The sequence below is a fragment of the Gallinula chloropus genome (genome assembly GCF_964237585.1).
Source record: "Gallinula chloropus genome assembly, chromosome: Z".
NCBI lineage: Eukaryota > Metazoa > Chordata > Aves > Gruiformes > Rallidae > Gallinula > Gallinula chloropus.
Genome location: NC_140089.1, coordinates 37,832,073 through 37,976,251, shown reverse-complemented (window position 1 = coordinate 37,976,251; position 144,179 = coordinate 37,832,073). Strand labels below are relative to the sequence as shown.

The 144,179-nt window shown below is 40.9% G+C and overlaps 2 protein-coding genes across 5 annotated transcripts; both read left to right on the top strand.

Annotated features, from left to right (window-relative positions):
* Positions 1–41,886: 41,886 nt before the first annotated feature.
* Positions 41,887–111,889, top strand: PIP5K1B (phosphatidylinositol-4-phosphate 5-kinase type 1 beta; the record flags this gene model as incomplete). The annotated part of the gene is made up of 12 exons (XM_084278232.1): positions 41,887–41,955; positions 56,174–56,304; positions 66,082–66,199; positions 70,212–70,364; positions 72,092–72,391; positions 88,264–88,475; positions 90,759–90,842; positions 90,944–90,992; positions 91,541–91,625; positions 96,425–96,580; positions 97,551–97,695; positions 111,730–111,889. The coding sequence occupies 12 exons, from the start codon at positions 41,887–41,889 to the stop codon at positions 111,887–111,889; spliced, it is 1,662 nt and encodes a 553-aa protein (XP_084134358.1).
* Positions 111,890–128,789: 16,900 nt separating this feature from the next.
* FXN (frataxin) lies at positions 128,790–141,058 on the top strand (the record flags this gene model as incomplete). 4 transcript variants are annotated; one of them, XR_014617999.1, is made up of 6 exons in its annotated part: positions 128,790–128,918; positions 130,574–130,656; positions 131,973–132,093; positions 135,917–136,014; positions 139,136–139,353; positions 140,921–141,058. XR_014617999.1 is itself a non-coding variant. In XM_084278905.1 (5 exons), the coding sequence occupies 5 exons, from the start codon at positions 128,790–128,792 to the stop codon at positions 139,287–139,289; spliced, it is 585 nt and encodes a 194-aa protein (XP_084135031.1). In that variant the 3' UTR covers positions 139,290–140,517. The 4 variants fall into 4 exon arrangements, 2 of the variants coding, with proteins under 2 accessions (XP_084135031.1, XP_084135032.1); XR_014618000.1 differs by lacking the exon at positions 140,921–141,058 and adding an exon at positions 139,870–140,517; XM_084278905.1 differs by lacking the exon at positions 140,921–141,058 and having other exon boundaries at positions 139,136–140,517.
* Between the last annotated feature and the right edge of the window lie 3,121 nt (positions 141,059–144,179).

Here is a 144,179-nt window from a genome sequence, read left to right as displayed (position 1 = left end):
AATATTGTCTGCATTACCATGGCTCATGTGAGTATCTGTATGAAGTCCTCTCTGATTTCTAGAGCGTAGCTGAGCAACTAGTTCTCCTCAGTTATCTCCACTAATTTTGGAGAAAAAAAAATAGTGAGTGAAATGAGCAATCAGTTCTTAGATATCAAAGATGCTGTTCAGAAAGCTGTTGTCAGAAAAACAAGTAATCCTTATTGAAAAAGGTCTGCTTTGTTAAGAGCGCTCAGGGCCCTTTTATACAGCCTTCTCTCCTGCCCTTGTTTTCAGCAAACAAAATCCAGGCTAGTATTCACATGTTGATACGCCATACCTCACATCTCATTGACAGTATGCAACAACATGAGATGTTTATGATATCTGCAATTACTAGACAGAAAGGAGAAACTGCCCTTGAACATAGAGACAAATATAAGAGACCAATAAATTTTAATGTCCTTTGAAGTGCATCCTTAGTGAGCATGCTTAATATTATTTTAATATATGTCCTTTCTTAATATATTTGTATTATTATCATACGCTGATCTAATCAGTAGAACTGGAAAACAGTTTGTTGTTTGGTTTTGGTTTTTTGTTTGGTTTTGGGTTTTTTTTTTAATAAAACCTTGCATACTCTTCAAAGCCTTGGTAGGAGAGGAACATGGGAGAGGGAAGAAAATAGCTTATTTTAATTAAAAGAAGAAATATAACTCTTTGTAGTTACATACATTTCTAGGAAAAACAAATATCTCTTCAAATTAACATATCACAGAATTGTCAGCCTTGAAGAACCACACGGAGTATTAACTCTTACCAAAGTCATATCTAGGGAAAGGCTTTTGATGCAAAAGGTTTTGTTACACACTGCTACGCAGAAGGCTCTAAGTTGTTTCTCACTGCATTTTCAGATTTCTAGAAATCCTTTCTTAAGTTTGTTTGGTTTTGATTTTTTTTTCATACCAAGGAAAATAAATCTTTCTATATGCAACTTTCCTTAAAATCTTGGCCAGCGGTTACTGTACACGTAAACCCACAGGAAGATATAATTCAATTACTAATGTGGGCCTGAAACACTATCCATGGAAAAAAAAATACTTTGATCATCTGATCTCACTCCTCTGTAAGAGACAACTGGAATTCACAAAGTATCCTGCAGTGACTGAGCACTCTATGCTGCCAACCTTACGCAAATGCCTTGACAATTTGAAGAGGCAATAAAAATTTTAAATGTTCTGCATTGGCAAAATGATCCAGCTGCAACTATTGATGGTTCCAGCAAAACTCATCATTGAGCTGTGTACTGCTAGCTCTCTAGTAGGATAAACTTGTTCTGGCTCAGGCATGGCACACAATTACACTTCTCTACACGCAGTCAACAATGTAAGCTACTGAGGGGAGAAAGGTAAAAAACCTCATCAGCATAAAGCTAATAATTTATATAAACTGTCTGACAGAGTATGAACCAGCAATGTGAGTTTATAGCAAATCATCACCCTGCCACAGCGCTTTTGATCTGGAATTGGGAGTCTCAAAACTGACTTCAGTGTATCATCAACGCTTGTCTTAAGTCATCCATTTATAAAACTAAGTAACACTGTTTCTCTCATCTCATATTTTGTGAAAGAAATGTATAAACTGTGAGACTTTTTAATATTTTGAAGCTATGAACATAAATACCATCTACATATGTAAACATCACCATCATCCCTTCATTATTAGAATTATTAGATGAATGAGAAAAATGTGTTGGACTACCACTTACGGCTCTAGATATTCTGCAGTTACCTTGCTAGCTCATGTGATTTAAACAGCATAAAGGAATTCAGTGCAGGGCAATTCCAAAATGTTAACTGCAGAAAATTAGACTGTAAGGAGCAAACTACTAACACAGCTAGTGGCAGGTTTATCAAGCTGGATTTTGTGTATCTGTGTAGGTTGTTGCTGCCATACGCACCCCGGCAGTGTGAGAAGAAAATTCCTAAAAGACAGTTCTTAAAACTTCCTTTGCAAGAGTTTTGTAAAACAGTTGAGTTTTGCCTGTTGAAGTGAAACCTGTCATGAAGCATTCTACCTTACAGATCTGAAAAGGAACTTTGAGAAGCCCTGACAGTATCAGATTATCCTCGGTCCTCTTCCAAATACTCATATCACCACAAGCTAGTTAATGCTGCAGATTTTGAATGCATTAAAAAAGTATCATCCACTTTGAAGATTCAGAGCTGAGCCAGATGGAACATCTGACTGTGGGGCATGAGACACTGTACTACTGGTCTAAAAGCAGAAATTGAAGCACTTGGGGATGAGACCAGAAACTAATTTATTAGAGATCTCTCTTGCAGCTCTGACCGAGGGAAACCATTGTCATTTCAGTGGTGTGACTATTGCACATGGATTTGAGTAAACACATGATGTAGTTGTTCTGCTATCATTTGTTATAAATGCCATGACAGATAAAAATATGGTGAAGTAAGGACCTTGAACAAAATGGAAGCAGCACGTTGAAATGCTATGTGATTACTTTTCTTTAACACGCGGACACATACAATAGTTCCTTCTGCACCTGGAATTCAATGTGCATGAGTCAGTGTATCTGATATCAGTAATTACACCTATAAATGCACAGCTATTACATACTCATCTTGTGTAGCTTGGGAGTAGTCTATTTTACTAGGAATAAAAAGGTCCTGAGCAGATGCTGAGGGTTTGTAACCATTCGCAAGAAGAGAGCAGGCACAGCCACTTGCACAGCCTTGGTCTGCAGAGCAGGGGTACATCCCCAGCACTCTGCTCTCCGAGAATCGATCAAATCCCTGTAGAACAGGCATTCCCTTGAGTGCAGCACTGTTGTGGTCCTCCCAACTTTCCGTCTTCTTCAGCAGGAAATTTTTGCACGTTTGTTCTCCCAGCTGCCTTTCCACATCATGCATCTGCACTGATTTACAGCCTTCCTCACTGTCCTCGATTCCTCTGAGGCCTGCAAAGCTAATACATGACACTGGGGGAGATTAACAACTTGTATTTTTGAGTTTCTCAGCATAGATGGGGGTCATAGGCAGATGCTGCAATAACAGCTCACGTGTGGTCCCACTCGGGCTTTGTGTTATCTCCTGCTAGCCAGCTCAAAAGTAGTTTTACCTGAAAAGGAGTACTTGGGGCTCACCTGCACTGAATGAGTGCAGTCCCAGAGAAACAAAACCAGAGGCAAAGAAGCAAGTATGCACCAGACCCTTTGGTCCAGGCTGATCAGCTCAGCCCTGCATGCCTGGCTGGCTGTGGAGACCAAGTACCTACAGCCAAAAAACAGGCCAACACGTTCTGTCACACTTCAGTGCCACCTACCCCCTGGGGCACTGCACCCCAACGCAGCACGCAGCCCTTCATGACCCCCGGCAACCTTGGTTTTTGGGGACCCGGGACCCCCCTAGTACCAGCAACCCACCTGCCCCGCAGTACCCCAAACAACTTCCTGCGCCCAGACCGCCCGCAAACACCAAGCAAGAGGCAGCAAACGACGACGGGCGGCAGCCAAGGCCACACGGAGGCCGGCCAGCTAACAACGGTGCGGAGGACGCGCCGGGAACACGCTGAGCAGCCCCCACCGCCGCGGCCCCCGGGACGGGCGGGAGGAGCCAGCCCGCGGGCGGGGCCTGAGCCGCGGCCCATTACGCCGCCCCGCCTCGCGACGCCACACACCGGCGCTGGAGGTGAGGAAGCTGCGGTGGTGCCGTGAGCGCGGGTCGTGGGTGGTGGGGACGGCAGCGCGGTTCTCCCCTCCGGCTTCGCGGAGCTCGGCCGCGCACCGGAGGTGAGGCCTCTCGGGAGGGCGCCTCGCTGGAGGCCCTCCCAGGCTGGCCGCGGGCACCCGCCGGGTACATCCGTACGTGCGGTGCCGCTGTTTTCTTGACTTGTTTACTGCCGCCCCCTTTCCCCCCGCTCTCCTTTGCCGTGGGCTGGGTGGTCTCGTCGCGGGGCGTGGGGGGCTTCGGCGCGGGCTGCCCGTTTTTCCCCTGATTCCGTTTTTTAGTGCTGTTTAGTTCCCCGCCATGGAGGAGGTCTGCGTGGGAAGCCGGGCGGCGCCGAGGGCTGCGCCGGGGGGTGGCGGGGGCGAGGGGCGCCCCGAGCTGCGCTCGGGCAGGTGCAGAGCCGGCCCGCGAGCGGCTGGTCCGGGTCCCCGCTGGGGAGCCCCGGCTGCACCCGAGACCGTGCCGAGTGTAGTCTGAAGGGCTGACAGAAAACTACTTTCATTTCAGGGCTTTTCGTATCTGTTTGGGGGGATTTTTCCGTGAACTTGTAGGGTCTTGCGAGTTTCTTGGTTGTGGGATTGTCGCTTTTAAGGAAAAAAACCCAACAACCCATCCCCCCCCCCAAAAAAAAAAACCTCAAAGCCAGCAGCGTGTGAGGGTTCCGTGAGGGGTAGGGGTAGGTTACTGCGTGCCTTAGGCTTTGGCTATCCCGGGATTAAGCTTTGCTGTGACTGCAGCAGCTTACTCAGGTGCTCGCAGCCCCTCACCGTGGAGGTCCGGCTCGGCGCCGCGGGGCGACTCCTCGCTGCTGCCGCCTCTGGAGAGCCGGGCGGGACGGAGGCGTTCCTGCCCCAGATGCTGATCTTGCTGAATAGCGACCGGCATCAGGAAACTCATTAAAAATCGTGAACTTGCTTCTGAGTACCGTAAATCGCCTTCCCTGAAGTACCAGCGTTTCCACTGCGCTGCCTTAAGCGATCAGAGGCTGTGGTTGTTTGGGTTTTGGTTTGTTGTTTCCCCACTGCCACCGCCGCCACCCCCTTGCAATGCTGCTTCTTTGAAACAGAGTTCTGGTACGTGCTGCTGGTCTAGGAAAACTTGTGCGGATGTTATGTTAGCTCTCCCAGAGGAAATGTAAATATGCTTGTTTCATGTTGCTTCTAAAAGGATATTGCTTAAGGTGAAGAAACAGTGGTCTTGTTCCTTCTGTTTTGTTAGTTGCGTGTTTCTGTAGATGTTCTGAGCTAACGCTTGGCTAGTGTGAGGTGGAGGAGGGCTCGGGTCAAAACTAAAACCACAGAAACTCTTCTGAAAACGATGATAAGGAGCACTGGCAGATTGGGAATTGGTGAATGCATATTGCAGTACCCACTGGGGCTTTTGCGTCTCAGTGTAAATACACAGGATGTTTATCCCATGGTGTGTTATGGTAGAGGTGCTTTTTTAATAAAGCCCATTAAGTGGTTTCTCAAAATCATTTGATCTTCAAAGCAGAGAATGCGTAGCTTGGTGAATGCCTAATGTAGTTGTTACTCTGACTTCCAGAACCTGAAAAACGTAAGTAATTCTTAATTTGTCACATCTCTTCCTCCACCCAGATACTTTCTCCATCCTTAATGAACTTTTTTGCCTTGTACCCATCTCAGAATTGATCGATGAAAACAAAAATTTAATGCAAATGTTTAGATCTGCTTTGTTTTCAAGGGTCAGTTTCTGGTAATTAGTATATTGAGGGGAAGATACAACATGACTGTTAAAATATTCCTCTTCACTCTTTTTATGTTCATCTCTTACCTGAATTCTTTCTCTCCCCCAGTTAGATAAAGTAGAGAGTAGGAAATCATGTTCTGTGTTTAGGAATTGATTCTTAAAGCTATTAAAAACAGCAGAAGGTTTTGTTCACTGGGTGCAGCTGGTGCTAGTTTAGGCTGGTTATAATCTTTAGTTATGTATTTAGGTCTTCTTGATATCAGGAGAATTGAAACACGTGTCTAAAAATAAGCAAATGCTTACATGGTTTGCTGTAATAGCATGTGTTTGTGGAATGGTGTCATTTTTTTTTCCCCAGTTTTGCTTCTTATTTAGCCTGGAGGTAGCCAAGGGGTTTCTTCTCTTTTTTTTTTTCTTCTCTTTTTTTATTAACTTTTGATGCCAGTAGAATGGGTTAGAAACTATAACATATACTTTCTCCATGGCTTGCATAATACCATCCATACAGTGTTGAAAATGAGCGTACTGATTCTTGCAGCTCCATGTCTACTGTGTCTGCTCTTTGTGTGTTTATGGTCTGCGTAACCAAGGCATGTTAACTGTGTTAAGAATGTGGTCAGACTCTCTCTTCAGTGGTGCCCAGTGACAGGACCAGGGACAATGGGCACAAACTGGAACGCGAGAAGTTCTGTCTGAACACGAAGAAAATCTTCTTCGCTTTGAGAGTTGCAGAGTGCTGGAACAGGCGGCCAGAGAGGCTGTGGAGTCTCCTTCTCTGGGGATATTAAAGATCCACCTGGACACAATCCAGTGCAACCTGCTGGAGGTGATCCTGCTGTGGCGGAGGTGTTGGACTAGATGATGTCCAAAGGACCATTCCAGGCCCTGATCTTCTGTTATTATGTGTTGGTGTTCTTGGCTACTTTAGGATAGAAGCTGGTAACACCTTTTCTTGAGGACCTGGGCAGCTGTTCATAAGGTGCTGGCTCTCCCCTCTAACCCTGCTACGTGTCATGTGTCCTGTCGTTGTCGTCCTCCTGCCCCGTGTTTCCCCACTCCCCATCCCTCCCCCCTGTCCACACTGCTCTATCTCCCATTTAGTTTTAAGGGGAGATAGGAGCTGGCTTCTGTGCAGTTCTCGGTACACTGTAGGGTACAGTGCTGTGCTAACAGGTGCTTCGAGCCTGCATGAACGTTTCTTTTATACATTGATTGCAGAATGTATACTTGTGTTTCAGGGAGGTTACTTCGGTTACTGCTGGTAATTATACGTTGCAAGAGTAGAATTTACATTCTGTGGAAGCTAAAAAGCAAGCTTTGGTAATTGGGCAAAATAAAATGTGCGCTTAGAAGCATATAGATGAGCAGTTTGGTATAATGTGCAGTGTTCAAAACCCCACGTTGCTCAGAACTGAACAGTAAACACTGCACCAGTTAGATGCAAAGAAATGCTTTTTGCAATGAAATCTTACAGACCATGCTAGGCAGGGATTGGGAAGATGGTCCTCACGCGTTCCCTGCCACCCAGGGTTAAATGCAGCTTGGACCATTCTGCATTCTTATAGGTTTAATTTATGATTGATTCTGTGTTGTACTGTATCTGCTTGTCGCAGGCCCACACGACTGATACTCTGAATTTTATTTTCCCTAAATAGATCAAGTGTCTGATTTGTCATCGCAGATTCCTGCTGTGGTTATGAGGTCATGCGTCTTGTCTTACTCTACACGTTTGTACAGTCCAGGAAGAGCTTTTTCTTCTTGTATGTGAGGAAGAAACTTCAAGTCCTCCCTCAGTGGGCTGGAAATCCCACCTTTTACCTTCCTTCTTCATTCTCCAGTTGTGAAGTAGAAAACCATATGAGCCTGTTGCGAGGTACCTATCTACTGTTTTACTGTTATTTCCTCCTTGCTATAAAACTAGCAGTTTTAGTTGTGATCAGCAAAGTAGTTGTAGGGAAGTTGTGGCTGTTGCCAAGTGCTGTGTATATTCTCAGCGTTGTGCTTGTGTGTTGTATTTTGAAATACGATACTTAAAACAACTGAAAGTGATAGTTAACATTAGTTTCTTCAGTAAGTTGTAGTCAAGAAGCCACTTGTGAAATTTTATGTGATGCTGTGTGTGTGTATAGTCATAAGATGTTTGTTTAGTAACACAGTGCTAGCCGATGGCCTTTTCTTTAACTGCGCTCATCTTTATTGCTGGCTTTTTTAGCTTTAGATTCTTGTCAGGAGTTACTGCATGCCACCTGTCCAGCCCACCGTGGGGTTTTTGTGATCCTTTTCGCTGTATTTCAAATTCTGTGGAGACTGATACACAAATTAAAATGCCTCTTCAAGGCCAGGGAACGTTCACGTTACACACCCCAGAGCTGAGATGCGGAGGCTGAAAGATCCACCCAAAGCTGTGGGTGAAGTGTGTGTCTGCAGGTGACGGCCCAATGTTAGGAAGAGGATTTTTGTCCTCTCTTAGCAGAGACCAATTCACTGTGAATCATAAAGCTTACCCTCTGAAAAAAGTACCAGGGATCTGAAATTGGGTTCTGCCTGGCTCATTTTGTCTTTGTGCAAACTTACTTACTGAGTTGGCAGTTTTCTGGCACGTGAAGATATAAATTGGAAAGCCCACTTTGGTGTCCTTTGGCAAGAGCTGCAAGTTTATATTAAGTACAGTGGACACAAATGCAAAGATTATTCGATTACACAAATACTTTAAAAATTGAATACCATTCAATAGTAAAAATATTGCTGTAATTTATAAATGAATCACAACTTCAGAAACATAGCTGTGCCATTTGAACTGAAGGAAACTGCTGGTGTTTAAGGTTATAGATGGGTGAGCAGTGCCATTTGATGGGATGTTGACATCACCACCAAAGTTGACTTAAAAATACTATAACTGTTATGACAGTTTGCCACTTATTTGACTGTGGTTGCACAGCTGGTGGTGAGCCTTTGTGATAATACTGGATCACTGACCTGGTCTAGGTTAAAAATAACTTTGCAAGAACAAAAACTGTCTGGAGGGCAACTATTTTTCAACTGGTGCTTTCACTGGTGCAGTTTTCTGGCATGGCAGTTTGTGGGGTTGTGCTGTCTGGGTGTGTAAATGGTGGTGGAGAGGCAGAGCAGGAGCAAAGTGAGATTAGTAGAGCAAAGCCTGTTAGCTGCTTTTGAGAAAACAGTATGTGCAGTTGCTGTTGGTGTTCCTGATGGTGTTACCTAGTCAAGACAGAAACTTGTTGGTTGCTTGCACTAACTTTTTCCCCCCACCTCATCCCTGGTCTACTTCCTGGTCTAAATCTCACTTTCTTTGCCCATCAGTGTGTTGATTTTTTTTTTTTTCTTGTTGCCACAAGCTATAGCATAGCAAAGCCTGTGGGCAGGCCTGCAAAGGGAGTGAACAAGCCGGATTCTCCTTGGGTTGTTTTGTACCCAGAACTTCCCGTCCCTCTCTATCTGGGAAAGTAATTTGCTTTATTCTCCTGCTGAGTTTGTTTTCACGAGAAGTTCTTGGCCTGGGTACCAGTGTGAGTCAGCTAAATGCCAAAGGATACATCCATGCAGCTAAATGATGGCTTAATTGTAGTGGGGGTGTGCCCGTCACTCTCCAGGTCCCAGCAGCAGCAGCTGTAGGAACAGGGAGTACCAAGGGTGTCAAGCTGATAGGAACCCTAGGTCAGTATTGGGGCTGGTAGCCTGTGTTGGCCTCTGTCCTGTGTTAGTTTGCTGCTCTTGCTGACTGGCATGTGGAAAGGTTTCCCAGTGCTGCAGTGGCACTCCTATTTAGTTACATAAACTCTTGGAAAATGTCCTGCCATTAGCCACAAGACCATGAAAGCCAGTAAGCATTTCCTTTTGGATTCCTTACAAACTGTTGTTTCTTCCCCAAATCTAAGGTTGACTTTTTTTTTTTCCCAGTTCATGAAGAGCATTAACTGCATGAGATAGCATCTCTTAAACTGTGGTTTGCACATTATTCATGATTTTTGAGGCATCAGTAGGATCACAGCTGTGTGTGAAATGATGTAGGGTTTTGTGTGTTTTTTAAGCTTAATTGTGATGGTCTCTGACTGAATTGTAATCTGTTGGCTTATAAAATTTGGGAAATGTGTGTTCTTTCTTTGCTTTTTCTTCCACCCAGCAAACTCAGTTGGCAAACTATCCTAAGGACTCAAGACCCAGAGAAATGGGGAGCAGTCAAGTTTTTATTTGGGTAATGTAAAATCCATTGTAGTCACCATTGCTGCTTATCTCAAATTAGAAGATAAATTAAAATATTGATTTTTGGGTCAAGATCAGCCTTCATGGTTACTTACCTTCCCTGACCCAAGATGTGAAGCTATAGGATTACTAAAAAGGAGTTCAGAAGTTTATGGCCTTCCTGTAGCAGCTATATATGAAAATCTTCAGAGGATGATTCAACTAAATGGAAAGATGCTGGAATTCCCTGGATGATGCTAAGATAACTATCTGCCTTGAAAAGTTCTACAGATGCTCTTCCCTGCTGTACCTGGTCTCAGTTTTAATGTATCATGAGTCAAGGCTTTTTGCCTAAGAGTAACGCAGTGTTTGTATGAGGCGATGCTCAGGTTTGCAGCTGGCAGTTAGCACTGCAGCATGGCATGTGGTGGTATGTGGTTGGCTTGTCTGCCAATCAGTTACTCATAACAGTAGGACAGTGACTTTTTTTTGTAACCTTGGGAAAGAACCAAAACCATCTTGCTTGGGTAAGAAAAATGAACTATATTTTCAGTAGTGCTGAGTCAACTTACCATAATAAAGCAATACAAAAAAATTAACTTCAGTGTCAAATTTGACATGCAGAGCTCCAGTAAGAGATGTGTCAGATGCATCATGGACCTTTGTCTTTAGTGTGTGCTTCTCTTGTTCTAATGCCTTACAGATTTGAGAAGGCTTGTGTACTGATTTGTTTGAATGCAGAAGTATTATTTTTTAAAATGATGCACACAAAAACGCCAAGGCAATAAATTATGCTGTTTGGCCTCTTTTCTCTGGTGTGTCTGCTGACGGTATTAGAATTAATTTTGAATATGGAGGTTGAAAACTTACCTTCTTGAGTGATGGGGAGGTGGCCATGCAGTGTAGTCCTTTCGTTTATGAGTCAAGGTGAGGATTACTGTACCTTTCCCTTCATAGTTCCAAGTAGGTTAGCAGACCTATACCTGCAGGTGCTAAATAGGATCTCCTCTGGGTTGTGGGGCGCTTTTTTTTTTTTTTTTTTTTTTTTTGGTGATATGCTTTATGTAAGTCTGTTCAGAGAGACAAAAGGGGAATGGTCCTGATTTCTGTGGTATGAAGATTGCCTGTGTCTTACACAGCCCACCCGGCTCCTGGTCACCAGGCAGCTTAAAATGGTGTTTCTGTGGCTCTGAGTAGTCTTGTATTAAGAGCCCTCAGAGCTCTGGATAACTGGTCTGGAAAGAAAAAAAGTCCTGTGTGACTTACCTTGAGTGGTGAAGCACGTCAAACTTGAGTACACAGGCTATGCTAAAACTCGTGTCTTCACTTGATTTTGAGTGATATGGAAGTCAGTGTGGATAATCTTACGAAGTGTATTGCTGTGCAGGAAGCCAGGCACACACAGAGGCCTTTGAGGGAGTGGTACTATAGTCCTTTATTCTCCACTCAACCTTGTGCACACTTTGAGGAAAAGAAGCTTTGACATTCAGTGTGATAGGGGAAGACCCTGGAAGGGAAGAGAGATGTCCCACCAAGTTCACTCAATTTGTTGAACACAGAAACAAAGGAAGTATTATGAGGAAGGTTTTGGCTAGGAAACAGAAAACGTTTTCATGTGAGTCCACAGCTTCTGGTTTTGTTTCTAATGCAAACATGATGATGTAACGAGTTATCTCATTAAATAATGATACTCGTACATTTCACGCTGTCAGGTTTTGTTTACACTATAAACCTTTTGCAAGCTATTCACAGATCACTATAGGAAGACACTAAAGCATTGCAAATGGAAAGAAGATTATCATGTATTTCTGAGTAGCAATAGAAATCTAAATTGGAACCTTAGTTTGCTTCAAGGCTTTGCTGACTGTTACACTAGAAATAGTTTGAAACCGCTGGGAATATGGAACATTTTTCCTCTGGTTGTTAGACTTCTGCTGAAATGTGTGATGGTGATCCTGTAGAGAGAAGTGCTGCTGGGACTACTTTAATCTTCAGTCATGTCAATATGATTTTTAGCCTATGCAGAAAGCAGCAATGACATTGTCAAAGAGGCAGTCTGACATGTAGTTTCTAGGCAGAAGAACACGCACAGAATATTATGTCTTGGTGTGCAAATAATGGAATTCAAGTATGGGATGTTAAAAGCACCTAAAATTGAAACACAAATACCTGTGTAGTTTTAAGATAGCTTATAAAATCGTGGTGGAACTAAATGAAAACATTTAGAAGAAAGTTTTAGTGACACTGAGAAGGAAGAGTTTCAGACCTCTTCAGTGAAATAATCCATAGTAAATCATAGGGACCTCATAGATGGTAATGTGGATTGTAAATTGCTTGTGTTACATTTATGAGGAATATCTGCTAAAATGTTCACTGCTAAATTAACATCTAATTTGTTTTTAAATATAGCTTTTTAGAACCAGAACTAAAACCATCAGGAGCTGAGAACTATAAATATTTAGGTTAAGATGGTTCACATACTGCCTGCTTCCCATCTGAAATATATTCTTAAAGATGTTTTATTCAAATCTTACACTGCAGTGTGTGAAAAAAAGAAACTCCAGCAACAGGAGGAATGCTCTACATTTTAGGCCTCAAAACTTTGTCTTGGAGGACTGTGAACTGTTGTCTTTGCTGTGTCCTAAACTCTCTGTCTGTAGTTAATGTAGAACATGGGTAACTAATTTTGACCTGTCTGTGGAGAAACATTTTAAATGTTTGCATATGTTAAACAGCAGATTCGGTGTACTGTGGTGTTCTCATGCCAAATAGCCAAGAAACACACCAGTGCCTACCTAGACTGGATGTTTTGTATGGCTGTCATGTACCTTTATTGAGGGTTTACAGGGTTGCTTCTCTTGAGGTTATGTATGCTAGAGAACAGAGCAGTTTTTGTTGTGTACATTGTGTACCTAGGTGTGACTCTTGTCATGTGCTTTACATAGGTTTACGCTGGAGTCTGAAGGGTTATTTCAGGCAGACCTCACCTAGGACCTTCTATGTTATTGGGAGACCTTTTTATAGCAGAGTATCAAAAGCAGAGGTGTTGAGCAGCGAATCAGGACTTTGAGTAGTCTACAGCCTATACAGATTGCACTGAAAGCAGTATTTCCCTCATCTATGTCTCCTTACCTCATCAGACTAGGTTGTTGTTACTACTATTATGATGTCATGTGTTCCTCGTGCTGTAATTAACCAACAACAAGCATACAAGGCTTCAGGATAAAAGGAGAAACACATTTGGAACAGCTTTTCAGAGTTACTGGTTCTCAAATTGAGATTGTTACCTTCTTTGAGCAGCTGAACTAATCAATTAACTTCTTTTTTCAACAGCAGTCCAGTAAGTCATTAAACCTAATTATTCCATTGCTAATTTTTCCCTTTTCTTTGTAGGCTTGTTTGTAAAGGAGGCTCTGTAACATATACTTGTCTGTTAATTTTAAAAGGTACTGTGCTTGCTGTGGGAAGGGTGATTGTGTTGCAAGATGAATGTACCTTGAAACACCAAGAAAGGAATTTATCTCCATGTTTCAGCAGTGTAGATTAACAGTATTTTCTTGCTATGCAAATAGTGAGAGATGTTGTTCAGAAAGGAAAAAAGAGCTGTGTTCTGCTGTGTCTCTGGGGACTGCAGTTTCTAGGTTTATCTGCATTTCTTTGGGACCTGAATTCTGTTGTATTAAAGTTCAAACAGAGATGTGTTGCATGTTACTGACCTCTGAGTTTTATTTATTTATTTATTTATTTCAATATTTGAAAAGCTTCTTTCTGCTTCATATGCTTTATGTCACAGAGGTGACAGGACCCTACAGGGTGGAAAATGCATCTGAAGACTACATGTGAAGCTGGCTGTCAGATAGCACTACTTCCTGTAGTTTCTCCAGAGGAAAAAAAAAATATGTAAGAATCCCTGTAGTAGCAGTGTACTGTTTAACTTTGTCTTTGAACATGCTTGAGAAAGATCACTGTAATTTAAGTCCATCAGACAGTGACTTTTGGTGCAGCCCCAAAGCAGTTGTGCATCATAGGAATATCTACCCCATACTTTCAGTGCTTGAATTTTATTTACCTGTGATGTAAGAATGATCACTTTGTAACAGCTTTTTGACCTTACGTGGAGATCAATCATTAACTAGTAAGCAGCCACGAACATCTGCACAATTACTAAGTGCAGTTACCTTTAGCACTCACCTTGGCTCCTCCCCGTTTATGTGGGCACCTTGCAGAGACTGCCTGTCATTGCAGAGGTGCCCTTTGCGTCATCTCACTGCTTGCATCGTGGTTCCAGGTTTGACACAAAGCGATGATCTGCGACTGCAGAATGTTGACACCTATTCAAGACCCTTTGGTGTGGTCATACTGTTCAGGTTCCCTTTGTTAGCTTGCTGCACAGGCTTTTTCTCCTCATCTTCTCCCTCTGAGTCTGGAGATTTGGGTGAGCAAGAGAAGCCCCTGCTAGGGCAAGGTGTGTGCCTTGATGCAGAGATTGGAACACAGCTGCTACATGGCCATAGCTTTTCCATGCTTGCCCACGTTTCTTTTATGTGGGCAAAGTCCCCTCTGGCCCCTATTACCAGCCTTCCCAGTGGCAGCCTTGCTGGTGCCCCGCATCAGCCATGTGGCACACCCGTCTGACCAGTGTGCCTGGGGACACAGTTGACAGAGGGAGACACCATAGCAGTACTGATGTGATAAATGGTAGTGAGGAGATGTATGTACCCTAGATGCACAACATATTACCATGAAGAACTGATGCATATACATAGTGTCTGGCTGTTTTGGCCCTGTGGTTAATTTACAAATGAATTGAGTGATGTGTTTGAAGGACTGCCTGATCTCTTCGGTATTATGAAGCTTTGCATGTTTCATTCTTCTTAGATCAGGATGTGTTTGAGTAATTAAGAGTTCTGTTTGGGAAAAAAAGGAAAAAGGCTAATGAGCAAACATTTTTACTAAATTAAAGCATTTAGTGAGAATTGATTGCTTAACTTCATTCTTTTAAATAGTAACCTGTGTTGCCAGGTCATCATAATCTAGTTTTGATTGGACATTTGCTTTTCAAAAGAAGATACGGTTGACGGATAGTTGTTTGTGTTTGGGTTTTTGATTCCCCTGGCCATGAGTCAGGCTGTTGAAACATTGAAGTGGCTTATTTCAGAAATATAGACCACAGAAATTAGGATAAAATCGCTTTAAAACTTTTTTGATGTATGGGATCATCACGATTCTTAATTGAGCTGAGTCTTACCTATTTTTATGACTGTGTCCCTGTGCCAGGCTGACTTTGTGATCAGAGAGGCCTTGTAAGATCAGTGGGAGACAGTAGTGCCAAGCAGTTCACAGCTTACTACAAAATTTAAGGGAATTTCCTCTTAGTTCGGAGGGGCTCAAGGAAGATTTTAAATTTAAAATAATATTCAGTTTATTTTAGGCTGAAATTAACTTGTCTGTTCATATGTTGCTCATACAGAAACTGTAGAGCTTTTAAGTTGAATTTATTCAGCTAACAAATATCCCACAATCTTATAATTTATTTATCCATGCAAGTCTAATCTATCTTTTTAGTGTCTGGTATATGTCAGATTTAATGTGTAGTAGCAGGATGGCATCCTTAGATATAGCAAATGTGAAAGTACAAGTACCTTGTCTGTTTGGAATAGTTAAACTAAAGGTTAAAATGCCAGAAGCGAGATGTGTAATGGACTGTGGTAGGAAGTAATTTATGTTTGCTTGGGTTTGGGTATTTTTGGTCACAACATCAGTTAAGAATTTAGTTTTGCTTTGCTATACCTGAAAATGATGAAGTGCATGATGAGAAATGTGGTTCATAAAAGTTGAGTTAAAAGCAAAAGACGCCTTAGGCTATTTTTGTTGGCTGCTACTGAGCAATGTCTTGATTTTTACATAGACTTTCAAAAGAGAAAGCATTTAACTTGAAACTTAAGGTCTAATTGCAGAGATCCTAAGATTCTTTCATGATTTTAACTCGTTTGCTGAAGTGTAAAGATTTTTCTCAGTGTTTGCAATACTGAAATGTCATGCATCACAAATGATATGAAAATTGGTAGAAATACATATACTTTAGGAAGTAGTTTGAGGGGGTAGGCACAGTGAAATGAGACTTAATTTTTCCTTTTGAAGTCATCACTAGGGATGTTAGTTGTGAACCTCTGAAAGGGATTTAGGAGCTGCTTAAATTAAAACTTTATTGCAGTGGCAACTTAGATTATAGCACTCATTTAGAATTGTTTATGTTATGTTTTTTAAGCAGAAGATGCTTGTAACACTTGGGACTATTACATTTGGAGGCAGCAAAGCTGGAGCATTAAAAGTTAGGGAGCAAACCATTTTTTACTTGGGTGTTTCGGTGGTACTTCGGCTAACTAGAACAAGATGTGGCTATTGACACAGGGAGATGGAGGGTCAGAGTTTTTCAGAAATATTCAGTATAGGCATCAATTCTGTGGATTTTTTGCTTCCTCCTGTCAACTGTAAATGATACTTAGAAAGTGCTTTGCAACCTAAAGGCTATAAATACTAAATACTAGAAGTACTATATAGCAAGTGTCTAAAAATGAGATGGTAGTATGGTAGTAATATACTGGAGGGTGGGATCTGCAGGAGCACCTCCAAACTTTGGAATGGGGAGAAATAAAAATATTTGATGGTTTTCTTACAACTTCTGCGAGGTTTGCTGGATACTGTGTGTTCATCATTAAATCTGAATGTGAAGTTACACAAATTTTACAGAGCCCACCTGCTGCAAATTTGCACTTATATTAAGAATTAAAGCTAGCTGGTATGTGGAAATGAGTAGTTTAGCAGGCTGCATCTGGTTCTTGTAACCTTGGTTCTGGTTTGAGTAGATTAGTAGTAAACGGCACTGAGGGTAAAAACACTTCATAAAGTTCAGTATGTAAGGCCTGGGCTAAATAAGTTTTTACTTGTTATTAAAAACTTGCATGTTTATTGTCAAGTTCAGCTCAGTACTCTGCAACTTAAAAGCTGGGATATGAGGAGAAAGTCAGGGCTCGCCCGTGGGCACTGCTAGGTCCCTGCAGTTTCTTCTGGCAGAAGTGATGGATGCAAAGGTTCAGGCCTTTATGTGAGTCATAAAAACTAAAAAAAACCAAAAGAAAAAGTCTTAAGAGCTTTACCTTTAAGGACTAACTGAAAACGAAGAAATATAGTGTACTGAGTGTAGGAAAGTGTAATGTCTTTATAAGGGCTGCTGTCCACATTGTATTTCCTGTGGTTTGTCACTCTATTGCAGTAGAACAGCGTGCTCGCTCTGCCTGTCTCTATACATGGAAAACAAATGTAGGCTGTGAACTTGCGTGTGTGGTGGGTTGCCTAACAAACTCCAGCAGCAGAGTACGATTTGAGACTATGAAGCATCTATGTTGTTTAATGGACCTTGAGAATGTATTTCATGCCATAAAGTGGCTCTGTGCATATGAAGTATAGGCAGGGTAGAATATATTGCATGTATGTCCTATTGATCCATGGCATCATAGAATCAGATGTGGCGTTCAGTGAATAATTAGCAGAGCCAGCAATGCTGTTGGGAAGTTACGAGGTCATTCTTGGTCCTTCCATCTGTTCATTTACTTTATCCTCAAGAGAGCAGGGCTCTCTGCTGCAAAAGCAAACATTTCAGTGAGCTAACCCCTCAGACAGTGAACTGTCATTTCAGATGCGTGCGGTGGTTATTAAACATATATACAGAGAAAAATAATACCATTTATTCCAGTTTTAACTTGTTTCACTCTTAGCACATAACAAAGGGGGTTGGCAACAGCAGCAAATGGCCATCTGCAAGGACTGTTACTCTAGGTAGAATGGGAATGGTGCATGTGTGATTGTTTTCTCTCTCCTATGTTGCATTCTGTTGAGTTAGCACCAAAGATCAGGTGTCTTTAAAAATATATGCCAAGGGGATGAATAGTTTCGCTAGATAGCTGGGTTTCACTGTGAAGAGATTTTCCTATTCCTGCTCAGCCAGAGTTGGATGGGTTCAGATGTGGTCCATGAATTCTTTTTTTATGAACTCGGAGACCTCCAACAACAGCTATAAAATTAGGGAAGTAACCTATCATTCATGGATTGATTACTCAGAATATGCAATGTTTTTAATAAATGTAGTAAAATATTTGATATTTTTTGTACTTCAGATATTGTAAAAAACATATCTTCTCATATGTAAGTATAACTTCATTATGTAGTAGAAAAAGTTAGTTTCCTAACATTTTTAGATACTACTTTTCAGCAAAAGTATTTTTTAATATAGAAAAGTTATATGGGAACAAATTACTTCTCTATTTCATAGTCCCGATGTACAGTTAAGGCTATTTTGTACTTTGTCTCAGTACGTTAGCAAGAGATTGTTTGTATTTTATAGCCCTTTATCTGTTTGTATGTATATATATGCATAACATCATAAAATTACAAAATGGTGTAATATGTAATATAAAATATAGAAAGTATATATTATATATATATTTAGAAAATGTATGTGCAAGTATAAAACAGTCTTCAGCTTACATCTGAAAGGGCCTTTCTGGCTCAGGTGGGTTTTACACTTTGTATTTACTTTTAGTCTAATATGCATATATGACTTAAATACGTACTTTTGCAGAGATAAAAAGCATATGCTCTTTTTCTATGTTTTCAAAAGTCTGCTTCAGAAGTATTCTTAAAATCAAATTAGTTTCTAGTAATGTGGGAGTGATGGCAGTAAGTTTATTAATATTTGCAGTGGTTTTTTTTTCTGTCTTGAATTATATTACGGAGGGGGAAAAGGGCTGCTTAAGAGGTAATTTGAAGCCACGTTTTCTTTGAAAAGGCAGGAATAATTAGGAAGTCTTCCCCCCTCCCATCTTACTTTCACCTTGTAAGAACTGGAACACATCATGGCATGATTTCACCGTTTTAAACATAGAAACTCCACAGGTGGTCTGACCTGAGTGTCCTGTCATCCATGTGGGTGACTGACTCTTGCTACTTGTCCCACAGCTAGAAGGTGACCTACAAGATGCTTTGTAAACTGTATAGGGACTCTTTGTAGTTCTAACTCAAGACATCTTCTTGTAAGCAATCAGAAAGCTGAAATTCTTATGTGCTTCTTGTGCAACTCAGGCACTGGAGTTGAAAAATACTCTTCCAAGTCACACTGATGCATTAACAGTTCTGCTGTGAAGGCATGAAACCAGTAAGCATTCCCTTTTCAGGTGCAGCTAGCTGTCAGGCAAAGTGGGCAAAGCCATACTGCAGGTGCCTGTGAACAGTGATGCTGAAGCCTTGAGCCTCAGACAGTTTATGCTAGGGGGAAAATAATTCTGATAGGAAGCATTTCACAGTTCTCTTGCCAGCTAAGTGTGAGCAAGGGTAGTGTGTGCCTTTACAGCACTTGAAAATGTGCTTCTGCTCCCTGTAGTCAGTGGTCAGCAAGACGACTAGCAAACAAAACCCACAGCACCTTGTTTCCTTCTGATGTTTGGTGACGATTTGATTTTCACAGCAGAAAAGTGAAGACAAAAGCCTGTCAGGGAGGCCAGTCTGGTTTCCTTTTTGGATGGTAGAAATTTAGAAAGCGCTTCTGCATCAAATCCAGCTTTCCTTTCAAACCCCAACTTTTCTGAAGTGGTAGACTTCTAGTTCATGGATTGAAGTATGAATACTTGGGGATGTGGGGTGTTCATAGGGTCTTATTGCTCCTCTCTGTCCTTCCAGCAAAGCAGTTGTACAGATGTTATAATAGCCTGTTTCTCTGCTGGCAGGTCTGCAAACTTTATTGCCAGTAAGTTGAAGAAGACTAACAGTTTATCCTTGATTTCTGCCTGTGTAGTTAGGCAGTATGTCAGTTTAATGAAAAACTGAAGTAAACTGTAAGGATGAAGAGAGCAATAACCTAGAATAACAAGCTGATTTGTTTTCAGTAAAGCCTGCTTTCATCTCACTTCAACACTCCCCTCTTCCAACTCCAAATGTAGACACAACACAAAAATACATTTATCTGGTAACGTGTAGGATTCTGGCAGTGAGCAGTGATCAAAAAAATCAGGAAAAGGAAGGTTCTTGTTCGTTCGTGTTGTTTCAGCACCTGAAATCATTGGAATAAGTGCAGTTAAAGATACAAGATACACATTGTAAGAAACCAAGCTGCTTTTGTGAGGTTAAACCTGCTCCCTGTGAGCTTATTGCTGTCTTCTCTTGTAAAAAGTGATACATGGTAGTTCTGTCTGGACCTACATGTTACAGGTGCATCCATCCAGGATCTCATTTTTTTTTTTAACTGTTCAAAACTGTATTTCTTAATTCCAGGACTTTAGTTTGAGTCTGTGTTAGAAGCAGCATCAAATCTACTATTTCAACAAAAAATAATTTTAAGAAGTGTTTTCATTGAGTTAGCTTGAGTTTTCTTTCTTGAGGTGCTTCCTTAAATACCATTCATCAGAGACAAAGTGCCTGCTTTAGGGTTGTGCATGTAGGTGTTAACTCATGGAAAAATTTGGCAATAAAGAGCTTAAACAGTGGAACATCTTAAGAGGAGACAGTATCAGGTTGAAGGTGATGAATGAAAAGAGCTTTCGTTTTCTAGTCTGCAGGTCCACACTCTTCTTCCTTTGGCTATTTGGCACAGTAGCAGGCTGAATCCTTAAGTCCTCCGTGTGCTCTTCATTGTACAAGATAATCTTCTGGAGTGATAGACCTATTTCTCCTATCTTGTGTTTTCCTTTGTTTTCCTTGGTCCTCTTGATATTTGCACAATGTTCTTGGAGAGAAAAACACAAGAAGTACCTCTTTGTTTTCCTTGGTCCTCTTGAGATGTGCACAGTGTTCTTGGAGTGATAGACATACTTCTCCTATCTTGTGTTTTATTTTGTTTTCCTTGGTCCTTTTGAGATGTGCATAATATTCTTGTTTGGGATGACATTTACAGAGATCTTTGTAGCCTGACTCTTGTGTTAGATGTGAAATACATTGGACTTTGACTATTTATGCCCAAAACTGGGAGAGAAGGGCAGAGGCTATCTATAGCTATCACAAAATCCCTTGAAATGGGAAATCAGATAAATTTTACCCTGTATATATATTAGAAAGAAAAAAAAAGCATTACCGTGCATTAGATCTTTTATGGGCCATTACCACTTAATATAAATAGGCAGATAGAACCTCTTCGGCAGCATTTACCTCATGCTACATTACTTAAAAGGCAGCATGCTGCCCTTTTCATTGCTGCTCTTGTCTGTGGCATGGTTAAGTGGTAACCCAGTTGAAACTCAGATCTGAAGGATTGATGAGGCAGAAATGAAAGATTGAAATAAGAGGAGACAACTGATGAGGCAGTTGTTCTCAAATGTACTAACAGAGTTGAGACACACACACTAGTGTGTGCATGTGTCTGATTTTTTGTAAGCCATTCCTTATTATACCAATGTTTTAAAGAGTCTTAAAGAGTGTAAACAAAATTCAGTTGAAGTCCCAGCGCAGAACAGGCTGATTAAATCCACTGCCCTCCATGAATTCAATGATTATGGGTTACTCCGAATGCACTCCAGTTCTGGCAGTCCAATTTCTTCCAAAGCAAAGTCAAAACAGACAATAGCAGCAAATAGTGACACTTCTAAAATACAGCTGGTCCTTGCAGTAATGGGGCTTGTGTATCATTTCCGTTTTTTGGAGGTGAGGAATCAAGAGAGTGGCAGGTTGTCTTATGATGAGCTTCTGCAAAGGAAATAGGGGTGTCAGACCATACTTCCATCAGGAGACATCTTTTTGTCCTGTGGGCTTCAGGTCCTTGACTAACTGAAATATGGACTATTTCCATAAGAGATGGACTTGTTTCTCACCTGAAGATACAGTTGTTGATGACATGGAATGTGTGAATTTCTCATTAAATGTAGTATCATATGTGAACCTGTCTTTATACAGCATTTGAGTAGCTTACCTTTTAGACAACTATGAACTATGCAACTTCAGGAGGTGGTGGCTTACTATTCATTGTTTCCTTAGCATTAGTTTTGCTGTTGCGACTCTGTGTGGGTACTTCTGCCATACTGCAGTACAGTAAGGGTTTTTTTCAGTTTGTGCCATAGGTACTTCCACTTACTTTTCAAAATGGGACCTGGCTTTGCAAACAGCTGAGCATCCTAAGTAATTTCATCAAGGCCACAGTGATGTAGGAAGCAAGAGATACATTTCTTCAGAACCAATATTGCCTCTCTTCTTTTTGAGCTGTTACTTGTGTTACCTAAACTTGTTCCTAATCATTTCATAAATGTCCAGATAAACACCTCAAGCAAGTGGATGTGGACTGTCATTTACTTAGTCAGTCTTGGCATTATCATTGTGTTTTTGCAGATATCACAAGCCCGTGGAAATAATGATGTATGCTGCTGCCTGATAGAAAGCTGTGTTTGTATGAGGAAAAGTATGCCACGAGTGCAGAGAGTTAGTGTGTAAAAATGTAGCGGTGAAACTTGGTCGTTCACATGCAGTGCAGTCAAAATAATGTTTATTTAATGAGCTGTAAAGGCAGTTCTTAGCCTCAGAAATCAAATTTAACACTGCTAAATTGGTGAGTTCTGCAGAAGCCTACTTGGAATGTATTTATGGACTATCTTCATGTTCAAAATATTAACAAATCTCATGTCACAAAGTGTTTGGGATGGGGAAAAATGCTGCATTTTTCCTTGTTATTAAATAATTATTGTTCTCCTAAAATTATGTAACAGTGAGCTGTAAAATGGGAAAAACAATTGTGCTTCAAGTTATCCTGGGAGCATTAAATAATTGTGCTTCAAGTTATCCTGGGAGCATTAGTACAGCATTTAGAGATTAAGCTAGAAATTGTCTAGCAGGAGAGTGAATCATTTGAAATTACAAGATAGACTGAGTGTCGAATAGCACTCTGAAAAATCACCTTTTAACAGTTCCAGTGAGCACACGAGGGAACAAACCAGATGAACAATACATTTGTAGCTAGGAATTATGTCATCATGTCCAGAATGAGGCACTGTGAGAGAAAAAACGTCAGGCTTCTGCCTGGTGTCATCTGTGGGATGCTGAGCAGAACCCTGAAGCGCCGCACACTGAGTGCGGTGCTTTGTGTTTGGGCCTTGCAGCGGGGCGGGCTGCGACTGAGGCCTCTGCAGGAGGTGGGCTCCCTTTGTGGCTGTAAACTGCTGGGCTGTACACAGATGAACGTGGTTTGCTCAAGTTGTGGCCATAAGGTGTAAATGCAAGTAAATCACAATAGTGGTATCCTGTATTTCGCTCCCAGGACCCATACTTTGAACTTGCATGTGACCTAGGAGAAGAAAAATATGGTGCATGCAGCCTTGACATTCTCTGTTCTCTTTAATCCCTGATCTTTCTTGCATGGTATAATGACAGAGGAAAAGACAGTGCATGAAGCTTAGATGTCTGTGGTAAAGACTCTCATCTAAAAGCATGTTGCAGAAGTAACTTCACTCATTTGAGCCTTTGCTCTGCTGGTTTATTGTGATTATCCTTTTCATCCCTGTGAGGCTAATTTTGGTCTCTGGTAACAGAGGTAGGAAAGGACCCTAATCATGTCTCGTATCTCTTTGTAAAGAGCAGTGTAACACAGACCTTCTGCAAAATATGTACAGGTTCACATCTTGTTCCTGTGACTGCTTCTCTTAGCTTGAAGATCACTTGTGTAACCATCAAATTATACCACACAGAGACCATGCAAGTAAAAATTACTTTTCTGCATGCAAATGTTATTTTCTGCTACAGGATATTGTGCACCTGGACTTCCAATTCAGTCTGTTTTGCCTGGTAAAACATGAATGTGGACAGCAAGGCAACCTAAGTTGCATGGCGGGGTTAAAAATTATGCTTTGCCAGTATCTCCTACTGAAGATGCATATATTTAAAATAACCATGCAGGGGGATGGTTCATCTGCAGACAGTATGTACTACAAAAAATAGAAGTAGTGTTTAATATCTTCCTGAATTCCTCAGTATATTTCTTTGCTCAGGTTTTATCTGGTTATTAAGCTATAGAACTGAAGTGTTACTTCATTTTGCTCTGATTCCTGGTACCAGTACTGTTTGTATGATTGCTTTTGTCTTAGATAAAATTTTGCATATAGGTAATAGTTTACATTACTCCATCTGCAAATATTGTTGTACTTGGATTCCTCACAGAGATGCATCAAATGATGCAGTGGTTAAAAGACACATATAAATGGTGGGTTGCTTTGGTTATGTTTTGCTTTTTTTTTCTTAAGTGACTGCAGAAAAGGATATAAGGTGTGTGTCTTCAAGGTGATTCTCAACTGCCTACTAAAAGAAGACATGGGGTGTTGATAATAGAGGTGTGAAAAATTGATACACATGCATGCAACTTTTTTGAGAGTTGTGTAGGACTTGATTTTTCTGTTTTGGCTGTTGTGAACTGGAACTGGTTTTTGTAACAGCACTGTGCCTATCATGCAGTGTAACTAAAAATACTATTTAAGAGTTTGGGGTCACAATTTTAGACATTGATGTGCAGATAGAAGTAATAAAAATCACATCTCTCTGTTACACCAGCTACAGGTTGGTACCAAGTAGCAGAGGAAATCATAAAAAAGAAAAGTTTTTTTTTGTGTGTGTGTATATATTTCTCATTGAATGTGAAGGCTACATTTCTGTCTGTAGTTTATGGTACACCTCATAATAGTTCATGGCAAATATCTGAAAGTGGTGAAGCCAAGGCAGGCCAATTCTTTCTTTTCCCATCAGCTTGATATAAGCAAATGTAATTTGTGGTAACAAACTGCTCGGATCTATTGACCCTAACAGGCTTCTGCATAAGCCAGTTCTACTTCATTTCCTCAAGGCCTTCTACAGTGCTTCTTTGGAGGTACATCTCTTGAAGTTTTCTGTGTCTCAGGAGAGTTGCAGTGGTTGCCTGTTCAGATCAGCTTTGCTGCACTGCGGGTTTGGCTGGTTGGTTTGTTTTTATCTGTCTCCTTGATCTTGACAGTGGATTGATGCTATTTTGTATAGGTAGCAGTCACCTGACAACAGGCAAATGGGTCAGAACTGGATATCTCATGCCTCTTCTGTGAGATAAATATAGTTACCTGTGTTTCACACTGAACTGACTTTTCTGTATGTTGAGGCAAAAATACATGTGTTGTCCTGGCAATAAAAATCAAGTTTTCTTTGCCATCTTCCCTGTAGTGGAACTTTATGCTGTCAGCTGTTTATTAACTTCTTCGATTTATTTTTCCCCTCCGAAGTATCCTTTTGACTACTCCAAGTTAATGGCACTGAATGCCTGTTTCTAATAGACCAAAGCAGAAAGCCTTTCCTATCCATGTATTTCCTAGCAGCATGTATTTCCCTTCTACTTTGGCTCCCTTGCCCTTCAGCCACTAATGCTTCCCATTCCTTATGTTCTCCCAGTTCAGCTGTGCACAGTCTCTTGCTTTCTCCCTTCCTTTCTTGCCTGTTTTTTTAAAAAATTGCTTGTTCATCCCACCTAGCTGAGCATTCATTTGCACCCTTCCTGTCCTATATGTGAAAGTCTTAGAAGTGAAAGAAAATATGCATTTCATCTAGTTCTCTTTTTGGTGAGTTTTCCTGTTGCATGGACAGAAATGCAGCAAGGGAAACGAGCAAAGCGAAGGGTGGCCTAAAAAGGATGAAGTTTCAATAGCCTTGGCTGCTTTCTGAGCAAAGAAAGGTGCATACCCTCACAGGTATGCATGCCATGCAGGTATGATACCCTTATAGATTCCTCTTCCATCTGCCTACCCTGATACATGTCAGTTCTTGGAAGCTGAATCTCTTACAGAGAGTACCCATGCTGCCTTTAACTCAGTGGTATGGAAGGAGAACCTTCCAAACCTGTGCAGAGATAGTTCTGGATGAGTTTGGGACCTGCCAGGCCCATTGGTGCAAGGGGTGGTTCAGAGGCAGGTGCACCGACACAGGCAAATTGTTTGGTAGAGAAAGTAATTATGGGTGATTTAATTAGAAAACCTCATTACTGATTCCATGATTCAGAGAAACTCACAAATGAAGCATCTACCAAAAAGTATTGGAGAATTTTGCTTCTCCCCTGAGAGGGGAGAGTGGTTTGCCATCAGCTGGTCTGTTAAGGCTGTATGTCTTGGTCCATCACAGCCTCTGTTGGCATCACTGTAGCAACACCTTCATCCTCCTGGGCAAAAGTGCAAGCTTAGGCCTGCATCTCCAGACCAGTGCTTTCTGCTGAAAGCGAGTTGCTTTGAAGGGAGATATGGATAGTATCCAGTCTTTCTGATTTATAGGCCAGACTAGTGTTAGTCACTGCTAGGTCACAGAGCTTTTTTTAATGTGGTGCAGCACCTTTAGTATGGTCTTCTGAGGCATCTTACAGTGTCTAGCCTTTGTTACTCTTGCACATGCAGACACTAACTTGCATGCACATACATAAACACACCAGCCAGAGTACCCCAGTAAAGACCTTTAGCTGATTTCCTCATCTGCTGCTTAAATGAATGGCCTTCTTTTACAAGTATTTTTATAATAGTGCTCAGCACAAAACCCATTCATACCACCATCACCATTTTTGTGACCATCTGCTGCACCTTCTTCTGCAATGATGGGGCTGTTTCTCTCTTGTCTGTGCTGCTAGAACGATGAGGAGAGGGGTAAGCACACAGAGTAGTCTGGCTGACGCTCGTTTTTCTTGCTGTTCTCTTGCCCTTTGGTGGTCTTCAGTAACTACTGCAGCACTGCAGTTCAGTACTTATAATAGCACTGTATTGAAAGAAAAACAGAAGACCAGTCACTTTATTTGCTATAAAGTAAAAGCATAGTTAGCTAGTCCAAAATATTAATGAGTATCCCTTTTCTCTTAACTAGCTGATAGCCAGGCTACTTATTCCTGGGAATAAGACACAAAACTGAGAGTTTGAGCGGGTAGTAAGTGCACAGTGCTAGCATCAACTGTTGAAAGGCAGTTTTCTATAAATACATTTAAAAATGTGCCATTCAGCGTACTGACTTATGTCACCTCAGACTAAGAAGTAACAACCCGGTAGCCAGTAAAAACATTTGGCTGGAAAAGGTATTTAGTTTATTTAATCAGACGTTCCAATTGATTATTGCCAAGGCATATCAGAGAGTATCACATTGTATAATTTAAATCATAAGAACACTCTGTTCCTGTGAGAACATATTCATTTTTTTTTCACTTTAGTTTATGGAAAATATATAATGTTCATAGCCAATGACTGTATTTTATCACGTTTGAATTTTGTTCTCTTTCTAGTTAATGATTCATAAACCAGTATGCATTAGGCAAAAAGAATGATTAATGGCGTTTTTTCTTTTTAAATGCTGAAAGCTGTATTTTTACCTTTTGAAAACCGTGGTGTGGGCCGCTAACTGACTTACAGATAATACTGTGTGGCTTTTTTAACCTAGTCATAATGATGTTTCTAATCCAGATATAATGATGCATTGAGAGGTGTAGATGGTGTTTCACAGGACTAAAGTGTGAAGAAAAGAGATTCTTACTCAGGCCTTTCAAGAATTCAGAGACCTCGTTCATTTGTGGGAAAGCTTGCACTCATTTTACTTAGAAGAGCTGACAGGTTCTGATTTGTTCTCTTTAAAATTCAGTGGTGTCAGGCTGTATATAGTTCTGCTACAAAGTGCTAACCCACTGCTTGCTCTTGTTGCTGGTGAAGAACTGTCTCGTTTTTGTTGCAAGTCCCATTCTCATCATGCTCACTATCATTTTTCTAATTTGGAAGCTTATTTATGTGCAGATGTATCCTATGCTTATAGTGATAGCTTAAGGTTTTTTTCATTTTTTGCATTACATTTCCAGCTAGATTATTTTAAAACAATTTTAAAAAGCATTAAGCCATTTACAGACAACTTCCTAGGGAGAAAGATTGTGGTGATGCTTATATTGTTTATGAACTTGCATTTTTTTAATACAAAATTGTTCATATTCATGCAGTTGATGTGGAGTATAAACCACAACTGAAAAGATAATGGAGTGCTTTTGAATTGGCAAAAATAATTAGTAATTATTTAATTTTACTTTTTTGCTGGTGACAATGATCAGGAGCAGGTTTTGCAATTTGGTTTGGTAAACTGTTGGAAAGCCATTTGCTTATATCATTTGGCTGTAAATCACTATTTAAAAATGTTTATTTGAAAACATTTGTATCACCATTTAAAAATTCTGTGGCTAAGTTTCCGTGCCTTAAAACAGCTGTTTATACTTTTTCCCAAGATATCCCTCATGTTCTTTAGTGTCAGTGGGATAGGTAAGTAGGCTGACATGGTTTTGTTTCTTGAAGTACACTACAAGTATATTCATAACAGATGGTGGACAAGGGAAGGATGACAGGCATTATTTTCCTGAACTTCTGCAAAGCATTTGACACTGTCCTGCACGACATCCTTGTCTCTAGATTTGAGACACATGGATTCAACAGATGGACCACTCAGTGGATAAGGAACTGGCTGGATGGTTGCATCCAAAGAGTTGTGGTCGACGGCTCAGTGTCCACCTGGAGGTCTGTGATGAGCGGTGTTCCTCAGAGGTCAGGTCTGGGACCAGCACTGTTCAGTATCTGTCAGTGACATGGATGGTGGGATTGAGTGCACCCTCAGCAAGTTTGACGATGACACCAAGCTGTGGGGGAAGGGTTGCCATCCAAGGGGACCTTAACAGGGTGGAGAGATGGGCCCATGTGAAATGTGTGAAGTTCAGCAAGGCCAAGTGCTGGGTCCTTCATGTGCGTCTGTGCTGTCCCAAGCACAACTACAGGCTGGGTGGAAAATGGATTGGGAGCAGCCCTGAGAAGGACTTGGGGATGCTGACTGATGAGAAGCTCAGCATGAGCCAGCAGTGTGCACTAGCAGCTCAGAAGGCCAACTGTGACCTGGGCTGCATCAAGAACAGTGTGGCCAGCAGGTCAAAGGAGGTGATTCTGCCCCTCTACTCTGGTCTTGTGAGACCCCACCTGGAGTACTGTGTCCAGCTCTGAATTCCCAAGTACAGCAAGGACATGGAGCTGTTAGAGTGAATCCACAGGAAGGCCATGAAGATGATGAGGAGGGCAGTAGCACTTCACCTATAAAGCCAGGCTGAGAGTGTTGGTCTTGTTCAGCCCAAAGAAGAGAAGGCTCCCTAGAGACCCAACTGTGGCCTACAAATATTTAATGGGGTCCTACAGGAAAGTGGGAGAGGGACCGTTCATCAGAATAGGACAAGAGGGAATGGCTTCAAGCTGAAAGAGGGCAGGCTTAAGTTAGATGTTTGGAAGAAATTGTTTATTATGAGGGCGGTGAGGCGTTGGCACAGGTTGCCCAGAGAGGTTTTGGAAGCCCCATCTCTGGAATTGTTTAAGGCCATGTTGGATGGGGCTTTGGGCAACCTGGTCTAGTGAGGGTGTCCCATGGCAGGAGGTTTGGAACTAATTGATGTTTGAGGTCCCTTCCAACCCACAGCATTCTATGATTCTGTAATTTCAGATGGGTGCCAAAGTCAGCATGTTGTCAGACAAAAAAGTAGTCAACCACTTATTCTGGTCTGCCTATTGAGCACTGACTTGGAGAACAAAAGCATACGGTTCCTATAAGGGTGGTAGTAACTTTTACATTTAAGCAAACACATGGACAGAGAATGCAGTAACTTTAAAAATTTAGCTGCAAAATGCTGTCTTAGATTGACAACTAGACAGCAGCTATGACAAATAGCAGTTATTTCCTTACATGCTGAGCAGTTCTTTCCTTAATTGGTTTCAGAATTTGATTTTATTCTATTAGTCTTAGTTTTTTGAACTACTCTTCTGATGCAGCTTCTGATTATTTTTTTTTCCTCCTTTGAAGCTTTCTCTGTAGTTAAAAAGAAAGGTGTTAGGAAGCTCATTTAGTGCTTTATAGGGCATTTCATATAATGGGATAATGGTCTCCCTTTCTGCAGCTTTGCAAGTGATTTGGAAAAGGTTGCTGAAGAAATTCTGCTCTGTAGGAAACTGAGAGCTCTTAATTTAATAAAAGGAATTTTGGTGATGTGGAATTCTTCTGTGAAGAGAATGGCACAAGATTTTTTTAAAAATAATCTTCAAGAATAAAGTAAGCTGTTAAATTCTAAGTAAAATTAAGTTGGAGGAGTACAAGGAAAACTTCTACTAATTGCAGTTTTAACTTGCCTGAGGAAGGTGGTGATTTATTTTTTTAATTAGTCATAATAGATTTATTATTTAGCACAGTAACATAATGTCTCATCTGAATTTAGACATAACTTTCAAATTTGGTGCCTACGTCAGTCTTCTGTATCTGTTCTTGAGTGGCCTTATTTTTCACACAAGCTAGGTACCTGAAACAGAAGTTGCTGTTTAAATGTATGTTTGGGAACCTAACCTTGATCGCATGTTACTGTAGATACTTGTTTCAAGCTAATGTTGAGCTGGTGCTGTTGCTAACAATTCTTTCCATCTATCTGTGCCTCAGTCTTCCTTCCTGGTTTTGTCACAAGTGGACTTTCATCTCTGAGGTTATGCAAAAGTATATGAGTGATTGAAACAGAGACAATATACTTTGAGGTATGCTAACATATGTGAGTGATTGAAACAAGAGAGAAAATTGATCTCTCAGCATGGATCAAAGGTCTGACACGTTGTATCACTCCTCATCTTCAAAGTTTCATCTCGATCTCTGAGGAGTCTCTGAGAAAGTTGTCTTGCTTTTGTAAGGAGAGCCATTATAATAAATACTCCTTGCCAAGTTACTTTTTTTCTTAGCTTTCTTGTCTAAGTGAGTTCTTCTGGAGCCTAAGGGGCACTGGCACCATATTAAGGATGCTAGTAAACACATGCTTGGAAGGCAGGACCATAGCAGCACCCACTTAGATCAACTGAAATCATTGTAGATACGCACCTTGAGTGGTATGTGGTGATACTATAGAAACCAGGAGTAATGACAGGGTATCTAGAGCTTTCCCTTCCTTCAAGACAGTGTGTCAAGTCTCAAACACTGGAGGAGGTGATAAGCAAGGTAGTCTGTTCCGCTCTTCAGCTGTCTTTTTGCAGTTCTGTGGAAGGGCCCTCAAATGGGGAGACTAAGGTAGGATTTTTAAAGACCTGAATTTCACAGAATCACAGAATGTTAGGAGTTAGAAGGGACCTCAAAATATTATCTTGTCCAACACCCCTGCCAGAGCAGGATCACCTACATTAGGTCAAATAGGAATGCATCCAGACAGGCCTTGAATATCTCCAGAGAAGAAGACTCCACAACCTCTCTGGGCAGTCTGTCCCAGCGCTCTGTCACCCTCACTGTGATAATGGTTTTCCTTATGTTCACATGGAACCTCCTGTGCTGCAGCTTGCACTCATTGCCCCTTGACTTACCATTGGCCATCACTGAGAAGAGCCTGGCTCCATCCTCCTGACAAACTCACCCTTTACATAATTATAGGCATCGATGAGGTCACCTATCGGTCTCCTCCAAGCTAAACAGATTCAGCCTGTCCACATAAGGAAGAGGAGAGAGGAGAATCTCTCTGGACTGCAAATGGCTGGCTGTGCCAGCTTTCCAGCAAGTATCTGGGTAGTTAAAGTCCCCCATGAGTACCAGGGCCTGTGATTGTGAGGCTTCTTATCAGCTGCCAGGGGAAGGCCTCATCAACTTCCTCATCCTGATCAGGTGGCCTGTAACAGACACCCACACCAGCGTACCCCATGCTAGCCTGTGCTTTAATTCTCACCCACAAACTCTCAATTCATTCCTTATCTGCCCCTGGACAGAACTCAATACATTCTAGTTGCCCTCTCATGTAAAAAGCAATTCTGCCATCTCCCCTTGTTGGCCTGTCTTTCCTAAAAATGACAGAGCCATCTATGGCCACATTCCAGTCATGTGAGCTGTCCCACCCCCGCCATGTCTCCATAATTGCTGCCTGATCATGGCCACTTTACCTCAGACGGGTTTCTACCTCCTCTTATTACTACTTTGATAACTGAGCTGCTGAAAAGCTTTACTTAGCACTTAGTAAAAGCTGTACCTACAAAATTTCTACTTGCAGGACTCATAGAAATCTTGACAATCAAGGTAATCCACTCCCAAATTGTGCTGAGTATTTCCACAGCATATCCTTATGTGAACTTTGTTGTGATTGATTATATGCTAATGTGCTAATGGCATGAATAATTTCCAGTGGTGTTCCGTTTACAGGTTGCTCATGGAAAACTGATGAACAAATTATGCCATCTCTTTCAGTACATGTGAATTACTTTACCCACAGCTTTTTTGTGTTGTCTGCTCAACAATCTTTTTTTGAACATTCTAAGAAAATAATTTCCATTAACTTTCTTCATTATGTGCTTCTGTTGTAATTAAGTTAGCATAGCAATTTTGAGTTGATGAAGAAAAATACAGTATAGACCTTTTATTGAGGTGGAAAAAGGTGTATGAATAAAGAAGACAAAAAGATTTGTAAATAGAGCATTTGCAGCTGTTCTGCAGTTACAATTCCATACATGTTTCTCTTATTAGTAACTTGTTCTGTGCTTCTCTGCTTTTGGTCTTCTGTTTTCACTCTATGATTTTTATATTTATGCATTTAATCTATTTCCCATTTTTTTTCGGTGATTCTTTCTGGAGTTTGAGATCACTGAAGTTGGTTTTACCAAATTCCTCCTTTGTATATATTCCGTGCCCAGAAAGTTTGGATTGTTTACACCTCTGTTTGTGTTGTACCTTTAGAGAATAAGAAACAATTCCACTGAGCTCCTTTTTCCCATCTATGAGAATTAAGTCTCTTTGGATCTTACCTATGAATTCTGTGAGTGATCCAGCTTGCCTCACTTTCCTTGCAAAAGTCATGACCACCATGTTATGTGATCCCTGTCATTCAGGGAAGAGTTTTTTCCTTCTAACTGTGCCTTTTGCTTTCTTAATCATTTGCCCCAAAATGCTGCAGTATTTTTTGGACAGCGTGCAGTGTGTGGGGGTGTGATCTCAAAGTGCAATGTCTGCTATGTGTTCGTGACATTACGATCATTGCTGTAGCCAAAGGAAGGGAGCAGAGATCTCATTCTGGACTCTGCAATGTCTTCTACCTGTGCCATTCACTGTGATACTTACATAACTTCTATTGCATAGAGATGTATATAATGTGCAGATATTTCATTCTTTCACTTGTTTCAAAGAAAACACCGTCCTGGCAGGTTTTATTCATTTATGATTCCAGTTGGCTTTATAGAAAGACTGCTGGTCTTCTAAGAGCTACTGTTGTTGACACATGAAATCTCAATTATGAGAATGTAAGTAGCAATTGGGAAGTCTTGTTTGGCTATGTACAAATTTGGCTTTCTACTTCATATGCTTTCAATCTGTTACAAAATAAAGAGAAATTAATGAGGCCATTTCACTTTGTAAAAGGAAGGCCTATTGGTTCCTACAAAATACACAATGTGATGTCAGTTATGTCAGGGATCAAATGTTTGTTCTTTCTGATTGCTGGTCTGGGATCAGTGATTTGGAAAAATCCCGTAGTTTTAAAATCGTGGACACCATCAATTAGGCAGCAGAAAGTTTGTTCTACTTTAGTTGGTGTTTGAAAAGACATGAGAATCCTTCAGTGCTTCTGGGAAGAGCAGATGATGGTAGAGGCTAATAGGCAGTAATAGGGGGGGTAAGAGATTTAAGACTCTCAGAATGAAGCTCTGAATCTGGAAATTCATGGAGAGAAGAAAAAAAAAAAAAAAAGAAAGAAAAAAAGCAACCCGCCTCTTCTACCAGGCTTTCAAGCTGTCTGTAAGGTGCAGTATTTAAAAATGCAGAAATTATGAACGGAAAGGGTTGTGTCTTGTTAGAGGAGTACAGTGTGACATGCTTCCAAGGACTTCTAAAATTTGATTCCTTGAATAAATTTGCAGTTTTATTTCAACTGTTGTAAACTAGTTTTCATCTGAAAACACACAGCAGATTGTTTTGAAAACAAACAGAGAATAAAAAATGTAGCTATAGCTTGTGCTGTTGTTATGGATGTTTCTGTGACCGTGGATATTACAGTTGCAGAACAGCAGGTATTGCTTTAGAGAACAGGTTAATGCACTAGGAGTGCCACCTTAAATGGAGAAGAGGAGGACTCCTGGAATTTGTCAGATCTCCCAGACAGTCAAACTATATTCTGAGTATTTGTAAACTTTGGAGATGGTGTTTACTGAAACTCTACCTTTTTATTTGTTTTCCGTTTCTGAGAGTTAGAGTAGAACAGATAATCTAACACTTGCAGTAAATCAAAGCATTACATTATGAACATACATAGTTTATAGTCTAAGTAACACTAATAAATAACTTTTCAGCCTACAAACTGAAAAAAAAAATTGTACTCAATTCCACTTTTAAATAAAAAAGTCAAATATTTACTATATTTCTGGAAATGGGGGCTCATTGTAGAAATTAAAGTATATCAGAATCTTAAAATTGTACATGGGTTAGTGACTGAGAGCCTCAAAGTCCTATCAGAGCACTGCAACTGATGTGTGTTACTACACTAGGTAAATAAAGGTGTTGTCAACAACTGAGATGACATAGACTATGTGAGCAGACTGAATAGCAATTCTGTGATGCTTTTGACAAGCTGCTTTTTCTGTAGTCTTTGTGTTCAGATTATCATAAAGACCATGAGGAGGAGATAGTTGTTTTTTTTTTTTTCCCCATTTTACTTCAGGTGTGAATTTCATCATTTTGCAAATCACTTGCGATCTCTATCTCCCTCTTATTTTTGAGGCAAAATAAATATAATTGGATCTATGAGCTAAATAGGGCTTGGAACTGGTCAACACGAAGGGGGTTGTCTTAGGAATATTTCAGGGTTTTTTGGTTGGATTTTTTTTTTTTTGTTGGATATAACAGACTCAGTCTATATAATTCTGATTTTTTTTCCATCTGGTGCAGCTGCTAACTCTTGAATTATTTGCCCTAGCATTAATTAGCATAGTTTTCCCTAATGTAACAACAGTGCTATCACGGATTTCACTCTTAAAACCTCCATAACAAGTTGGGGATGGAGGGGGACTTGCCAAGGTAACAGACCAAACCATTTTTTTGTTTTGCTCCGATTTCAGAGTTGGTGTCTGGAAAGATGCAGTAGATCCTTTGGTGCGTCTGGGAGCAGTCACAGTACCTGACAGTAAAGGTTAAAGAGGCTAACAGGCTTTATAGAAATTAGGTTGAAGACTCTCAGATTGGAGTTCTAAATTTGAAAATTTATGGAAGGGGAAAAAAGAGTTTTTCAGATTTGAAGCCCTTTCAGAATTTTTAGTAGTTGTCCAGTGCATTGCAATATGTAAACATTGACTTCATTCTCAGTATATATTGGTTTGAAAATGTAACAAGCTTTTACTCCTTCGATGTTCTGGGTATGGGGACATACAGATTATGTTAGTTTACATGGCTACATGACCTCTGCTATAAAGAAATGAATTTATTCCATAGACTAGCATCTGGGGTATTATTAAGAAAAAAAAAAAAGGAGAGAGAAGAAAAAAGAAAAATACCTGAGCTGTATATGTATTTTCTTAATGAACATTAAGATGTTTCTGAACAAATCCCGCTCACTAACATTAAAATACATAAAAAGTTTTTTAATAGGGGTTTGACTTGTGATGACTATTGAGAAAGCTATAGAGTATTTCATTCTTACTGTAGGGTGTTTCTTTGTGCACTACATCAAATGATGCTTCCTTTCGTTTGTTTTCATCTGCCTAGCAGAACCTGCATGCAGGTTCTTCAACACTGCTCTGCATTTTCTGGTCACCTCAGAATGAAGGTGTTAAATAATGAAAATTATAGTCGGAGCTGGTTTAAACTGTAAGAAAAAAAAAAGCTCTGTAAAGAATCTAAGAGGTAATAAAACTAATTTAAGTCACACTTTTCACCTGGTGTTGACAATTCAGCTGCCTCACGAGTATTCTGAAAATAGTGCAATGCAAAGAGCCTGTGAGGTCCCTTCTTTGGTTCCTGTTCCTGGGGCCACAGAGAAGTATGCTGATATTTTTAACTTGATTTCCAATGGAAACAAGATGTATGTTTGCAATTTTGTATGTGTGTCAGAGGATGTTTTGTGTACCCTGAGCCCCTTCCTTTGCAAATAATATTATAAATAATTCTGCTGGAGATGGAAGGGGAAAGCTCTTGTCTGTTTTGACTGGCCTAAATTTGTCAACTCTAACTTGACAGTGGTCTGGAGTACCAGCAAGTTTCATGGAAAAATAGGAGCAGAAGATATCACTGGGAAAGCCAATGTTGATGCATGTATCTTAAGTGGCAATGAATCCAAACAGGAAGAAGACTTTATAAATGCATAGTCTGTGATCAAATTTTTTTCAGAGCCTAAGAATGTTTGAGCTCTAGTCTTGATCATCCTAAGGAAATAGGGGTGTTAGCTTACTTAGTGCCTTTGGATCTTGGAGCTCACTACTCTCCTTTTGCTCCAAGAATACCATGAATTGTTTTGAGGTACTTGGGGCAGAGGGGGATCGCAGGAGAACAAGTAGAGAGAAGGCTTTCATTAATGGGTATGTGTTGGTGGATTTCTTCCAATGTGAAGCATTTTTGGTGTAGAAGATTCTCCCTTTCCTGCATCCATGTGTAACAAAGATTTCTAGTTTCACACCGGAGCTGACATTTGGAAGTGTATGATTCCCAGTGTATGTGTATGTCCCTCAAGTGAGGCATGTTGCCATATAGATCTGAAAGCCCTTTTATTGAGTTGAGGAGCTGACTTGTTGAGCAACTTTCTCAACACCACAAGGAAAAATATAATCAGGCAAAATCTTACCATTAAAAATCAGTTTTACAGTAGATGAAGTATCTGTGATTTTCATAGTTGTATTAAAAGATGCTACTTCAAAGTCATAACAGAAGAGTGACAGGAGCTACCAAAGAATTCAAGTTGATAACTCTTTTTAATGCAATATCCTATAAATATAGTTTATAAGATTAGAAATGGTAAGATCTTTATATGTTGTGTTGGCAAACTACCATCAAGAGGAATGCACCTTGTACTAAAAAAGTCCAGTTTCTTAGGACAGACAAAATGATTCCTCTGATCATGTCCATTTTGTGTTTTGTGTTGACTTAATACCTGTGATACAAATTTGATATGAGGTTGTGTCCTCTTCTGAGGAGTCAGCTGCCCCATTCTCCTGGTTTTGGTCTTCCTCAAGGAAGAGAACTGTTTAAGGTTTAGAAAGTGGCGATCTTTGTTATCTGAAACACATGGAAGTATGAAAGCCAAATTTCTGGATTAACTTGAAAATTGTGTATTCTATCCCAATACATTTGCTTACAAAAAAAAAAAAATCTTAAAACCTAGTTCTGTGTTTCAGACTATTATAGATGACAAATGTGAACCAGTGTCTGTTGTATTTATTATTATTGGTCTTAGGCAAAATTACTACTTGTATTTTTTAACTTCTAATATCTTCCCTTGTGTGCCCTGGAAAACTTCAAGTATAATTTTGTATTGCTTTTTTGTTTGGTTTTTTACTCCTCATATCTAAAATGAGTAATTATACCAAGTGAAAAGATAGAAATACATTTTTTTACATGAGCTTTCTATTTCTAAAGTACCAGCTACTGTGGAGACTTGCCAGCAGCATACCTGGGGAGTTCTCTCACAAAAGCTGGGGGGAAAAAAAAAAAAAACAATTAACTATCAGCCAAGACTAGGCAGCAGTAGTGGTGAGAAGCTACATGGCTTGCATTATGGCTTGTATTTATAATGTGACTCCTAAACAATACATTTTATTTGTGCTTTTAAAAATTATGTAAGAAAATTATCTAAGGGCGCCAAGAAAAACATCCTTCAAAGAGTGTTCTGTAGTTAAGGGAAAGAAGGCAGAACTAATCTTTGGTTAGATGAACTAATGCCTGAGGTCTGTGGGAGCCTTATGACGGTGTTTGACACGCATGTTGTATTTCATTAAAGTTGGTGGGAATGCTAGAGTTCACTTGAACAGTCTTTCAGCTCGGTTTCAAGTGTTAGTACCAGTACCTGTCCCTGTGAGTTAGGCCTGAACAATTAAGGTTGCATAAAACCAGATAAATTATTTAAAATCTGGACAAATTGATGCCTTGTGCTGTCAGTAAAAGGTGAATTTCCTCTACATAAGTGTCCTGGTTTTGGCAGGGTTAGAGTTAATTTTCTTTCTAGCAGCTGTTGTAGTGCTGTGTTTTGGATTTAGGATGAGAGCAACTGATGGTTTTAGTTGTTGCCCAGCAGTCAAGGACTTTTCAGCTTCTCATGCTGCCCTGTCAGCAAGAATGGTGGGGGGTGTCTGAAAAGGTGGGAGGGGACACAGCTGGCCCAAACTGGCCAAAGGGATGTTCCAGACCATATGATGTCATGTTCTGTATATAAGTGAGGGTTGGGCTTGGAGGGAGAGGGTTGGGCTTGGAGGGAGAGCAGCTTGGGGGTCTTGCTGAGCACCAACTTTGTGTGGTGAGAACTTGTTCTCTTCATCACTTGATTTGTCTATTCTTCTTCTTCCTCCTATTATTATTGTTGCTGTTATTGTTATTATTATTGTTATTATTAAATTGTCTTTATTGCAACCCATGAATTTTAATTTTTTTTCCCATTTTGAATTCAGTTTCCCATAATACTGGAAGGTGAGGGCTGAGCCGACAGCTGCGCAGTTATTTTACCTGCCTGCCAGGTTAGGCCATGATACTAAAGAAAATGCATTTTAAATTTAAAGAACAAAAAAGGGGAGCTGAGTAGGAAGCTTGCGTTTGCTGTGTGTCATCTCAGTTCTCAGAACTCTAGCTGAGTGGTGGGCAGGGTGGTGCTGACATGGTGACCTTCTGGCTAAGCAGAGAAATTAGGAAGACACATCTGCCATTTTAGAGGGAAGTGCACATGGTACTTTTTTTCCCAGAATCATGGAAATGTGCAGTCTGTGTTAGTTAAGAAGTGCTGACTCTTAACAGCATTTGGAAAATACACTCCTTAAATTTCTGCTGCACTTTAATGTGTTTGGGTTTTTTTTTTTCTGATTAGGTAGAATGTGTGGCATTTAAGAAACTAAACATCTTTATAGCCTGGTCTTTCATTTGGGGACTGTTTTTTGTTCTCTACCCCCACCCCCAATCTTGATTCATTGTGACCCTGCCTTTTGTCAGATACATGCAGAGATCCAATGCTTTAGTTTTGGTAATTTCCTGCTATTGTAATAAATAAATAAATAGTTATAGTTTAGCCTGGAAGTTGGTCCAAGACTAAGTTGTGACCTGTCTCTGAACTGTTAAACCTCAGCAGAACTGAGACAGTAGCTCTTGCTCTGCATGGTGCAAAGCACATGAGAAGGCTGCACCCCATACCACTTCAGTTGTGCAGAGCATGGAGAAAATACACAAAGTAATACGTGCTTTGGAAAAAATTATTAGCAGTTCTTACAGCAGAGATCTTGAAAGATGTTAAATACAACCCCTGTTAAGTTAGAGCTGTGTGCTCTGTTTCTCAAAAGATTAGGAACAGAAAGAATTCTCTTCTAGATACATATTTTAGGAATGAAATAAACTGACATAGACAGGAAAAATTTACGTTCTTGATTGTGTATGAGTTTTTGTACTTGGTAGTTACTGAGCTTGGGATCTCATTGTCTGTTTTCCTATCTTTGGCAGTATTACAGGGGTATATTTTCACATGAATGAAGTGTTTTTGAATAATTTGTCAGACTATGCTGGGAACAAACAGGCTTTTCTTCTGTGTCAGGCATGAGTGTTTTCTTTAGCTAACATTATCCTGAAAGTGAGTTCCTATGTTGCATTCATGTTTGACTCTTAATGAGTATATATAATTTTATTTTATGAAGTTTTTGGAGTACTAGATCATCTTATTATCTCAGTAGTTGTTGGGGGGGGGGAAGGGGGACACAACAATTGGGGGGGGGGTGTGATTTTACCCAGGTATCAGTTGATCAGTCTTCCTACTTCTAGTGACTGAAATGACATTTATTTTATTACAAAATCAGTTTTAACTGAAGTTCTTGATGTCTATGTTTGTGTATTAAGTTTCAAGCATGGATCAGTATTAATAAATACTAAATGTGTGAAGAGTTAAGCTAGATAAACAACGCTAACATTCATGAAGACTAAGGGGGAGACCTTACTAATGTTTATAAATATCTGAAGTATGGGATGCAGGGGGGAATGTCCAGCCCCTTTTCAGTGGTCTGTGGGGACAGGACAAGGGGCAATGGCTGTAAGTTGGAGCACAGGAAGTTCAGCACCAACATGCGGAAGAACTTTTACACAGTGAGGGTGACAGAGCCCTGGGACAGGCTGCCCAGGGAGGTGCTGGAGTCTCCATCTCTGGAGATGTTCAAGACCCGTCTGGACGCCTCCCTGTGCAATATGAGCTGGGGAGCTGCTTTGTCAGGGGGGTTGGACCCGATGATCTCTCGAGGTCCCTTCCAACCCCTAAGATTCTGTGATTCTATGGTTTTAAAAGCTATCTTAACTGAGTTGTTGCCATGAAGTAGGACTTTGTGTGGGATGATTCTATTGCACATCCAAGTAAAGGAATTATTGATTAAGATAAGGCTACAATGAAGAGTATAGTTTGCTGCAGTAGAAGAATGTCAGTATGTGACATTAGAAGAGTTTTTCTAAGGAGGCGTTGTTTTGTTCTTTTTGTTCTCAGCAAATCCAGGTTTCTGTTTGTTCCTCTTTTTCTTGTCTCAGGTGCAATTAATAATCTTTTTCTCTGAAAAGGAGGAAAACCTTGTTTTGAAGCCTTCTATGAAAAGGTTTTTTGGTGGTCTTACATGTATTTTTCAGGTTACTGAAACATTAAATTAGGTGAATAAAGCCTGGGATTTTTTAAATTTTTTTGTTACTTAATTTATGTATGAGATGCTATTTGTCCTGATTAAGGACAAATGAGATTGTGGGTTTTTTCTTCTGTGTGGTTGGTAAATTTAATTGAGGAATAGCTTTACTGATGTGGCTTAAAACCAATGTGGAAGATGGGAGGGAGAGCTGATTCCAAAGAGTTAGCAAATAATACCTGGTGCTGTAATACTTTGCTCATGTATTTAGTCAAACCCATCTTTAACTATGAAATAGCTTATCCCAAGAACACTACTTGCAGAAACTATGCTGATAGTAACTACCATTATCGAAAGCTTCTGGAATGAGTGTATTGGTTATCTAGGACTATTCAGTGTGCATTTTTCTAACTGTCTTCTATATTGCTTATCTTTTTTGGTTAAAACATGGACTGTCTCAAGTGAATAAAGATTATAAGGTTTAGTATTTAATTTAAGTCCTTATGGAAGAGAGCATGTAATTATACAACACTCCAGAGCATGTATGTCTGCTGCTATACATAAATGTTTTATTGTAGGGTTGCATGTTACATAGTGAAATATATTGGGCAAAGGGAAATCAGACCGCACTGATTCTATCCTGTGTAATGTTGGTAGTTTCTAAATGTAACTGAATTATTTGAGCTGATACTTGAAAAGTATCACTTGTAGCTGGTTCTCGCTTGGGCTGAAAGTCTAAAGCTATCCTGTGAGAGGTGAATTTGTAATGGCCTAGTGATAACAGATTATTTCTTTTAATAGATTCTGGAAAACGATACCACCACCAATGAGTGGCTTGATCTTTGCTCTCAGCTCCAGATGACTTGACCTGTTGCTCGCAAGGGTATGTACACTTCCACTGTGAAGGCCTTCACAAAATCTGGAATGATGTAGAACATATCCTTGTAGCTTTTTTGTCTGACACGAGTGGCCTGTAACTTAATCTGGCATCGCTCTGCAGCCTTGATACAATGCAAGGTCTCCTTTGAGGAGAGACAGCGCTTTGACGCAGCTGGAGGCCTTGGACCTCTGAGAGATGCCACTGAAATATCTGGCTTACATGCTTTGTAGTATGGTCTGTTGTACATTTCAATATTGCCTCATGCAGTCTGCTGTGGAGCAAGATTTTGCTGCAATGTCTTCCTGCAGACCTGTGTTTTGGTGTGGGGAAAAAAGAAGTAGAACCAGTCATACACTCAACATATACCTGGGGCAGTCTTGTCCTTCTGGTCTCCTTGGGAAAACGCATCTAGGATATTCCTAGATAGGTCACTGATCTTGGTGACTTGCTGTCCTCTAAAAGGTGTTTGAATTTTGTTATGACTTTTGAATACTTACTTTTCTAAAGCAGCTACTCTGTGTATAACTTAAGCTTCTGTTGCTAGATGTCGTCTGCTACTGAAAATGGGGATATTACTGCTGGAAAACCAAATGAAGAAAAAACATACAAAAAGGTAAATAAGACAACTTTTTTTCTGCATATTTTCTGCTTCATATTGGTAATCAGTATTATTGCTGCGAGTTGAATATAGTTCACAACTGACTAAATACAAGAAGAAACAAAACACATTCCATGTGGTTTTTTGAAAGTAGTTTATTCTTTCTGTGAAATCAAAAGACATTTGTACCCACTACAGAACTGACTGTTTGAAAGCTTACTCAGTACAAATGTAAAGTAGACACTGTTGCTAGATTGATGGAAATTCTTCGCCCTTAGCAACAGATATACCTCTGGGTATAGACACTGTTGTCAGAAATTTAGTACAGTAAGTTCCCAAACACTTTGAATGTTTATGTGATGTGTCTGGGCTACAAATCTACCCTATCACCTCCTTAGTGCTTTGCCAAGAAGTATACGTTTTGTTTGCTTGGTTTTTAAAAAAAATAAATGTTGCTTGAGAGGATATATTTAATATAGGAGCATGCATTAACAGTAGCAGCATAGAATATTTAGATGCTGTTAACAGTAGCAGACACTGGGTTTGGTTCTGATTTTCTGTGACCAGTTGTCTGGGATCAGAATTATTTTGGTCCACCTAGCACCACTGATAACTAAGGCAAGCTTTAAACACACATTTTTCTATACGTGTTTCCAAAAACAATTTGTTAGTTGCCGGGTTTGATAATTTTTTTGACAGATCACCTCAAAGTAATAGTAATTATTACTATTTTTTTTTCTTAATTTCTGTGATCTACCACAGAGATTCACATTCTCATATGGTATATGTAGTGGGTTGGAGTTTTTCACTTCTGAGTGTTGCCTACAGCACTGCTCATGCCATTAAGGAGAATAATAAGCTGCTATTTCTTTTCCTGCACCTTAAGTTGGCAGCTACATTTCCAGTGTCTGTTTGGCTTTAAGGTCACAGATAATTTTCTCAGAACTGAAAGGAAATAATGTTACAGAAAATGCTTTTTAAAATTCTTTTAGATATACATTATGTTCGGTCTCCCAGCTTATGATTTTAAAATACTGAAGTCTAAATTGTTCTTGACGTTTTTGGTTTGAGAAAGGAAGAAAAGCTCAGTGCCTGAGGTGAACAATTTTGCAGTTTTATATTGCTAGGTTAGACAAGACAAATCCTGGTAGTCCAACCACAGGTCAGTTTCCATTCCCCCCAGGCATCTTCCATGCTTCTGTGTTGCTGTTCAACTCTAAAATGTTCTGGAGGAAGCCTTGTAAAGACTTCTCACCAGGGCACAAATTGTACTGCATATTTACTGGAAATACATCTCTGAAAACCTAGGATTCACAACCACATTGGAAGTGCTGACTGATGAGAAGCTCAGCATGAGCCAGCAGTGTGCACTAGCAGCTCAGAAGGCCAACTGTGACCTGGGCTGCATCAAGAACAGTGTGGCCAGCAGGTCAAAGGAGGTGATTCTGCCCCTCTACTCTGGTCTTGTGAGACCCCACCTGAAGTACTGTGTCCAGCTCTGAATTCCTAAGTACAGCAAGGACATGGAGCTGTTGGAGCGAATCCACAGGAGGGCCATGGAGATGATGAGGAGGGCAGTAGCACCTCACCTATAAAGCCAGGCTGAGAGTGTTGGTCTTGTTCAGCCCAAAGAAGAGAAGGCTCCTTAGAGATCAAACTGTGGCCTACTGATATTTAATGGGATCCTACAGGAAAGTGGGAGAGGGACTGTTCATCAGAATAGGACGAGAGGGAATGGCTTCAAGCTGAAAGAGGGCAGGCTTAAGTTAGATGTTTGGAAGAAATTGTTTACTATGAGGGCGGTGAGGCGTTGGCACAGGTTGCCCAGAGAGGTTTTGGAAGCCCCATCTCTGGAATTGTTTAAGGCCATGTTGGATGGGGCTTTGGGCAACCTGGTCTAGTGAGGGTGTCCCATGGCAGGAGGTTTGCAACTAGTTGATGTTTGAGGTCCCTTCCAACCCACAGCATTCTATGATTCTGTGATTACAATGACTGTCATTTCCTAATTATCCCTTTTCTCCTGAACTGACAGTTTAATTCCTTTTCTTATACTTAAGCCTTCATTTATCTGTGTTTAAGATCCTGTGTTGCATATGCCCCATAGTTTACTGCTATCATCAAATATATCACAGAATGATAGAGGTTGGAAGGGATCACTGGAGATCATGTAGTCCACCCCCCCCTGCCACAGCAGGATCACTTAGATTAGGTCAAACTGGAAGGTGTCCAGGTGGGTTTTGAGTGGCTCCAGAGCAGGAGACTCCAGAATCTCGCTGGGCGACCTGTCCCAGTGCTCTGCCCCCCTCACAATAAAGAAGTTCCTCCTCATGTTTAGGTGGAACTTCCTATATTCAATATTCAAGTTTAGGTGGAACTTCCTATATTCCTATATTCAAGTTTATGCCCGTTACGTCACCACTGAAAAATGACCGTGTACTCCTGACACCCACCCCTCAAGTATTTATAAGGATTGATAAGATTCCTCTCAGTCTTCTCTTCTCTAGGCTAAAAAGTCCCAAGGCCCTCAGCCTCTTTTTGTGAGGTGTTCTAGTTCCCTAGTCATCTTCATAGCCCTTTTTTGTACCCTCTCCAGTAGCTCCATGTCCTTTTTGAACCAGGGAGCCCAGAACTGCACACAGTATTCCAGATGAGACTTCACCAGGGCAGAGTAGAGGGGGAGGAGAACCAGCTTGGCATTAGATGCGTTTTCCATTGCGCTAGATACAATGAGAAATAATCCTAACTAATCAATCTATATTAAGCAATATTTTAGTTACTTGATCTAGAAATGTAAATATCCCTTCCTAAGAACGGTGAATTGTCTCATAAAGGAAACCTGAGGGAGAATTAGAGAAAAAAATTGCAGACACTTGAGTTTTTTTAAATAAATCTGTTTTATGCAAGCGTAAAAAAGAGTAGTATTTTTTCTTAGAGATGTTTTATATCTAGTGTAAGTGAAGGTGCCTACCTTAGCCAATATGATCTGTCCCATAGTTATAGAAAAAAATTATGCCTTACTCAAACACATTTCCATCAGAAAACAAATTATTTCTAATGGCCATTTCATGAAAAGCAATTTTCTGCTGGGCCATGTAGAAAACCCTCACATTCTTTTCCTTGCAATTCACTCCCCTTTACTTCTGAAGTCTCCAGAGTGGATGATGTAAATACTGATTTGAGTAGCAGCTGCACTGGACTGACTCATATGGAAATGAGATACAGCTGCATTTGCAAATCCTTGCAGCAGACAGAGACTGAGTGGGAGGGAACTGAAGACTTCTTAATCAGGTCCCTTTTTTGTTGTTCCCTGGTCATTCTGTAGTTTTATCTTTTACCCACATTTCATACTGTCAGGGTGTGCACTGCTGAGGGTGCGCCTCATCTCTCGGGACTAACTAGCTGTGATAAATTAGTTTGTAGCTCTATGCTAAGAAAAAGCATCTGAATCATTCACTGGTTAGGAATGGGCAGTCCTCAAAATATGCTTGTCCCTTCTCTGTGTGTGTATGCATCGGTGTGTTTTGGCCAGATATAACTTTATCATAATTTGGCACTTTCCCAAAGGGATTATGTGCCTGTTCATCCTCTTGCTTATAAGGGACAAGTTTGCTTCTAATCTCTAGTATTTTTGCTGTGCAGTAGCAATAGGTCCCAAAAATGTGCTGAATATATGCAGATTAGTTATAAAAACTATCCATATGTTACAAACATATGTAGTAATGACTGTTTTTCATTGGTCTTAAGCTTGCATAGGGCAGGTAAAAATTAACTTTCTCCAGGAGAGCATTTCTGACTTCAACCAGGATAGAGTTTTCCAGAATCATAGTCTGTAGGCCTGTAAGTTGCATTTCTGGGATGTCAAGGTTAACAGGAAGGGATTCTTCAAGTATGTTGGTGGCAAAATGAAAACTAGGAAAAATGTGGGCCAGCTGTTGAATGAGACAGATGTCATGGTGGTGGAGGATGCACAGCAGGTGGAGATACTGCATGCCGCCTTTTCTACAGTCTCTACTGCTCAGGACTTTGTAGGTAACAGAGAAAGTCTGGAGGAAAGAAGACATTCTCCTGATTGAGGAAGATCTAGTTAGAGACCAGTCAGATAAACTGGATATCCGCAAGTCCATGGGTCCTGATGGGGTATGCCCATAAGTGCTGAGGGAGCTAGCAGAAGTCATTGCTAAGCCACTTTCTGTCATCTTTGAAAGGTCTTGGAGAACAGGTGAGGTACCTGAAGATTGGGGAGAAGCCAGTGTCACTCCAGTCTTCAAAAAGGGCAAGAAGGGTGACCCAGAAAACTACAGGCCTCCACCCCTGTGAAGATGTTTGAGAAGCTCATTCTGGGGGTCATCTCAAAAAATGTGGAGGAAAAGGTTTTCAGAACTAGTCAGCAGGGTTTCACCAATGGGAAGTCATGCCTGACTAACCTTGATAGCCTTCTACAGGGACATGGCTCAAGACAAGTTGATGAAAGGAGAGTAGTGGACGTTGTTTATCTTGACTTCAGCAAGGCTTTTGACACCATCTCCCCCAGCATCTTCATAGGCAAGCTCAGGAAATGTGGGTTAGACAGTGGGGTGGATGGAACATTGGCTGAAAGACAGAGCCCAGAGGGTGGGGATCAGTGGCACAGTCTAGGTGAGAGCCTGTAACAAGTGGTGTCCCTCAAGGTCAGTCCTGGCTTCAGCCTTGTTCAGTGTATTTATCAAGGACTTGGATGTGCACCCTCAGCAAGTTTACCAATGATATAAAACTGGGAAGAGTGGCTGTACTTCCATCCAGTGAGATGTGGACAGGCTGGAGAGTTGGACAGACAGCAATTTTATGAAATTGAACAAGGGCAAGTGTAGGGTCCTGCACCTAGGGAAGATTAACCCCATGTACCAGTACAGGTCAAGGGTTGACCTGCTGGGAAGCAGCTCTGTGGAAAAAGGTCTGGGAATCTTGGTGGACAACAGGTTAACCGTAAGCTAGCAGTGTGCCCTCATGGCCCAGAAAGCCAATGGCATCCGGGGGTGTATCAAGAAAAGTGTGGCCAGCAGGTCCTTCTCTGGAGACATTCAAAACCCATCTGGATGCATTACGAATCATGCTGCTTTATTCAGTTCTAAATTTTTGGTGGTTGTTTTTAGTTTTTCTGCCACTGATATCTAACATAAATGCTATTTCGGCTTTTAATTGTCTTATATTATTTAATCAAAATCTTTGAGAGATGATGGAAAACAGCTTCCCAGCTTTGGAGGGTTTTTTTGCCTTTTGAAAACCACAACCTTCTCTCCTATACCCTCTCTTAAAAATGGTGCTATTTAAGGTGGGTCTATGGGGCTGTTAAGCTGCAGTCATTTGCTACAGGCATTATAATCTCTGAAACTCCTCCTGGGTTTTCCCTGTATTTGTAAATTTCAAAAATTTGCTAAATCTGCAGTGTGACTGTCACCTACAAAAAATTTCACCTTAATCAAAGAACTTTAGTTAATGGAAGAGTAACTTCACGAGTGCATGTTCAATGCAGCTTTTAAGGTAGAGGGTTTAAATAGCTTTGAGACCAAAAAAACATTAAATTATGCTAACTGTGGTGATCTTGGAGGGTGGGGCTTTTTTGTTGTTTGGGTTGATTTGGGGTTTTTTGTTGGTGGTCTTTTTTGCAGAAAGAAGCATTTACAAAAAAAAAAAAAACCAACACCACAAAAACCTGTGATTATTTGCTTCATTTAATTCTTGATGATCCTAACCAAAGTAGTGAGTGAGCCTAGCATCAAAATGCAGTCACCAGACTGTAGCTTCTCTTGGATATCCATCACAGTCTTGTCACTGAAATCTGGAGTATGTAATAGCTAGGTTTTTCATTTCCTCCTGATACTTTGCAGACTCCGTTGTGAGAAGCTGCTGACGCACACACAGCCTTTGCATTGCAATGTCATCAATCACACAGTCGTCCTTAAATCTGCTTCCTCACAAAACAGTTTTCAGTAGCACCGTGATGCTTAATGCTAGGATGGAGGCAAGAATAAGGCACAAGACAGGTCTGTCAAAGCACATTAAGTGTGTAGAAGAAAATTGTACCAGAAAACAAAGCAGGTGTGTATATATATAGTGCAGTTATTGGGGAAATCTGCTACTAGTTTGCCAGAATATCTACTTGTAATTTGAAGGCTGCCACACATGTATACAATTAGACTTTGTTTCTTGTTAGTACATATTTTGTGCCTCTTCTGCTTAGGATATTGCAAGCACTTTATGTAACCTGTTCAAAACTGCGTATCATAAGTGTGAGTCACTCTGCCCAGGAGCAAACGGAGATGGTTTGAATAAAGGAAACCAGCTACCCATTGTTAGAGCTTACAAACACATACAAGCAGCAGTGCTGCACCGCTTTTGGCATTGGCTTATGGTCTGCGTATAATGTCTGTAGGTAGGTTACTTATTGCAGACAGTGTAACTTTGCTACTGGAGTTTTTGCTGCACTGGGAACTATGTTTTTAATGGCAGACTTTTGAGCACTTTGGAGATCTTCAAAGGTCCTGACATGACTGTCTTAAGTGCTTTTGCCTGGAGCAATGGCTACTGGCAGTCGTAGAGGTCTCAGATTCTTTTTATCTGAGAGACAGAGAGAACCATCAACCACTTGGATTCATGGCTACTCCTGAAACTTCATCATAAATGTTTTGATATGGAGGAAAAATTAATTGAAAGCCATGGAGTCACCTGAATCCAATTTTGGAATATGAAGGAAAGAATAGTTTTAGCTTAGGCCAGAAAATCAGGATAGCAGCTAAGCTGGAAGAAGCTAATGCGGATGTCTTAACTGTTTCTTGGGAGAGCATCCCGCAAAGTTATTAAAGTTATTCAGAGAGCTACAAGAAAACTACTTTTACCAACACTGAACAGAAATTATATAAAGAGGAAAAGAAGATAGCATGATCAGTTGCAGTTGTTAATGATCTAGTATTTGTGCTAGCATTCAGCGTAGTATGACAGAAGAAGGTATGAGCTACTGCTTACATTTTAATAGCATAGCTATTATACGTATAATTTAGAAAGCACAGCCAACACTGTATTGAGTAGTATGTAGTGCTGCATTAGCTTGTATTGAGACATCACCCTAGGGTGCACAGAAAAAGAATGACAAAAGAACATGGCACAGACCAGTATAATTTCAGGTTTCTGAAAGAAGACGTATATCCTGGATATTTCAATTCTTTACTGCAGACCTTTATTTTTCTAGGTCTGTGGAACCATTTCTGATTACATGTGCATTGCACGAATAAATACCTGTCTGTCTTTCTGGTTACTTGGAGTTATAGATTGCCTTATGATAAGAAAAATATTGGGTAGAGTTTTCCTCTCGAGGTCACACTCGCTTTTTGCAAAGCGGACTGGTCGCACTAAGGTAACTTTGTTCTTTAGGAAGAAAGAACAACTTAGTAAAAGCTATTCCCAGCCCACTCCTCTGAACCCTATCACTCTCAGCAGCAAGATCCAGAGGTGAGGGTGATGGAGAGATGTCCACCTTAATGAAGTGTGACCTGCAGCAGTTAAGCAAATATTTGATAGAAAAACAGTGTGAGCTGAAGAAAGAGTGAGTGAGAACTGTGGCTGTATTTGACCCATGGTTAGAAGTTGCTGAGAAACAGTAAAGCTAGCTTAGTCTGTGGATTTTTCTAGTAACATTATTTCTATGTTGCTGTTTGTGATTTAATGTAAAAGGAAATTGGTAACTCAAATGTGGCAGCTGCAGAGAGCATGCTGAGATGGGGTAGCCACCTCAGAAGCTTCAACAGAAGCAGCTGCAAGAAGTTGTTTCAGTGGGACTTCAAGCACGGCAGGGACTCGGAGATGAGTGCTCTAGTGCAGAAGCAAAGGACTATGCAATAACTATACATACATCTTGAATCTAATTGCAACTTCCTAATGTTCAAAGAGAGCTCTTTAAATTTACCTTGAAGAAGACATACTGTTTTTCAAAAGGCACTCTCTGCAGGTGACTTGGCTTAAGAGTTTACAGAATTAATGGAGGCTTAATGTCTTTTTCAGAAGTCTGGTGAAGATAAACTGTGCTAGTGTGGAGGTGATAGTGGGCATGAATTCTTTGTACTTACAGTGACCAGGGTAACAGGAGAACACATGCATACTTGTAGTAGAAAATTCACATGTGGCTTGAATAATTTCGACCAAGTGAGAACCTGTAGATTTAATTATTTTTTTACCTTCACAGAGAATTTTTCCTGAAGGAAGGCAGCTAGCTATTCTATGCCTGTGGACTTCATTAAGTCCCACCAAGCAGCAGAATGAGCTTTTTGGGAGATGAGAGCAGGCTTCTCCACAGACAGTAGCAGGAAGAATGAAATTAATTGCAGCTATGTTGTGGGAAGCATGACTACAGAGCAGTATTAATCAGTGGTGGCTTCTGCTTAGATGCCTTTTTCTCCCTGTCTCTTGCACAGAACTTTGATAACTAGATATCTCCACCATTTCATTAGGCAGATTTTAAAACCTGTTTGAATGACAGCAGTACAGATGGTAAAAGAAAGCAAACATCATCTTTCCTACCAGAGTGATAATAAGATGGAGTGGCTGAGGCAGAATTCTTTGGGGTTTTTTTCATTGTTTTATAGCACCTGCAATAAGGCAGATGTCTTCTGGAAGAATCACCACCTTTGCCCCAGAAAGTTCAAAGGCCAAATTTCAGCTGTGATAAAATGAGTTATAAAAAGGGAGAACACATAAACAAGGACAAAGTTTACATCCATGCAGTCCTAAAGGATGTCCTTAGGATGTTTACTTTTAAAGAAAGCAAGAATGTTAGAATTATGTTTTTCGCATAATTTCCCCCAGCTGCTTGTGGGGAATGCATAAAGACTTAGCAAAGAACAATTGAGAAGAATGGGAAAATAACTTTGTGAATATGAGCAGAAGAGAACTACTCTTTCATTAAATGAAGCCTGCATTCCTCTCAGTTCTCTGCTCATGGCTTGTTAAAAGACTTAGTTTCTGTTCTCTAGTAGTTCCGTACAAATGTGGAGAAAATACAAGAAAACTTGTTGAAAAGTAAGCCTATTACCAACTCTGAAGTCTTTGTATGCCATGTACTCAGCAATGCCTCAAAAATCATCCTTTACCATCACATCAGTGGCTAGTTAGCTTTGACAGTCATTTACAACTTTCACACTCTAGCAGAAATAATTATTGACCAGTGTAGAGTATGCTTTCTGGAAATATAGTACCTATATTTTTGTCATCGCTTGATCTGTTTTTTTGTTAAGGGATGGACATTTTCAATGCTTTCAATAGCATGATCCCTAAATCGCACAGTTGTTAAATAGATTAAGTTCATTTGATTTGATTGTTACATGAATATAAACTGGTTTTACATACTTAATGTGTGTCTGATTAATGCCTTTTATGGAAATCATAAATTAAAATTTTACAGAACTAGTCTGAAAATGATTATCTGTAGGAAGAACAATGTTTAAATCCTACTTACGACATTTGTGTGATCATGTGCAAACTTAATACGTGATTTTTAAAGGATTTAGGTTCTCATTTATTTTGCTACTCTGAAAAAGGATTTCAGCTTGGAGTGATGTAGAGTGAGTGGAAGACACATCTGTAGAGAGCATTGTACCATGAGACTGCACATCTAGCGATAGACTATTTCAGCGAAGCAGATATTCCATATACCAGTCTCTCTGTGTTCTGTATCATATTCTGTTTTTATTCTATAGCTTGCTGTCATGCTTTATGACTCTGCATATAATTTTTCATCTCTGCCTCTGCACACCTTTAAGCAATGCTTTACCACAAATATAGTGAAAATATATAGTTGCTTTAGACAAAAAGGGGGAAAGCTATGCTTCATTGGAATGGGTTTTTATATGCAGAGATAAAACTGTGGGGAGGCAGTAGACGGGGAAGAAGAAAGCTTCATTTTGAGTATGTTCATATTGAGGACAGCAAAGCAGACTGACTAACATAAAAAATTAGGGGAATACTAAAGGTGGATTTACCTACACATTATGAAAATACAGTGAAGGAATTTTGTAGCTTGAGGTGAAAATAACAAAGCTATTGCCGTAAATCCCTCTATTATTTGCTAATCTGTTACTTGGATATAGAGCAGTTTAAAGAGGGAGGGTGATCCCACTCACAGAATGTGGAGCTGGGTCTATCAGTCTGTCTGTGAGGCTTTTTGTCTCAACAGGCTAGAAACTCTGAGACTTCTGGGGCACTTATCCCTAGTCCATCTCTTCCTGAAATACAGCACTTTCCCTTTACTGATCTGTTGCCATTTTGCAGGGAAGGTCCAAGGAAAATGTCTCAACCTACTTTGAAATTCTGACACTCTGGGGCAGTACTACATGGAATGGGCCATTTCTCAGAATGCAGGGCTGCAGGAATTATGTTTCCCATTATATTTAATTGTATAGTTTCATGCTTCCCATCTCAGTATCTAAATAATGTACAGATTAGTATGAATTTATGTGAAAGCCTTGCTTTTCTCTTCTGAACTTACTTTTGTGGAGAAACTAGTGAGGAGAAACTGTACCTGATTCTGGTTGTAGATTGGAGAGAAATCCAGGGATACCCCAACTAAGACAAAGAGTGTGCTGGCCAAATGGCACAAAGCACTGAGCTAGCATATGTTCAGTGTCCACTGAAATGTGTTCAGGAGCTGATGGCACATAATTTTAAGAAGGTTGGCTTTTTGCTAGTTCAGACTTCACTTGTTCTTCTGCACCTGATTGAAAGACAAACATGAGCCCTCTTCAGTTTGTTTTATGCAGTGAAGGTGTGATTCTTTTTAATGGTTTTTTTTTATTATTCATCTGGGTGGCTGACATTAGTGCTTATGTTGAATTGTGAAATGGATCCTGCTGAAAAATTGCATCAGGTCTTTTAGAACTGCCTGCACACACACAAACTGTTACCAACACAGCTGGAAGAGTACCAATGCATAGATTTTGGGGGCTGGAGAGGAAGTAGCAAGTCTTTCCTTTTCAACAGTAGCATCAGAAGACCAGTGTAAGTCAGTGAGACATTGGCTGGGCTGAGAGGGAGATGACGATGTGTCTATACCCATTCTAGTTTATGCTGTTATACGTTGCCAAGGAGGACAGATGCTGGCCTGGCATATTAGGATCCACATTATAAGGGAAGATAAAATGTAATTTAGCCTGAAACTTGCAACGATTTTATGTGTTCCTGCCTTTGTTGTCAGTACAAAACCCACCAAAGCACCTGAGCAGTAGACAGTAAAAGTTGCTTTGTTGTGCCCCTTTAGGTAGCAAAGACAGTTCTGTGACAATGTGTATCATTTACTACAAATCCAATTAGTTTCATAGTTTAAAATCCATAGCTGAAGTTGTTTGTCCTGCTGATTCGCATTCTTTCAGAAGGTGTTGATAATAGCTTAAATGATTCGCTGTACGTGGTCAGCTGTACAGTTGTGGATAAATGGACTCAGGGACACTTTGTGAACCTCTGCGTGAGACTTAAAAGGAAGAAAAATGTTCTTTTGTCTCTAAAGGAGACAACCCATCACACAAAGTTGCTGAATTTTATTGCTTGCTCTACAGCAGGAGAGTATTCGAGAAGAAAGAAATAAGCATAGGTCTGAAACTACGTTTTGCTGCCTTCATGGTCATTAAAAGAGGTGCCTGACTAATGAAAAATGTGTCAGAGTTCAATTTTTCCATTTTCATTTGTAGATTCCAATAAATCTAGCTTTGCGGTACAAAAATGAACACTTCACCCTAAGGCTTAAGGAGCAGCTTTTTTATCTCTTGCTAGGTTGGCTTTTGTTATTAGTCACAAAATAATAATAAAAATTAAGAACTTAATCTAAGAGAAGTGATCGTATGGGGACAAATTCCAGGGTTTATTTTAATTTTAGGGCTTGTGAAAACAAAACCCTGTCCTTTGCTAAAGGGATTTTGGATGTCTGGCCTGCGTTGGGGTTAGCTTAAGACGGTGGTTCACAAACACTTGACTTTGGCCAGCAGTTGCCTTCAGCGTGCTGTAAGTGTTCGCAGCTTGGTTTGAAACAGTTACTGAAGTATTGTAAGGATCCAATAACACTGCCTTTCTGTTGAACCCATTGCTGTGATTGCCGCAGAAATAATGAGTAATTACTAATGGCAGTCTTGCATAGGAGTGGAAATAAACAAGGTAACCTTGTAGGTGAGGCCTCCACCACACCAGAAGGCGGCCTTACATTCTGCCCTCCAGAGACTGCAGGCAGTCTTTTGAATTTGCAGAAATCCTATGGAACTTGTTTATAAGCTTGAAAGGTGATCCAGAGTTCTCCTCTTGAAATCACGTTGCATGGTTTACCTATTTGGGGTTCTTTAAAAATTTTTTTCTTGAATGGCTTATCCTCTCATTAATAAAATACAGTGCAGTGCTGTCTGCCCCTCTTTCAGACTTAGTCCTTTGCTGTGGCAGTGAACAAGATGGGCACCCAGCTATGAGACAGAAATGCTATTTGTGTGTATATTGATTTGATCAAAGTTGCATAATTACTGCTTTTGTTAGGCATTAATCATTCATGAATAGAGGCCTTTCAAGGAAAGAAGAATGTGAATCTTCTTATGGTACAAAGCCAAATCTTTCTAATAGTTATAGTAGTTGTCTAAGAATAGTGGTATTTGTTCCCACCAATTTGCCTGTTTTAAATTATTATGCAAGTGCAAGTTCTGCTTGCTATGCAGCCTTAATTATTTAGGAGCTACACATCTCTGTCTTTCTATAAATAAGCAGTCACTCCAATGCACACTGATCTGAGAACAAGTGTATAACAAGGCTAGTTTTATGTACGTGAACCTTTGAACCTTTTCTTATGTAATTCCCACTCCTTAAATGTTTTTTATTCAAGTGCTGGAGTACTTCTGATAGTAAAACTCCTGGTTTTCTTTGCTTCCACTGATAAAGACTCTTGCTTTTTTGGTGGGTAGGAAGTTAAACCCGAACACCAAAATGGTGTCTTCAGACTGGTGGATGTGCACCATGCCAAGGAAGATACACCCTTCCTTAGTAGCCTTCTTTCCCTTTACAATGGTTTTCTTTATTCACTTGCATCTTTCCTTAAATTCCTTTCTTGGTATTATTCTTACTTTGATTCGCTTCTGCCATCTTTTTTTTTCATCCATCCAGAAGGACTGAGAAAGAGATGGTGTCGATTTATGTATATACGGTATGTGTCATGATTTGGCACTGTCCTTTTGAACCCTTCTCTCCCCTGCAAGCCGTGTTTGTTGAATTTAAGGAATTTCACTGTGTGTGTACAAATTTTATATTCTGATTTTTCTTAACTCATCATTGTCATTTCTCTCTGGATTCCCCCACTTAATTCACCTCTTATACTGACTGTTAAGCAGAACTTAATACATTTGTATCCAGAATCTGCATTTAAACCATTCATTGCACTGTAATGCCTTGACATGCATGTACAGTCACCTGAAATTTGCACTTTTTTTTCCAGAAGATAATGCATGCTGTTTCAAACTCCTGAAGTAGTTGGAGTGTCCATTTAGATTGGAAATGTCATAAGAGAATCATGATGGATGGCTATAGGCTATTTTGTAAAGACTGGTAGGAAGAAAGAGGAGGTGGCATTGTGCTTTATCTTAAGGAGAATCTTGAATGGGTAGAAGTCAACTCTGGCAATTGAGGAAGCTCTATTGAATGCCTCTGGGTCACAGGCTAGACAAGATTGAGATTCCACTTTTACAAGGAGTCATATAAAGAAGACAAGGGATAATGGGTACAAAGTACTGCTGGGGAGATTCCAGTTGGAAACAAGAGGAAAAATATTCACACTGAGAATGATTAGCCATCAGAATAATCTCTCCAGGGAAGTGGATGCCGTCAGGATTTGGCTGGACATGATGCTGGGTCAACTTGGCTAGCCAGTGCTTTTGTGAAGAATGGTTGGACCAGATGATCTTTGAGGTCTCTTCCACCCTGATATTCTATGATGAGCTACAACCTAATGTCTAAATTATCTGAGCAGTTTGAAAAGTCTCCATGTGTACTACCAGAGACTTTATTTTTTATAGCTTTCACTGCAACATGTTTCTTTAAAAATGTTTTCTTTGAAACTCTGAGGTCTAAGATGTAAAGATGACATGACATGGTTGGTATGAAAAGGATTAAGAGATTAGCATATAATGTTACTCATAAAGAACAGAAATCAATTTTTAGCAAATTCACGCTTGAATTCTTCCTTTCTCCGCAGACTGCTTCCTCAGCTATTAAAGGTGCTATCCAGCTGGGAATAGGATACACAGTAGGAAACCTTACATCAAAACCAGACAGAGATGTTCTTATGCAAGACTTCTATGTCGTGGAAAGTGTGTTCCTACCAAGGTAAGGACAAGCCTATTCAATTTATTTTCAATAGAATTTCATAATTAAAGTCTATATATTTCAAACAAGGATTGTTTTCTAACAAAATGGGGTTAAAGTTTAATGTATAAGGACTTGAAATTTATCCTGTCTTCATGTTGTCATTGCAAATGAAGATAGGGAGAAAACTAGTAAGATCATGCTTCATCTGAAAATGTGAGACTTGTCACTTCAAGAGAAGGGAAGTAATTGTGATACTTTCAATTAAAGGAGCTGTTAATTACAATTGGAAGTGATTCATGGATCTATATGCCATTGTCATGTCCAACAGTCACATGTTTGGTTAGTTTCAGTTTATCTTCTAAAAACTGAGAATAACATTTGCCAGTTTGTTGAACATTTTTCAAAATTTATGAAAACTCAATTTCTGCTGTGTTAATAATATAAGAATTTTCACTACACTACAAAATTCTAGCCAGGACTTTAGTGTGTGATGAAGCTTAGCTCTTACTAGCTAACTACAGGTTGTGCACCATTACTGCTTTGCATTTGTCCACCTCAGCTTGTATCCCTTCCAAGGTGGGCATAGAATTTGCAAGAATAGTCTGAGCAAAATCATACTCATTTTGGGAGTTCAGAAGCTTGAATTACAGTTTTCCAGGTTATGAATTCTAGGAAAGGACAAAGGTTTAGGAGAAATATATTTCAAAACCAGGGTGACTCGCTCTGTTCAGAGATGTCTGGGTTTTTAGAAGTGCTCAGTACTATAAGACCCATAATTTCTGTAAGGACTTGCTATGTATGTACTAGTCCCTCAATTTAGGAAGGTTTTTTATGAGTTTTTCAAAGTTTTGTTCATGTTCAACTTTATGCTTCATAAATGATTACTAATAATTTATAATCCTTGAAAAATCACTGATGTCACTAAAATGAAGTTAAACTGATGGTGTATGAAGTAATTGCCAGCACTTTGAAGTTGATCTGTCTTCATGTAAATTTGCTTGATTCAACTCCTGTTTTCTTCTGAACTGGGATATCCTCTAAGGAGAAGAAACTTTCTTATGTAAAGTGAAATTTTTGCGTTACATTCTTTAGTTCCTAGTAATTAAGGGTATTTATAACCTTGTTCTAGTGTTAACTGTAAGGTTTGGGAACAGTTCTGTAATCTTTCCCTTACAGATTAGGTAAATATAGGTAAGTTGACTATATGCATGTGTTTTCATACACTGTAATCATAAAATTGCTTAAAAAAAATCCACATAACAGCTGAGAAATTTGCATATCTTGTAACAAAGTTTTTATTGGTCTGAAAAATGGAGTGATAAGGAGTGAGCCACCACATTTGAAATGTATTTCTGTGATGCAGGCTTCTGTGGTTGGCTGTGATACCTCCTTTGTTGCTCAGGAAAGCAAATGAAACATGTATGCTAAAATTGTTTCATTACATAGCATAGTTTTGGAAAAGACCTCTGATTACTAACTCTTTGTGGCATAGTTTCAAAGGATCAAGTGAAATAAAAAGGTTTGAAGTCCATAGCATTTTCTCTCATGTGAAACTTGCATGTACATTCAGAAATGAGATTTCCCTGTTTTGTGTTGATTTTTAGGGAGAGCTGGGGGGGATCCCTTCTGGCTTAAAAGGAAAACAAAGGCAGCTTTAGTAGCACCTTTCTGGACAGTTTTCTATAAGTAAATAAATCATATGAGGAAAACGAGCCAAATTAAAGTAATGGCCAGAGTAATAGAGGTTTGTTTTGGTGTCTTTGCATAGCTCTCTAATAAGCAGGAGTGTATAGTACAGTGAGTCATCCTGACTGTGTAACACAGAGCCTCTCTGTAAAGATCACTGGCTGATAGCATTCTCTCAGAAACTGAAAGTGTACTGTCCATTGCAAGCTATTAAAACAGTCACACTTGATTTGTTATGCAAATGCACAGAAATGTCAAATTTCAAGTCCTTCCTATGTCTTGATATAATATTCACATTTGTCTAACACAGTTTCAATCCAAGGTGGTGTTAGTTTCATAAGCTGAAATAAATTAGGATTGTACTTAATGGTACTGGCTTCTTTCTTGCTGGTTGAGTGTTGGGACATCGAACATCTCATTGTGGCGTTATGTGTAGCACTCCAGAGTCATGTCTATAGTTAGCTTCATTACCCTGGTCAGAAGTAAAAAGCTGAGGTTCCTTGTTCTTTCCAGTTGAGGCTGTGCTCCCAAGGGGCCCCTCAAGTGCTCTTCACCTTTTCTGAGGACAGTACCTACATGTGAAGGCAGTATTGTTAATAAGCATTATTTTAAATTACTTTTCTGTTTCCCTTTGTATTGGTCTGGATTGAAAGGTAATAGTTTCACCAGCAGATCCAGTGGGCTGACCTCTACCTAGGAGCAAACAGAGGTTAAGTAAACCTTTTGACAGTTGTCCACAGTCAGAGGAGAACCCGACAGTGTGGTGTGGCAAGCAGGTGCTTTCCAAGCAGGGAGCAGCAATTTTCCGCTTGTGCTGGGTACACATAATTCAGCTGCAACTCCAAGCAGGCCAGTAGCTGAATTTCCTCTTCATTGTGGCCATTTCACAGCAACCTGCCTCATCACAAGGTGTCCTGCTCCACCTTCCTCCCCAGTACTTCCCTGCATCCACCTTGCCTCACCTGGGTCTGGCAGCAAGGTGAGAGGACATCTGTTTTGCAGTCACAGGCACATGTGCTCCCCTTGGCAGCAGCAGAAGCACTGTTATGGTGGCAGGGGTAAATCAGACCTCAGCTAGTTGAAATGAAACAGCAGCCTGTGCACCATTGAGCAAACTACTGTTATCTGTGTCCCTTTACTGTTAGGGGAAAATAGTTAACAGTTTATAAATTTTACCAGTTGCAGAAGATGAATAGTCTATTATGTGTATTTCTCAGCCCCTTAAGTAAGCCTGAGCACCACCTGTACCTCGACTGGTAAGTGTAGCAAAACACTTCTAGCTGGGTGCAGGATTGATGACAGGCAGAGAAAAATGGCAGGGGGAAAAAGTTGGTCAGTTCAGACCTGAACATAACTGCTCTGCAAATTTTGGAAGCTACTAACATAAATCAGGAGTAACTCTGTGCATTGCAGGTTATGCCTGGTCAAGAGTTACTTTGTAATTGGGTTAAATTGGTCAGAGTTTAGCCCAGATTCATTTAGGTGTTTATTTCAGGAAGTGGCTTTGAGTGAAGTACAGATCTCTCTTTACAGTGTGCAGATTTGCATTGCAATAGGGCTTGCCTTCCTTGTAGTGATGGCAGGGGTGGAGAAGTGCATGTTGTTGCTTTCTGCTTCACCCTGCCATCCCCTTCCTCCCTTTCTCTTTGGATTGCCTAGTACCTTATAACCTGTGGCTTTTGGGAACTGAGTTGTTATTACTAGGGGCTGCTAGGTAATTGAAGGAGTTAATCTGGACAGTGGTTTTCAATTGAGTTTAAATGGGACTGTGTAAATGTGCTGCTTGGACTGAGAAGCAAGCACAGTCTGCAGTGACCCAGTTGATTCTGAAGATACAGTGGCTGACATCTCCACCCAGCTCCTTGAATAGGCTGAAACCCCAGTGGGAACTATGCCAAGTAACCTCTCTTCTGGCTTTTAAGCACTGCTTTGGCAATGCAGCATTGTAGCTGCTTACCTGATGCTCATACAGCAGCAGTGGCTGGAGGGTTCAGTGGGAAGGCTGTGCATCCTACCTGTGCTCTCTAGTCTCTGTCCTGTGACTTAGCTGTGCAGGACCTGTTCTCCCCTTTCTGCCTTACGTTCCATACACCTGTCTTCCTCCTCTGGAAGCAGTTCACTTCTCAGTGGCACATTTTGTCTCCAAATCAGTGGTTTGTGCAGAGTGGCTACAGTGGTGTTTTGAGAGCTGTTTGATTCAGGTGTGGAGCTGTCCCCAAGTAATGTGGCCACAGTTAGAAAGGCTTGTTGCTGAGCTAATAAGCCTAGTTGTGTCAGACAGTATTGGCTCAAGCTGGTCGCTGGGCCATGGGGCGGTGTAGCTGCCTGTGGGTTGGCATTGTGGGCAACTTGCTAAGCTCTGCCAGCAGACATGTGCCAATTAGGCACATTTTCTACAGTGATACTTGACAAGCAGAGCAGAAGCTGCTCCATTCTGTCAGCTAACTTTGGCTAGTCAGTCATATGCAGCTTCAGAAGTGCAGAGCATTTGGAGCAAGACCATATGTTTCAGACTCAGTTTCTTTTTATTTTCTTAGAGGGAGGCTGGTGCTAAGCACATCTGTGAGTTTTTGACCTTTTTAACAGCAAGCTGTTAATAAGTTTTCTGTGCTTCTCTTACTAATAAGCTTTATTTTCAGGGTCTAGACCCTGCATATTGAGAACACTTGCTGTAGTTTCTAATTTAACTAGTAAATCTGTTAGATGCTGTTGACCTGTGTGCACCCTGAAGCTACAGTTGTCTGTATGGTGTAACTGGTTCAATTACAAATTGCTTTCTTGTGATGCTAATGCAAGATTATTCAGTGCATTCAATGACAAAAGCTTAATATGGTATCAAGATACCATTTGGATGACAGCCCAAATAAATAGTCAAAAGTACTAAGACCAATAAAACCTTGGGCATATTTTAACCAGTCTGCATTTAACCCCACATCTAAAACTGAAGTGTACTGTTTTCTGCTATGCTTTTTGAGGACTGATTTAGAAAAACGAAGGAAACTGACATTTCCCCTTGGAAATATCCTTGTACTAAACCCGTGTCATACGTTACCTTATGGGCTAAGTAGTGGCTTTGTACTTACAGAAGTGTAGAAGGCTGTGCAGGCTTAGTGTGAATAGTACTGCTGTTCATACTAGCAGTTGTTGTGTAACTTACAGCACCCTATTTGTTTGTAGCTGGGAAATTTCACAAGACAGATAAGAAAGTGGTCTGCAGCCTGTGATAAAGCCCTACTGACACTGCTCATTGGTGCTTTGGTTGCAGAGGTGCTCGGGATGACCCAAGTTGTGACACACTCTTTATGTTTTATGAGTGGTAACACAGATAGGAGGAAGTAGTTTCTGTTTGCAAAACAAATAGTATTCAAAACGGGTATGTTGTGAAAACAAAAGCAAAACCATTTTCGTTAGGAATTACTGATCTGAGATACTTTTGTTACTGCCAGTTCTTAGTAAACCTGTGATAACGCGGATCCGTGTGTGGTTAAAGTATACATACTTTAACTTTAAAATACTCCCAGATCCCTTGCTTTAATGGCATCTCCAGTTGGTTATGAAATAGTCATGTCATCATTGTAAAAGAATGTCTGTGTATGACTCTTACATAGATATGATTGCCTTGACTTTTCTTAAAGGTATTTCATGTTCATAGTTGTATTTCAAAGGTGCCTTGCAGGGGACTGCTTAGAATAGCATGTAGTCACTGAAAGTGTAGGAGAACCTGCAATGGGAAGAAAGGCTATTGCCACTGGACTTTATCCCACAGTATGAAAAAGATAAGCACACACCTATTTGTGCAGGTAGCCATAGTTGTTTCCCACATATCGATGGGAATTGTTTCCCACATGTAGGTATTGCTTTCCTGAAATGATATATGGGAAATGAATACACAAAGCACTACCTTATCTACCGCCTTATCTGTCAGTACGTATTTATTGGATACAGTTTGCAGAGTTTAAGCACGTTTTGATGTATTGTAAAAGAGCAGCTTTATCTAAGAACACTGAAACTGAGATTGGAAACTCTTAGTTTTTAATATTGGAAGCATTTAATTTTAGATTTTTCATTTTGATTTTAAGATATAAGAAAAGTTACATTCACGTGAGAGAACAGATGTATTCCTCCTCTTTGGTCTTTTTACGGTACCTACAAGAAGAGTAGGCACAGGCCCACGACTGTACAGCATTGGTGTTTCTTTTGTAGACAGCTACGTAAAAGCCTATGAACATTGCTGTGCAGCGAAGGCTCACTACCAGGAGATGCAGCTAGCCTTCTCAGCCCCTTCAGATAGGTGGGCTTTCTCCTGAGTATGTCCTACCAGGGTGAGGCCATAGCACAGAAAAGCTGCTGAGAAATATACCTGGGTGTATCGTTTATCAAAAATTTTGCAAGCCATGGGACTAGCCCCTAAAAATATCTTTTTTTTAGACTGATAGTGCATCCCTTACACTTAAAATAAACCTGTAGCATTTACTGAGACAGATTAATATACATATACTGTCATTTCTAGCTGTGTCTTATTTTTAAAAAGTCTAAAATGTAAGTATTAAAGCACATTCACGTAATAAACTTAATCTTTTATGTTCTATCTACCAGGCCTTACACCTAAATTTATTAAAACACCTCATCCATTAAAATTGCTTACTACTCTTTCCAATGCTTGTATTGTTTGTCATAGTTCATATCCAGAGACTTTAATTCCTCAAGATTGCCAGATCAAAGCTGGTATTAAAAGCCTTTATTTTTCCTTTTACTTTTTTTCTGGTAGTTAAGGGTACAGGTCTATCTGAGACAAAAATTATTTGATTTTTGTGCTTTTTTATTAAATAGAGTATATTTCCATTATGTCGAAAGCTCCATTTTACAGATTGTTTGCTGTCAACATATCATTGGTATTTTTATTGTTCAATTTCAGGCATAATTATCCCCATGAAACTCCAGCCTAATTAAAAATCGTTATACTCAGTGATTTGTGCATATACGATCGAGTCAAGGTAAAATGCACTTGTAAAAGTGTTCCACGAAAATGTGGGGAGAAACCATGAAACACATTCTCTCAAAAGGTAACAGAGTAGAAAGTGAATAATTTCATCTCTAAATAAGGCAGAGATGTATTTACATCAAGTGTTCTGTACAGTGGAAATAGTCCTTTCCAGGTAAGAGCAAGGACACACTCAGCCACAAGAAATTTAAAGGCTTTCCATTACTGCAGGAAATTACTGGAAGTGAGGGTACATTTTCTGTTAAAAGTAGCAAGAAGAAAACCTTGCAAACTTCTGCTAGAGAGGTGACCAAGAAATCTTAAATCTGTGTTGTGCTACTTGCATTACAGAAGAGCTTACTGTTTGGATCTTGTCTATTAGGCAATTAAACTAATATGTTTAACTGAAGTGGTAGGATATGATAAATGCTCTACAGACCTTTAGTAAAAGGGATTTTCAAGATAATTTTACAAAGAATAAAGAACCTTGTCTGCAATCTGTAATAAAGTAAGACCACGTGCTCTAAATACCCTCAGAGTAGATGTTGTTCCAGTATAATTGTTCTGTTTTGTAACTATTCTGGAATAAATCCTGTATGCATAGGTATCCAGCAGCAGACTCAGTATGGATCATTTCACTCCATATGCACTTACGAGATGTCTTAGACCTATGGTATTATCATACCAAACCTCCAATCTTCATTTCAGCCTGGTGAAGTTCCAGCAACAGTACATATTCTGGCGTAGTAAGGACATGTAATCTATTCATTGTCATGCTCTCACAAAAGAAGCTTTTGAGTTATGGCCACAGGAAGCAGATTAGTAAAGGTATTTATGTAGTGAAAGGATTTTTTTGTAAAGTCTAGATGATTAATCTTCCCTGACAATTATGAGATGCTTCATCAGAGAACACTCTGTTCTTGTCTGCATCTTACATCTTCTCTGCCTGACAGCTCTCCAGCCAGTCTTTCCCAAGCCTGTAGCGCTGCATGGGGTTGTTTTGTCCCATGTGCAGCACCCTACACTTGGCCATGTTAAACTTCACCCCATTGGTCTCAGCCCATTGGTCCAGTCTGTTCAGATCCCTCTGAAGAGCCTCCCTACCCTCAGGCAGATCAACACTTCCTCCTAGTTTAGTGTCATCTGCAAACTTACTGAGGGAGCATTCAATCCCTTCATCGAGGTCATTGATAAAGATGTTGAACAAGACTGGACTCAGGACTGAGACCTGGAGGAAATATGTATATCTCTGTGTGCATGCTTGGTCCAGGCAGATCAACACTTCCTCCTAGTTTAGTGTCATCTGCAAACTTACTGAGGGAGCATTCAGTCCCTTCATCGAGGTCGTTGATAAAGGTGTTGAACAAGACTGGACCCAGAACTGTGCCCTGGAGGAAATATGTATATCTCTGTGTGTATGCTTGGTCATTCACAACCATCTTTTTATTTGTGATTTCCAGACAGAAATCAGGTTGCTTCTCCCCTTCTTTCATCTTCTGTTCAGGAGTCTGAGATATATACATTTCTGGAGCCTGGGAAAGCTTATTCTCCAGTTCATGCTGTTCAATTAGCAACAATCCAGTTCTGGTGGGTTTTGGAAATTTGCATGCAGGGGCAGCAAGGTGGATTGGGTAGATTTCTGTCATCAAATTTCTTATTAATGGAAGGTCACAAATTCATATCACAAGCATTAGTTATACAGGATCAAAACGCTTAAATATTTTCATTATAATTAATTTAGTCTTTGAGAAATATTGTTTGGAGTTTATTCCTTTACATATCTTTGTGAATTTCTAGCCTTTTTTTTTTGTATACTGTGGATATTCTTCTGAACCAGGTAGGGTAAATGAAGACGTTTGTAAGAGCTGATTTTGGCCACTGTGTCAAGTATTGGTTTTTGTACTTAACTATCAAATTATTCAGAGTCTGTCCAGACTTTCTTAGACCTGTTCTTGTTTGTGTTGACATGTTGGTGAGCTTTTCTGCTTATATGCCTCCTTTTAGTTTCCATCATAAATTAATCCCAGACAGTTCAATTTTTTTTTTTTTTTTCTTCTGGCAGCATTTTGCTGCTGACCTTTCCCTTTAGCTTAAGTCATGTAGTATTCATCTCAAGACTCACACAGCTCCAGCCTAAAAATACAGTGAGATGGTAAATAGAAAACAAGTGGAAGAACTAAGGAGGCTACATCTATCTATTTATTTATTATTCCTTTAAGAAAGATGATCGTCCAGGCTGGCCACCTCAGTAGTCTTTGCTGGTTACCCCAGTAGCCCTTGTGCCTCTTCTAGTTTGAATCTGCATACCATTTTCTAGAATTCCCTGAATCTGTACCCCGTGTTTCTGTTTAACCAACTGACCATGTAAGCAAGTGCTGGTTTAGATCAAGGTGAAGTAAAATACATGCCCAGTAGGCAAACAGAAAACCACTTTAAGGTCAGAAAAAAGGGAATGACTTCTCTGTTATGGACTTCGCTAGCAAGAAAGAAGACATACCATAGCTGCAGTTAGCCTGCAGACGAGACTAGTGTTGAGGATGCTGTTTCAATACAGAAGGCTGAGCCAGTCAATGTTTGCTGGCACCGAAAAGCGTATGTAGTCCTCCTTCCTTCCCACCGCTCCGGCCACATGGTTCTGCCCTCTGTGTTGTGCTGTCCTTAGTACCCATCTGACACCACTGCAGAACAATTCAGGTCACCAAGCCACTGTAAAATTGTCTTCCTGTGTTGACTTCCAAACTTTTTGCAAGACCTTGCATGAGGTGGGGGTGACTCTTTCTGCATTAGTAAGCTATTAGCCTGGCTTACCTTGGAGGGGTATCAGAAATGATAGCATTATTTTTAAAGCTGTTCTTTACGTAGATGGTTATAGGTGGTGAAAATAGTAATTTCCTTTAAGGCAGGAGAAAGGAATTTCCTGGCAGTAACTTTTGTCTCTCAGATGTTTCTGTTACACTCAGTAATTGTGATCAGGAGGTTTAGATATATTTATGGCTTTTGTCTTAGAAGGCCAGTGACTGAGTTAGGCAGCTTTATAGTAAAACTAGCTGCAAGAAGGGAGTTGCTAAAAATTGCTCAGTAATAATTTGGTTTGTGTTATTTTTTTCCTTCTTTGTTTTATTTTTCAGTGAAGGGAGCAATCTCACTCCTGCTCATCACTATCCAGACTTCAGATTTAAGACATATGCACCTCTTGCCTTCCGCTATTTCAGAGAGCTTTTTGGTATCAAACCTGACGATTACTTGGTAAGAGCCTGTATTTTTCCTTTGAGTTACAAATGTTTATAATGTATGCTAGTTTATAATGTCATAGAGACAGAAAAGGATGCTTTAATGGTACCCCAATTGGTAGTAAATTTTGTGTGGAGTGTTTTACATCTCGTAAATATTCTTAATGTTCAACAGAAACTATAATTCTTCATCTTTGAGATGAATGCTATAAAAAACTGCCTTATCAAGTTACTCTAGTCAGTTTATGACCTGAACAAGCAGTAATACTCATTTCTGGAGAAACTATAATCAGTACATGTGTGACTTAATTCAGTTGTAATAAAGTGCTCGTGTTATTTGTATTATTTATTCACTTTATTAATAAAAATGTTTGCATATGCTCCCATCTAGTCTTGAGAAAACTGGGTAGTGGTCTAAGAAAAGAAATACTTTAGTGTCTCTTTTCTCCTCTGTATTTCATAGTTTGAAGACTTACTTCCTCTCAGTATTCAACTGTTTATGTGAGAAGAAAGTGATGCATTTATTGACATCATGAAAGCAGGCTTTAATTGATAGATCCACTTTGTACACAGCCAAGTACACTATTTCTCCCACAGTTTTTCTTTTGAAAGGCTAGTGCAGAAGCAAGGACCTGGATTGTTTTCTAGATGTTTGCCTCGTGTCATTTGTCTTATGCTGGTGCACCCAACAAATCAGACAACAGTACAAATTAGCAATTTTATGTCAGAGTTTTATTGTTAGCTTTTTTAAATTGGTTTTTAGATCTCTTTGTTCTATTATTGATAATTGTTTCTTTAGAAATCCAGAGAATTTGAAAGACTGAGTAAAAGCTGAGTTAAAAAAGAAAAATCTATTAAATGGTGCTGAAACATGACTTAATATATTAACTTCACTGACTTCTGTTGTGTTCAAGTGCATTTGTTACAAGCATTTTTTTTTTTTCCCTTCTTGGACAATGAGCCTAAATGCAAAATTTGACTGGATTTGCTTTTATTTATGTCAAATGTGGGTGTCTGATTATAGTTCTTTACTAGTACTTATGGATTTTGTATTACCAATCCTCATGACAAGAATTCTATATAAAAACAGATCATTACTTTGAATTATAGATGTTAGTAGCAGGGAATTGCAGTTGGATTGGAACTTTATAGAGGTGTATTATGTAATACATTGTTTAATCTATCTCCTTTTACAGACCTGGTAAAAGGTGAATTATGCAGGCTGTGTTGCCAGCTACCGAAAAAATCTGTACTTCCTAGAGTAAAGCTGTTCTCGCTTTCCCCTTCATTCCATCTAAGGAAGCATTTGCAGTATCATAAATTGAAGATTGCAGAAAGGCTGCTTGCTGTTATTGACAAGGGATTCATGACACTCAAGCTAAAAAATTACTAATCCCTGAGGGAAATTCCGAGTAAAGGCAGCCTGTTGCAGATTCTTTTTCCTCTTGCCATGGAAAAGAGACACCACTAGTGGTCGATTTCCATAGAGTAGGGGCGAATACAAAAGCTAGTTTCAAGATTTAAGTGCACCTTAATTCGTTTCTTGAAAATGCAAGAGTAGGTTTCCTTCAACAAACAAGTATTTTTGTGAAATGTAGTTGAAATTTCACTGTGTGGTGTTACAACTGATGCATGTGTCTGTAGGGTTGTACTTGCTCTGCAAGCATGCAAGAACCCATTTCTGTTGTTTCTGATTTTAAATGGGCATCTCTTTATAATCAGAGCAATTCCTTGCTGTCCAGGGGCAGATGTGATCAGAGAGGAATTACGATGATAAACCAAAACTATTTTTAGTTTGCGGCTCTTTTCCAACTGGTTATGACCAAAACATCTGGTTAAGAGGAGTCAGACTGTATAACGAGGATTAATACATTTGAATAGCTGGTAGAATTAAATTGTCACTCATGGAATACTGGCATTTTGCAGGGAAACTTCTTGGTCATAAAGTACTTACTTGTCAGGGGCTTGGATTTTCTTACTTTGCAGGTTTGCCTTGGCTTTCTTAAATGTCCAGCCAAAATTAGGTGGGTGGTGGGCTTTTCGTATACCAGCAGTTGGTGGGCAGGCTTTTATTTTACAGGAATGAACCCAACTGCAGAATGACCATCACACAATGTAGGTTAAAAGCTCGTGCCTATGCTATACTGTTTAATTGGGCTTTAATGTTTAGGTTAATTGGTTTCCAGTGCTTACAACAATGGCAGTTACTCACAAAGCTTTATGTATTTTGGCAAGAAAAACACAGGGGTTGCAATGCTCATCTGCTCTAAAGGTCTGTAGAGTTACAGACCAATATTGCTGTTATATCTCTAAACAATTGGAACCATAGGATTAGTAAGAAAGAGCTCTTGTATTAATAGGAATTGAGTGAACTCCAGAGAGGAGAACAGGAAACATTTTTATAGCATGCAAAAATACGGGAAAAGCCTCAGCTGGAGCCAGGAGAAGAAAATGCATTATGGCAGTGGTTTGAGTCCATAAGAAGCATGCTTCTCAGTTCAAGTGCTCACAAAAGCACACTTATTGGATTTTCTTGTATTGCTTTTTTTTGCTGTCACCATCCTCTGAAATAAATGGCAAGACTTCAGTTGAATTTAATGGGAGCACTTTTCAACAAACAAAACTGTTTTTTTCTTGTGGAATTGCTCACTCATCTCAGGCAATTACCCAATAAACCAGATATTTCTTACTGAAACAGTTATTCCTTTTGTTCTGAGAAGATCAGAAGATATACTGCACTGCTAAGAATAATTCCCTGGTGCTTACACTATTTGCATCCTGTCAATTTTGTTTCCTTCAAAGACTGAAGCCTTGGGATACTGGATTGTGTAGTGTGAGGTTGATTATGTATAACAAAGGAAAAGAGTATGCGAAAGGAAGTTTAATGATACTGTATTTTAAACAAGCTCTCAAATATGAACAGATTTTTCTATGTTTTTGTGCTTAATATCTTCTCTCTGTTTAGTTTGAATGAAGCATGAAGTGTGAATTAATGGAGATTTAATAAACATACATTAGCGTCTGTGTGAGATCTGGTTACACTAGTAAGGAATACTCATTGGTGTGTTTTTCCTCCTTAATGTGATAGTAATTACTGCAGTCTCCCTGTGGAAGAGAAGGCATGTCAATGCATTTAAAATAATGGGTCTTCCAAAACCCATGTTTTCCTACATACTGGTATTTAGTTTTTCTGTTCCAAGCAGTTTTCAGTCAGAAAACTACATTAGACGCTATACAGAGTTTATTATTCTGATGGTTTCGGCACTACCAATTTCACAGGATTTCCTTATTAGTCTATAGAGGGAAACAGAATCACAGAATGACAAGGTTGAAAGAGACCTTTGAAGATCATCGAGTCCAACCATTCCCATCCGAAGCTAAACCATATCCCTAAGTACCTCATCTACCCTTTTTTGAACACATCCAGGGAAGGTGACTCAACCACCTCCCTGGGCAGCCTGTTCCAGGCCCTGACAACTCTTTCAGTAAAAAAAGTTTTTCTAATACCCAATCTAAACCTGCCCTGGCTCAGCTTCCTGCCATTTCCCCTTGTTCTATCTTCTGTAACCTGGCTGAAGAGTGTCTTTGTCTAAAATCTTCCAGCACCAATACCATAAATGGCTGTGAAAAGTGAACAGTCAGTTGCAGTGAAAATGTCATCCTAAAGCTTCTGCCTCAAGAATTTGTATTGCTGATGATGGTTTGGGGACGGAGTCTTGTGACTTCAACCACTCGCTTCACTCCAGGGGAAGTTCAGGCGGTGCAACGGGATGTGAAGATGTACCTAGCACTTGGCTGCCAACTGCTCTTCCATGGTGGTGCAGCATGTTCTGAGCAGAGTGGGGTGTAACTGCCCTCACAAACCTCAACCAAATTACTGTAATTCTACTGCTCTGTGCAATATTCTTATTCCAGAGAATAAGCTATGGGATTCTCCTGTGTCAATTTGAACCTGCAGGTTTTTGTGTTAAACTTGTATTTCAGTAATGCATGCATTGGCAGTGAAAAACCATTTTTGTCTCTTCCAGTACTCAATCTGCAGTGAGCCTTTAATTGAATTGTCCAACCCAGGTGCCAGTGGGTCCTTATTTTTTGTAACTAGCGATGACGAGTTCATCATCAAAACAGTTCAACACAAAGAGGCTGAGTTTCTTCAGAAGCTCTTGCCAGGTTATTATATGGTAAGTAATTGAAGGCTGCATTTTACCTGTATTTTTCATGTCACGCTTATGAAGATTCAGTTTAATTTGTTGTCTTTTAGTATTTCTTTGGCTTTATACATATTTTTTTATAATATTTTTGACGTTTGTACCTGTCCTTCAACTTTGTACCCCACACACTATCAGGAAGAATAGATATAAATCAAGAGTATCTTTAGGATAATAAATGCATTTCTTTTAGCATTCAAGATGGACCTGAATATCATCTTATGATTTCATACTGAACTTTGCTTCTAATAAGCTAGTGACAAAAAATTTTCAAAATATCTAATTCAACTTTTTCTCCATTTTGTGTTTGTCTGCCCCTCTGCATTTCACTCAGAGTGGACAAAGAAACTAGACCGGTCAGTTTCACTTTTGTTTCTGGACTACTAATTACCATTTCTCATATATTCAAACAATGATGTAGAAAATATTTTCATCCATACAATTTGTTCAAAACTCAATTTTTAAATGGAGCTTTTTGAGTGCTAAGTTTGTATTGGTTTGTGTGTGTCAGTCATCAGAAAGGGAAACCACTGATCCCAAGTAAGTAGAACTTAACTTTTTTGTTTGTTTGCTTTTTGGTTTTTGTTAAAAAACAAAAGCCACTCATACATATGAACAGTGATTCTTCTGGGTGGTATGCAGGACTTCAGAATATTAAACCTGTGGCTGACTTTCTTGCTGTGATTTCTTAAATAAAAACTCAAAAAGCTACCCACTCATTTGTAGTAAAAATGAGGAATATTGTTGTTACTACACTAAAGTAACATCAGTTCATTGTTTAAAAAAACTGTGCAGTCACATCATCAAGAAGGAGAATGGTGACAGGTACTTTTTTGTTGATTCTGATCACAATAATCGTCTCAGTATACGTTTGAGTTACTACAAGTAAATATAAGGTAATTTTGCTGTGTTTCAAGGAACTATTCTCATTGCTACCTTATGCAGGTTTTCAAAGAGTAAAACTTCAATCACTGTGATTATTTCCTTTGAAAGTACTTTCTTTTCATAGTTGTGTGTTCTGACTTAATGATCATGCAAGACTTGAAGTAGTTTTTCTACCTCTTTCTTTTTCATTCCAAAAAACTGAGAGTAGTTGTACACAGGAGGAGGATTTTCATTGACCTCTGTTATCCTTTCCTAGTTAATTTTTTTGCCTGTTGTGGAATTTGGATTGTTTCACACTTTTCTGCTGGTCAGATGCTGTTCTGTTAGGAACTCATACTCCTGTGGAGACAGCTTGGTTATTTGGCATTAACTGTTAATTTGAAAAGCCTCATGGAGAAAAGGGGTCTGTTTTGCAGAATCCAAGTAAAGGTAATGAGAACTACATTTGATCCAAATTCCTTCCAGCAGGTGAAATGCAAAGGTTGTTAAGGTCAGAATAAATACATTAAATCTTCAGGATGCTTTTGGGTTTGGCCTCTGCTCTTTCATGGGATGTGAGAAAGAGAAACCTGGCATAAATGCAACAACTACTCTGGTTTTGGCTTATGTAAGTTCCTGGCAAAAGGGCAGTGTTTATGGTAGCTTTCTGAAATACAGATCTACAAAGAAATTCAACTGGTCAAAAAATCTCTACTGAACAAAAATATGCACAGTTTTCTTGACACTTGTTAATATTTTCTTTGATGTTAAACCCTTTTTTAAGCATGGAACATAATTGAAAATAGACATATTTAACAATATCTTCTTTGTTTTAGAATCTGAACCAGAATCCAAGGACTCTTCTACCCAAGTTTTATGGGCTGTACTGCGTTCAGTCAGGAGGCATTAATATTAGAATTGTTGTAATGAACAACGTTTTGCCACGAGCCTTGAAAATGCATTTCACGTATGACTTGAAAGGTTCCACGTACAAACGGAGAGCATCACGAAAAGAGAGGGAGAAGTCCAACCCTACCTTCAAAGACTTGGATTTCTTGCAAGACATGCATGAAGGATTGCATTTTGACTCTGAAACACACAGTGCACTAATGAAAACACTACAGCGGGACTGTCGGGTGAGTAAAAACTCTTGACTCTTTAAACTTCTGCGTCCACATCTGTTCTAAATTTGCCTCGGCAGACCAGAGAGCAGGATGTGGCTCTGTATGTTGTTTAAAGTCTGTTACTTTCCATGGAATGTAATTAGGAAAAAGTATGGATTTTAAAGGTCTAATGAAACCTGTATTTTAAGTTAAGCTGTTGGGATCTGAGATCGCAGACTCATGGTATGGAATATCCTGAGTTGGAAAAGCAGGCTCCACACAAGTCATCGAGTCCAACTCCTGACTCCCTGCGGGGCAATCAAAAAGTTAAACCATATATTTAAGTATGCTGTCTAAATACCTCTTAGACACCAACAGGCTTTGGGCCATGACAGCTTTCCTGGGGGAACAACTTCCTAATGGGCAATCTGAATTTCTCTGATACAGCTTTAAGACACTCCCTTGCATTGTATCACCAGGCACCAGAAACCAACACCACCCTTGCTGCCCACATTGTGAGGAAGTTGGAGACAGCAGTGAGGCCACCCCTCAGACTGTTTTGGCCACCACTTCGCTCATTGAGCTTGCCATCCAGTACAACTGCAGGGCTGTCCCCCTGTTTGTACATCCAGGGTTAGACTGTTTTGTCTGTACAAATACAGAATAATACAGGAAAGTAGCCCAGTAGAGTTTTTGGGTGGTTTTTTAACTGTTGTTTATTTCTGGTTTTTTGTTTGGTTTTTTAATTCTTGTTCTTGCTTTCCATTAATTTGGAGATTTTAATTTTTTTTTTTCTGAGGCACAATAAATAGCATTGTGGTACCATTACTACATGTGATAAACTGCATGCAGACCTGCAGTCTTAGTACTGCTTTAGTAAGGCTGCCTCTTTGAGGCAGAAACACGAGCTAGAAAATAGAACCAGGTGAGGTATGTCTTGCAGCAGTCTTATTTCTGGAGGAAATTTCTGTCTCAACAGAAAGGTGGTGCTTCATGTCCTCATAGCATTTTCAAGGCAGAAGGATGTCTCCCATTGTCATTTGACAGGGCTTTGGCGAATGGAATTGGTGTCTCTCATGGATGGGGACAATTGCTGTAAAATGGAATTATTTCTGTAGCAACAGTAAGAAAATATAAAGTAGAGAAGAGGGGAGCTCCCCAGCTTTCTCAGTTTCACATGAGTTGTGGAATGAACATATGGGCTTTGAGGGGAATCGTAAGAGTTCCATAATAAAACAGCATAATGGGTAGACTGGACTCATCACATAGAAGAGGCACCCTGAACATCAGAGTTTGTTGTTCACTTCCACCTGTGGCGCAAGATGGAAAGCGTTGTTTTTTTGCCATGAATAGTACTTTGTGTTTAATTATCACAGAAGTCTGCAAAGCCTTGTGCTTGGTTTGTAAAGCTGGATGACCTAATGCTCAGCTGCATATTCAGTGTGAGACATTTATCTAACACCACACATTGTTCTTTCTGTAGCCTCTTGCAGTCAATGTTTCCTGAGCTCCTGCCATGTGTGATAATGCAGAATGCATCAGTATGTCACATCTGGGGATATGGCTGCCCTTTTATCCATCCCCCCACTTGTTGAAGGTTACTTACCAAGTCAAAGCCGGGGGGGGGTCTATTGTATGGAATAGAATAAACAGAATCTAAAAGAGAGAGTTGGACTGAAAAGTAAAAACAAGAACCAATCGTTTAATTGTTAGATATAAAGGGGACTCTTACTGTTTCTTTGAAAGTATGGGTAAAGTCCTGCTACGTGTTATTTGAGCGCTGACCAGGTTTTTCAGTACATGATCTTAGATTAACTCCTCTGAAGTTAGTCTGGACTTTTTAAAGGCCAAGCTAAGTCTTCAAATTATCAAAAGAAAAGAAGAAAGCTAATGTTAAATAATTGGTGTGTATATACATAAATACATATATGCACACTACGGTATATTAAGTGTGTGTCTGTAAAGATATAAATACACACACTGAATGTTAGATGTGAGAAAAATTAAATGGCATTTTTTCTATTCAATTAAGTCTTGCTCTCTGTTGTAAAACAGAGAGCACTGGCAGTGTTATCTTTTTACACAACTGAATTTGCTCAACAAATGAGGTTGGATCTACCTGCCTGCCTTGTACTACTGTCTTTTGAAAGAACAGAGATCCTCCACCTGTTTCAGGGAAAGGATGTCAGTTTTGCCACTGCTTTTTTCTGCCCATATGGTATTTGGATATCTACTTAGCATGAATAACTGACCTAGATTTTGAGGGCTTCAGTACTTGTCATCTGTTTTTCCTTTTATTCCAAAGTGAGAATGTTAGTGTAGGCACTGGAATTAAAAATCCATTAAAGAAAGGAAATTTTTGACCTTGCCAGTGTGTCAGGATTAAGAATTTTTCTTCTGTGTTGCTTAAATTTGAATTATGTTTTCAGTGCTCATATTTGTAATAAGAATCAGTAAGTGATGCAATCACAAAGTGTAGCCTGCAAGCTGTCAAAAGGGAATTCCGGGACCTGGGGTGCTTTGGTGGGGGAGGGTTGGGGGGGGAGCCCAAATAATATTCTCATCTATCCCCACTTGTGGGAGGAGGGGCTCAGAGCAGGTCAGGAGAACCCACGAGTTGAATGAGTGGCTGAAAGGCTGGTGCTGGCACAAGAACTTTGGGTTTTTTGACCAAGGGATGGTGTACTCAGCTCCTGGCATGATAACCGCTGATGGGGATCACCTGTCCCATAAAGGAAAGCGGATCCTTTCCCAGGAGATGGCAGGGCTCATCGATCGGGCTTTAAACTAGTTAGGAAGGGGGAATGGGATATTAAGAAGGCTGCTGGGGTCAGGCAAGTGCTTCGGGAGGCACAATGGGAGTTGATGGTGGAAATAGGTAAATACCAACAGCACAGTGGTGGACTTGGGGACGTTTTTCCACATGAGAGTAGGGAAAATTCTGTGGATTGTCCTGAGTACTCCTCAGTGGAGCCACTTTTGCCAGTCCCCTGTCAGAAATCTCGCTGTGGGCTGTTAGGGATATCTGCATCTGCTGCCCCACTAAAATGCCTTTATACAAATGCACGTAGCATGGGGAACAAACAAGAAGAATTGGAGATCTTTGTGCGGTCGCAGGGCCGCGATCTCATTGCAATCACTGAGACGTGGTGGGACAGCCTGGATGACTGGCACGCTGTCATGGATGGCTACGTGCTTTTTAGGAAAGACAGGCTAGGGAGACGAGGTGGAGGAGTTGCCCTTGATGTGAGAGAGCACCTAGAATGTATTGAGCTCCACCTGGGGAAGGATGAACCATCTGTCGAGTGCTTGTGGGTTAAAATCAAGGGGCAAACTGCTATGTGTGACATTGTTGTGGGAGTGTGCTATAGGCCCCCTGATCAAGAGGAGCAGGTTGATAATGCATTCTATAAGCAGTTAGAAGTAGCCTCAAGATCCCAGGCACTGATCCTTATGGGGGACTTCAACTATCCAGATATTTGCTGGGCAAGCAGCACGGGCAGTCGTATGCAGTCCAGACAATTTCTGCAGTATGTTGAAGACAATTTCCTGCTGCAGATGGTGCAGGAGCCTACAAGGGGAGGGCAGGTGCTGGACCTTGTTTTCACTGACAAGGACGGGCTTGTTGGGGAAGTGAAGGTCGGGGGCAGCTTAGGACAAAGCGACCATGAAATGGTTGAGTTCAAGATCCTGGGTGGAAGAAGCAAGCCAGAAAGTAGGATAGCTACCCTGAATTTTGGAAGAGCTAACTTTGATCTCCTCCGCTACTTAATAGGGGCTATCCCTTGGGCTGCTCTGTTTGAAGGAATGGGAGCCTGTGAGAGCTGGGTAGCATTCAAACAGCGCTTCTTCCAAGCACAGGAACGATGCATCCCTTTGAGCAAGAAATCAGGAAAGAGAGGCAGAAGACCTGCATGGATGAACATGGAGCTATTGAGTAAACTCAAAGGGAAGCAGAAGATCTATGAATTGTGGAAAAAGGGTCTGAGCACCTGGGGAGAATACAGGAATGTGGTCAGGGCCTATAGGGATGCAGCTAGGAAGGCTAAAGCCCTCTTGGAAATGAAGCTGGCAAGGGACATAAAGGATAATAAAAAGGGTTTTTTTAGATACATGAATAATAAGAGGATGACCAGGGATAATGTGGGTCCCTTGCTGAATGAGGAGGGTGTCCTGGTAACGGGGGATGCTGAGAAGGTGGAGATACTGAATGCCGCCTTTGCTTTGGTCTTCACTTCAAAGGCCCCCCAGGACCCACAGACACTGGATGAAATTAGGAGTGTTTGGGAAATGAAGAATTTCCCTCTGGTTGAGGTAGGGGTGGTCCAGGAGCAGCTCAAAGGGATTAATGCACACAAATCCATGGGCCTGGATGGGTTACATCCATGTGTGCTTAGGGAACTGGCGGAGGTGATTGCTGAGCCGCTCTCTATCATCTTCAACAGGTCTTGGAGGACAGGAGAAGTGCCTGAAGACTGGAGGATAGCCAATGTCACTCCAGTCTTTAAAAAGGGCAAGAAGGAGGAACCTAGTAACTACAGGCCAGTCAGCCTCACCTCTGTCCCCGGAAAGGTGATGGGACAGCTTGTTCTGGATGCCATCTCAAAGCAATTGGAAGAGAAGAAGGTCATGAGGAGTGGTCAGCATGGATTCACCAAGGGGAAATCGTGCTAGACCAATCTCATAGCCTCCTACGATCTCATGACAGGCTGGGTAGATGGAGGGAGAGCAGTGGATGTCATCTACCTTGACTTCAGCAAGGCCTTTGATACTGTCTCCCATGACATCCTGATAGCAAAGCTGAGACAGCATGGGATAGATGAGTGGACAGTAAGGTGGGTTGAGAACTGGCTGTTGGACCGAGCCCAGAGGGTTGTGATTCGAGGAGCAGAATCTGACTGGAGGCCTGTGACTAGTAGTGTTCCCCAGGGCTCGGTGTTGGGTCCAGTCCTGTTTAATATCTTCATTGACGACCTTGATGAGGGAATAGCATCCACCCTCAGCAAGTACCCGATGATACAAAGCTGGGAGGAGTGGCTGACACGCAGGAACACTGCGCTGCCATCCAGAGAGACCTGGACAGGCTGGAGAGCTGTGCAGGGAGAACCAGATGAGGTTGCAACTGGGAAGGAATAACCATTTGAATCAGTACAGGCTGGGGGATGACCTGCTGGAGAAGAGCTCTGTTGAGAAGGACCTGGGGGTCCTGGTTGATGACAGGTTGGCCATGAGCCAGCAGTGTGCCCTGGGGGCTGAGAAAGCCAATGGGATCCTGGGGTGCATCAAGAGGAGCGTGTCCAGCAGGTCAAAGGAGGTGATCCTCCCCCTCTACTCTGACCTGGTCAGGCCCCACCTGGAGTATTGTGTCCAGTTCTGGGCTCCCTGGTATAAAAAGGACAGGGATCTCCTGGAGAGAGTCCAAAGAAGGGCTACGAAGATGATTAAGGGTCTGGAGCATCTCCCCTATGAGGAAAGGCTGAGTGAGCTGGGACTGTTCAGCCTAAAGAAGACTAAGGGGGGACGTAATTAAAGTCTATAATTATCTGAAGCAGGGGATGCAGGGGGAATCAGCCAGCCCCTTTTCAGTGGTCTGTGGAGACAGGACAAGGGGCAATGGCTGCAAGTTGGAGCACAGGAAGTTCCACACCAACATGCGGAAAAAATTTTACACAGTGAGGGTGACAGAGCCCTGGGACAGGCTGCCCAGGGAGGTGCTGGAGTCTCCTTCTCTGGAGATATTCAAGACCCGTCTGGATGCCTATCTGAGTGATATGAGCTGGGGAGCTGCTTTGGCAGGGGGGTTGGACCCGATGATCTCTCGAGGTCCCTTCCAACCCCTACAATTCTATGATTCTATGATTCTATGTTTTTTTCCTGATTCTTTAACACAAACATCTGGGGCTGGTAGCCCCACTCTTCCTTAAGCTTAGTTGCTAATTTCGAAGGTCTGGCAGAACTTGCTCATGATGACAAAGGTGGCAGTGGGTGAGACCTGTATCTGCTGTCATTCAGCAGTGGGTCTACTTTCTCCTTGATCAGTCTTTTACCACTAATATAGTAATGGTAGCTCTTTATGCCCTTTAACATCCCTTGTAAGTCTCAACTCTGTCTGAGCTTTGGCTTCCTTGACAATAATTGTCATCCCTGTATGCCCAGAAAACGTTTTCCAATTTCTCCTTTGTAGCCGGTCTGTCCATCCCCATCCTGTATTCTTCCTTTCCACATTAATTCTGTGCTGTGGCTTCCTTGTTCAACTGAGTTGGCCTCTGAGCTGACACAGAGCATCTTCTCAGATGACACGGAGCTCCCCACAAGTAAGGGTGAGTGTCAGTTCTTGTCTGTCACATCTTCCTGCAGCTCTGATGAGGAGATGCATGAGCTTCCTGGTTAGAGGATGGAGCTGAGTGACTAGTGGCAATCTGTCACGGAGTGGTGCCATCAGTAGCTACTCCAGATTGTCAGCTTTGGGACAGATTGATAGTGTTCTCCATCACCCATGTCCTCTGCTTGTTGTGTTCATGTTCAAGATGGTGGGGCCTGAAAACTGCTCACAGACCATTTTGCAGCTTAGCTAAACCAAGAAGTGTAACACTACAGTGTACCTAGACATGTAATATTACAGACTTTATCATACATACGTTGCACACAATTGAAAATTTGAACTAGCTTTCATATTCCTGACCACGGCTGAGACTTAGCATAGCTCTCCTGTTCTTGCCAGCAGGCGCTATCACAGTTACTGGGACAAGTGGCAGGCGGGTTGGGGGACAGGGGATGCACTACAGGGAAATGGTACTAAAATAAATGAATTTCACTTGCCTGAATAGCTTCCCTCAAAACCTTTGGCTTTGAAGCCTTATTCACTTTAGAGTGGATAATTTGTAAAGCCAATGTGCCTGTATTTTGTATAATGGTCAAGACTGAGCATAATAGGAAGGTAGTTTCAATAGTTGTGATTTATTTTTAGTAATCATGCTGTTAGCTAGTCTGGTTGGACCTGATGATCTCTCGAGGTCCCCTCCAACCCCTATGATTCTATGATGATTGTGTAAAATTATGAATGATTAAAGAATAAATATTAACAGAAGCTGTTCTGCTCATGAATGAGACTAAGAATGAAAAGCTATTTGGCACATATCCAAGTAATAAGTAAAAGCAAAGTTAGTGAAAACATTAAGAACATGTAAATTGTATCTAGGGACTTTTATTTTTTTCTCAAAAGTGCACAAAATTAAGCTCCATATCAAGCTTAGCTGCTGCTGTTGTGTTTTGCTGTAAACACTGAATTCTCCAGGATTCTTTTCTGTGTGGAGTTAATAAGTTTGTGGGGCAAAGGATAAGCTGTGGCATTAAGTGATGTGTTAGATACAAGTAATGTTAGCACAACTCTATGAGAATTAAGTGAATTAATAGTAGTATGCTATTTTTCATAGTTGATATGGAATTGAAGTCAAGCCAGGCATCCATTATTACTTATTTGATCTTTACTGGAGCTCTTAAGGAATTTAACAAATAGAAATTACCTCTGTTCTGGGCAGGAGGCATTGGGAAGACACCTGTTCTTTGATACAAGGAATTCACAGTACAGACAAGCAAGTAACAGTTTGTCCTTTCATCAATCTGTGTTAAAAAATAAGATAGAATTTTACAGAGGTACGTGTCAAAAATTACTGCAGGAAAGGTACATGAGTGCACTTCATCAGTATGTGGTCACAGGGTTGATTATGAAAGCACTCTTAGTATCTTCCCTGTTATGCCTTAAAGTACAGAAGGACTAGTAACTATTAAAGGAAAAAAAGGAAGTTCCATTTAAAACTGGCAGTATCATGGTTATACAGAGGTATTATCCTACAAACAGTTTCTCATTTAATTACCTACAGAGCATGTTAATATAACTTCAAACAAGAAACATGAATTTCAGGAGAATAGATAATGACAAGATCCCATGTTTGTAAATCTTTGCTTCACACTCTGACAGATACAGTATGTTCTTGAATGTCAACTAGTCACATGCAGGAATTTAGGGTATTCTATTAAAAATAGCCTGGTTGTGTTTTTCCTTTTCCATCTGCTGCTGAATCCAATAAAAAAGAGTATTGAAAAAGGGCTAGAAGGAAGAGTGCATGTAAGTGCAGTTTAGCTCTATTAACTGGGAAAATGGGGAGAAAAAACAATTCCAGTTGTTCCTCTTGTTCTGTACTTTGCTGTTAATTTCTGCTTAGTAAGATACTTACCTGTATGCACTCAGGTGACCTCTCTTTGTCAGTCAGTGGTCAGTTCTCAGTATTTCTCCCTCTTGTTATGTAACGCCTTTTATGTATATAAATAGTGGAGATGAAAAAGCTGTATATGCAAATTAAGGAGTATTTATTTATCTATCCTGAAATTTGGGATAAAATCCCTCAGTGAAATTGCAAAGATGGGATTCTCTAAAAACTGAATTTAAAATTTATTCCCCACTTGTTTAAAAAAGTGAACCAGAGTTCATAAGAGAACAAGTGATCTTCATTTGTTACTTAAGGATTACTTTTTTCATAATGAAGCATACTTAAGGGCTCACCTACAAACTCAAAACTGGTTCTTCTCCGTTAACTTGGTGACCTTAGGGCTCCTGTGACACCTGTCACATTCAAAACTACGTTGACAAACTGCTTTACATGGACAAATGAGGCAGCTCATTGAAAACTGGGGAACTGAGTCTTGCAGTAACCAAGTACATTTTCTGCCTCAATAGGAAGAGTATTTTTAGAGCTATTAGCTGAAGCACTAATGACCCACAGGTAGGCAAACTATGCATTTCTCGTTCGGAATATTCCAAATTCATGAAGGTGGAAAAATAAGTTGTTTCTTGCTCTGTAAATACAGCTATTACTAAGAAGTGAGATTCAAATGATTCTCACTGTTTCCTGCTTCACCTCCTTGTGGAGTTTCCTTCTCTGGAGATGTTCAGGACCCGTCTGGATGCCTCCCTGTGAGACCTGTCCTAAGGAACTTGCTTTAGCCAGGGGGTTGGACCCAGTGATCTCTTGAGGTCCCTTCCAGCCCCTGCAGTTCTATGATTCTTCTTTTAAGGCATGTTTTGCTGCAGATGAGGAAAGCAGGACCTTTCCTGACAGATGAAGATTGTCTTTGTGTGGTTCCTTCTGTGGCTGAGCACTTAATGTTTTCAGTGGATATTTAGCTTTAGAAAATTAGATTATCTAATTGTTAGAGAATGATTAGATGCCTCATAGGAGTATTATCAGGATTTGTACACTACCTGGGGGATTAAAGTTTGTGATCACCATTTTTTTGTGTGGTGGTCCATGTAGGAGTTTAAGTCACAGGGTTGCTTTTTTTTTTCTCATTGCTTACAGTTTTTCAAGATAGGGAGCACAAAAATGCATTGCTGCCAAGAGTTTTAAGTAGAATTAGAAACTAAACAACAGAATTCAACTTTTTGTATTATGGGATTTCCCTTCTGGACATTTTAAATGGAAATTGAGGTGATTTATTCCAAAGTTGCATTTTACTAGAATTATTTGTATTTGATGTGATACTGTTACAGCTTTTGGGGTTTTGCCTTTTTCAAATATTCAGTAGCAATGGTAAGGTACAGGTCTTATGAGGAGTGACTGAGGGAACTGGGTCCATTTAGTCTGGAGAAAAGGAGGCTGTGAGGGAGTACCTGAGCGCGCTCTACAGCTACCTATGAGAAAGTTGTAGCAAGATGGGTGCTGGTCTCTTCTCCCACATAAGAAGTAATAGAACGAGAGGAAATGTCATCAAGTTGTGCCATGGGAAGTTTAGGTGGGTATTAGGGGAAGTTTCTTCACCAAAAGGGTTGTCTACCTCTGCAACAGGCTGCACAGGGAAGTGGGTGAGTCACCATCCCTCAAGGTATTTAAAAGATGTGGTGCTTAGGGACATGGTTTAGTGGTTGAATTGGCAGTGCTGGGTTAATGGTTGGACTTAATTTTAAAGGTCTTTCTCAACCTAAGTGATTCTGTGATGCTATGAAACAATCCTATTACTGAAAAAGCACATAGTTCATCAGTTCTGCTTTCTACATTTATAAAAATTTAATGAAGAACAATTAATATATTTATACCTGCATGGCAAAATATCTGTTACAGAATCAATGGCAGTTAATCCAGTTGTGGTCTTGTGGTTTTTAAGAGCACCAAAATAATTTCAATGAATTTTTACTGTGAGAAGTGAATGGCTTTTTCGAGTTTTCCTTTATTGGGCTTTTCTAAGGAAATATAATTTTAAAAGTGGTAATAATGGCCTTACTAAAAATGAAGCCTGGAAGGACAAGGAAATTTGAAGACAGAGGGTCATATCTCCTACGTTTCAGGTTTACTGATTATTTTCATCACTGCTGTTTTAGCCAGTTGTTGCAGTATCTCAAGCTTTGTCACGAATACTTATCTGGATTTGCACCAAAGCATCTTTGACAGAGACATTGTATGATCAAATTTATTCACCATAACTTTCAGAACTCTTACAGTGGGAGGGTCGGGTTGGTTTTCTTATGTTTTTTTCTGCCTCAAAGTCTCTACACAGATGATGCTTTGACCCAAATAATTGTAATGACCCGTTCTACAACACCTCCTTGCAAACAGTAGTGTTGGCACAACTTGAAGGAGTACTGAACTGCAGCATGGGATAGAAATAATAGATGGTCTGGAGTTGGAGAATGCATTAAACGTAGATGAAGGGCCTTTTTGTCAGAAATGGTAGTTCAAGGAAAGTGTATATGGGATGATACTACATCTTAAAGATAGTCTTGTATCTTTATATATTATCACCTCTGTAGTAACAAATCAAATTAAAAATTTCTCTTCTACTTCAAAAATTAGAAACCAGATTGCAATTTTTAGGAATGTTAGTTAACAATACATGTGAAGAATTCTTTTGAAATGGAAAGTGACTCCAGGTAGGGGTGTTGGTGACTTTTTGGAATTGATTGCTTCTAAGCTAGAACCCTCATATTAGGCATTTGATATTTGTGTACTTTTTTCTAAGAAATTATGATTTTGTGAAATAGCACTTTATTTTGCATGATTATTTTATCTAACTCCATATGTTGGACAGTAATTACTGATTCAGTGTAAAATTAGTCATCTTTCTGCTTTGTTAGTTCCTACATCCCTTTTCCAAAATGCTTGTAAGAGAGAGAGAATGCTTGCTTGTGTGGTTATCCTTCTAGCTTTTTGCATTTCACGAGCTTGTGGAATTATGCTTTTTTGAGTAGCATTTTCCTTGATTCTTTTAGGAAAATGACCTGCTGACTTGAGTTGTTTTGCAGGGTTAGCAACGTGAATGCAGATTTCTCTGTCAGATAGCACTCAGCTTGGGCTGGCTGCATCTAAAATAAAAATGACATTCCATGGCAGAAGTACTTGTTTTGCTCTATTAGTCACTGGCTGATACAGTTGAGTATAACCACATCTAAGATGATTCACAGAATGCTTTAACATCTGATTATCTTGGAGAAAAGAAAATCTGATTCAGGGAGTTATTTTCCATGTTCTGAAATAATGTATTTTGTGATGCCATTTCACTGGGCTTTTTTATGTGGTATGAAAGCAAAATATTGCTTAAGGCTAGAAAGGGATGAGCGATGCTTGCCATCTGGAAGTTGTCAGAGCAGCGAAAGCCAGCCTTGGAAGCAGTGCTTTGTGAACAAGTGACAACATCGTGTTGACAGAATCTGTGTACCTAGTGAAATAACACATATATAAATACAAATGAGATGAACAATTTAATGTCAAGATAATGAATTGAACACTTGCTTGTCATTATCAAATACAATGCTTAATCATGCTGTGTACTAACAAATAATATTCTTGCTGAAGCCTATTGCAATTTCTAGCAAGGTGTATTTCAGAGTGGCTACATCAGTAAAGATTGACTTTCTCTGACTTTAACTACAGCAGGAGTTTGTTTCTGGGCTTTAATGTCAGTTTCTAGTGATGTCCCATGGATGATACTGGGTGTTGTACAGGGCTTTCTCGTTCTGCTATGAGCCTTTAACACTGTGCTTTGCTTGAGTATTTTTTTTTTCATTAGATTGGGGTGTCATTTTGGTACCTTTGTAGCAAAGAACATGCTGCTGCCTCTCAAAAGCAGCTCCATCTAGAATGGAAGCAATCCTTGACCCAGGAAAGGTCTTTTTGGGTTTTCATAGGATGCTGCATGTTCAGAAATAGCTTGATGTGCTGCAATCTGTAACTTTTCTTCACAAACCAGAATTAATTTGTGCATCTCTGTGTGCAAAATGTTACTTGCACATTTAAGAATAATGATGATTTCATATTTTAACTATTAATGATGATACCTGTATGAGAACTCTTCAGATATATTCAGCTAGAAATTCCACTGACTGAAGTGAAATTTCTGTCTTAGTACAGACCGAAGAGTTTGATATGAAGTAAGTTTTTGTTGAATAACGATGTTTAAGATTCTTCCTTGTTATCCTGTGCCATTTTTCTAATTGGAATTTTACTTAGAAACAAACAAGGGCATAAAAACATGCTTAGATGTAGTCGAAAGATGTGTATTTGCATAAGGAGTGGCTGGATGGATTAACATATTTCTAAGGGAAGGTAATCAGTACTGTGTATCAAACATGAAGGCAGAGAGGCAGGCCATATTGCGATACCCTGAAGACGCTTTGTTGACTGGAGAATCCTTCCTGCCTCTGAGTAGGACCATAAATAGAGTGTCTACAAGCAACAGGGGCTACACTGTGTGCTGATTTTAAGAATATGTACTTGTCACAGTTTTGCGTAGCTGGGTGCTGAGAGAGAGACCGGGGGCTGCAGAAGATGGCTGCTGGAATGCTCTGCCGGCCTGCAAAAGTGTAAACATCAGGCAATTCAAGGCCAAAGTCACTCTGACCAGGGCTGAGGCAATCAGAGATGGATTCACAGCGCCTCTGAGAATCACATATAGGAGAAAAAAACCCTAGAAGTAGCTGTGTTTTGCCACTGAAGAAGGGAGTGAAATCATGACTAGGGTGAAGTCTCACTAAGAAGGGAGCTGGGGAGAGTGGGGGGGGAAGTTGAGGTGTTTTAAGATCTGGAAAAGTAAAACAACTCATGAAGAAGTAACTGAGAACCCCATTTTTTTCCAGTCCCTGCCCCCCTGTGCTGTGAACGGGGTGGAAGAAGGGAGCAAAATTCTGACTAAAGTCTGCTAAGAGGGGAGTGGTGGGGGGAAAGTGTTTTAAGATCTGGTTGCGTTTGTTTTAAGATCTGGTCACGCTCCTGACTCCGGTTCTTCACTGTTCTTTGTAGTTAGTGTAATAAACTAGGTAGTTCTCTTACTTCACTCTGTGTTGAGTCTGTTTTGCCCATGTCATTCGATGGCAGGATGATCTCTCCCTGTCCTTACTTTGACTCCTGAGCCTCTTAATATGTATTTTCTCCCCTGTCCACCTAAGAAGGGGAGTAATAGACTGACTTTGGCGGGTGTCTGGCCTCCAGCTAGGGCTAAACAACCACAGTACTGCAGTTAATCCATTGAATATGCAGGTGTTTCAATTTCATAATGAACTAGAGTGACAAAATAGCTACTTGTTTTTATGATTTTTTTTTTAAGTAATCCTAGAACAAAGACATAAACAGGCAAAGAGATTTCTGCTCCATTGTATAGTGGAAGTAGCATGGGTTTAAATGACAGTGGTGATTTGATGCAGGCAGATTAGTTTTATCACATAAGAGGTCTCAGCATATTACACCACAGACTTCCATGAGGCTACACCCTGTCCTAGATGTACATTATGTAATTTGTGCAGATAAATCATAATGTCTCTAATTCAGAAGGTGGGAAAGAATAGACTGAAGGCAGAACTGTCAGCAGTTATGTTTATAACTGTAACACAAAAGTGACAATGCTTTTTCTGAGCCTGACTAGCTGCTGTAATCTGGTTATTGCATAAATAGTGTTGCTGACTGTACTATTTAAGGTAAGTATTTCTGTAGAGGATGAATATATTATATTCCTCTTCAGCCTACCCAGAATCTGCATTCAGTATTTGATGGTAAACATCCACTGGTTACTTACTTTTATAGTGTTTTGTTTTTGAGTAAGTCTGAGTAAAAGGTAACAATGAGCAAGCAGCAAAGTTACTGGAACTTATCTGGCACCAAGTGTCTGTGCCTGTGTACCCGTCAGCTGCGCTATTTTAAAAATTCATGATCCTAAAACAGGAAGATGTTAGCCACCAATGTTCCCACACAATGCTCAATAAAACTTCATTATCTTCTTGTACGGTAATTTAGAATATGCTTTTTTGGTTGTGTCCTGAAACCATGTGGGAATGCTGTCATCAGAGGATGCCGTGGACTACTGGGGGACATACATTTGCAGCCTTTTTCTTATTCTGTTTGAACTAATCCACCCCTGTGCAAGATTACTCTGAGCAAGATCAAACCTACCATGTCTTCTAAACTCCTCTTTTGTGTCAGGGAATCAGGATGAGGCTATGCCTTTCTACCTTTAGATTAAATGCTTACAGCAGTACTGAAATCAAGATACCATGTTCCTCATGGAAGATAAATGCCAGAGTTTGCAAAGTATACAGCTGTATTGTACAGTTGTCTTCTATTTAACATAAAAAGTACAGATGGTGAGGAACAGAGCTTTCCTACCTCTTTGCTGATATACTTGGACATTGGAGTTAAAATTATCTCTGGGGACATGTTCAGTAGTAGCCTCCCTTTTCCTCCTCATGCAGTTACACAGATCACTGGAACTTTCCTGACAATTGCAAACAAATCTCACTTTGGATTTGAAAAATGTGTCTTAGACACAAGCCATCTCAGCTTTTTGTGTAAGTCTTCATCAAAATGTCATACCATTACAGGAGTTGTGGCTCTTTATTTGTCATCTCTGCAAATCACATTTTGCTCTTGTTCCTGTAAAACCACGTACTATCAACTCCTGTTTCCATGCCAGAAATTATACCACTGTCTCATGCTACTGTGTACTATAAGCATGTCATGAACTATAGCTGAGCTGCATGAGGTAAAAGAGGCATGAGTGGCACAGCAGCATATCCTTACTGTTTGCTACCAGTATTTCTCTGTCCACTTCGTGCTATTATATAAGATATTTAGCACAGCTGCTGCCTGCTTACAGTTTGGTTATATTACTAGATAGAGTGATCACAGCTTGTGTTAGTTCATGTTTGCATATTGATTTGAACTGTGTTTCCTTTTAATGGCAGTATGCCAGACTTAATAATGATGTAACTGATGAGAAACTTAGTACATGTGCAGGAAAGAACGGGAACTTGCCTACTGACAGATGCAAAAATGATTGGTAGAACTGGAAGAGAAAGATGTTGGGTCAAGTCATGCTTCAGAAACAAAACAGAATGGATAGGCCCTCTTTATACTAATAGAGGGATGCATGATTTTTGTATCCAGATCCCATCAGCTGTTAATGAATGACAGGGTGGTAGCAAATGTGGGGTTTTTGACATTGGAAAGGTCTCCAATAACACTTTTGTGGTTATAAACAGGAGGTGAATGGGAGGTAGAGAGTAGTCTCAGCAAAAATGCTCAGTAAAGTCTGGAACATGCATTAGAGGTGACCGTAGAAATATCTATAATTCCTAAGCATATGATGGAACTATTAATTGATTATGTGCTATAAATACAAAAGGTGCTGACTGGACATATTTACCTTGACTACAAAATAATATCAGATTACATTTCAGCTATGCATCTTTCCCATTTGTAACAAGAGCATTAAGCTTTGTTTAATTATAATTTCACACTTTTTCCTAATAAGCAAGACTTGTGCTTTGAAGGTCTACTTTTACTTAGATTTTCAAAATGCTGCTGTGTAATTCATACTGTGCAATGGTCTATTTTTGTTTCAGTACACCGTTTCTTCTTTGTTGACAGGTTCTAGAAAGTTTTAAGATTATGGATTACAGTCTGCTATTGGGAATCCACATATTGAACAGTAACATTAAGGAAAAAGAGGGAGAAAGTTCCCAGAGCACATCAGATGCCAAACGTCCTGGAGGGCAGAAAGTTCTCTATTCCACAGCCATGGAGTCTATACAGGGCCCTGGGAAGTCAGGAGACACTGTCACCACAGAGACAACAAACACGTAAGTGCCATAACCTGCTCTTAAGGTTAATATTAAAACTTGTGTGTTCTTTTTCTTCAGTGTGTACTACTTGGTATTAAGTTGTGGATTTTTATTTTTGAAAAAAAGCTGGACTGGCAGGATTTGCTGCAGAGCAGGAAATTAAAACATTGATTACTAGATTGATCATCTTTAAGTACATGATAGCAAATTTAGTTAGCTCAGAGTGACTTACGTATGCACAAGTGCATTAACTTATAAAAGAGTTGTTATGGAACAGCTATTATAAGTGTCCCAGGTATAATTGAATTTTAACTGGAAGTAGTCTGATGAGCCATAAGCACAAACTATTAACGCTGAAATGGATATTCCTACAGCGGATGTTTTTATCTCAAAGTAGTATTCTCAATATGTAGAACTATATTGCAGTTGTACCCATGTACAGTATTTCCAAGGATTAAGAACAGCTGCTTTTCTCTTCTCTATCCAGAAAAAACTGCAGTAGAAATTTAAGAGTATAGATAATAGTTATTCCTATGTTTCCTTTGAAATGCATTAAGTGTTACTGAAAGTACTATGTTCACCATTCTCACTCTATATAATCAGATATAATAAAAATAATAATATATAATTTCTGTAACCCTCGTTATAATGAAGGTTTAATTTCAAATTATGTTTTTACTCTTCTGGTTCTCAAGGGAGCTGTCTAGGTAAATACAATTTATGTTATAGAAACGTATGCTTAAACCTACAGCAAACAAATGGGAGAATTACAATATTTAGCATTTGTAGAGAGTCTCCAGATGTTCAGAGATCTAGAATATAAATTACAGCTGAATTTCACTCATTTTTTTATAGCTCTACTCACATTTATGCAGAAGACGATGAATGTTCTCAGAGGGTGACAGAGGTGGTGTACTCACAGTTTTGGGGGTATTGGTTTTTCAGTTAGTCTTTTAACTAAAAGCCAAATCTGTTTATAAAGTCATCCAAGGAAGTCCCTGTGTGTGTGAAAATCCACCCTGGGTTCCCACATCACTTGAGCTAATGTAACATCACACAGATTGTGGATGGTATAGTACTGCTGTAAGGCTACTGCATCTGTTGAGTCCTTCCTTGACTGCTTGCACTATCTCCTCTCTCATACTGCCATAACTGGTCATGTGTCAGACTTCACTGAGGTGGATGAAAATAAGCCTAGGTCTTTCAACAAAGACACCAAGTCCGACAGAATATAATTTTGTAAATCACTTAACACTTCTGAATGTCTGACCAGTTAATTGAGCAGGAATTTCTGGTAATAGTGGAGTCCTACAGTCATGTAAAATCCACTTGTTCTCACATGGTTTCCTTTGTGCCTAGAATGATAAAAAAACTTCCTAGTGGTGGAGAGGGAGGAGAAGTTTGAGTAGATGGTGGCCCCTTTTTTTGAGGGGAAGGAACTACTATGCATTAGTGGCAGAACAGGGAATGCGCTCCAAACGATGTCTTTGTTAGATGTTTCAGATGTGCACTATTTGTTTCTCAACTTTTAAAAAAGATTTGAAGGTCAATATTGCATGTGTTGCATCTTCAGTCGCTTTTTCTTTTTATTTTGTACTGGGTCCATCAATGTCAAAAAGCTGACAGACTGAAAACTGGATTTCAGTTCCTGATGTTAAAAACAATATACCCTTCTTTCTAGGGGCTGGAGTAGGAAGATAGGGTCTTAGGATGAGCAGCTTGTTCTTCAGCGTCATGGCTAGTAAATACTCTGAACCAAGTGGAGATCCCAGGTTGTTGTTAGGCTTCTCAGCTTCATACTCTTACTTTTTCTGTCACTAATCTGTCTGTAAATAAATTTTGGAAAAGTACATACTTATTTTTTAGTAGAAAATATACAAAAGAACATTTTTCAGATTTGGAGTAGTGTGCAGGCTCTCTACAGTTTTGTTATGTGAGATCAATGAAGTGACACAATTATCCTTTAGCTAGGCAAAATTATTTCTTTTCCCTAGTAATAAACTGAGGTACACTTGTCTCCAGTTTTCAGACCATCAAAATATTTACAGTTCTATCTAAAAGTTATGCTGAAAGTCTTTTTTTTGTTTATAATGGATATTAATCACTGGATATTTCCCACATACTAAGTTTTGCTATTTGAAGTCAGTAGTATGTGAATAACCCTCATTTGACTGGCTTTGCACAATGGCATCTAGCTTTAATGTTGTGCCTGTTTTGGTTTGCAGGTGGGTACTATTAATCTGCTAATGGTCAGAGATGCCTTAAAAGATAGTCTAAGTATATTTTTGTTGTTTCTTTCAGAATGGGAGGTATTCCAGCTAAAAGCCAGAAAGGCGAAAAGCTGCTTCTGTTTATGGGGATTATTGATATTCTTCAATCTTACAGGTAAGTTGAATTTCAAGTTTTTATTGAATAGGCTCTTCTGAAATTACTTACAAATGTGGAACTTTTAGAGAGCAGTTCTAATTTTGCTTTTGTGTGCTTAGATTAATGAAGAAGCTGGAACATTCTTGGAAAGCTCTTGTTTATGATGGAGTAAGTAGATTTTATTTTTTTAACTGCTGATATTTTAGCTAATGGAGCTTTGACTTATGTTGACCCCGAAAGAGCTGATTCCAGTATATTTGTAGTCTTACCATCACCATGTGCTTTGGGGTGTTGCTGAAATATTTTTTGGTCCAAATATGTGTATGATTTAGTTTTTGATCTTTCAAAAAGCAAATAAAATGATCACCTTGTCATAACTAACACAAGACAATTGCCACTTAACCTGGCATTGGTAAATCTGTAACTGAAAAACGTGCATTAGGTGGGAAAAAAACCCACCTTTTTGAATGCTACAAAAATTTAGCAGAATATGGGTCTATAATACATAACTCATAATTCCGTAAATGAAATACCTAAAGAAAAGTTCTTGAAGAATTAACCTTTAAAATGGAAAAACTAGTGAGAATTCACCTGTTTTGAATATGTGTGCCTGAAAGGTGTGATATAGTTTACCTGAGGTGTTCAGCAGCTTTCTTGGCAATTTGCTTGTGATTTACTTACGGGAAATATAACTGAGACCTTTTTCAATTTTGTAGGACACTGTTTCAGTTCACCGACCAAGTTTTTATGCAGACAGATTCTTAAAGTTTATGAATACAAGAGTTTTTAAGAAAGTTCAAGGTAAGAAAGTTGTGAGTTTAATTCTTTTAGCTGTTTTTAGAATCATTACTTTACAGTGCTCCTGTCTTGGCAATAAATGAATCCTTTTATTCAACATCATGTAGCATTTATTTTACCAGGAGCTGGATTTCTTCACTGGAGTTAATAGGATTGTACTTTAATAGTAATATTACAGAGAATTATTTGCACCTGAAGGTGCTCAGGTCCATGAGACCTGAAGAGATGCATCCTGGGTCCAGAGGGAACCGGTGGTTAAAGTGGCAGCACACTAGTGCTGCACACTGGTTCCTCTGACAGGGAAAGGGGAAACTGAACTCCCATTTTTAAAAATGGAAAATAGGAAGACCTGGGGAACTGGGAGCCAATCTGACCTCTGTGCCAAGCAAGATCATGGAGCAGATTCTCCTGGAGACTATGCTCAGGCACATGGAAAATAAGGAGTTTTCACTAAGAGTAAATAGTGCCTGACAGATTTTGTGGCGTTCTGTGATGGGGTTACAGTGCTGCTGGATAAGGGAAGAGTGACAAACATCAACTACCCAGATGTGTGCAAAGCATTTGACACTGTCTTGCACATCCTTTTCTCTAAACCAAAGGCATGGGTTTGACAGACAGACCACTTTGTGAATGAGGAATTGGCTGGATAGTCAAAAGCTTGATGTCAAGTGGAGACTAGTGATGTGTAGTGTTCTTCAGGGGTCGGTATTGGGACCGGTGCTGTTGAAGATCATTGTAACACAGACAGTGGGATTGAGTGCACTGTCAGCAAGTCTGTTGATGACACCAAGCTGTGTCATGCAGTCGACACTCTGAAGGGAAGGGATACCATCCAGAGGGACCTTGACAGGTCAGAGAGGTGGGCCTGTACAAGCCTCAAAAAGTTCAACAAGGCCAAATGCAAGGTCCTGCACATGTGTCAGGGAAATCCCAAGCACAGCTACAGGCTGAGCAAAGAATGATTGAGATGAGTTCTGAAGAGAAGGACTTTAGGTTGCTGGTTGATGAGAAGCTCAATATGACCTGTCAATGTATGTTTGCAGCCCAGAAAGTGAACTGTACCCTGGGCTGCATCGAAAGAAGTGTGACCAGTAACCCGACTGAAGTGATTCCATCCCCCTCCTCTGGTGAGACCCTCCCTTAAGTACTGCATCCAGCTCTGGCTCCCCAGTACATGGGAGAGAAAGGAAAAGCTGAAAGTACTTGAACTGTAAAAAAAACCAAAAAAAAAAAAAGAAAGAAAGAAAGAAATGAGATGCTTTAAGTAGAGTGAAGGAATCTTTAGAAGGATGTTGTGGTTTTGCATGGCAATGTTCTGGTAAAGAAGGCAGTTCTGCAGGGGTGGTTTCTGCAAGGAGCATCCAGAAGCTTCCCCTGGGCCCAACAGAGTAAATACCAGCAGGGCTTAAGGACAGACCTGCTTCTGACCAAGGCTGAGCCGATCAGTGACAATCCTAGCACCTCTGTGAATCAGGTAGGTGATAAGGTCTCCCCTCAGCCTCCTCTTCTCCAAGCTAAACAGCCACAGCTCCCTCAGCTGCTCCTCATAGGATTTGCCCTGCAGCCCCTTCACCAGCCTGGTAGCTCTTCTCAGCACTTCCTCAAGGACTTCAATGGCCTTCTTATGGTGGGGAGCCCAGAACTGCACACAGTACTCAAGGTGTGGCCTCACCAATGCCAAGTACAGGGGCACAGTAACCTCCCTAGACCTGCTGGCCACACTGCTTTTGATAGAAGCCAAGATGCCATTGGTCTTCGTGGCTGCCCAGGTACACTGCTGGCTCATATTCAGCCTGCAGTCAGCCAACACCCCCAGGTCCTTCTCTTCCTGACAGCTCTCCAGCCAGTCTCCCCCAAGCCTGTAGTGCTGCCTGGGGTTGTTATGTCCCATGTGCAGCACCCTACACTTGGCCATGTTAAACTTCATCCCGTTGGTCTCAGCCCATTGGTCCAGTCTGTTCAGATCTCTCTGAAAAGCCTCCCTCCCTCAAACTTTCTGAGGGAGCATTCAATCCCTTCATCGAGGTCATTGATAAAGATGTTGAACAAGACTGGACCCAGGACTGAGCCCTGGGGGATGCCACTCGTGACCGGCCTCCAGCTGGATTTGGTTCCATTCACCACCACCCTTTGGGCCCGGCCATCCAGCCAGTTTTTAACCCAGCTGAGGGTCCACCTGTCAAGGCCAGTGGCAGCCAGTTTCTCAGTCAGAATGCTGTGAGAAACCGTGTCAAAGGCTTTACTGAAGTCCAGGTAGACCACATCCACAGCCTTCCCCTTGTCCATTAAGTGGGTCACCCTGTCATAGAAGGTGATCAGGTTAGTTTGGCAGGATCTACCTTTTGTAAACCCATGTTGACTAGGCCTGATCCCCTGGCCATCACACATGTGCTGCATGATAGCTCCCAAGGTGACCCTCTGCATGATGTTCCCCGGGACTGAGGTCAGACTGACAGGCCTGGAGTTCCCCGGATTCTCCTTCCAGCCATTCTTATATACGGGAACATACTGAGAACTACAAGGTCATTGCTAAGGCATACAGAGATGCAGCTAGAAAAGCAAAAGTGAATCTTGAATTGAAATTGTCCATAGATGTCAAAAACTGTAAGAAAGCATTCTTTGGGTACATAAGCAACAAGCAGAAAAATAAGCAAAATATTGGTCCACTATTGAATAGGAGAGGTGAATTGGTCACCAACAGTGCTGAAAAAGCAGAGGTTCTCAACACTTCCTCCACCAGTCTTTACCAGCACTGTTGGGCCTCTGGCCTTGGGAACAAAACCCCAGGTTGATGCAAACACAGACCCACCATCAGGGAAGGAAGAGTTCGTATGTGAGCTATTACAGGAGCTTGACTCTCCTTGTGGAGATCAAGGAATACCCCAGAAGACTGGAAGAAGGCTAATATCAACCCCATTTACAGGAAGGGTTTAAACCTTCTTAAGAGAGATCCAGGAAATTAATAGGCCCATCAGCCTTACTTCCACCCCTGGGAATTAATCCTCCTGGGGCCTATCACAAATCAAATGAACCATATGATTGAGAAAAGCCAGCATGGTTTCATGAAGGGCAAACCTGCTTGACAAACCTGGTTGCCTTACAGAACAAAGCAACCTGCTCAGTTGATATGGTGTGAGTGGTGGACATTGTCTGCCTGGATTTCTGCAAGGCTTTTGATACCATTTCCCACAGCCACCTCCTGGAGAAATGGATGTTGTTGTCTACAAAAGTGGTCTATGGGAAACTGGTGGATAGGCAGCACCCAGAAGCTAGTGGTAAATAGCTCCCTTTCAAATTGGCAACCTGTCACCATGGAAGTGATACTGGGCTTAATACTGCTTAATGTCTTCTTAAGTGATCTGGATGATAAGATCAAGTATACCCTGATGAATTTTGCTGATTGATACCAAACCGCATGGGCAAGCAGCCACTTTGGAAGGAGGAGCCACCCTGCAACAAGACCTGGATAGGCTGGAAGAGGGGCTAGCAAGAACCTTATGAAATTCAACAAGGACACATGTAAACTCTTGCACATGGGAAAACTTAATCCAGGAATGCAGCACAGGCTGAGATCTGGCTGGCTGGGGAGCAGCTCTGTGGAAAAGAAGCTATGGATCCTGGTGCACAACAAGCTCAGTATGAATGAACAGTGTGCTGCTGTGGCACAAGAACCCAACAGGCTTCTGGGTTGCATCAAAATGGGCATTACCAGCAGAAATAGGGAAGTCATTATCCCAATCTGTGCTTGTCAGGCCACACCTGGAGTATTGGTCAGTATTGGTCAGTGCAGTATTGGTCCCCAGTATTCAAGAAAGACGTGAATAGGCTGGAGAGGGTCCGAAGAAAGGCCCCCAGCATGATCAAAGGTCTGGGAAGCCTGCCAATTGAGCAAAAGCTGAGAGAACTGGGTTTGTTCAGCTTTGAGAAAAGAAGGCTTAGAGGACATCATGCCACTATGTTCCAGCATTTAAAGGGTGGCTGCAAAGAAGACAGAGACTCACTTTTTACAAGGAGTGATGTGGAAGAGATGAGAGGTAATAGATACAAGGCACTCCTGGGGAGATTCCAGTTGGAAATGAGGAATACTGGTCACAATGAGAACAATTAGCCATTAGAATAATCTTTCCAGGGAAGTGGTGGATTCACTGATATAGGACACATTCAAGATTTGGCTGGACAGGGTGCTGGATGATCTTGGCTGTAGAATCCTTCTGTCTAGATGGAGCTTTTGTGAAGAAAGGTTGGACCAGATGGTCATTGAGATCTCTTCCAACCTGATATTAGATGATTTTACTTAAAGATATTTGGCATGTCACTGAAATGGAAATTCTGCAGTAGCACATGTATCATTATATAGGAGTAGTTCACAGCTAAAGGAAATTCTCATCACCTCTCAAAATATTCCAAAAAGTATTTTCAGTTTTCTTGTCTTCTGGTGTTTTGTGTAGCATTCTGTCTCTGATTAAATGGGTTGACACTCCATACAAGATTTCTAGCTTAGACCAAGTTGGCTAAGTGACTTCATTTTTGGTTTGCTTTTTGGTTTTTTGTTTGAGGTTTTTTTTCGTCCTCTGAGCTGTAAGAAACCTCAGAAAAAGACACTTGACTCACAGATGAAATAACAGTGCTTTTGGCTCTACTTGTAATACAATATTTGATAAGCAGGTTTGTATCTGTATGAGTTCTTTGTATGTATTCACAAACTGTAGCTTTATAGATGGCTGGCTTTTCTATATGCTGCTAAAAATGCACAGGGTGAAAAGATGACATCATTCAACACCTATGTTCATTTGGTAATGCAGCCTTAAAGTCTTCACCTTCAAAGAAACGGTGCAATTCCATCACAGCCCTGAAGGCAGCGTCACAAGAAGTTGTGTGTGCAGTTAGTCAGGAGTGGAAGGATGAAAAGCATGGCATTCTTGCTGAAGGACAAAGCTATGCCAGCCTTGATGAAGAAGGTAATGTCTTTCAAAAGTTTTTAAAGGAATTTAAAATTAAGCTTTAGAAGCATTCTAACTAGAGAGCTTCCAACCTGGCTGTTGATTCACATCTTCAGTTAGGTAGTTCTTGTGGACTAGTCATGTTTGGCAGAATGGACGTTCAGGAGTCAAGAATCAAGAATCAAGATTAGAGTATTATGTTAATCTTTGGATTTCAGGGGATCCTAGAAATATTTATCCAGACCAGGTAGTGTCCTAAGGCCAGAGCCAGGGCTATTCTTGTCTCTGGCTTTTAAACAAACATGTCACATGGATTGCTTTGAAGCTTAGTTCATTATTCCTGGAGTCTCTTTGAAGGGACTCTTTTGAAGACTTTGCCCCTTTCAGAGCTTGTCTGCCAGGAGGCTGAAAAGAGAACCAGCCTCCTAATCCCATCTGGAGATTGGGTGCTGTTTGTACGAGACCCGTCCCAGAACATAGAAGAATTCATCGGATATTACCACTGTTTAATACTTGACCTTGGGGTTGCTCTCTGTACACTAATGAATGTGCTGTCCAGCAGCTGAAGTTCTCCCTATAGTACAAGAGTGCAGGTTACTAGAGGCAGTGGGCATAAACTCGAATATAGGAAGTTCCACCTAAACATGAGGAGGAACTTCTTTACTGTGAGGGTATTAGAGGGCTGGAGCAGGCTGCCCAAAGAGCTTGTGGAATTGCCTTTTCTGGAGACCCACCTGGATGCTGTCCTGTGCAACCTGCTGTGACAGGGGGGTGGTCTAGATGATCTCCAGAGATCCACTGCAGTCCTTGTCATTTTGTAAATCTCTGATTCTGTATGGGAACATAAATATTACAATCTCATTGATCCAAACATACTAAGAAGCTTGAAGAAGCTGTTGAGAGCACTGTGTGACTCCATACTCTTGCATAAAGACTTTTGGCTTTGACTTGAAACTGGATTTGTTAATGGTGTTCTTTGTGTGGGCAGCTCTAGGTTCACACCACAGACCGGATCTCGTGCCGAGCACTCCGTCTCTGAACGAAGCGGCTTCCTTGGCAACCACCATTTCTTCTTCTTCCCTGAATGTCAATGAGCATTATCAACGTGACCAACCCATGCTCTACGCCAGCAGGTAAAGGCCGTATGTGTGATAGGGAATATCCCACTGTTCTGCTCAAAGTCTGACAATGTGTGCAGTGGGAGGGGGACTCTGCAAAAGAAAAAAGCAGAGAGCATAAATGTCTCTGTAGCTTACTCTTGAACCTTTCTGGTGAAGGAAGGGTGGCTTAAGTCCACAGGGTTCTTTATGTATGTTATGATTGGAGCCACAAAATAGCGTAAACACAGCAAAAATGTTATACTATACTTTTAATTTTTGTCACGTTCCAAAACAAACTGGACATTAAAAACTTGCTTTGGGCGTAGTCTGTACCATCAACAAAACTACATTAAGATCAGAGTAGGAAATAGTTGTTGTAACTTGGCTGTAGGCTAACACAACTGTGGAAAACTGAGATGTGATAGGAGAAGAGATTTAGTTTTGCGTTGCTCTCTGTCCTGAATTTACAGTGCTGAATAGTCTACTGTTGAGTTATTTCAAAATGACCCTTTTCTGAGGTGAGTTGCTATAAAACTTGACCCATGGCTGTGATAACAGCCTGTCTAACCTAGGAAGGATAAAAACAGGAAAATCTCAACAAAGGTTGCGCAGATGGTTATCAGCCAGTTTTAATGTGTTTTGAGTTGTTTGAATGTACTTTATCTATGCCTGTCCAATACCATGCTTATGCCAGTAGGTCTTGTGCTGGGAGGTTATCTGTGAGGGTGCCTGCACACCTGAAGTGTGCTGTGTAGTCTTGTCTGCTTGCGGATCTCTTTATTGTGTGTCATGCTGCAGAACAGACATTTGTCTCTTTTTGTCAGGAATGTTATCCACAGTATCTTCATTTTATTTTTAATAATTTTGAATGCTAGACTATGCAGAGTCTATTTAAATTTGTTAAGCTTACTGATGTGCAAATATATAGTTCTTTACTTCAAAGTGCATGCTGTCCAAAAAGATCACATTATTTTGAAAGCAACCATAAGGCCTCCTATAACAACTGACCAACTGTGTTTTCCTAAGAAGTAAAACGATTTGCAGAGTCATGTGATCAAGGTGATATTTGCAGCTTCCATTTTCATTAAGTTGAAATAAAATTCACTGATGTGGCGTCTTCCATAGGTCTGACGTTTTGCTACAAAAATTTGAAATGAGGTAAGGTTTGCGGTGTAACAAAGATGAAATTTTAATTATGGAAGCATCTCAAACTTGTCCCAAAAATGCAGCTACACAAGCTTTTGGAAATAAAATTACTAGTGAATATGCAGTAGTAGAAATAGAGCTCCTTGAATTCAACTTCTGTAAGTCTTTTCCAGTTTGTGACAAAGTTAGCTGCAGAATTTAAATATTTCATGATCTTTTACCAAGTTTTAGTTGTGATAGGTATAAGGTAATAGAGTACTGGGGGCTTTTATTTGCTTTAAGCATCAAAGAAAACTGCAGAACTACTTTGTCTTAGCATCAGTCAGCAAAGGAGAACTGCAGTGTTGTCTAGGTAAAGAGTTAAGATTTACAGCTTTACTCTCCATAAATTAATTCTAGAGAAAAGCTATAAGTTCATGACACTATCCTGTAAAGATATTCTAAAAAAAATATGTCTTTTTAGCAGGTCTACGCTTTGGTCTATGTTTAGACTTGTTCACTCTCCATGTGTGCTTCAGCCAATGAAATAAGCTGAAATATAGTAGATGTTGTCAGTTATGTGATTACCCTGACCATCCTTATTGTAAAAAAAATCAGATTGGAACTTTAGCGTCTGCAGTCCAGGTTTGCACATCTTCAATCCATCCATACAACAGCACACACTCCCTAACACAGCAGACCTTGCACCAGCATTCGTGAATGTGTAGTTATCTGTGCCTTATGTCAAAAAACCCAAAAAAAGACCAAAAAGACAAAAAAATAAAAGACCTTGCCCAGTAGCCAAGAGAGCTGATGTGGGTCTGACCAACTAACAGACTTGGTCATCTGGATGTATTCTGGTGGCAATTTTTTGTCCTGACCACGTTCATGACACAATCTCAGTAAGCACAGTGCATGAAGATGAAGATTAGCTTACCTGTCGTAGCTAGTGGCTTTCTTTTAGGATTTCATAAAGTTGCTAAGCATGCTTAGTATTAAACTAATTTCCCCAAGGTGACTCTGGGAACTTGCAGTTTTGCACCTTTCTGCATCAGTGCAGGGGGAGGTCTTTCCTTCTTTGTAGCACTGAATAGTGTAGCTGGGTGAAGTTTTATTTATGCTTTTACAGTACATTGGAAGAACTTCGGTCCTACCATGAGAGAAGGTGAGAGGGAAATAAAAATACCAATGCCTTCGTGCTACAAAGATGCATTGAGCCATAGATATCTTAGACTTTTCCTGCTAGGTTTCCACTTTTGAGTGTTATGAAATGTTGTGATACAGTACTCATCACTTTCTCATTTGTTTCTGATAATCAGAAAGCTTGAAGCAGCCTTGGAAATAAAGCCTGAATTAATGATTTGCTTACAAATGTGAGCCTGCTTTCAGTCTTTAAATGTGTAATTGACTATGACATTCTGCTTCAAGTTATTTAATATAATTACAGTTTGGCATCTTCTTTGTTAGGCTTTTTCCTCCTCCTTCAAAGTGTCCTGGCACAAAGTAGAGAGTACATGAGTTTCCTTTTAACCAGTCAGAAATATCTGGTTTAGTGTAATAAAGGGAGATAATCCTGTGTTCATAGTAATAACACAGTATCTGTACAGCTCTCTGGCTCTTATTAATACTAATGAGCAGTATGTGCCCGTATCAGTGAGAAGACAGATGTCATTTGTCTCATTACAGAGAGAGCAGTAACATTTTTGGATACCTTTGAAGCATATGCCGTAATTTTAATTGTGGGTTTGGGGTTTTTTTTCAGAATTTATCTCTTTTTCTATCAACCAGGAATGCAATCATTCTCCAGGGAGAGGGAAATGGCATTTTATATAAGAAAGCTGCTCAGTACCATCACTCCTTGAGAGTGCTCAGCACTCGTGGTAGGAAGCAAAGAACTGCTGACAGTGTGGTTAAGAAGACAGAGATGACTTCCTGAGCCAGAACCAGTTCCTGAGGCTGTCTCGTGTGAGGAGGGTTTATGTAGACCTGGTTTAGTACAGATCAGAAACAGCATAACTAATTAGCAGATAACGCAGAGCTGCATTTAGGGACCTATGATTAAAACAAAGAAAGGAACTGAGTAGCAGTCATAAACGTACAGCTTACTAGGAGTGTTTTTTTCCAGACTGCTAGCTGATTATTTTTCCACCGTTATTCCTCAGTCCTTGAAGAGTTAGCGAAAACTTGGTGTTACCCAGGCTGTGTGAGGAGAAATGGTAAAAGTGGAGAATGAAGGATTAGTAAGGGGGAGGAAATGGCTGTGTTTTTCAGCACAAGGGGAACTTACACTTTCCTTTTTTAGATAAAAGGAAAAAATGGACAAACATGGCATCTTATTCAGCAAAGGCGGGCTTTCTTGTTTGTCAGAAGACAGCTGATTTCTATTGTATGAAGCTGTTTGCAGTTAAGTGGTTCTGTCACAAACAATGAGAAGTATTCATTAGGAAAAGTACAGAATTGGCAATTTATTGCCTCTCATTAAAATTTTCAGAGGTTTTTCCACTCCTCCTCAAGTAGGTTTATATTTGGTGCAGAGATATTTTAGTACCTAAAAGATCTGTTTTCTGCTAGAATTTATGTTCAAGTCCACAGAATTCTTTGAAAGGGTTTATTTGCTTTCTCTTAGAAAATTTAATACTTACTCTATCAAGGATTAATTTTATAGCAAGAGTTATTACAGATCCACCTCCCACCTCCCTCCTCCACCCCCCTGGTAAAGTTTTCCTAATAAGTACTGATGAATTAAATTAAAGGTGACAAATCTGAATGTACTGAACAGTATGACTGTTCTCTCAGTTGATGTTGCATATTCTACAGCAAAAAGCTGAAGGGGGGGTTAATGCCTTTACGGGTCCTTCTGGAAATGTTTTAAACAGGAGTTTCAAGACAGAAGTGAGTGTCTCATTCCAATGTGTCTTTCAAGAGGTCTCATGGCCTCTAGCCACAAACCCAGAAATTCCATGATGTATAAAGGGGTATTTGACTCTTTAGAGCAGTGCCAAGATACTGAGGACTGCTGAAGTCTTCTGATATACTCAAGCCTAGGAAAACAATCTATCCAAAATAAATTCCTGTTTCTCTTTTTGTATACTGTATCTCCTTTCTGCAAGTTGTGTGTGCAGTATGGACTTCTGTCTTTTATTTCCTCTTCCTTCTGCTTTTCTGTATGGTTTTCAGTTGTCTGCCTTACATTTATATTGCTGGGCTTTCATGCAGATGACTTGAAATTTTGGAAGGCTTTGAGGGGCTGTGTGCTTTTCATCTTTACGTAGTCAGAACTTCCTGAAGCATCCGAAATTTTAACTGAAGCATCCCGTGACTTTATATTCCTACCAGGCAACCTTTTCAAAGACAACATAGAAAAGTAAAATATTTTGGGATTTTTCAGTGGAAGAGATTTGTAGATACTCATTTTTCTGCTGTAAGGAGTGTTTAATCCGCACCTTTTACCAGTCTGGTTTTCTATGTAAACAAACCTCTGTGTGTTAAACTTAAATCTTCTGTCTGTACACTCACCACCCTTAGCTTCTGAAGCTTAGACAGATTTGTCTGAATCTGATTCAAAGTGGACCAAATTAACGCAAGCTTCATGAAAACAAGCAGCTAGGTGGAGAAGAGACTTGAATGCTGTAATGCTAGGAACAGACGCACTGAGGCACTGGGGAAATCCCCATGGGAAAGAAAGAACATTTGACTACGATTGAAGCAACATGTAATTGTGGCTTAAATAAAAACAAGGCTTCCTGGTTCTACTGTGATGGAATTACTTTGGTTCTTTTTTTTTTCTCCTTTTTTTTTTCTTTTTTAAATTAAGAACCAAGATAGAATAGGGTACTTTAGCATCTCCTACTACAACAACAGGAGGGCAGTAGCACAGTGGAGCACGTTAACTGTGGCTGATCATTACGGAATGGGAGAAAGTAACTGTAGAAAGGGTTTTGGTTTTGGTTTTTTTGCTTTGCTTTTCTTTTTCAATCTAAAGATGGGAACATGTTGCACTGTTGAAATTGCACAAGGCCTGTGTTCCACTGAAGTGTTCTTCCTGATACGCTGTGTATATAGGGATTCCTCTTGTTCTCTCCCGTGCCCTCCCCACTGCTGATTCACCTCTGCCTTGCCAGAAGTCTGTGGTAAAACTGGTGATGAACACAGCTGTGGTCATGCGGTCGCACAATTCTGAACTTGTAGTTACTGGCTGCTGACAGTATGTGTGTTGCTGTTCTGAGATAAGTTATGGATTTTCTTTAATTCTTATGGGGAAGTTCCACATACACGTCAGTTTCAACTCAGTTATTCAATCTGTAAATGTTATTGATGTGCTGGTAGAAGGTGTCTGCGCTGAAGAGCTTTGTGTGCTTTAATGTGTCCTGTCATTCTTTTTAGGTTTTTTCCTATTGCAGGATTCCATGTGTAGTAGCTACTGACATATCTAACTGCTCATGCATAATGCTGAAAGTCTTCAGGATACTTAATCAAAGAAACAGTTCATGTTTTTTCGCTTATCCATTATGCTCTGCAGGAGCAGTACTGTGGGCAAGGTTAACAGAGCAACAAACTTAGCAGAAAAGCAGATTGAAGAATACTTGTTTAACACTACTACCTGTGCTCCTGAAGAAGCACCAAAAAACCCCATTGTTAGGCCAAAGGGATAATAAGTATTTCATTTAGTCTTATATTTTGAAATTTTCTTAGTGACATAGGCTGGTATTGGAAGAAAACTATGCTACCCAAGTGAACAGAATTTGCCCCTCTCTGAAGGTGTCAGAAATTAGTAAGGGTGTATTTTAGTTGGTTTATGAAGTGGTTTTGGGAATAGAAGAATGTTTTTTGGTGTGTAAATGTTTGTCCTGGAAACATACCAATGTATAAAATTTCAGTCTCTTTCAACTGTGAAGTGGGAGGCAAATCTGGGTAGTGCACTAGTTCCATTAATTTACTGAGGCATTTCTAAATTTCAATCGTTTCAAGCCTCATATGTGTACTTGGTATGATGATTTTAATCTTGTGGAGTTCATAGTCGTAAATTGATTTAAAATTTGCTTTTCCTACTATCTTTTCTCTGAAGTCTAGCTTGTAATATGAATGACTTTCATAGCCAGAGGAATACCGAATCCTGAAATTCAGTGTAAATGGTTAAGGGTTATCAGACTGTAGTATCAAGTACCAAATGGTTATTATGAGTACCAAGGGATCAGTCAGGCATCTAGATTTCCTGGGGAGGTGGGGGGAGGGAAATAGTTCTTTCTCCATTTAAAGTTTTCTGAGTTATTTACCCATAATCCTTTAGTTATTGAGATATTAGAGAATGCTTAATAATGTATGAGGCTGGAGAAAAATAAAGTATCCATGTGGTTATAATGCTTCTCTACTGATGTATTATTTAGGTGTGCTCTTAATATATTCAGTATGTTCTTTGTGTAGGTATTTAGATTCAATATTAAATATGATACAGCAAGTAAGCGTTCAGAGCACACATTTAACTCCAGCAAAACAAGGAGAGCTGAGTGATTGTCAGATGTAAATTATTAGCTTGCCCACTGATATTGAGGCTTGTATATAAAATACAGGCTAGAAACTCTAAATGGAAGTTACTGGTAACTGTGGCAAAACTAGAGACTTCATATTTTGTCGTAGTATATTTGCCCTTATTACAAAATCAAAATAATTCTCCATAATTTAACTTTGAAGGGTGGCAAGAAAGCAATAACAAAGAGAATTTTTTTTAGAAGACCCAGTGGGAGTATTTCCTTAATGAAAGTTTCTGAGATAGGCAAATAGTTTGTAAAGCAGAGGCGCTGTCCCTGGAGGGGATTGGTGATCTCCAGAAAGGCAAAGGTCAGTGTCCCTGACAACGGAAGAAGGACCTAACAAAGACTGAAGGACTAGGCCTGTGCACACAAGGTCTTCAGTCTGCTTGGAGGAAGTGATCCAATGTGGTGATTTGTAATTAGTCTTGAATGACCTTTTAATTTCTTCTGGGTTTGTTCCAAGCCTATAGATTTATATTGATATATAAAAGGTACATAATTTATTCAGGAAAGTAGCCTGAGCAATTTCATAATGACTCTACTTGCTGTTACAAAAGTTCATCCTCTCAAAATGTCTTTAGAAAGAAGACACTACCACTGTGTAACTCAACAGGATATTAAGCAAACATAACAATAGAAGAGAGAGCGGTAAATAAATGTAGTACCCTGATTACATCATCCCTCTCTCTCTTTTTTTTCTCAAAGGTACTGTCTAGGAGTTTCTGATAAAAGTTACAGTGAATAACGAGAGCTATATCACCTGCTGCTGCTGAATCTTTTCTCAGTTCTAGTGCTGTATAGATAGCCAGCCTCAAGGCAGAATGGGAAGGCTCTGCTCCAGAGTTACTTAACTTTCATGACTCAGTGACCCTTCTTTTGGTAAAACTTTCACCTGGTGGCTCCACCCATTCAGAAAAATAAAAACCTCCTGAAACTCTTATGTTTTCAGCAGGCCAATGCAGATCTGAGGTTCTGCTGGCATTTGTCACGTTACATGACTTTACCAGCAAGTAACTGGGATTTGCAATTACTTGCAGAGCAGACATCAGTAGCCCTATGGAAGGAATATGAGCTCAAGAATGTCCCCTTCACCAGCAAATATATGTGCATGTTTAATGGATTTTTTAATATCACTGTTGGAAGTATAAAAACAGCACTGTGTATCTGAAAGCAGAGAGTCTGCTCATGATTTGCACCAAATCGCAGTATGATGCCATGCACAGTGTTGCTTCATGCTTTGGTTTTCTGTCCTATCTTCCACTGAGACATCCTACTACATCATAAACCAGTCTGTAGAATTGCCATCAATTTCACCAACACTGCTGTAAAGCCTTAACGTTTTCATGCCCACTGACCTGACAGGGTCCCTCGCTGCCTTATGCTTGATGAACAGTGACACAACTTGACATGGGTCTGAATAGTGTGTTGGGGTGGTTTGGTTTTTTTTTTCCTTCCTGGTACATTTTAAAAGCAGCTCCTTATGTTGCTGTGAGCCTTCTTGTGAGGATCTCTGTGGCTGTGCTGAAGTAGGAATGCCTCCATCTGTGCTTAGTAAATTAATTAGATCTAATCCCGTTCAGCTGTTGATGCCCTGTTTGTAGCACTTTTCATTATAATTTGTTGTAACAGAGCCCCGAGAAAATTGTGGTTTCTTCACAGAAGAAATAAGTTTTATAAATTATTTAGCCAATGTTTCTGGAAATGAGTTGCTTAGAAGTAGAAAGAGAGCCTATAGTGTTTTTTTTTTAACATCAAATTTAAAATTATTGTTCAGTTATCAGATGTGCACATGCATCTCCAGTGGTAATGGTCGTTATTTAGTACATGAGGAAACATTTCCTTTACTGAATTTGTCCCTCTGCATGCTGCTTTTCATATTCCATACTTGTTCTTGCAAGTCTAACTTTATTACATCAATTTTTTCAGAGCGGCTTCTTAAAATACACTTGAAGTGTAGATTGTTCCAAGGGCTGCTGCATGTCCATGTGTACCTCTTAGTGGATTTGGCTGTTACTATTCTGCATTTTTGTAATCTAGACTGAGTCCTTAACATCTGATTGCTTAGATTGTCTCTTTTCAACTACATAAGCATGTCAGGTGCAAAAATGTCAGGTCTGATGGTCTTAGTTGGCACCAGCAAAGGTGTACAGGTTTGTTGACCATTGTTAAACTGATGTGCTGACAGTGATTACTGATTCACATCATATCTTAGTGTGAAGGTAGTAGCACAGACTCACTGTCATTACTCCTGCACTTAAAACAGTGTTTAGAAGCTCAGTGGTACCTAGTTTTGATGTTTGTCAACAGTCATGGTGAAATATTACAAGAGTTTTATTATGTTTGAGCTACCTATTTTTTTTCCCCCCATAAAAAACGAAATGCAAAGCTGGATCTTAGAGGTGATAAATATCTACACTGTAAGTACTAGACTAATGTGGTTACTTAAACAGGTCCAAAAATACCTGTGGTCCCTGTTCACATTTAAACTTAGGCAGGATGGATTTCCTGAACCATTTGGCACTGAGTTTTACCTTAGAACAATAGTTTTATTGCTCATTTATCGTACGAGGTATTTTTCTGACTAACTTCTAACTCAGAGGTTTCTAGAGATCAAAACTCATGATGCAATGAGCTGATAATTTTTTGAAAAGCTTGTATAAGAGTTCTCACACTGGACATTGCAAATGTGCTGCTATTTAAGGGATAAGTATTGTGTGGGACATGTTACAGAAAAGCATATTTGACATCTAAAAATAGACATCAAAGCCTATTTTTGTTACAACTTTTCACAATGGGGGAGTCACAGTGGCCCATTCGAATTCATGGTGGCTGTATTTTGGCATTATTTGCCAGAAGCTGATAATTATATTCCTGCAAGAGCTGTTTTTCACACCGCAGGAGAAAAACCAACCAAACAGCTAAACCCAAAGTACAGCTCAAACTTCTGCTTAGTTGTTTTCTACCCAGTACCGTGTCTGCCATTCTTCAGAGGTTGTGCAATGACTGGGAAGGGAGACTGAAGAGTTCTGCCTGTCCCACAGGCTGCATTGCAAGCAGATGCGTTATAGCGAGAAATGTTTGTTCCAGGAAGCAAACAGAAGTCTTTTATCTCTACAATTGCCATTTAAGTTTAGTATAAGTAAAATATCAAGGACAGAAATAGTAATTAAGATTCAGGAGGGTTTGAAGGACACTAGTGGTTGTTGTTGTTATTATTTAATCACAATAACTTGTTATAATCCTGCCTGGTTATGCTGGTTCCATGACGAAGTGTAATTTTTTTGTCTTTATTCCTTAGAAACTGAATAGGATCTTACATATATTATCCGTAGATTAAACGGTGTAAAAGTTACGCTGCTTTACAAATCTGTAGAAAATCAGTCTAATTTTACTGTTCCTGCTGAAAATCTTGTGCCTAACATCACATTTTTCCTATTAGCAAGTTGCATTCCCTAATGATCTTTAACTTTTGAGCTGATTTTTGTAAGGATTTTTTTGCATGTCATGCCCAATAGAGCATTTTGGGAAATAAATAAAAATAAAATAGAACCTTTGGAAAATGAAGGTTTTATTTTATTTTCTACCCAAGAGGATGAGAAGCTGAGCCTTGCTTTTGATGAAATGTGTTGCTGTGTGCAGATTTAGAAGTTCAAAGCATGGCTTTTCTCCTCACTTCAGCATAAGGACAAAATATTAAGTGCTTCTTAAAACAGGATCCACATTAACACTAAGGATGAGATCTTAAAAAAAAATTAACAGCAGAAACTTCTGCTTTTCCCCCTTTTCATAAAAACCTGGGAATCTTGTTTTTACATGTATCTTCATATAGTTCAAAGTCCCTTTGCCAGCTGGGATATATGTTCTTCGTGCTGCAGTTGTAAGACAAGTACAACCAACAAAACAATTGTTATATTCTGCCAAGAAAACTATTTGTAACTAAGCAGCTGTAGCTCAGGAGGTGGTGTTATGTTACTATACCTAAGTCCTGTACTGCAGTTGCAGCTCAGTTTAGCTCCTGTCAGAAGTGGTTGCTTTTAGACTAACACCAGCATGGTCTCCAACATGGCAGTGACTTGAAATCTCCACTTTCTCATGGGAAATAGATGTTACAGACTTGCTCCCCAAAGTGGACAGTTCACGTTCTTTTAAACAGAGAAAAACACCCGGGTATTGAGTTTAAGGTGTATGAAAGAAACCTCTGCCTGGCAACAGTTTTCCTACACTTCTCCTTTTAACAAACTTGGCAAGTAAGGCTCATCTCTTGCATGGAGAATTGTTTATCTCTAATTATTCAGTGTGAAAGTCACAGCAGCACCAATTTCCATCTGCAAATAAGTTGTGGATCTTTGATTGTAAGAAGAAAGTGGACTGGCATCTATTGTTTCATTCTCTTTTTTCATGCTTGATTTTGTTCAAGGGACTTTCATTGCTTCGGATTTTCTGTATGTAAGACTACTGTATCTTTGTACTTCTGCCCCTCTTTCTCTATGTTGATATGTATGATTTATGCTACTAAATAACCAAATGTTGACATTTATAGGAGCTTTTCTTTGCTTCCTCTTAACATGGTGTTTTTGTTTTAACCCTGATTTGTCTACGTGACTGTAGAGTGTATTTTCTTAACAGGTGGGCAAAAAAGAAGGCACGCTCCAAAATTATGATGGCTTTGACTTTATTCTGTGTTACAGGGGAAACGAGAAGTTTAACAATCCCAAGACCAAGTGCTGAACTTGCATTACTGCTGTTTGCTATCTGCAGCAGGCTGTGAAGCAATGTAAATTATATTTAACAAACTAACACAAGTGCAGTACCTTCTAAAGGAAAAATACAGAAGGGAGGAGAGGAAGAAAAGTATTGTACTAAGACAGTGAATTACACTGAAATAATAGGTGGACATGGTCTTAGTCTTCTGATACCTGAAGGATATAAACTAAAAAAATAGTGGTGTGAATTGCAGAATCCTCACCTCAGCTTGAGTACAGGTTCCAGATGTTTTCTGGGAGTGAAAAAAGTTAAAAATAGCAGGGAAGGTGGCAGTGATGTGGCCTGATATGTATATGAAAGGAGTGACTATTTCAATATATTTTTTTCTTTTAAACCTAACCCAATTCAGGAATGAAAGCCTTGAACACAGAGCAGCCTGCCTGACTTGCTCTACATTTATTAACACAGTGTGATTTTTTCAGAAGGAAGGGCTGACCACTGTGTTTGCATGTTTTTGTAGCAGCGCTGGCTGCTCTCGCTGCGTACTCATCTTGTGTCACGGGCATTTCGTATGTGGCCCTTCATACACCTGAGAGGCCTGAGCCGTGCAATGGCAGCAAGCATAACTCAGCAACAAAAAGTGCCTATCTCCCCCTCCACTTTTGCCTGGTAGGGTATCTTTCATGCCAGAGCTTCTTTGGTGGGCAGAGATAAAATATGGTCTGGCCTCTGGCAACAGACCACTATTTCCTGTCCTGTCTGCCCACCCCCCTTCAGTAAAATGAAGCACTGGCAGAAAACTGAAATGTATTCTGTTGAGCAACAAGTAACGGGTGTGAGAAAAGTGCTGCTCAGTCAGTGGGAGCTGGGTCACCCTTGGGATAAAAAGAAAGGGTCTTGCTGTTGGAAAGGTGCCTGATACACTATAGGATAGAAAGAACACCGTAATGTGTCACACGTAATGCTGATGGGACGTGAGGGGTGACTGATGAAGGCGTATGCGAGCTTTGTGCTTCCTGAAATTATACTCCACCTGGAACATCTTCAAACTACCAAGAACTGCAAAGGGAGGGGGAAATCGGTCATTACAGGACTGGTGGCTGTAACCATATTTTCATACCCAGTTATAATGTGGAATTGTTTGCTTTTTATCTTGTGTGCAAATAGATCAGCACTTTTGAGTTGTATCTGAAAAACTGACAGTTAAATTTTCAAGGCAGCTTGGAGTCTTAGTTTCTGGCAGCTAGCAGGGACAAGTGATAATGGGCACCCAGCTCCACTAAAAGAACCTTTGAAAGTTTCAGCTTTGTGGTTCCAACTGTGTTTACAAAACAAGATTCCTGTGTGGGTACATTTGCAGTTTCACATTCTTTTTGGACAGCAGAGAACAAAGGTCCTGCACCTGTGTCAGGACAATCCCTGCTATCCATACGGGTTGGGAGATGATGTGCTTGAAAGCAGCCCTGAGGAAAAGGACTTGGGAGTACTTGTGGATCAGAAGCTGGACATGAGCCACCAATGTGCATCTGCAGCTCAGAAGGCAACTGCATCTTGGGCTGCATCAAGACGTGTGTCCAGCAGATCGAGAGGTGCCTCTGCCCCTCTACCCTGCTCTGGTGAGACCTCACCATGAGTACTGTGTTCAGCTTTGGAGCCCTCAGCACAGGAAGGACATGGGCCTGTTGGAGTGTGTCCAGAGGAGGGCCACAAAAATGAATGAAGGGCAGGAGGACCTCTCCTATGAAGACAGGCTGTGAGAGTTGGGCTTGTTCAGCTTGGAGAAGAGAAGGCTACAGGGGGGACCTTACAGTGGCCTTACAATACCTGAAAGGTGCCTGTAAGGAAGCTGGAGAAAAACTGTTCCTGAGGGCATGTAGCAGTAGGACAAGGGACAATGGTTTTAAACTCGAAAGGGGAGATTTAGGTTGGATATTAGGAAAAAGTTCTTCATATGAGGGTGGTGGATCACTGGAACAGGTTGCCCAGAGAGGTAGTGGAGGTCCCATCCTTGGAGATATTCAAGATCAGGTGTGATGGGGCTCTGAGCAACTTATCTAGTGAAGATGTCCCTGCACACTCACTGCAGGGGGGGGTTGGACCAGATGACCTCTAAAGGTCCCTTTCAACCTTACACATTCTATAATTCTATGAAAATATCATATCTTTGAATTAAATAATACAGTGAACTTGCTCTTGTAAATGCCACTTCCTTGCAGAGCTCTACCAACTCACTCTTGTTCTCCCACATCCCTTTCTGAACTGTTGGCTGCAAGTGATCCTTGTGTTTGCATAAGAAAGTCCAATGCTGCTGTGTACCTAATTACTGAATCTCTTTTTCATACTTTAAAATAAGAAAGGCTGACAAAATTTACACCATTTGTAATGTGGAAGCAACTTATTTTTAAATTAATTATCCCACATTTACTGTAATACAGTTTCATTTTTTAATTAGAGTTCAGGAACAGTATTGCTTCCTGATAAAATTTTGGTTAATGCAAAAACAAAACTGTGGCTTGTGTACATTAGTCAAATGTGAGCTGCCAACTATCTAGCCATTGTCAACACATCTGTATTTGTCCATTTACATTCTGTCTTTTCAAGTATTTGAAGCTTTAACATTTCAGATACAGCTCAAGATCTTCAAATATGTTTGACTGAGCTGTCTGTAACTTGTATATTTGGTTGACTGCAGTCTCCCTTCTCTTTGCAGTAAAGGGTTGCCTTCGAGTTCAACATTCACTTTAGAAGACAGTGCCATCTATTTAACATCAGAGCACAACATGCTGGAAACGGAAAATGACAATGCTTCAGTTTTGGATGTCTACTTAGTAAGTTGTCAAGCTGTTTCTGATGGGCTTTTTCCCCTGTAATTTGTCTCATGCTCAGTACGTGACTAAAACAGGTGCCTTAACTTCAGGATCCAGAGGTTCATTGAGGTGTTCCTCACATGAAACATATGCTTAAGTACCTTGCCAGACCAAATTCTTAAAGAATCTGTGTGCCTGTTGACTATTTTGTTAGTAATGAACTATGCCAAAATACCTTTCAGTTTTTTCTCTACTGGTAGGCTTTTTTGCGTATTACTTCTTTTCATAGGAGAAAATTATTTTTTAAAAAACCCAAAATCAAACCAGTTTCCTCTTCATGTTGAATATTACACAATGGAGAGATTTAATTTTCTCAGAGAGGATGTGTTTACATTAGTGATTTTGAGGCCAGTGAAGTCAAGGTCAGTATGAAGTCTGTTTGCTCCTCTTTCTGCTGTGAAGGTTTGTCCATTTGTGGTGGCTGGAATATGATTAAAATGTATCTTTTCTTTGCTGTTTTGGTTCCTAGTGAGTGATTCATCTGACTGCTGAAAGGTAAGGTCAGGTCTACATCTTTGGTTGTGTTCATATCACCTGTATTTTAAAAATTCTCTTGGTATTTACAGCTCACGTTGCACAGGTACAAAGGCAGTAGGCACCCAACTCTAGTTCCAGTTGAGTGAAGTTCTGTGCATCAAACCCTTTTAGGCCATTTTGAAAGTCTCAGTATAAATGTAGGAGGGAGGTATGGTAAGGTTGTTTGGGTAATTTTTCCCAATGGTTTGTTTTCCTAAAGCACAAATTAAACAATTAGGGTAACTACAAGCTCTTTTGGCAAGATAGGAAGGGAGAAGGAGTGTATGTAGGTAAACTATGGAGACCACAAAAGTTCTATCAAATGCCTTTGGATCAAGATTAGATGGTTCATAACTAAGGAAGACATTTTGTTAGGTATCTGTTAGGCTGTTCAAAGGAAGTCTTAGGCCAATAAAACCTTGTCCTCATGGGTGATATGAATTACCCAGACATTTATTGGGAGAACAACATAGCAGTGCACAAGCTGTCCATGAGATTCCTGAAATGCATGGGGGCAGCTTCCTGCTGCAGATGTGGACATGCTAACTGGGAATACTGCATTGCTGTACGTGTTGCTTGTAAACTGAAAAGATGTAATACAACAATGACAGTTTGGATACAGTGATCACAACACTGTGGAGTTTAAGATCCTGCTGAGCACACTGAAGACCAGTAGTAGGACAAAGACACTGGAATGTAGAAGAACCAGCTTCAATATGCTCTGAGCCCAGATGCAAGAGATTCTATGGGAAGCATGGAGGGCAAAGGAGATTATGAGTACTGGGAGCTTTTAACGAACAGCCTCCTAGAAAGCACAAGAACTGTCCATTGTATATGGAGGAAAAGGAAGAAGGCAGAAGAAGAGACCACCCAGGGTTAACCATGAGCTTTCAGATGTGCTGCAAGGCAAAAAAGCAGCATACTAGCTATGGAAAGGTGCCCAAATACCCACTGAGGACTACAGGAACATTGCTAGGGAATGCAGAGATGCAAACCGGAAGGCTGAGGCTCAGCTAGAACTGAAATTGGCCAGAGATGCCAGGCAGAAGAAAGGATTCTTCAGACACCTCAGCAGTTAAGGAGAAGACATAGGAAAGACGTAGGCCCATTACTAAAATGGACAGAGAAGTTCCTAAGAATGCTGACAATGCAGAAGTTCTCAATACCTCTGTTGCCTCTGGTTCTACAGTTGATACTGCGATCTATTTGATCACAGGATCAAGTGACAATGCACAGTCCTTTCCAACCTGGGCTGTTCAGTGGTTCTCTTGGCCCCAGGTAACAAAAAAATCTCTTGTTTGGCACTTTCGAGCTGTTGTTCTTTATCACTGACATTGCTCAGCAATGTGAAGTCTTTTTTTTTTTAAGTTTGAAAGGGTGGATGGTGGAATGTTCTGAAGATACAGTGACAGGCACAGGTAATGCCTTCTGTAAAGCTCTCGTGAGTTTCAGGTGTGATGGCAATCTCTAGTTAGTTCTCAGCCTGTGAAAGATTCATGGCTGTTACATCAGGGACACTGCAGTAAGAATATATTCCACTGATCAGTTATCAACAGAAAATTAAATAACCCCTAACTCTGGACCTCAGGCAAAACCCCAGTGATTATTCCCTTGAGCAAAGGTCTGGAAGAATAAATAGGTGGAGAGAATCATAGATGCATGTTTGACCTAGCAGCATACTTACTCTGCACCCTGAGAAGTCCAAACTCAGAATTCAGTAATTGAGGCAATGAGGTGTCACATACCTCAAGCATCCAGGTGTGCAACAGCTGACAGCTTCGAGGCAGCTGGGTCCTGTGGCTAAGCACGTTACTTCTGAAATGGCAAACTCATCCTGAGAAACTACTTACCCCTGCCTTCTCGGCCCTGTCCCACTCACTGTGCTGATGCCTCCTTAATTGTTTTGAGGCTGCTGTGGAAGTTACCTGTAGGCCATTCACACGTACCCCTCTACGTACACTGGGGGGTTTGTGGAAGAGAGAGGAATACTGGTTTGTTCATTGATGTTTTACTTCCTAATGCCCCATGGTATCCATCCTTCAGGGCACCCTGAAACAACATGGAACCTCTGACTGGGAGTATCCAATACTAAAGGATCAGTGGTGTGTGCTGCCAGTTTGATTATCCTGTTGCTAAAGCAGGAGGCAGGTTTGGTTTTACAGGAGGCAGGTTAATACAGGTGAGGAAGGACAAAGACACGTGCTTTTGAGACACTAGGAACAGGTCAGTCATTTCTAACGTGCATCTCAAAAATAAGCAAAGCAATGATCTTTACATTAGCAAAGCCTTAATTGATTTAAGCCTTAATTGAAAAGGTTACAAGATACATTTTGACCTTTTAAAAGCATCAGGAGAAAATGTAGCTTTAAATGGCATTCCCAGATTTTCCTTTAATCCCATAGTTAATAACCCTTGTCTGTGTTTGTACTGCAGGGCAAGCTGCTGTGGCGTTACCCACTAGATATAATGAAAAATAACTTGCTTAACTTCAGTCACTCCACTAATCCTTTGATGTCTTTGCCTCCTGCTTTGAAATGCTAAACTTCTCGGACAACTTTCAGTGCTTTAGTAAATGAAGAGCTCTGAATTTTTGATCCCATGAATAAATAAGATGTAGTAAAATGACATTACCTTAATTTACTATAAAAAACCAGCATAAAATGGCATTTGGCTGAACAGCAGTGTGCACAGATTCAGACAGTCACATAAGGTAAAGTGGAGCAGAGACTGTTTAAAAAAACTCTACTGCTCCTTATAGGTAAGAGCATGGGGTTTGGGGTGCTACATTAGAGGAACACAGTATGGATGCACACACAGGCACTGTGTCAGAATTGAGAATTTACCTGGTAACTGAAACGTTTTTGTTCCAGGACACAGGAATAGAGACATGACATGAGCCTGCAGCTGAAGGGCTGGTCTGAGCCCAGAGTTCCTCAGGTCTGAACAAAGACCAGATGCAGCAAACCAGCATTTTGTGCCCCTGCCGCTCTAAGCAGCACTCCTAGGGAGATTCTCAAATCCAAGTTTACTTTAAAATCCCATTGGTTTATTTTCTCTTAAATCTTTTAACACAGATAATAACTTAAGAAATCTAGATTTTAGGAATCAAATAACTAACCATGATCTGCACTGAGCAGTAAGACAATCCAAATTATTTCAAAATACTCTACTACCATGCAGTGAAAAATAAATACTGAATATTCTATAAAAATAATTTTCATTTTCAATTAAAAGATTGAAGAAAGACAGAAGCAGATATATAAAATAGTTGGAAATTTAAAACGCTTCACTGCAGTGAATTAAGACATTGAGGGGTTCTTTTTTTTATGAATATGTAATAGAGTGACAGAGCAGATACACAGAAACAAAAGATGCCATCTGAGATAAACATCCTGTACATAAGCCAGTAACAGAGAAGGTAACACTCTTCTATTTAGCACTTCAGAAATCCACAAAACAACAGGGTAAAAATGGTGTTTCCGTCTTCCTCTGGAAACGAACTTAGTATCTTTTCAAAGTCCTGCTGCAGCCCTGTTTACTCATGTCAGTTCAGGCACAACCAGCTAATGCATAAGCAGAAACAAAGTAAATGTCAGCAAAACATTGAACGCCAAAGTCTGCTGAGTTCTGGGGAACTTAACAGGAAATGCAAGCCAAGGTCCTGCCCAACTTTTCTAAAGAGTGAAACTAGATCTTAGTCTGGTGTTACTATGGGCTGGTACCCAAAATGGAGGATATTAAAACTTATTATTTCACTTAGAAAGTAAATAATTTAAAGTCACCCTGTGATTCTGCAGTGAAGTCCCAAATTTTCTGATTGAGCTTTCTGTCTCTGAAAGAGCAACTTAGGCCATTATGAACTGATCTTCTTAGCCTGCCCCTAAGTGACTTACAGAGATAGCTGACACATTATTTTGACAAACTACAATGAAATCAGCGTAGTAAGGCTTAAAAGTTATTCTAATTGGTTCGCTGCAAGTAGGATTGATTTCCTTTACACTTGAAATGGAGTAAGAATGTGTGTGTCAGTAGCACAATGACAAACAGAAGTTTGCTCTGTGGTGATGCTGTACACCTTAAGACATAGGGTGGAAAATAAGAGGGTGTAAATACATGCCCTGGCTGTGGATGTCATGAATGAACTACTTTGCCTGAAGAATTCTGATGTGCATTTCACTGCAAGGGAAGATTCATAGGTAGTGAGGGAATTGTTATGGGAAAATACAGTATTGCCTCCTGTTGCTGAAGGAAGGGCTCACAAAATTTGTATATAATTTAGATTTAAGCACTGAGAGTATTATTGAAAAGGATTGCTAAGGGCTTCAGTAAAATAAAAGAATGGTATGGCTGTAGTAATGAGCAAACCCAGAGTATCTAGTGTCTGGTTAGTGTAGCTGTGATTTGTGTCAGATGAATTGTGTAAATATATTATATTATTACATTTAGAACTACTTACGTTGTGGTTTATGTCCAAATGCCAATTTTATTATAGGATTTTTGAAGTCTTAAAACATCACTGGAGATTAATTTTGTATTTCAAAGCTGCTGTCGATGCACAGATAAGCAGAGTTACAAATACCAATTTATAAAATGCCTGTTTAGAAATTGTGAAAACTTGTCTGGCTCCTCTTACTCTTCAGTGCTCCTCCTCTTCTCTCCTGTTCTCACTCCCATAGTTCAGTGTTAAAGCCTGTCTCTTTCAGCACTTCAGGGTGCGTTTTCAAACCCCTCCAACTGCCAGGTTTCCGTCCCACTCCTCATCTTCGTGGTTACTTTCTCTTACAGATATCTTCAACCCCGCAGCTATTGTCAGGTGAGCACCCCCAGCTCTCTCTTCTAGTGTAAACTCTTCTTTTGGGGAAGAAAATTCCCACCTGGCTCTGATCAGATGAAGCACTCCAGTCAGACAAAACTTTGGTTAGGGAATTTTACTTCCATCATAAATCCTTGATGCGGTGTTCGGTTTTCATTCAGGAATATTTAGCATCTCAGTTTTTCATAACATTTGGTTCCATTCTAATCGTGGTGTAGTTTTCTTCAGGGTGCTGTTGTGGAGCACTAACAAGCACAGCTGAAATTACATGTGAAAACAAGCTGAAAAGTGTACAGTCACACTGTGGCACACACCTCAAATTTTGATATGTTGGTTTTTTTCTGGAGGCTTCAGCTTCTCCACCTCACCATTTCCTCTCAAAATATCAATGGATGGAAAAATATGGTTGGTTGAACATTTAATTCTGGCACTATGAAAAGAAAACTCAGGCTTCCTCACTTACAGACATCCTTCCTTTCTCCTAAGAGCAGCACAGTCATTAAAATGTTAAATATGCATACTGGAACCAAGCAAGCAGTCCTTCCTCAAAGTAGAATCCTGCTTAATTAAGGCTGAAAGAGGCAAAACTACTTGTTCTATGCAGTGAGGTCACTGTTCCTTTCCTCTGTTATGTGCCTTACCCTTGTATCCATCTTAAAAAGCAGGGGGGAAGAGGCCTGTGTCTCTCAGAAAACTGAAACCTCGTCTGAGGCGAAACAACCAACCATTTGAAGGCAGCTTGGCAGTGCTGCTCCTGCAGAGGCAGCGCTACGTAGGAAGCAGCCTAACAGCGAAATTTCAGTCATCCTTGCATGGACATCAGACACAAGAATTAGGTGCTTGATTAGAGTAAAAAGGTACAATGTCGGGTTACAAGTAACACACGTAAGAAGCCAGCGTGTGTTGTCACTAAACTTCAGGTTCTCATGCCTGGGGCTTTTAATGCACCGTCTGAGGAAGTCATTCAGCTCAAAAACAGATCCATGGAAAGACAACTGGAGCACAAAAACTCTCCAATACACAACCCCCCCATCCCAATCAACACTGCAAATAACACATAATGTGTGAGACATCCCCGTGATTACAGGAATCCATCCTGTGGTGTCATTTGTCCATTATTTACCAGTTTGGACACAACTGCTGTGGCCAAACTCACTCTCTTATCACAAAGGAATGTATCTGCAGTCAGAGTAACCCCAAAAGTTGCGTAGTGATGATGTTCTGTGCCTTGAAATAGATGGGAGCTTTTTTTCCAGAATAATGTGCACAGAACTGGACTGTGACTGACACAAGGATGAACATCTGAAAATCCTACCTCCTTAAAACAGCATCAGCACCACGTACAGCATTTCTGTGAGTGCCTTGAGCATTCAGCAGTTGCTGGAGGTTTCTGTCAGGCCTGTTTTCTCCAACTCTGCTACAGAAATTTTGCTAATTTTTTTCCCATCACTGAGATGCTTTGGAAGGATCAGAGGAAAAGGAACAAGAAGCAGCTGGTCAAAGTTCCATTACACAATTAGTGGAAGCATAAAGCTATCATCAGCAATATGGCCGGTCTCCTTAGAGACTGAAAAGTACTGAGAAGACTGGAGGGTCTGACGTTGACTGTTCTGGCTATCAGAAAAAGACAAGCAGTTGCCCAGATCTGAGCTTTCAGCCAGAAACTAGGTGATGCTAGTGAAAATTTAGACTAATTTATCTTGACCTCATAAACCATCATTTTATTAGTACTAGCATTTTTCAACACTTTTTGCTGAACTGAATCTTAAAAAAGAATAAATCCATGTTAACCTTGTGTCAGATTCTTTTTAGAGTATCACTTCTTTAATTTTACTCACTTGCCCAGCACTTTCACTTTACGTATTAACTCATTCTGCATCCTTTAACTACATAATGCTTTACTCCTCCTGCAGGTTCACGTGTCAATATAGCAGCAGGCAGACTTCTAGTGCCAGGCCACAGCCATCTAGAGAGAGAACAGCCTCTGAGAAATTAGCGCTGTGCACACTAGCACCAGTGACTGTGAACCCCCAACACTGGTGCACCAGGCAGTAGCAGGTTTAAAGGCTGCCACAGAATTACAGTGAAATAGTATTCCTTGAGGTTCAAGGTCCAGTGCTAGAAGTCACAACTACAATATTGATTTAAATCTACAGATTACATTTTCCTAAGATAAGCTTTAAAAATGCTTTTAGAGATAATTTTTTAATTGTTCATAATCAAGATTAGATTGTTGCTGAACTATTTAAAGGTTAGTTAAAAATGTTTGTATTGAAAAGTATCATTTAAAGGTGACCTTAGAATCTGTTTAATGGGAACTTAACGCCCTTGTTATATGTTTTAATAGTGGTTTAGTGTAAAAATCAGTACAGATGTCTTTGTTCTGGCTATATGTCCTGCTCCATGCTGGAGACAGGAGCTGAGATGCATTCAGTTTATGTCAGTGTTTTGTTCAGCTGTCAATTTATCCTCCATTTGATGCGTAAGGTGCTCAGCAAAGAAGAGCTTATCTTCGTCTCTGACTGCAGAGAGATCTTTAGACATGATTCATATTATACGACCGCCGCTTCTGTAGGAGAAGATACTGTGGAAAACTCTAATTCTTTCATGTTATTAATTATTTGTGTGTGTGAGAAATAGAGTGATTGCTGTGACATTACCTACAGCAGCAGTTGTGCCTGAGAGCTTTTGGGTAGACAGTTTATTTTCAAGTGGAGAAGGGCATCACGTGGAAGTGTACGTCACCTGTAAAAGTCCTGTTGGAAAACTGCTGGTTTTCCTCTGAAGCTTTTAAGTAGCAAAGGCCCCAGTTGGTTCTACAAGGTGATAACAGCTGTTGCGAACGGCCGAGTGCTCTGGGTTTGGACTGTCTTCTCTGACATCCAGACCATTCAGCTTTTTGCAGCAGCAAGCAGTTCTGTGTCATGTAATAGAAGTGTACAGCCAGTTCTGCAAAGCCACGGGCTTGAGCTGTTGTACAAGGAAAGAGACCCACTGCTTTTGGTTAGGGGGCAAGGTAAGAAGAGAATCACTGCCAAACAGTGCTGCAGCCTGCTTAGGGGAAGAAAGATGTTACCTGTTGATAGTTCTGTAAGAAAACAAACACACACAACTCTTGACTCTGCTTGTCATTTCTGTATTTCCAGTAACAAAGAACACATGAAGAGTAAAATGAAGAGAAGTCACCATGGTTAACGAAGAGCACTTTCTGCACTCCTGGTTTAAGAAGGAGGAATTTGCTGAGCCTAATAGACAAAGAGATATAATCAACTGAGTTTATTCTAAGAAGTGTCAGGATCTTTCAACTGTAGAAAGGATTGATGGACTTGGCAAATATGACATGAAACATTCCACACTCTGCTATCATCTGCTGTTGCTTGCTGAACTGTGAAGAACTCTGTATTCAGGCTGCTTTCTACTGTATTGCCAATCACTGTTTTGGAACTTGAAAGTCATGTTTTCTCACTGGCTCTCTAGTGTTTTCATTTGCATGCTGTCTGTAACTGTGCATAAGCAAAATCTACTATCTGCTTTATCTATTTAAAAATAAGCACAGTGGTGAATAAGAACTTCATTTGTTGTGACCCTTCAGTTCTAATCACTTAGGTTCACGTCAGTGGAAATGGGAATTGATGTCATACAAGGTAAACCTGTGCATATACTATATGAAAATGTGCTTTTAAAGATACTTTCATAGGCAGTGGAAAGGGGGAAAAAGATGCTATTTATAACAAGGCCTTATGTTGTGTATATATAGTGTCTTTGAACTATTTTTGATTTAGTTTATTTCTTGTAAAAGAGAAATTCTATAATTTATTTAGTAAATAATACTGTAAACTATAGTTTTATTGATAAATAAAGTATTTTGTTCTCAAGACTATCACAGCTGTCAGCCTGCTCTTAATATGTAGAGGACTTGCTGTTCTGGTATTTCTCTACCTTCATGAGACGGTCCTGAGAGGCATCTCAAAAGACACAACAATCACTCTGTAACATGGCACCTGCCTTTGTCTTCTACCAGCTCTAGAACGGAGCGGGGAATCGTGACGCTAGAGCAGAAGAGGTGAAGGAACATACTGCACAGGCACTGCTTCACAGAAGCATTTCAGGTCCTTCAGTATGGGAGATTATTTTGAGATAACTGGGGAAATTGTTCTGGTTTCTGTGATCTCCCCAGCAGCACAGAGAGAATCCCAAGCACCAGTAACCACCAATCCAAGACTTCACGCTTTGATGCAGTCATGTAGTTAATAACTACACAGGTATCACTTTGAAAGTCTATGAGAGTCAGTGGTAATAACATTTATTCTAGGAGTAAGCGTAGCAAACCTGATGGATTGGCAAACACAGAATTTGGCACATCTCTCCCTATAATTATGCTTTGTACCTCTGAAGAATTTCTCACTGAAGGTTTTGGTGTGGTTTCTTGTTTGTTTGTTTTTTACTTTGATGTCATCTTATAACCCTGACAAGGAGGAAGGTGTTATTCCTTATTTACGCACAGAATAGAAAAATGGAAAGGTTTTGGGCTTTCTTCTCTAAGTATGTAGAGATTTTTGGCTTAACAGGCTTTAAAATTAGATTGCTTAATTCTGCAGCATTCCCCTTAGGAAGGCAAGAGACCGATCTGCACGCCCTGTGAGCAAAAATATTTTGTACGTCTATGTGCAGTGCCTGCTCCTTCGTGCACGGTGTGCAGCAGATTTAGAATGTGTCGCTGTGCAAAGTAGCTATTTCTGATTAAGAAATGTCATCCTTTTCCCCAAATGGGGCTAGTTAAGCACCAGATTAACCTTGACAAAGCACAGAGGTGCCACTTTTTTCCCCACTCACCCAGCAGACTGTAGCCTCTGAATCATTTGCCCTTAGGGAGACCCCTGAGGACACAGAACTGCAACAATTCTGTTCAAAATCAGAATGTCCACACTAGAAGTCGGAGATGGACCCGTCATTTGTGGACAGTCCCTTCAACACTGTCACTTAAAAATTAAAACAGTCATTTAACACTTCCAAAAGGAAATCTGTACAGATCACAGAGCCCACTGGGGAAATCCTCTCCAAAGCATATGCACTAGCAAGTTCTGGGGTTTGGTTTTGTTTTTTTCCATGGTTTGGTTGGGGGTTTTTGTCGGTTTTGGGGGGGTTTTGGTATTTTGGTGACTACAGGGTCCCACTGAGAGGGAAGAGGGATGACCAAGGTTAATGACCAACAACTTGATACCACTTTCTTTCTCTAACACGCAAAACTGTATAAAAATTCTAACACTAAAGCATACAGGAGTTTGGAAGGGTGTGTATGTTTCATGCCAAAGTACTTTGATTCTCTTCATCTTGCTTTAGTATTTTGCATCAGTAGTACATTGACGACACAAAGACTTTTAAACATATCTATAAAGTCGATGAGGCTGGGCACGTCAGGTAAAAATAAAACCTATACAGAAGGCATAATCAACTCCCTGGGGCACTAAAGTAATGTATTGGTCTACTTCTCCAAGTCTAAGCAGATGGAACTCACCACAGGGAGCAAAATTTGAGGAATTAGGTCACAGACGTGGGCTATCTGTGTGCAGTGTATCTGAATACTCCAGCCCTGCAAGCTGCCCAGAAAGAAACAGCACAGGTTGACACCTGCTTAGAGAAGGGTAGGGAATAACTCCAAATTTGTATATCTGACCCTACAACTTTTATCATATGGCATTCAGAGGACGAGTTTTGCCTTTGGTGGTAGTGTACTACTTAAGGATATGGTTTAGCTTAGGACAGGAATGGTTGTACTTGATGGTCTTTAATGGTCTTTTCCAAACTTGTGATTCTGTGTAACAGTTGTCCCCAGTGTGGGAAAAAAAAAAAAACCCAAACCCAGCAAAAACCTTGATGCCCTTGCACTAGAATTCAGTGGTTTGAAAATACCAATGCCTCTCCTGAGATCTGTCTGTTGCTGACTGTGCTTACAGTTCAGGCAAGTTAACTTCCTGTGACTCAACACTATTCTCCCAAGCCCTCAACATCAGACAGCGATGAAAGAGTAATGAGTCTGTAGCACACCTCACCTGTTCTTCATAGAAGCCACCTACTGACCCATTTCCAGTGCACAAGAAAGGTACCAGCTCCTGCCAAACTGCAAAAGTAGGGCCTGGCCCTGCAGCCATTTTTGCATCTGGACCTGCTTTGCAGCCTAAAAACCATACAGACACTAGAGTGTTGTGGTACAAATGTTAACATCAGGGATGAGGATCAAGATGAAAAACACTAAGAAACTGTTGTTAAAATTGCTAACCCTTCCAAAGGGGCTAACTCAGGCCCTCCTGAAGCTCTGTGAATGGTCCTTGCTGGTAGCAGTACCCCATGAAGTTCATTAACTTCAACATCAATGACAATGTTTTAAAAATATTTGTTAATTGAGATTGCTAATACCAGAGAAAATATTTAACCTACAGTATTTCATTACTTTGTCCTTAGAGACAAGAGATGAGTATATCCTATTGAGAGTTGTGTGTGGTCTTAGATGAGTAGAGAAAATCATTGTGGAACTCTCTGGATTAATACCAGAGAATACCTTCTGACACACTTCTTACAGGAATGGCAAGGTATCTAAACAAGCACAATCTTTTACTAGATTACAGGCTTTATAAAAGAATAGGCATGCCTCCATTCTTTCAGCTGCATCCTCCCTCCCCACCAAGGTATGGAAAGGGAATTGTTTGCTTTGCTAATGTATTCTCTGGTCTGATAAAAGTTATTTCTCCCCACAGGCCTTATCTCAGTATGTAGAGCATTACAGCTGCAAAAACAACTAGTTTCTCCCAGAAGTGATAAGAATGTGGGTTGGTCTTCAAGGAACCAGCGAGTATTTTCTATCTGATTCATGCATAAAAACTTATTTTGCAAAACACAACAAGAATAAAGACCCCAACACAATCCAAGGGAAGGTACTGGTGACAAACACATGGGACTCTGCTGGGGAGAGACGAGAGGATGACTAAGCCAGATAATGTGGTGTGGTATGGAGAACTCTTAGTTACCATAGATGTCAAAGTCTCAGTTGAAATTAGCACAACAAACCTGAATTGTCTGGGCCTTTGCCCCCTGTGTGGTAGAAAATTATTTCAGCTTAAATAAAAAAAAATAGAATTCTTGGTGAGAAATTTGACAGCTTATTCCACAAAGCACTGCAAGAGGCCAGCTGCTTGCTTGAGTGAGGATTTTAGACATGTGAAAATGCATTCCAGAGTAACCAGTGGTGAGATTCTTAATACTTGTATTACATATTTGTAGTTTTACATGCAACTATTGCATCTTTCACAGAGTCACAGAACGTCAGGTTGGAAGGGACCTCTGGAGATCATGTAGTCCAATCCCCCTGTCAGAGCAAGATCATCTAGATTAGGTCAGACAGGAATGCATTCAGGTGAGTTTTGAATGTCTCCAGAGAAGGAGACTCCACAACCTCTCTGGGCAGCCGGTCCCAGTGCTCTGCCACCCCCACAGTGGAAAAGTTTTTCCTTATGACCACATGGAACCTCTCATCCCGCAGCTGACACCCACTGCCCTTTGTCCTATCATTGGACATCACTGAGAAGAACCTGGATCTGTCCTCCTGACACTCACCCTTCACATATTTATAGACATTAATGAGGTCACTCCTCAGTCTCCCCTTCTCCAAGCTAAAGAGACACAGCTCCTTCAGCCTCTTCCCATAAGGAAGGTGTTACACTCCCTTCATCACCTTGGTGGTCCTGCACTGAACTCCTTTAAGTAGCTCCGTGTCCTTCTAGAACTGAGGGGCCCAGAACTAGACACAATATTCCAGATGTGGTCTCACCAGGGCAGAGTAGAGGGGGAGAAGGACCCCTCTTTACCTACTTACCACACCCCTTTTAGTACACCCCAGGATGTCACTGGCCTTCTTTGCCACAAGGCCACATTGCTGGCTCATGGTCATCCTCCTGTCCACCAGGACCCCTGGTCCCTTTCCCCTGTGCTGCTCTCCAACAGGTCCATCCCTAATCTACACTGGTACCTGGGGTTGTCCTTCCCTGGTTGCAAGGCTCTACACTTGCCCTTGTTGTATTTCATTAAACTCCTCCCCACCCAACTCTCCAGCCTGTCCTGACCTCACTGGATGCAGCGCAGCCTTCTGCTGTCCCAGCCACTGCTCCCAGTTCTGTGCCAGCAGCAAACCTGCTGACAGTGCACTCGGTTCCCTCACCCAGGTCACTGATGAATATACTGAATAGTGCTGGTCCCAGTACCAACCCCTGAGGAACTCCACTAGACACAGGCCTCCAGTTAGACTCCGTCCCATTGACCACAACTCTCTGCCTTCTTCCCTTCAACCAGCTCTCAATCCACCTCACTACCCAGTCCTCCAGACCACTTCCCGTTTACCCACAAGGATGCTGTGGGAGACAGTGTCAAATGCTTGACTAAAACCCAGGTAAACCACACCCACTGCTCCACCATCATCTGTCCTCCTGGTTATGTCCTCATGAAAGGCTGTTAGATTGGTCAAACGTGACTTTCCCTCCGTGAAACCATGCTGACTGCTCCTAACGACCCTCTTACCCTTCAGTAGCCTAGAGGCTGCACCAACAAGCTGTTCCACCACTCTTCCAGAGATGGACATGGTGCTGACCAGTCTGTAGTTGCCCAGGTCCTCCTCCTTGCCCATCCAGGAGTGACATTTGCTGTCCTCAGTCCTCAGTCCCCTCTCCCGTTTCCCAGGACTTTGCAAAGGTGATGGAGAGTGGCCTAGCAAGGACTTCTGCCAGCTCCCTCAGCACCTGCAGCTACATCCCATCCAGACCCATGGATTTATGGATGTCCAGATTGCTTAACTCATCCCTGACCCAGCCCTCATCAACCAAGGCCAGTCCCCTGTTTAACTATGTGGGTCTTCTGACTCAGTAGGAACTTGGCCAGTCACCTACATAAATTCTCTTCTCTTTCCTCACCAATTTTTGAAGCATGCTATCCGAGGATCTGTCAAACATATGTCAGGTGTGAAAAATTATGTGCTTTATTTTCCCTTTCCTGGCCCAGGTTAACATTTTACCTACAGGAGGTGCTGCATCAGAACACTTGCTGTCACAGAAAATACTGTCCTAGAAAGGGTCCCTGAGTGGGTGCCATATTCTGTAATAACGTACCTTTCCAAGGACCCAAGTATTCACACAGCCAGAATAGCTCTTGGAGAGACTGATGACTGTCATCTCAGGTGATCCCATTCTCTGCTCACGTCAGTGCAGTTAACTGGAATTTTAACTGCCACCAACGGTACCCAGAATCTGAACAACCGTTTTGAGTGAGCCCCAGTTACTCCGGTAGCTTACTCCACCGTTCAACTGGCCTGTTGTAGTCTAAACGCAAGATAATAGCCCTGATCCTTGTCCCATTTCTCCCTCTCTGTCCCACAATTCTTGTCCCAAATTGTCAAGAAAAGGGGGAATCCCCTTCTGTTACTGCATAGGTCTGGAAAAGTCTTAGCTACTGTACTTTGAAAATTTGCCAGTGTCATGGTTTAACTCCAGCCTGCCACTAAGCCCCAGAGAGCCACTTGCTCACTCCCTCCCATACACGCATCAGGATGGAGGAGAGAGCTGAAATAGTAAAACACAGCCCCATAGTAGCTACTCTGAAGAAAATTAACTTCACCACACCCAAAACCAGCAATGAGGACAGGAACTGTAGATCAGCACTGCAGGAAGTGGATTCTTAACCATACAGTTTGGGACTGCAACACTCTTTCGGTTTCAAAGTACTGTAGCTCAGGCCACTGAAATGAAACTGCTCTCAGCATCCGTGGTGTGTAGGAAACGTCTCTGTAACTGTTCATTCTTGCAAGGTAGAAATAAACAGCATTTTGTCCTGCTTGGGGTTCTTTTGAGGTTTTTTTTATAAGCAGTGAAGGGGGGTGGGTAGTGTTGGTAGTAACCTATGTCTTTCCCACACTCCAGCTCCTTGTAAATCTACCTGGCAAGACAGCTTTGCCTGAACCCACAGTGCTTCACCCAAGAGCAATTTTTCCCTGGTCTGGGAATGGTATTTGAGTTGAAGCTGCAAAGCAGAAGCAATCGTGTTACCAAGAGACAGTTTCAGTTACTTTCTTATGCTTACCTGACAGATCGGGATTCCCGTTTCTCCTAAGTGCACAAAAAAAGCCTGGACACCGGGACCGAGCACTACAAACTTAAGCTCAGCCTTCCTGCAGCACGTTTGTGTAGGAGGGTGCATGTGCTAGGGGAAGGACACCTTCCCCCCCTACTGGCCTGATGGGGAAAGTACCACCCCTTGGAGAAGACACGTGAAGACTGTACGAGACTCCAATCATAGCATCATAGAATGGTCTGGGTTGGAAGGGACCCCAAGGATCAGAGTTCCAATCCCCCTGCCACAGGCAGGGACACCAACCTCCAGGTCTGGATCTACACAAGGCTGCCCAGGGCCCCACCAGCCTGGCCCTGAACACCTCCAGGGATGGGGCGTCCACCACCTCTCTGGGCAGCCTGTTCCAGCACCTCACCACTCTCTCTGTAAAGAACTTCCCCCTAAGATCTAATGTAAACCTTCCCTTCTTTAGCTTTAGTCCATTCCCCTTTGTCCTGACATTATCTACCCTCTTAAAATTCCCCTCCTGTTTGTATGTTCCCTTCAGGAACTGGAAGGCTGCAATGAGGTCCCCCCACAGCCTTCTCTTCTCCAGGCTGAACAAACCCAGCTCCCTCAGCCTCTCTTTGTAGGGGAGGTGCTCCAGCCCTCTAATCATCCTTGTGGCCCTCCTCTGAACCCTCTCCAACAGTTCCACATCTTTCTTGTATTGGGGGGCCCCAGATCTGGACACAGTACTCCAGATGGGGCCTCATGAGAGCAGAGTAGAGAGGGACAATCACCTCCCTGTCCCTGCTGGCCACCCCTCTTCTAATGGAGCCCAGGGTACCATTGGCATTGTGAGCTGCAAGAGCACACTGCTGGCTCATGTTAAGTTTCTCAAACTATGACACCCAGGTCCTTCTCAGCAGGGCTACTCCTCAGAGGCTCTTCCCCCAGGCTGTGCATGTGTCTGGGACGCAGCTTTCGGTAGCAAAGCACCTGGATGTACTTTAGTCCGGCAGTAGCGTGCCCCAAGCCAGCAAAGACCGGGCGGGGAGGAAAGCAAAACAAAAAGGTGGGGGGCGGGGGAGAAGGTGGGGGGGGAGGGGGGGTTGTGTGTGTGACCCGGGGCGGCCCCAACGCGCCCGCGGCGCCCTCCCTCCGGCCGGAAGGGGGAACTGCCGCGCGGGCCCACCGGGGGCGGAGCGGCAACGGGGGGGTTGCTCCGCGCGCTGCCTGCCGCGGGACCGGGGCTCAGCCGCAGCTGTGGCGGGCCCGCTGCGCCGCTGGGTTGGGCTTACTAGCGGCCTCCTGGCTTATTTGCACCCAGGGCTCGCTAACCCCCGCTCTGGTCTGGTGCGATCCGGCCCGGCACTGCTCTGCGTGCCGCCTGCGGAGGGTGGCAGCAGCCGCGCCGCCTCCTGCTCTCTGCTGCCGCGGGGACCTGGCTCCTCCCCTGTCGCTTCCGTAGCAAGCGACGGCTACATGTGGAGGCCCGGGGCAGCGGGCGCCGTATGCGCTGCGCGGCGGGCGGTGGCAGCGGCGCGGCGGCGGAGCGGAGGCTCCGGGGACGCCCCGCTGCCGGGGACAGCTCTCGCCGGCCGCGGCCGGACGGTGAGCGCCAGGCGGGCGGGTGGTGAGGCGCGGCCGGCGTCAACGGCAGGGAGGAGGCTGCGGGCGGGCCCTGGGAGGTGGGGAGGGAAGGGCGGCCGGCGGGGTTTCCGCCGCTGGCCGCGGGCGTCCAGCCGCCCTCGGTTGCCGGCGGCCGCGAGGCCGGCCAGCAGCGGGCCGCGTCCTCCCTCTCCGGCAGTGGGAAGGCCGCTCCGCTCCGCGGGCCCGGCCGCGGTGCGCGGGCTGAGCTGCGCCCCGGATCGGCACTCGCCAGAGCGCGCCGGGGCCTGTCCCCGCGCGGAGCGAGCGCGGGAGCGTTGGCCGGGGGCCGCCTGGCGAGTGCGGCCTTGCGGCCCTGTCGCAGAGGGCTGCCGGGCGGGGAGCGCTGCCCGCGCGGTGCTCCAAAGCCACGGGCTTGTTTACAACCCCCATCCCTTCGCCGAAGACAGAGTGCTGGCCACTTACAGCCCTGCGGGGCCGGGTTGGGGGCGGGGGGGTGATACCAGCGCTGTCCTAGCGCCGGGTTAGCAGCCCCGACTCATAGGCCGAGTATGAGCAGGCTGACAAGTTTCAGCTTCGCAGTCGGGCCGAGATTGGAACGTGTCCGGTGCCCTTGGAGCTTCTGCTCGCGAGTGTGCGCTAAAGAACTGCTCACGGGCATAGCCCAACACGTGTACGCGTCAGCCTGTATTCTGTCAGCCTGTATTCTGTCAGCCCGTGCCGTCGGGACGGCACGAGGAGTTGGCTGACCTCGGTTCCCTGTGCTTGTGTCGTGGTTTTGGACTAGGAGTTCATCTGTAACATCTGAGGATAGGTGCCAGATCGTAGGGAAATACACAGGGTTGTGTTTTGCTCTCACGTGTTTCAAGCAGGGCGGTCGTACTCCCCTTCTTGAACACCACTTCTAGGTGTTGCTTTTCAGCTCACTCTTGTTAGCTTTCAAAACCTTGTGCTGAGAGAATGCTGTCCTACTGTTCGTATAAACATACAGACCTTCAAAGCCCAGGTTAGGAAGAAACTGTCACTCTTTCCTGGGGGATAGCTTAAGTGCTTCTGCTGGTGTGTTAAACTAGAGCATCAACTTTGTTTTCATCCATGTCGAAGTACTGTCGAAGGGCTGTCCATTTTGCTGCTTGGTCTTATATTGCCAGTGTGTTGATACAGCTTTACTGTAATTTTTTTCTTTTTAAAGTGTTTTCTGATTGTTCATTTGTTTTTAAAAAGGTAGATTAGAAATGAAATGGCTTGTTTTACAGAGGAGGTCTGGAATGCAAAGCTTGATGTAAGGTCTTTTGTAAATAAGATTCTGGGCTTCTCTTTAGCTTATTTGAATATATTCATGGCTTCTAACAGAGGCACACAGGTCACAGATAATGAAGCACCTCAGTAGTGGATACTCGTGGAAAATCTTGGCCTAACCTAAGTTGTCTGAAGGTGCTCGGTAATTCTGTGGTAGAGCAACAGAAAAAAACACAGTTCTTCTCTTTTCTAATTTCTTAGTCTATGAATAATTTTTTTTTTCATTAGTTTGTCACAGAAGACAAGGATATTGTGGGTTGCCTCATTCATCCAAGGACTAAAGCTGCATAATTCTTTCCACATTAGCTCTGTGATATGGAATACTTTAATTAAATTTCACTTGCACTTAATTTCAGCAGCAATTACAATATGCTTCAGAGGTGAAGAGCAAGACTGTTCAGTTGATGAATTTAAGAAACGTAGGAACCCAGAATGACACAAGGTAAGTTTTTACATACTCACATGAAAAAATTGTCTCTGCTTTTAAGAGAATTTCTAGACATGGTAAGACTATCGAACTAATGTTGACATGATGAGGAACAGCACAGTCTTAATCAAAAGGCTTTTTGAGTGAATTTGGGAAGTGCCTTAGGAAATAATTCCTATTCCTAAACATAGGCATCTAAGCGCCATTTTATACCTCAGGGCTGCATGAAGTCTCCTGCTTGCCCTGAGGGGATGTAACAGGATACTTGTCAGAGGCTTCTACCCTCCTGATGCCACAAGTTGGAGGCCTGATGAAGGATTGTGCAGATGCCTAAAATGGCTCTTAGTATTAAGTAAATGAACTGCACTCTGAACCATACTGCCTAATCCTGAGGCTTTCCATGCTCTGCACCCCCTAGGTGTTTCTGTGGTATCCATCAGGTAAGTGGCACAGTGTATTTCAGTAACTGGCTAGCAAGAAACTGACAACTGAAACCTCAACTGAAAGCTACTGAGTGACCATGGACCGTAGTAAGTGTGGTATTGCCATACCTATAAGCAAAACCTGACACAATTCCACTTAATTGAGCATTGCTAGAGTTACCTATTGACTCAAAATTGATATGGATGGAAAATTGATGTAATTACATCTTAATTTAACCACAGATGTGATTTGATTATATTCGGCTAATTAAATTGATCTAGGCTTTGCTCCCACTTACTCTTTCTAACTTGACGAGGATAACAGAAACAGTCTCATGAATGCTCTAAGTGTTATGTAATGGCTGTGAGGGTGCTTTGAGACTATCTGAACAAGGTAATCCCATGTATTCATTTGTAAGCACACTTCAAATAACATTTAATTACCAGGCTGCATTGGTAATTTCAGTTGAGAAGTCAAATAAATGCTGTAGGCAGATGTGGTATGTGATCCTGGTGTTTCTAAACTTTATAACTACACTGAGTCAAATGATACCAGGAGAAGCTCATCTCTCTCTGTAGGGTTTAAGTAATTCTTCCACAGAGTCCGTTTATGAAAATGCCTTATATTGAAATATAACTCTCTCCTCTTGGCACACAGGAGTCAGTATATGTAAGGGAAGAGGTATGAATTCCTCGGTTAAGACGTTTCTATTACCGAAATATCAGTATCTCACCTTCATTTGTAAGGTCAATTGTTAACTATATTACCTTAAGAAAAATGCTTGGTTTGTGTGATTGTTTCATGCTTACTGTTTCCTCCAGGATACGGCTTTGGTCTGTGTTTGTTAGAGGGGAAATAGTGTCTTCCGTGTTTTTCCTCCTAATTATGGGCTTGCATGTCATTTGTAGCTCTTTAGATGAGGCCACTTACGAAAAACTGGCCGAAGAAACACTCGACTCCTTAGCAGACTTCTTTGAGGACCTGACAGATAAGCCTTTTACCCCAGAAGATTATGATGTCTCTTTAGGGGTATGTTTTAAACCTTCTATTACCACTGTAATTATTGTAGATTTACTTCTTTTCTTTGAAGGAGAATTTTAAATTGGTCACCTTAGTGCCAACACATAAGAGACAGTGACACTTTCCAGTGACTTCTTACAGTTTTATTGTTAAAATATGCCAATATTGTTAAAATATGGAGCAGCTATTCTGGTAAAAATGTAAAGTGCTGCTGCATGATTTGAGGATGTAAAATGTTTACTGTATAGAGAAAGACATAATACAGAGTAACAAATGAGCGCAAGAGGACACAAACTTGTTTCTAGTTTCGCAGCAGCCTTGGTCTTGACCCAGTAGAAGATGTTTGTCCTGGCTGTACAGATGACAGCCTGTGCTGGAGAGAGGCAGTAAAAGGGTGCAGCGTTTGGATAGATGGCTGCAAACATGAGACCAGGGCGTACATGAGAGAAGGGTGTTGTTGTGGGAGACGTTAGGTGGCTGCTAGACTGATAATTGGAGCCTTTACTATAGGTTAGCCACTCAAATCCTTTTATAGGAGTGGCAGGCTCAGATTGAAACTATCCATTTTGTTTGTACTGTGAGTTTACTGGGTCTTGTTGTGCATTGACCTGAGCATGGCTACAGCAACCACACAGCTGTTTGCTCACAGACACCCTTCCAGTGGAGTGGGGGAGGAAAGCAAAAATGGGAGGAAAGTAATAAAACTCATCAGCTGAGATAAGACAGTCTAATAGGACAGAAAAGGAAGATAGTGGGATAATAAGCAGCAGTTTCTCACCAGCTGAAGTCAGTGCTCAGCAAGACCCTGAGCTTCAACGCATCCCCAGCTGTATACAAAGCATGACACTGCATGATACAGAACATCCCTTTAGCCAGCCAGTTTGGGTCAGCTGCCCTGGCTGTGTCCCCTCCCATCTTCTCATGCACTCCTTGCCTTCCTCTTGGAAGGGCAGTGTGAGAAGCTGAAAAGTCCCTTACTGCTGAGCAACAACTAGAGACATCAGCATGTTACTTACATTGCTCTCATCCTTCATCTAAAACACAGCACTATATCAGCTGCTACCAAAAAAATTAATTCTATCCCACTCAGAGCCAGCATGGGGTTTTAAAATATACAATTGCTGAAGTTTTATGTTACAACCCCTTCACGACTTGAAGGAGAGTGCACTTTCTCCTTACAATGCTGTCTGCAACAGGTCTTTCACTACTGCCTTTTTTGAGGTCACATAACTGCTGCTCCTTCGTCTTGGCTTACCACAATGAAGTTGCTTTCTACTAGCCATGTCAGTTAAGGGGACATTGAAGCAGATGCTTTGGGTTGCACTGGGGAAAATAAATAAAATAAACCAAACACAAAAAACAAAACCACTATGTAGTTTTTGGACTTACTGCTGTGTAACTTTATCATCATGTTCATTCTTTACTTTTTATAGCTAGGATAGAAAATAACATTTTGTTAGTAGGCTTCTGTCGTTGCTTTTAGCAAATACTGTTTGTGGCTTTTTACTATGTAGTTAATGCTGTGGCTAATTCCTTCTCTGGTGAAGAGCAACCAGCAACCATTACTAGTCAGTGTGGTTTAGCGTATCAGTGCCTATTAGCCTGATGTAAAGAGCTTAGGAGAAAAATTAGCAAAAAAATTATCATTTACATGTAATACTTTTGTATGTGGAAGTGATGAGTGATCTGACATCAGAATTTTGTCTCCAGCCACTGTAGAGTGGATTGCATTTGACATGGACTGACTGTGAGGCTCAGAAGGAATTGTTTTTACATCTATCTTAATGTTTGCCAGCACAGATTGCGTGGTGACGTAAAAATACGTTGTCATTTCAGTTAAGAGTAAGGGTTAGATAGTGCCGAGTTTGCCAAAGTTGATTCCAAAGGAACAAGGCTGGTGGCAAACACGGCAAAGGTCTGATAGGCCTCTGGGCTTGACTTCTGCATGCAATTTGTATCTTCATGTCCAGGGAAAGAAAACTCTTTCAAAGACTATTCTTATTACCAGGAGCTAACAAACCTTCACCCAGTAGCACAAAACACCTACAGTAGCATTCCTTAAAATATGGTAAAAAATACCTTGCAAATTCATGTCTTGAACACTGAAGTTGTATTTTGTGGTGTTTCAGAAGTATTGCAAAATGAATGGGAAAATGTTTCAAACGCAGCGTTAGAGGTTAACCTCTGTTTGATTTGCAGTGACAGAGCAACAACGCTCACCAACAGCTGACAGACAGAGTAAGCAATAGTATAAATATTTTATTTAACTCTGGAAACTATTTACTTGAAGTGTTTCTGTAGCATACAGCATAACATCGTGCTGAACTCTTAATAGGGCACTGAAGACCACAGAGAAGAATAGTGGTACCTTTGTATGGCTATTCTAGCCTAATCGTTCAACCTGCACTCACACTGCTGTATCTCTACAGGTCTAAGGCTGCAGAGATACAGAAAGGTTTGAATTCTGACAACCAGAGCCTGTGCTGGTCCTCCTTTGAGCTAAACAAGTGTCCAGTTAATGTGCCTGGCAAGACAGTCTGACAACAGCATTAAACAGAGGAGCCTTTTTATTTTATTGGTCACAGATACAAATCCCCTATGAAGCACAGCATCAGCGTAGAAACTTAGGTTAAAAAATCAGACCTTGAGAGTACTATTTAGTTGCTGATGATCCTTGACATTAAGTCAGATTCCAGTAACACTGAGTTACTTTGTCAGGGAAGGAAGTTCTAAGTTGCTGCTTATGCTGCAGAGTATGTCAGCAGGCAGTAGGGACTCATAAATGAAAGGTTTTATGTCGTCTTGTTTGGTTTTTTCCCCCACAGGAAGTATGTATATGGAGCAAACAGCCCTAGCAATGACAGTAGCTCTACTACTACCTTCTGACTAAAGCATGAAAAGTATGACTACATTAAATAAGCTTTATATTGGTCTAGGGCATTAAGTATTTGAGAAACTAGATGAAATATGACTAACCTATTACCTGAATAATCAGACTGTATGCTGTAGAGGTACTCTTTTTAATTATCATCTGTAACTCTAGTCTGAGTAGTGGTGTTCCTTTAAAGTTAGGACAGAAATATTTTTGTCAGGCTCATCTACACTTTTTAAATCCACTTGTGAAAATGTCAGAGAAAACATTAAGTCATGTTGTCAGTAAGAAATGTGAGTAAGAAAGAGAAAATAAATGCTCATTAGGATAGCAGTCTAAAGCGGGGATAACTAAAATAAACCAGACCTCATGGAGTTTAGAAGTGGAACATTTCTGAGATATGATTCAGGATCTATCTAGGCACTTCATCAGAATTATTGGAAAAAGAATTGTGTTTATTCACTGGGAAACTGCTATAGCTACTTAAGAAAAGTTAGGTAAAATTTCATGGATCAGGAATCTGGCAGTGACACACGAAGCTGCTTCGCTTTGAGCTGCACCAGTTCTGGGTTGCTCTTGAACAGAAAAAGTTGTATCACTGGATGATGTTTTAATTGTTGCAAAATGAACTACCAGTGTTTTCAAGATGACAGGTCAAAGCTCAAGAGTATTATTTAAGTAGGGCCTTTGTGAATGGTACACACACACTAAATCAAACCCTGACCAGAAGTTTAAAGTCTAGATCAGACTCAAAAGATACGCAGTTTGTCCTATGGATGAGCACAAGCTTTTGATATCCTGAGATCATTCTTCCAAGCTGTTACTGTTTGGGAGGTAGCTGGGAATGTTATACAGTTATGTTAAGTTTCTGTTTATCTACTGCAGATGATGTAATTCTTGTTAAGTAACAAGGTACAAATTTATTTATTATTATTTCTCTTATTTTCTTTATGTTTCAAGAGTGGAGTTTTAACAGTTAAATTAGGCGGAGACATGGGGACATACGTAATCAATAAGCAAACACCAAACCGGCAGATTTGGCTGTCCTCACCCACTAGGTAAGTTATGTGCAAGTTAGTTACACAGTGTCTGCAGACACTGTGAAGAAGAGAATCTACTTCCTCTCTTTTATAGCATGGCACAGACTATGTAATCCCCTTTTCATAAGCAAACCATTTGCTCCATGTATCCTCAAACCGTGCTGGAATCTGCGTGCTCTATAATAATTTGTTACAGAATTTTGAGGCACAGTTGCAGTACTCTCCAGGAAATGTGTAATACAGTTCATGCTCTTGTTCTGTACAGGACAATAGTCTGTTTATAGGAAGAACAAACAGCCATGATTTAAAACAAAAAAGAAAGAAACCCCACCAAAAAATGCCAAAGCTTCTGTTGGGGGGGGGGGAAAAAGTGATGATGATGTTATGATCTAAACCTCTCTTTGTATTTAAACAGGGTGGCTCCTTCCCCTTTAAGCTTGTGGGATTTCCTGCTTTGTATGTTTATGTGCTGTCCCACTGGTTGTTTTTGTCAAGCATCTGCACTTTACCGGTAGCCTTGGCTAGCTGTTCCCTCTGCCCTCTCTAGTGCTGCGTGTTGATCCATTCCAGGTTTTCTGGTTGGGTTCAGCAGGGAGGGCAGCCCTCTCCCCTGCAAAAAAACTGTGTTCTCTGAGACTATGCCTGGGAATTGCCTATTCCTTTGAGGGAATTGGTCAGTATTACTGGTGAAGGAACCAGCTAGTTAGAAAGTACAAGCACTCCCAGGAGCTATGCAAGCATGCTCTTGAATGCTGTTCAGAAAGAATTTATTGATTGCAAAACCGGGAATGCTGTTCCAGTACTAGAACTGTGTTTGGGGCGGGGAAGCACGATGGAATTTTAAGATTTCAAAACATAAAATTTACCTAAGGAAAATTCTAACTTTGTTTTAGTGTACTTCTGTACTGGGTGGTACACAGAGTACTAAGATAGTACTTTTTTCTCTCTAACTCCTCTCCTATCCCAGATCCTTTTTAATAATTAAATAATTCACATATCTGTCTTGATAAGGCACAAAGTTGGCAAACTACAGAATTGATCCATTCCATATCTTTTCAACAAGGATAATTTCCAAAATTTGACCATGCTTAAGATGATGGTAATTTTTTTGTCACTGATACAAAGGTTTTGTCTTTTTATGAAAATCAAAATTGGGAGAATTACTATCTGTATGGAGCCAAGTCTGGTTGACCTAAGATATATGTGGTTCAGAATATGGAATTTCGGGAAAAAAAAAAATCTCTTTCTTTTTCTTTCTGTCTCTTTTTTCCTCTCTTTATCACTTTCCTCTCTTTATCACATTTCTTTTTTTCTTTTTCCTCTTTCTTCTTTTTTCTCTTTTCTTTTTTCCCCAGCAGTGAATATAGACAAGGAAAGAGATAAACTTGAAAACTCAAATTTCTTGAGATATGATGCAATTGCAGCAAATACTACGTGACCTGGAGTGATACACTTAAGTGCAATGTACTGGGAAGTAAAGGAAGGAAATTTTATGGCCAGTGATCACTCACATTGAATGTTAAAACTTGAGGAATTTGTACAGTAAATGCAGAATTTTTGCTATCCTGCATCTGTGTACCAAAGTGAACTTTGTGTTTGTAAAACTTTCATTAGGCAAAAATTTTTTGAAAGATGGTGAGGGGCTGGGTGCAGCCTGCCAGCAGTGTGATTGAGTAATGTCATGGATGGAGTTCCTTTGACTGAAAGGACTTCTCAGCCTTCCTCAGCATCTTTTAATAATACTTTAATTCTTACCCCTTACTGCTTAACAGTGTATGCGGACGTCCCCGGAGAAATACATTTAGTCTATATTTAACTTCGTAGACATTTTACAGAATTCACAAGATCCTTGCTTAAATTATTCATGGAAAAAATATATATTTCTTGAGACTGGGAGAACTGTGGAGGTATTTCATTTGCTACATAACATTTAATGGCAGTTCAAATAACTTGCACATCTCTGTTGTTGTTGATTAAATGTCTCGTCTTAGCCTGATTTTCATGAATGGCTGCATCCCATTCTGTCATTCTCCAGGACAGGAGAAACATATGCTTGTGCTGCAGAGACAAAGGAATGAGAGAGAAATCACAGTAAAGTTAACTGGAGCATGTAATCTCAGTTCGAAATAGTGACAAGAAGTGAGATTTCAGTAGAAGTGACTTTGGTGTTTGATTGGATTTGTGACTTCTCACAGTTTGGTTAGTGGTGGAAGGTTCTTCATTTGAATTTTGCTAGTAACTGAGGATATTCAAGGTTCAGATTAGTGTTTATGCTTGCAGAGAACCTGCAGGTTGTTCTTGTGTATATAGAGGACAGTCTGCTTTCCAGCAGACCGTGTACATGGGTTGTCTGAGTTCCAAGGCATTTGGTCCTAGGAGTTCAAGGATAAGACTGATGGTTCGCCTGTTTATCCCAGGCAACTGCTGCATTCCTTTTTCTTTTTTTAGTTTCTCTAGCTGATGTTAACAGTAGTGAGTGCCTTCCAGTCATTCTCCTGTTTCAGATGTGGAGCATCAGGTGGATTAGAAAGGTCTGGAATGAAACCCGAATGTTCAAGTTTCTGTCCTGATACTTACGTAGGCCTAAAAAAATCAAGCCAGCAGCCATGTGATAGCACAGAGGAAAACAGAATTTTGAATACAGATCTCCCACGTGCTAGTATATTTGCTTTCTGCTGATAAGTTCTGCTGTTGCCTGTAAAAAGAGATAATGGTGATCTGTGCTCTGCTGTGCTTAGAATATCTGCTTGTGCTTGCTGCAAGAACTATTTAATAGCATTAATTCAGTGTTACATAAATACACCTTGTAATATTTGTCTGTGAGAAAATTACACAGCTGAGGGAAGAAAGGGGGTAAGGGAAGAAATTGGGGAAATCAGTGCCAAAAGCAAGAAGGAAAGGAGCTTGTATCTGCTGGGAGTGACTGATGTTATCTTGTCACCCTTCAGACCTGTCTGTTAGATGGCTCAGCAGTTCCTGGCAGATCTGGCCCTTTCTGCTCTGCTTTACCAGCCTGCCCACCACTCTTCTCCACACTGTCTGCTCCTTTTTCTGGGCACTCTCTGGGATGCAGTATAAATCCAGGCTTCCAGCAGTTCTCCATGAATAATCAGCACATACTCTGTGTTTTCTTTTCTAGTGGACCTAAGCGCTATGACTGGACAGGACGGAACTGGGTTTATTCTCATGACAGAGTGTCCCTTCACGAACTACTAGCAAAAGAATTTTCAACAGCATTAAAAACCAAATTGGATTTGTCCCGCTTAATATATTCTGGGAAAGAAGATACTTGATGATATTGTACCTCACAGAAGTTTAAAGACGAACCACAAGCCAAACCCTTCCTTGGTTTCTGAGGTACCTGAGCTTAATTCATAGAATCATAGGAACATAGAATCATAGGAACACAGATGATCTCTTGAGGAAGGGACCTCAAGAGATCATCGGGCCCAACCCCCCTGCCAAAGCAGCTCCCCAGCTCATATTGCACAGGTCGGTGTCCAGACGGGTCTTGAACATCTCCAGAGATGGAGACTCCACCACCTCCCTGGGCAGCCTGTCCCAGGGCTCTGTCACCCTCACTGTGAAAAAGTTCTTCCGCATGTTGGTGCGGAACTTCCTGTGCTCCAACTTGCAGCCATTGCCCCTTGTCCTGTCCCCACAGACCACTGAAAAGGGGCTGGCCATTCCCCCCTGCATCCCATATTTAAGATATTTATAAACATTAATACAGTCCCCCCTTAGTCTTCTTTAGGCTGAACAGTCCCAGCTCACTCAGCCTTTCCTCATAGGGGAGATGCTCTAGGCTCTTAATCATCTTTGTAGCCCTTCTCTGGCCTCTCTCCAGGAGATCCCTGTCTTTTTTATACCAAGGAGCCCAGAACTGGACACAGTACTCCAGGTGGGGCCTGACCAGGGCAGAGTAGAGCGGGAGGATCACCTCCTTTGACCTGCTGGCCACACTCCTCCTGATGCACCCCAGGATCCCATTGGCTCTCTTAGCCCCCAGGGCACACTGCTGGCTCATGGCCAACCTGTCATCAACCAGGACCCCCAGGTCCTTCTCCACTGAGCTCTTCTCCAGCAGGTCATCCCCCAGCCTGTACTGATACAAGTGGTTGTTCCTTCCCAGATGAAAGACTCTACACTTGCTTTTGTTAAACCTCATCTGGTTTCTCCCTGCCCAGCTCTCCAGCCTGTCCAGGTCTCTCTGGATGGCAGCGCAGTGTTCCTGCGTGTCAGCCACTCCTCCCAGCTTTGTATCATCAGGTACTTGCTGAGGGTGGATGCTATTCCCTCATCAAGGTCGTCAATGAAGATATTAAACAGGACTGGACCCAACACTGAGCCCTGGGGAACACCGCTAGTCACAGGCCTCCAGTCAGATTCTGCTCCACTGATCACCACCCTCTGAGCTCGGTCCCACAGCCAGTTCTCAACCCATTCTGTTTCTGTTTTTCTTGACATCACTATGTTGTACAACAAAAATGAAAATAATATATTTTTCTCTAGTGCTCTGGCTTTGGGTTTCTGTGTCACTGCTTGAATTTGTGTCCACGTAGTAGAGGTGGTTGAGGTTACACTTCCTGTCACGGTGTTCCTCACTTTAAGTCAGGAGTTCTGTCTTGGTTGGACGTAAAGACTGACCCTCCTGGTGACTTCTGACCAGCGCACAGATGGTGAACTTTGGGTGAGACATTCACTCAAACCAAGAAATGCCTGTGAACAGCACTAACATATGTTGTGCTGTGAATGCATTGAATTGAAATGTGTGGCTATTGTGAGCGAATAATGCATCACAGTCAGACTAAGCATGTCGTAACAAAATGACTATGGCAGGTAGAAACTTTTCATTTTGTCTAATGCATGGAATAAGAGTTTTTCTTTCAGTATTCCAGAACTTGCTGTTTTCTCCAAATTCTAGGTTCTCGTTTCACATTGGGATTTCTTTTGAGCTGAACTCGAAATTACCAGAAGTCTCTGTGGCTGTAAGCATCATATGGAACTGGAAAGGCTGGTACAGGATGTTAAGGCTGTTCAGCAGTATCTCTGCAAACACTACATTCTGTTACTGTGGATTTCTCTTACTGTTCTCTTTTGTTCTTCAAGGAGTAAAAATACCTAATATATGAGTCCTTTTTTTAGTTGAGCAAAATGAAGTTCCTCTCATGGGAGTGAAATTTTGCACTAATTCTGTTCTGCTGCATTTCTTAAGTAAGTGTGCTTAGATTATCTCACCATGACACAACAAGTCTCCCCTTGATACCATGCTGATGTAGAAACCTGAGCCTTCTTGCTTCTTAGAATTGAGTGTGGTGTTTAAGCTGGTGAAGCTGTCTTTGTCAGACTGCAAAAAAATAAAATGAGAATGAAATACTTCAGGTTTTAAACCAAAAAGCTTTGGAAGAAATCTTGAACTGCAAGAAGAATGCTTCAACACTTGCACTGATGTGTCATTATCACTGCCTTTAAAATAGAAGCACAAAGTTGTTGACTACATCTTGAGGCAGCAGCTACACCATGCTCTTATAAACGGTTGATCAATCTGTGAAGAGATACTCAGTGTAAACTATTTTCCTTCTTGGTTCCTCTGATGCCTGGGGTTAGTTTCTCATGATTTGCTAGCTAGCTAGAATTAATACAGATGTGATGCACTTAGTCTTGAAAAACAATAGCTACACAGTATTGTTGCCCAGCTTTTGCCTTTATAGTATAAGCACTGTTATCTGCTATTGCCTGCAGTTTATAGAGAGTAGCGTTCCACTGGGAGCAGCTCTTTGTTAACTGTGCATGCTGTTTGCATGATTTTCAATCAAAGTAAAAAATGTGGCAATTATCTGAAATCTCAGCTCTACTGGATGAGGTAAACACAGTGACTACCAATTCACGTGAGTACAAGAGTAAAAGATGCTTTTTTGGAAAAAAGAAGAAAAAAAGGAAAGCTGCTTTGCTTTAAATTTAGAACACTGAAGATAATATACAGCATACAGAATACAATGGCATTTAGCACAATCTCCTCATACAGCTATTTAAACACAATTTGTGTTGATGTTAATCAAATTAAGAGTACTTCCTCCTGGTTCTTCTATTGCCAGATCAGGGATAGCTTGTGTAATCAATATTTTGATGCACTTTCCCAAAAATTACCTGAAGTCATCTTCATACAGCATATTCACAAACATGCATCTGGAGGTTCATACTTCATTCCTTTACATCTCCTGCAAATGTTTATACCAAAACAAGGTTGCATGTAGAATTCTTCAGTAAAGGTGTGATTCCAGGCTGCGATACTGAACACTGCAGGTGTGCATGGCTTGAATTCTCTGTAAACACTTACAAGCTGCCATTCAAAATCTGGCCAATCAGAATGGATTTTATTAGGAGTGCTTTGACTTCCACATGTGATGTTCCTGGCCCTTCATCTATAATAGTACTACTATTTATGCAAATAATGCCCTGTTTTTAGGTGCCTGAGTAACAAATAGGTTCAGTGGTGAAGATAAAGAGCATTAGCAAGTTAGAGTGAGTTTTATCTCTGTGTACAAAGTGAATCATAGGCCGTGACTCATTTTTTTGCTCCGGTACTTGCATCATTGTAGTAGAGGCAAGGACTCTGTCAGCCATCAGGCTGGTACAGGGCAGGCACAGCCCCAGCTCTGAGCCTCACGTCAGACTTTGCTTATTGCCCCAAGGCAAATAGGTCCTCTGTAACTTACTTGAACAGGCAGATTATTCGATGGTTACACACCTGACATCACGTCAGTAGTTTCTTGCTTCACCTCTCAGCACAAACAGTCAAACCGATACGCACTGCAGACAGTTGGTATCAGGAAGAACCATCCTGTTGCAGGCAATGTTTTCCTTGCAAGGCGCCTTCCAGTGAAGGAAAAGAGAGTGCAGTGCTGGATGCTGGGAGCCTGCAGAGAAAGCGGGGTGTGTCGTGGGCTTTGTAGGTTATCATGGAGCTTCCACCCACAGCTAATCACCCTGGTGCTTATATTTTCCTGCTCCTGGCCTACAGTCCGAGAATGTCTAACATGGCTTAAATTGTTTCCTGTCTGCCAGTGAGTTCTTCGGAAGTCCTGCTGGATTCCGTGGCTGAGTTAAGCTTGCAGCAACTGCTCACCGTCTCTGTGGGTGATTGTTTGACAGGAGTTATGTGCCTAAACGTTTGCCTGGTGTTTGTCAGTTCGCTTTCCACTTGTGATAATTCAAAGGAATGTTACCTCTTCCCTGCAGGGCTGTTCCATGTGAGAAAACAACACCCCCTCTTGTTTACTTAAAAGTCCCTGAGTCCTGTCCCGAAGAGGTGGCAGCCAGATCCAGGGAAGGGGGATTCACAGGAGTTCTGTGTTTAATTTGATTTTAGGTTCTGGTTAATGGTTGAACTTTGTGATTGTGCTAGCCAGCACAGGAATGTGTGGGAGCCCAGAAGAGGAAGACAGAGGCTTGCCAAAATACCTGGAAGAGCATTCAAAATAGAAAAGGAAGCATGGGAGGGGCAGAACCAAAGGCTATCAGGAAGAGATTAACTTTGCCCAACGGCTGATGTCGTTGGCAGGGCAAGGAAGGACTAGGGACAAGCTGCATCATGTTGTGGCCCCTTAGGGGACAGTATTTTAAATTTACTGCACACCACTATTTAGAATTGTAATCAATCAAACACGTTCCAGTCCGATGTGCTATTGAGATTTTAAAGAAATAATAAAAAACCTCTTTAAAGAGGTAAGAAAAAGTTAGGAGTTGCAACTTCCCCTACCCCCACCATCCCAAATTGTCTTTTATGTAAATTGTATTGTGAGTCCTCGAACAAAAGACAAGATTCATTACCTCCACCAAAGGAGATAGCCAGCAGAGCCTGTTTTGCTACAAGTAGAATAAACAGAGCAATGAACAATAAGAAGATTTTTTAAACAGTTACTAATTACGACGCTTTTTTTTGGAGTTCAGGTTAAGGAAAGACAAGCTTAGATAAGGAAACAATAGATACTTTAAACAAGCCATATAATGTTGTTGCTGCCCTCTCCAATTTGCTGAATTGTTTTAAAAACTGTTTGTGTCATGGTAATTATGCTAAGTGATTGGTATTACAATGAGTAATTTTGTAAGCATTGTTAGTTTCCAGATGTAAGCTCATCTGCTTGCCATCAATGTTCTCCACTGTTGCACTAAAAAAAAATAAA